Raw genomic sequence first — 144,179 nt, 5'->3', positions numbered from 1 at the left:
TAGCTGAACTTCTGCATAAATTTTAATTGCTTGCTTAAATGATCAACAAATTTGCACGAAAACCATGTGAATTTAACAAAGTCTTATTTGAACTATATGAGGTCTATCAAGAGCAAAAAGAAAAAAATATCCCATATGATGTCAGCTAAGGAAAATAAATCGAATTCAAGATTTATGTAGCTTAAATGAAGATTTTTTTTGTCTATCAACCACTTCACCTCTCCTTTCTTGGGGTTGACTGCAAGTGAGAAACATATTCAAACGAATATTTATGCTGTCACTATAGGACTTGCTTCTTTGCTGCATTCCCATTTGATGTATCAGCACAACTACTATTGAATTATTTTTCTTTAATAATGTAAATATTATTATTAAAACTGGTATGATTAGACAATTGAGATACAGTTAATCAAATAATTCACTAGTCAAAAGGGGGATGGGGAGTGAGAAAAGTACAAATTACTCTGTAAGTTTTTGATTTGATATCTTTGTTTGTATGTTTAAGGAAGCTTGGAGAGAGCATAAAATGTGGTGGATTAGACGTATATTGATTTATATATGATGTCAGTATGCTCTGTTATTTTATTAGCATTCAAGAGGAGCAATATGTGACACTGAACTAACTTCTGGAAGGAGGTTTTTTTATTTTTATTTTAATTTATTATCGTTATTTTATAATACTGGGCAACCATGTAACTTGTTCTAAGTTAACATCATTCTTTTTATGCTATTAACATTACTGAGGTGGGAGTTCTTAGAACCATTTCCGGACCTTGTATTCTCTCACACCATATGGAGCCTTATTGACCCTCCTGGCATGTTAAAAGGAATAAGTTAAGCTATAAATTTATAATTGTGTTAAAGATAAATATCACAAGCAATTTCTTCTTAAACCTTGCTAATTCCACAGGGATACTTAAATTCAATTTTGTGCTTTTATTCTCTTTTATGCGTGCATAATTGTTTTCGTTAAGAGATCACAAAACCAAGGGCCATGTTCATAATTTTTTTTTTTTTTTTTTTTTTGCATTTAGCCTTGTATTTCCTTGATTTTATGTGGTCAGTACTCCTTAAGTTAGACGTACAATTAGAAAATGCATATTTGGTTGCATCTAACTACTAGTGAATAGAGAAAATCTGATTTTTAATGATGCAAAATATCTATACTGGAGTTGCCTAGATTCAATACGAATTTGAGCTGAATGGCAGCTAAAGCATGCTCATGGCACACAGCAACCAGTTCCGGCTTATAATTTTGACCGTGTGTTTAGGTTCTTTTGTTTGTGCTTGTACTATGACATTTCTTTTCTGGTTATTGTGAATTTGGTCAGGATCGTGGGGTTGGATCCTCAGGCATTATCGACATTGCGAAGCTGACAAATGATTTTTCCACCACCCATGTCAATTTGAAGCAATGGGGACCAGAAAAGGGGTGTGTATCGTGTACGGATATCCATCCTTGTCTTGTCATTTTTGTTGTTCAATCAGCACTCACTTATTGAAGGGTGAACACTTGTTTTTGTTATGATATGGATGATGATGTTCATAGTTCATACTGATTGAGAATCCAATAATGGTTTTGAAATGGAGAGTGATGCGAATCTTTTCTTATACAGCAGAAGCTAAGGAACATCCCACTTTTCCTCTGCCTGCTCTTTCTTGATTACTAACATGAGAAGTGATAGCCTACTGCTTTCCCTCTAGGTTTTCTCACTGACATTTTTTATCTTTTTTTTTTTTTTTTTTCCTTGGGCATTTTTAATTCTTGCTAATTTGTCAATTTTTTTGTAGTTCCTACTTGAGTTATGAAAGGCTGCGAAACTATGTTTAAATGAGAATTTAAATTTGTTGAATAAAGTTGGAAAATGTTTTTCTTTGGTACTGGTTCAACTCAAGGGGCTCCTCAAACACAAGTAATTTTCCTGTTCTGCTTTATACAAGGCGACATCCTCTGTTAGGCATAGGTCACTTTGTTTACTTTTAGTCTCAACACGTGTTCAATGTGAGCTTCATTGAGTCATAAATTTATGTAATGAATATTATATATCATAAATGTGCAATTTTGCCTATTTTTTTTTTTTCAAAAATAAATTTCGACGTCGGGTTATTCTATCTCTACACTTTACTGCCTTCTTCTCCTAAATTATAGTTTTGATGCCATAATGTATTCAAAATACAGAGAGATTTCTCTATTGTTGATATGGATATGAGAAGGATGACCTATTTGGTGTCTTAATAGGCAGGGAACACAAGTTAGTGGAATGCATGCATTTCCTTCCACTATATCTACTGTCAGTTCTAATGGTCCAACTGGTACTCCTCCTACTTTTTAAGATTGTTCCAATATTTACTCCCTTTCATGATAAGTGAGGTATTATTGATAGAGATTGATAACAACTCAGGGACCCCATGCTCTAAAAATAGCCCTAAAGATATCTTGCCTGAAGTGTCTCTCTGTGTCAAGAGAGACCTTATTATTTTAAGTCAGTGGACACTCTTTTTTGAGTGTGGGTGAATAAGTTTTATATATCTGTGTGCATATGAGCTCTTAATTTATAATCTAAAGTAGTGTAATCTCCATTTAAGACTCTGGATGGAGACAACTAACATCTTTAAAAACAATAATAATTTATGAGTTTTTAGTTCTCTGGGAAGCCTGAATACTTGGTTATGGTTTATGTTTCTTGCTTATGTTGGTTGCGGCATGAATCACTATGATGCGCGATGTGAATTAAAAATGAATGTTAGGTAAGCAACTTAATCTGAAACATGATAAAATGGGGGACCATGCTTAAATTAATTGATTTGAACATCATTAGTGTGTGGGAAGATTTTTAATAATGCAACATGTTTGGTCCATGGTCAGATTGGATGTTAATTGCACTACAAGGGAATTGTGCTGATGCTAAGTTATATTCATGTATGAGTTGAGTTTTCACTTTTGAAGCAAAGAAGTTGCATAATATAAAGCTGTAAGATGTGAATTGACCAAGCATGTAGAAGTATAGCACTTATATCTTCTAGATGTGTTTTCATCCCCTGATTTCTATTTGGTTGGGTTTGATATGCTCTCCCATTATCAACTTTGTTATTGTTTTCTATGTTAGGATTGGTGGTATGATGCCTAGATGTTACATGACATTAATGTTTTCTGTGATATTATTGTTTTCAAGTATTATAAAATGCCCAAAACTCGATACTTCCAACTTAAACCACAAGTATCGGGTAAGAACAGGATAAAAGATGACGTACTTTATGTCATGATAAACATTCGATGCTTTCAGAAGTTATGTTTACAGATTTCATATCAACTGAGCTATCTCGTTACAGGAAAAAGTAAATAGCTTTGGGCTCCCTTGTACCCCACCTTGGGGCATTATATACTTGGTGTTTTGAAAGTATGGAATATGGATTGATGATGAAGTGAAGTTCAGCCGTGACCAGAAGTTGCTACCAAATCAAAGCGAAGCTTTTATTAAGTCAGTATTTCTCCTAAAGCATGACTTAGTTAGAGAAGAAGAAAAAAAAAAATTAGCATACTTAGAAACTGATACAAAAAGTATACAAAATGAGAATTTCTTTGATCATGGCAAGTATAGTCCATTAGATGTCACACTTGGAACATGCCAATATATGTATCAATATTGTGTGAAATATACCAATCACATTCTTTCTTCATTATTACCATATATATGAAAGATATTATTACAAAAACATGATAGAGTTTTTAATCCAGTATTTGAGATGTTGGAAGAAATTAAGTGAAATTACAATTTCCAAATAACAGATCTGAATGATTAAAAACAATAATGCTTTATGAGTAATACTGTTATTATACACAATTGTTTATTCCATCTCAAATTTCAAAAATTGGTGCTTTGCAAAATTTTAAATTAAAAAACTTGGTTATAACGGTAATTTTATCCAATTTTTTCTTTTTTAATTAAAAAGTAGATTAATACAATTGTTTTTGCAAAATTTTACAAATCAACTAGTATTTAACTAAATAATTTTTTATTTTTTCCTTCAAATATATCAAATTTTTATTTATTTATTTTTATTGTTAATACTCATACTCAATTCGTTAGACTTGAATCCTTACTTTTCATTTTTTTTTTTCCTTTAAATAAATAAATTCTTCACCTTATACTTTGATTCAAATATATAAGTATCAATTTCAAGTGATGAAAGTTATCCATCCACTTACATGATTTGGTAGTATCTCTTTTTTACTTTTAGAGTAGAAGGTGTTGAATTTAATATATCTTTAAAGTTGAAAAAAAAAAAAAAAATTAATAACTTGGGTGTTGAATTCAATATATCTTTAAAGTTAAAAAAAAAAATTAATAACTTTAAACATAAAGTGTATTTTATAAAGTGAGTAAAACTATATAGATAAGGAAATGAATCTTCAATACAATTGGGGATATACCTGCCCAAACCAGGCCAGGCCCAAGTGGGCTTACATTTCAAAAATTAAAAAAAAAAAAATCATCAAAAGAGGCCTAATCGAGTCATCGACCCAAGAGGAGTCTCGAAATTTAACAGGGACCTTATGGTCAACTAATTATTTGTAATTTCATCCAAACATAGCTGACTATGTGACTCCAAAAATTGAGTTCGTTTAGGCCTTATAAATTTACCTAGCGTGTGTAAAAATGAGTAATCTGGGGCCCTATACATATTATACCTAGAGTATGTAAAATTGAGTAATTTGGAACCCTATACATAATATATCTAGAGTGTGTATATTATACATTATACATTTACAGATTATACGAAATATGGATTGATAGCCGAGGGGAAGTTTGGGAATGGTTAAGTTGATAGTGGTTATAAGTTACTGTCATGCCAAAAAATTTATCATATGTTAAATGTCATACATTTTTTTCTTTCTAAGTATAACTTTAATGAATTATCATCGTAAGGGGATGACAAAGTGCTGCTAAAACGATGGATAAAATTGATGTGAAATTGTACAACACGAAGTGATTATGGACCCATGTCAAGAAAGTATTGGTCCACTAAATGTCAAACTTAAATTATGTCAGTACATGCATCAACTACAAATTTATGTGAAAGTATAACACATCAATTTTAGTGAAGTATCCGGCATCTTTTTTTTCATGACTGACAATTATTTATGCATTTAATTTCTTAAATAATCTTCAATTTTAGTAATAAAGGGACAGGGAGACACTCCCATTTTAATAATAAAAGGAATGATAGAAACAAATGATATGAGTTATGATTGGGTTGAGATGTTGGAGGAAAACTGAGTTTAGTTATTAGGATTAAAAATCAACAATATTTGGATGTACAAGGATAAAGGATTTAGTGGAAATTATAAATCTTAATTTTTATATTCGTGAAGATTTTATAGGATAATTCAATGAGTTGTTTATTTGTTATACAGTTGTAGTACTCATAATCGGAGTTTTTTTTCTGACATATTATCATTAACAGAGATAATGCAAGTGATATAATTTGTAACACGTTTTTATTCTATGTAATCTCATTAATTACGTGATAGTTTTGTAATTACTTATATATATATATATATTTTTTGTTTGTTAAAAGGTAAGCTTTGTAATTACTTATATTGCTAGTTATATATATATATATATATATATATATATATATTAAAGAAGTTTTATATTACTATAACTTTATATATGCTGTACGTATGGATAGGGGTGTAATTGGGCTGGGTAATTCCAATTCTGTTTGATTTTTTGTGAATTTGGACAATTATTTTTATAATTTGGGTTGGGTTTGGGTTGAAAAATCTCCACTCGAATTTAATTAGGGTTGAGCTTGAGTTGTGGTCTACCAATCGAGCAAACTCGAGCCTAAATACTAATATTATTTATATATTTTTAAATTTAAATGTATTATATATACTCTTCAAATTATGATCATATTTTTGTTTTTAACTTCTTTTTGTTAAATCTTAATTTATTGCATATTAGCATTTAGTAGAATTACTTTTATAAGCATTTGTTAATAAGTTATTAAAAATTTGACCACACACCAATGGCCTAGCGGTACTAAGCTTCTATTTTCGAAAGGGAGGTCAGGGGTTTGAGCCTCGGTGGAGGCATGTGTGTGTGAGTGAGTACCAATTAAGAAAGTTATTAAAAATTTGCAATAAGTTTTTTTGGTTTAAGAGTAATTTAATCAAATTGGCCATATGGGTAACCCCGAATTAACCCTACTTTCACATTCGAAATCTAAACCCAAGTTAAAACCTGAGTTTAAAACTAGAAGGATGGGCTGGGTTGAATAGTTAGAGTTGAAGGTAGGGTTAGGGGTTGGACTTGAGTTAAACATTTTATATGTGTGTGCGCGAGTGAGTACCAACAAAGAAAGTTATTAAAAATTTGTAATAAGTTTTTTTTGGTTAAGAGTAATTTAATCAAATTGGCCATATGGGTAATCCCGAATTAACTTTACTTTCATATTCGAAATTTAAACCCGAGTTAAAACCTGAGTTTAAAACTAAAAGGATGGGTTGGGTTGAATAGTTAGAGTTGAAGGTATAGTTAGGGGTTGGACTTGGGTTAAATATTTTCTATGTCAGATTTGGCTCAAGCGAAACCTCTAACCCACCCAAGTTGTAATCCTAGTTTGGGATTGTGTTTGGTTAAAAAAAAAAACTGCACTTTTAAGGAATAGATAGAGGTTAATCGGAACTTTTTATAATTGTGTTGGTGTCTAATCGTTGTTTTGACAAATATAATTCTTCCTTTATTTTTATAATTACAAACTTATTTAGGTAAAAAAAGATTTAAGTAAATAAAAATGTTTAATTCAGACTTTTTCACCATCATTTTTGTATATAATAACACCCATGCTCTAATAATTTATATATATTTTTTGAACATTGGGTTGTTAAATCTTAAGAATGTGGACGAGTATTGTTATATTATGAGGACTATTATTGCTAGCCAAGTTTGAATTCCGATCTTGTTGAATATTTATAGTTCAATTTCACATTTTATACACATAACTCTTAATATTCTAGATTTTAAATGTTTTATGCATTACATTTATCTAAAAAATTCTAACTTGTATTTATCATTGACATTCAATAGTATTTCAAGATTTTTGTTAGAAATTCTCTATAAAAGTGCACCTTTAACTGTTTAATAAAGAGTACTTCTCCAATTGTTTATCGAATTAAATAATGTATCACCAAACACCTAATACGCTCTCTACTCAAAACACATTTGTAATAACTCTACTGATAAGAGTGCTTTTACGTACCATTACAAGAGTAACCCCAAACAGGCTCTTATACTACTAATTTTATTTTACTATAATTTTTTATTTAGTTTACGAAAATAGGACATATCCCAATATATTATCACTCCATGTCCTACGGTCTACCTACAAAAGTAAAAAAGATAAGGTAAGAAAATGACCCACAAATCAAATTAAAAAATCTCTTATAAATATATGTGTGTATGTGTGTGTATGTGTATATATATATATATATATATATATATATATATAGCAGAATCAAGAGAGATAAAGAAGGCAAGAGAAAGAAAAATTTATTTATATGCTTTTGTAGTAGTTCACAGAATTGTACATGCATGGCTATTTATAGGCCCAAAATAAAGCTTCCATTGTAAGCCACAAATTTGATCTTCCTCCCCATGCCAAGGATGTCATCATGGATGACTTAATCTATTGTGGACCTCACAAACATATATATATATATATATAACACTCCCCCTTGAGGTCCACAATACTACATTAAGAATATGTTTCGTTAAAACTTTGCTAAGGAAAACCCAGTGGGACAAAACCCTGAACGAAGGAAAAAGAGTACAGTATGCCAATACCACTTCGATCAATTGGTCCCTCTCATTGTTGCATTAGTTCAACCCTGAAGATCCTTTAATTGACGTATTCCAATGTTGTGCACCAGCTTCTTGAATGTTGTAGTTGGAAGCGTTTTAGTGAATAGATTTGCTAAATTTTCACATGAACGTATCTTCTGAATATTAATATCACCATTTTTTTGGCATTCATGCGCATAAAAGAATTTTGGTGAGATGTGCTTGGTTCTGTCATTTTTAATATATCCTTCTTTCATCTGTGCAATGCATACCGCATTATCTTCATATAATACAGTTGGGCTATCTTTTATTGATGAGAGATCACATGTTGTTTGAATATGTTGGATCATTGATCTCAACTAAATGCATTCCCTGCTTGCCTCATGAATTGGGAGTATCTTAGAATGATTTGAAGAAGTTGCAATCATTGTCTGTTTCATAGATCGCCATGATATAGCAGTGCCGCCACAGGTAAACACATATCTTGTTTGTGAATAAGCTTTATGTGGGTCAGAGAGATAACCGGCATCTGCATATCCAATTAATTGAGAATTTGGTGCTTTTGAATAAAACAATCCCATATCAGTTGTACCACGAAGATATCGCAATATGTGTTTGATTCCATTCCAATGTTTGCGGGTTGGTGCAAAACTGTACCTTGCTAATAAATTGACTGGAAAAATTATGTCAGGTCTTGTGCAATTTGCAAGATACAAAAAAGCACCAATCGCATTGAGATAGGGCACTTCAGGATCAAAGAGTTCTTCATCATCCTCTTGAGGACGAAAATGATATTTCTTGATGTCAAGTGATCGGACAACCATTGGAGACCTTAATGGATGGGCTTTATCCATATAAAAACATTTCAGAGTCTTTTCTGTATATGTTGATTGATGGATGAGAATACCGCTCGAAAAATGTTCAACTAGCAACCCAAGGCATAATTTTGTCTTTCTGAGATTTTTCATTTCGAATTCTTTCTTTAAATAAGTGGTCGTCTTTTCGATCTCGTCCAATGTTTTCACAAGATTCAGATCATCAACATATACTGCAACAATAACAAAACCAAATTCTGATTTGTTAATAAAAATGTATGGACAAATATGATTGTTCACATACCCTTCTTTGAGTAAGTAATCACTAAGGCAATTGTACCACATTCATCCAGATTGCTTCAATCTATATAAGGATCGTTGTAATTTTATCGAGTACATACTACGTGATTTTGTTTCAGGCATTTTAAATCCTTCTGGGATTTTCGTATAAATATCACTATCTAGTGATCTATATAAATATGTTGTAACCACTTCCATTAGATGCATATGCAATCTTTCTGTGACTGCTAAATGTATTATGAATCTAAATGTGGGTGCATCGATCACAGGGGAGTATGTTTCCTCATAATCAATACCAAGTTTCTGTGAGAAACCTTGAGCTACCAGTCGGGCTTTGTTTCTCACGATTTCATTTTTTTCATTACGCTTTCGTACAAATACCCATTTGTACCTAACAGGATTAACACCCTCAGGTGTCTGGACTACAAGTCCAAATACTTCACCTTTAGCTAATGAATTTAGCTCTGTTTATATCGCTTCTTTTCATTTTGGCCAATTATTTCTTTGTTGACATACTTTGACGTTTTGAGATTTCGGATCCTCATTATCAATATCAAGAGTAACGACATATGAAAATATGTTGTCGACAACAATTTCAGTTCTATTCCATCTCGTTTTCATAATTTAGTGAGATCTCATCATTTTTAGGTGCCTTTGCCTCATCAAGGGCCATATCATCATCTGTTGATTTTGCCTCACCAATATTTATTATTTCATCATTTTTAGGTACCTGGGGCTCATCAAGAGCTTCTGCCGTATGAAAGGTTATTATCTCAGATTGGTCAATAATATCTGTTGCTCTTTTATGGCCTCTTCAGGAGTGCCAATTTTTCTTTGTGATTTCCTCTTACGATGGCAGTATCTTTTGCATCGATTGGTCTGCCATGATTCAGGCGTGTTTTAGATACATTTGTTGCGATACTGACAGAAGGTCCTTCTGGGACAGTGTGATACCCCTCGGATCCGAGACACGGGTTGATCAGGCCTAGGCCCAAACCCGAGGGAATATCAAACAATTAATATTTTATAATGAACACGGAATACAAAATGAATTAAGAAATGAAATTAAAGCTGAAAGGAACTAAAAATAGAATTCGCGAAATAATATAATTATTAAAATCCATCAAACCCAAACTCCAAAACTCCATTAGTTTACAACTCGGGAATCCATCTCTAGTGGACCCCTATTAAACATCCAAACTGAAAATAAAACAACTGTAATAAACATCCAGAAATAAACTATGGAGAGAGTCCTACAATGTCAGAAGAGTGTATAGAGACCTCTGCTCAGCACGAACACGTCTAAGCCTGGAACTGTCGTGTACCTGAAAAATAGAAGTGGGTCAGGCCCACGCGCAAGTTTTATACTACTACAATCCAAATAGAGGCCCGATACGCATGTACATCCTAAACAATTCAACAATAGCTAATAGTCCGTAAATATATATATATAGTCACACTAAAGGACTCTCACTGGACTACAGGCCGGTCTCAACCTGAATAGAGGTAACATGCTAAAATGCACACGAAGTGGACATATGTACTTATACCTAAACAGGGTACACCTCTAACCATCGTATCCAGCTATGCATCCCAATGCATATACGCTTCCTAACCGTCGATCCTGAGACTCAATCTCATATCGAGGTACCATAACAATATATTTAAAGTCCATCCCGAATCCTAGTAGTGCCGCTCAACTAGTCGTTGCCATGACACTACAATTAATAGGACTTAACCTTTAGTTAATCCAATTCTTAATCCAGAGTAGGTAGGTTTTGGTATTTTGAAACCAAACCATCCCTAGCATACCACCGTCCCATACCGGTGTATACTATCCAATCATCCCGCAGTTGATAACATCAACAATTTAAATAAACATCAGCTAAATCCATATTTCCATTACTGATACTAACAGGCATAGTGTAAGCATTAATAAAAAGAATCAGATATATACATAAACAAATTCAGTTTTATATCCAACACTGCTACTAACAGACATAATGTAAGTATCAAGAATTATAGTTACTGTATAAACACAAACTTAGTCAGTTTAGGTTGTTTCATTCAATCAGATATAATGATAAAATTATTTTAAATTATCATTCAATACTCAGCAGTTGATATTACAGACATTTAAGATAACCGTTAACAAAGCCCATTCCTCCAACAGTTGATACTAATAGTATTAATGTAAGCATCAAGACAGAACCACAGTAGGTACATATACCTACTTAGTTTAGGTTGTTCTACAAAATCCTATTAATGTTAACTTGAGAAATTATTATTCTTCAACACTACCACATTCTAAACAAGTGTAGTTCAGATACATACTCATGATATAAAATTAACCACGTTCCAATTATATCATTCATCTCAAAAGATTTCAGAATTAAACACAGTGTATTCACAGAATTTAACACTATGGAACTACCTGTTTAGAACCCTACTGTCCAAACTTTTCTACGCAAGTAGACTTAGTTAACACCACCTCTGAAGCTTTAATTTATCTCTATACATTACTTAGACCTTCCACATTCAATTCTGCACTCAATTGAAAGCACCAAAATCAACCATTGCATGCAAAACTGACCGGAAACGAAGAAAATTACAAAAACTGAGCAAGGAGACGTCTCCAAAAATTAGAGCTGCCTCCTTTAAACATTGGAGCCGGCTCCCTCCAAGGGAGAGCCGGCTCCCTCCCTCTTTGCTTCGTCGTTCCTTCCTCCGATGAACTCTGCAGCCTCTACACCTCACTGTTATGGCTTCCAAATCCTGTAACCTAACCCTAGTGTGTTCCCAGTCCATGTTTAAGTCCTTATAGCATTATTAATCATGAACTTAAATCAGGAATTATGCACACAACTATCAAGTTTTAACAGTTTAACAACTATGCAACACATACTGGTGTGTATCAAACTTTAGCACGAACAGAGAAACTTTTTAAGTTACAATTAATTCTGGAACAGTTTAGGAATGCAAAGAACACGAAGCCTAAGGGAGAGAGTAAGGATAGAACTTGCCTTTTGAGATTTTTGTTAAAAAAATCCTTACGTTGTCTTCTACGATCTCCGGCGATTCCTACGGCAAACTTCCTCTGTTCCTCCTCTCTATTTCCACAAACGTGTTTTGGGTTTTGTTTGTTTTTTTTTTTTAAAACCCTAGTACAACATTATTACATCTATTTATAAGGTTACACAAAATCTACAGCTTATTGAAGCCCTAATGTGAAACCTAATCGGCCCATAACACCATCTAAGTGAAAAAGAAAACATGTCGGCTACTTACCACCAATCCTACAGTAACGTGAATTTAGGAAAACAAGTAACTTTAATTTATTTTAATTACCAATTAACAACAAAAAAAAACTAAATAAAACAATTAACAAAAAAATCAAAGAACACAATTAAGCAAACAAAATTAAACTACGTAAAACAATTAAATAAACAAAATTAAACTAAGTAAAACAATTAAATAATTAAAGTCAATAAACTGGTCAACCAAACAACTAATTACAATTAAACCAATTAAAACATTAAATAAAAATAAAAATAAAAATTAATGAAAAGAAAACAATTAATGAAAATACCGAGACTATCCTTTTGAAAATTAGGGGTATTACATTCTTCCCCCCTAACAAAAGGAATTCAGTCCTCGGAATTCGCTCTTACCTTCTTCCAAAATTTCAGGAAACTGAGAGCGAATGACATCCTCTCGTTCCCAAGTAGACTCAACCTCATTGTGATGACTCCACTGGACACGAACCAAAGGAATAACCTTATTACGAAGAATTTGATCCCGACGGTCAACAATACAACATGGTGGCTCCAAATAAGTTGTATTCGGCTGCAACTCAATCTCCCCAACATCGATATGCTGATACCGATCCTCATCTCGCAGAAATTTTCGCAACATGGAAACATGGAACACATTATGGACGCGATCCAAATTATCCGGAAGTGCCAACCGATAAGCGACAGCTCCAACTCGATCCGTAATCATGAATGGACCGACAAACCGCGGTGACAACTTCCCTTTCTTCCCAAAGCGCATAACACCCTTCATAGGAGATACTTTGAGAATAACCTGATCCCCAACCCGAAATGCCAAGGCACGAGTGCGACGATCAGTATAGCTCTTCTGCCTACTTTGGGCAGTACGCATGCGATCTTAAATAAGAGCAATCTTTTCAGAGGTATCCTTAATGAACTTAGGACCTAAGAATCGATTTTCTCCAACCTCCATCCAACAAACAGGTGATCGACACGGTCGGCCGTATAACGCCTCAAAAGGTGCCATCCCAATAGTCTTCTGGAAACTATTGTTATAAGTAAACTCCACAAGTGGCAAATATTCCTCCCAGTGGCCCTTGAAATCCAGAACACACGACCGAAGCATATCTTCCATAATCTGATTCACCCTCTCAGTCTGTCCGTCAGTCTGAGGATGATAAGCAGTACTAAGGTGTAACTCTGTACCTAAAGCCTGCTGAAAACTCTTTCAAAATCCAGATACAAAGCTCGAATCCTTGTTCGATATAATATACAATGGAATGCCATATAGCTTCACAATCTCTGAAATGTAAAGCCTCGCCAACTGCTCCGAAGTGTAGTCAGTGCAAATAGGCAAGAAATAAGCTGACTTGGTCAACCTATCCACAATGACCCATATAGAATTATGCCCCTTGAAAGAATTTGGCAATCCTTCCACAAAATCCATAGAAATGCTCTCCCATTTCCACTCCGGTATCGGTAGTGGCTGTAGAGCTCCTGGCGGCCTCTGATGATCAATCTTACTACACTGAGAAACAAAAAGAGCAATGTCCCTCTTCATACCTGCCCACCAAAACTGCCGTTTCATATCTTGTAATACCCCTAATTTCAAAATGATAGTCCTGGTATTTAAATTATTGTTTAAATTGCGATTTTTATTTAATATTTGACTAATTGTTTTGTTTAATTGATTATTTGCATAAATGGTTTTTAATTTCATTATTTGGTTATTTGTTTTGAATTTATTTGATTATTTGTTTTATTTGAAATTAATTGTTTTAATTTATTTAATTGGTTGTTGAAATTAGTTGTTTTACTTGAATTAATTTAATTGAATTTAAATTTAATTGTTTAATTGCTTTGATTTAATTCAATTTAATTATGTTTCACGTTACAGTATGGTTGGTTACATATTTGGTATACACATAAGTAGCTGGCATGATTTTAACCTAGGATTACTTATGGGCCAAATTATACATGGATTAGGGTTTGTAGTTTAAGGTTATAAATAGGCTTATATGGTGGTTTAGGGTTTAAGAAAAATAAACCTAGTACGTCTTTGGAAGCAGAGAGGAGGAACAGAGGAATCTTTTCAGTAGGAATTGCCGGGAACCTTCGAAGACGGCGTGGAGATTTTGAACAAAAGTCTCAAAGGCAAGTTCTATCCTTGCTCTCTCCCTTAGGCTTCGTGTTCTTTACATACTTAATAGTTCCAGGATGAATTACATGTTCTAATTAAATAAAAAAAACATTACCTGTTCATGGTTCGAATTTTATTTGTGACAGTATGTGTTTTTCCTGCTAAATCGTATAACCTTGAAACTTGCCTGTATAGTTCTTTGTTTAAACCCATCTTAGCAATGTAATAGGGACCTAAACAAGGATTGAAACATACTAGGATCTAGGTACAGTTTCTAGGAACTTACACAGTGAAGCGCCGGAGGTGTAGACGAAGCCGGAAAAGAGAACACGGAGAAGAGGAGGGAGAAAGCCGGCTTTTTTTTTGATTGGAGCCGGCTCCTTTGGACTTGGAGGCGGCTCCAAGTCACTTGGAGGCTTTGTTGTGAAGTTTCTAAGTTTTTCCTAAGAGAGTTCAATACTTTAATGAATGGTTTACCAGTGGACTGGTGTGGGAATAAAGATTTAAGGGTGGTGAGTCTGCTCCATGGGTGTTCTCTTTGGTGTTTTACTTTCTGTTTTGCTTATTCTCTATTTGCAGTGATAAGGCTTCATGGGGGTTGATTTCCTATGTTTTTAATGGAAATTAAATACTGTGATAAATGGTTTAGAGTAAAGTTAAATTGCCAAGAACAGAATATTATAAAGTTGCACTCAGAGCATCTAACGTTAAAATTGTATGGAATCAGTTTAGGTGTTCTGCAGAGAGGTATGGTTTTGGTTAATTAAATTTCTTAATGTTATTAGAAATTTCTGTGAGAGCTTATTTCATTGTTAATTGAATATGTCTGTGCAAGTATAAAAAAAAATATATACATGTTTTAAATCTATGTTGTGCTAAGATTTTATTGTAAAATTGAGTGCATAAACTGGTTGGACAGAAAACTACAAGTATGATAAATTACTTATAGTTATTTTTGCATGCCATGGAATTGAGTTAAACAATATCTATTTATGCTCTGTTGGTTATATGGAAATTGGAAATGGAGTTATAATACAGTTACAGTCTGGTGTGATCAGGTTATGGTTTCTGTGTTGATTTAATTAAAGCATGTCTGTTAAACTACTTTATCATGCTTAGTTTAGAATTCTCGGGATTGACATTCATATGGTCAGTACGTTTATCAACTGGTTTAATTAAAGCAAGTTTGATAATTATTTTACTATACCTAGTAGGGACTTGTTGATATTGTTATTGTAAATACTTTGTCAACAATTGGATTGATGGGATTGTATGCACCGGTATGGGACGGTGTCATACTAGGTTTGGATTAGCTCAAATTGCTAAGTCCTACCTATTTTGGAATAAGGGCACGGGTTATAAAATACAATCCTCCTTATATATATAAGTCAGTACGGTTGAATACGCCGAGTGACTTACTGGATTTCCTGTGGATGGTTAGAAACGGAGTTTAGATATATTTTTATGTTACCGTGTCATGAGCTTGAGTCTCAGTGTCGACGGTTAAGGTGCGTATATACAGTTGGATGTGTAGCTGACTATGAAGGTTGAGGTATATCCTGTTTAGGTTTAGGTACTCATGCCCACTCAGGTGCGTATTGTGTGATGCCTTCTATCCAGGTTGAGACCCCCTTCATAGCCTAGCGAAAGTCCAGCAGTGTGGATATATTTATGTACGGATTATTAGTTATTGTTGAACTATTTAGTATGTACATGCGTATCGAGTCTCTGCCTGGATTGTAGTAGGATAGAACTTATTCATGGGCCTGACCCACTCCTATTTTTCAGGTGTACGTCAGTTCCAGGCTTGAGCTAGTTCGTGCTGAGCAGAGACGATCTTCCATTCTACCGACGCTGTAGGATTTCTTTCCAGATCTTGGATTTGGATTTATCTTCCATTTTACTTTCATTCAGTGTGAGATTTTTATTAGGGGTCCACTAGAGATGGATTCCCGAGTTGTTCAAATTATGGATTTTTGGTTTATCGGATTTAAGTATTTAATTACTTAAGGATTATCTTTTAGTTTTCTTTTCAGCTTTAAACTTTTATTCTTAAATTCATATTTTTGTATTCTGTGTTCGTTATAACATATTAATTGTTTGATATCCCTCAGGTTTGGGCCTGGGCCTGATCAACCCGTGTTTCGGATCCGAGGGGTATCACAGTTGGTATCAAAGCACTCCAGGTTCAAGTGTCTCTAGGATGTTTTCGTATTAAGTCTTCCGCGTAGCGTTTTCTCTTTATTAGAGCATTAAGTTTAGGATTCATTGTATTCCTTACGGTTCGTATAGAAATGGTACTGATGTCTGTCTTTTCGTGTTAACAGATGGTTAACGCTAGAAACGGACAGAACATGCAAGGAACTAGGAAGGAAAGGAGAGCGGCATGTAGGCAACAATATCTCCTACGGCGTCAGCAAATGGGGGAAGAGCAGCAAAGGCTTGGATTTCAGGATGACATGGGTCAGTTTCAGGAGGAACAGGAGAATGTTCAGTAGACTCTGGACCAGGTCAGGGATCCAAAGATTCCTCCTCACCTCAATGACCTTGTTGCTCGGGCTATAAAAGCAGGGGTAACGGCTGCACTTCGAAACCAGCCTCAGGTTCATCAGGCACCTGCACCACCACCGGTTGTTTAGACAGATTCTTGGGAAAAGGCTAGGAACTCTTTCACAAAGGGGAGTCCACCTGTGTTTACAGGCTCGACCGATGCGAGAGCAGCTCATCAGTGGAAACAGGACATCGAGCGACATCTTCACTTGGTTCAGTGCACGGAGGTTCAGAAGCAGATGCTTGCTACTTTCAAGCTAGTTGGGGATGCACTACAGTGGTTGGAGTCAGTTACCACCGCAGAGGAGATGATGACTTTGACTTATGATCAGTTCAGTACCCGTTTTGATGAAAAGTATTTCCCTTATGCAGTCAGGGCAGCTATGAAGGCCGAGTTTCTAAGTCTGCAGCAGGGAAACATGACAGTGGCGGAATATGAGCAGCAGTTCACACACTTGTCTCTCTTTGCACCGGAGGAGGTGGATACAGAGGAGAAGAAGCGTAACAGTTTCGTCAAGGGACTGATGTGGTCTATCAAGAGAGCTATTACAGGTAGTCCAGCCTATACTACCTATGCTCAGGTGGTAGATGCCGCTCTACAACAGTATCAGTTGACTGTGGACATCAGACAGGCTCGTGGTGAGAAGCGGGGTGATAAAGACTCTACTAATCAGTCAGCTGAAAAGGGGAACGGCAATGGTCACCGGCAGAATGACAAAGGCAAGTTCCAAGGGCAACAGCCTTAGAAGAAGCACAAGGGTGGTTCAGATGCTCATCGGAATGGGGCACCTATTAAGAGGCAACAGAATGGGGGACCACAGGCAGGACAGGGTCAGCCATAGGCTAACCGACAGAGGAGGCCATTTGGTACTTTCCAGGGTAGTTGTTACACTTGTGGAGAGTATGGTCATACCACTAGGCAGTGTCCTAAAGCAGGACAGGGACAGAGACAGTATGTGCAGCAGGGACAGAGGGCACCAGTGCCTCTACCAGCTCCACAGGTTCCACGGATTCAGGGATAGACACATCTGGCTTTACCGGCACCGCCGCAAACTCAGGGACAGACACCACAACAGTTGCATTATGGCAGGGTGTATAACCCCAAGCCACAGGATGTTCAGGCACCTCAGACTATTGAGGGTAAGTTTCCTATTCATGGTTTACATGGACGTGTTTTATTTGATACGGGTGCTACACACTCATTTGTAGCTAGGACTTTTGTTGCTTTATCTGGGATGAGGACGAGGGTATGCACTAGACCTCAGGGTATTTCTACTCCATTGGGTGATACAGCTATTATACATGAGAGTGATAGGCCTGTGACACTAGATATTGGCAGACTCAGATTTCTAGCCAATCTACTGGTCCTGGACATACACACTTATGATGTGATACTTGGGATGGATTGGTTGTCTCACTACCATGCCCAAGTTGATTGTTTTGATAGATCTATTATTTTTACCATACCTGGTCAGGATATGTATGTAGTAGCTATGCCACGTTCTAAAGGAGGCGGTAGCACCTATTTGTTCCATGTGGAGGAGGACAAGGATGAAGGGATTACTGTGTCATTGGATAACATACCAATTGTACAGGATTTCCTGGATGTATTTCAGGAGATTCCAGGGTTGCCACCTAGTCGCGAGATCGATTTTGTGATAGACTTAGCTCCAGGCACTGCGCCTATTGCTAGGGCACCCTATAGGATGGCACCGGTAGAGATGAGAGAGCTGAGGGATCAGATTCAGCAGTTACTCAGCCAGGGTTTTATTCATAGGAGTACATCACATTGGGGAGCACCGGTTCTGTTTGTGAAGAAGAAGGATGGTTCGCTTCGTCTGTGTATAAATTACAGGGAGTTGAATAAAGTTACGATTCATAATAAGTATCCTTTGCCCAGGATTGATGACTTGTTTGATCAGTTAAGGGGAGCCACATACTTCTCCAAGATTGATCTGCGTTCTGGGTATCATCAGCTGAGGGTTAGGGAGCAGGATGTTCCTAAGATAACGTTTCTCACGAGACATGGTTCTTATGAGTTTCGTATTATGCCGTTTGGGACGACTAATGCACCTGCAGTGTTCATGGACTTAATGAATAGAGTCTTCCGGGCTTATTTGGATCAGTTTGTTATTGTCTTTATTGATGACATCTTGATCTATTCTCGGTCGGAGGACGATCATGCTAGACATCTTTGCATAGTCTTGCAGACGCTTCGTGAACACCAGTTATATGCCAAGTTCGAGAAGTGTGAATTTTGGCAGCGGGAGGTGAAATTTCTGGGTCACGTGGTGTCAGAAAAGGGGATAGCGGTTGATCCCGCCAAAGTTTCAGCTGTGGTAGAGTGGGGACAGCCTACTTCACCTACCGAGATTCGGAGTTTTCTCGGTTTGGTAGGATATTATCGTCGGTTCATCCAGGGGTTCTCCAAGATAGCAGGACCACTCACTCATCTGACCAAGAAGGGTGTACAGTTTGTGTGGGATGAGCACTGTCAGCGAGCTTTTGATGAGCTGAAAAGGAAGTTGACTTCTGCACCGGTTCTTGCTACTCCACAGAGTGGGATCGAATATCTTGTTTACACGGATGCTTCGTTGCAGGGTCTTGGATGTGTATTGATGCAGGAGGAGTGATCGATTTCTTATGGATCTCGGAAACTTAAGCTTCATGAGCTTAATTATCCAACACATGATTTGGAGTTGGCAGCAGTGGTTTTTGCCTTGCGTATTTGGAGGCATTATCTGTTGGGTGAGTCCTTCAGATTATTCAGTGATCACAAGAGTTTGCAGTACTTGATCACTCAGCGGGAGCTGAATATGAGACAGCGCAGATGGTTGGAGTTTGTAAAAGACTATCATTTTTCTATACAGTACCATTTAGGGAAAGCAAATGTATTGGCGGATGCACTCAGTCGCCGACCTGTTGGTAGTCTTTTTGCTCTATTCACTACCGAGTGGAATGCTTTGAAGAATGTAGATGAGTTGTCAGACGTTTTTATGGCTTGCATGGTGGTTACACCTTCCATCATTCGCAAGGTTTTACAAGCACAACTCAACGATCAGCAGTGTGTCGACAAGGTCGCAGAGATATCTTCCGGAGAGGTTCCATTCTACTATGTTGGGGCTGATGGAGGTTTAAGGTACAAGGGACGGTTAGTGGTACCTTCTGCTGATGGTTTGAGGAAGGATGTGATGACTGAGACTCATCACTCTGAGTTCTCTGTTCATCAAAGAGGCGATAAGATGTATCAAGATATGAAGCGGTAGTTTTGGTGGGCACGTATGAAGAGGGACATTGCTCTTTTTGTTTCTCAGTGTAGTACTTGTCAGATGGTTAAGATTGATCATCAGAGGCCACCAGGAGCTCTACAGTCACTACCAATTCCGGAGTGGAAATGGGAGAGCATATCTATGGATTTTGTGGAAGGGTTGCCAAATTCTTTCAAGGGGCATAATTCCATATGGGTCATTGTGGATCGGTTGACCAAGTCAGCTCATTTCTTGCCTATTTGCACTGACTACACTTTGGAGCAGTTGGCAAGGCTTTACAGTTCAGAGATTATGAAGCTACATGACATTCCATTGTCTATTATATCGGACAGGGATTCGAGTTTTGTATCTGGATTTTGGAAGAGTTTTCAGCAGGCTTTAGGTACGGAGTTACACCTTAGTACTGCTTATCATCTTCAGACTGACGGACAGACTGAGAGGGTGAATCAGATTATGGAAGATATGCTTCGGTCGTGTGTTCTGGATTTTAAGGGCCACTGAGAGGAATATTTGCCACTTGTGGAGTTTGCTTATAACAATAGTTTCCAGAAGACTATTGGGTGGCACCTTTTGAGGCGTTATACGGTCGACCGTGTCGATCACCTATTTGTTGGATGGAGGTTGGAGAGAATCGATTCTTAGGTCCTGAGTTCATCAAGGATACCTCTGAAAAGATTGCTCTTATTCGAGATCGCATGCGTACTACCCAAAGTAGGCAGAAGAGCTATGCTGATCGTCACACTCGTGCTTTGGAGTTTCGGGTTGGGGATCAGGTTCTTCTCAAAGTATCTCCTATGAAGGGTGTTATGCGCTTTAGGAAGAAAGGGAAGTTGTCTCCGCGGTTTGTCGGTCCATTTATGATTACGGATCGAGTTGGAGCTGTTGCTTATCGGTTGGCGCTGTCGAATAATTTGGATCACGTGCATAATGTATTCCATGTTTCCATGTTGCGGAAATTTTTGCGAGATGAGGATCGGTATCAGCATATCAATGTTAGGGAGATTGAGTTGCAGCCGGACGCAACTTATTCGGAGCCACCGTGTCGTATTGTAGACCGTCGGGATCGGATTCTTCGTAATAAGGTTATTCCTTTGGTTCGTGTCCAGTGGAGTCATCACAATGAGGCTGAGTCCACTTGGGAACGGGAGGATGTTATTCGCTCGCAGTTTCCTGGATTAATGGAAGAAGGTAAGAGTGAATTCCGAGGACGGAATTCCTTTTGTTAAGGGGGAAGAATGTAATACCCCTAATTTCAAAAGGATAGTCCTGGTATTTAAATTATTGTTTAAATTGCGATTTTTATTTATTATTTGACTAATTGTTTTGTTTAATTGATTATTTGCATAAATGGTTTTTAATTTCATTATTTGGTTGTTTGTTTTGAATTTATTTGATTATTCGTTTTATTTGAAATTAATTGTTTTAATTTATTTAATTGGTTGTTGAAATTAGTTGTTTTACTTGAATTAATTGAATTGAATTTAAATTTAATTGTTTAAATTCTTTGATTTAATTCAATTTAATTATGTTTCACGTTACAGTAGGGTTGGTTGCATATTTGGTATACACATAAGTAGCCGGCATGATTTTAATCTAGGATTACTTATGGGCCGAATTATACATGGATTAAGATATGTAGTTTAAGGTTATAAATAGGCTTATATGGTGGTTTAGGGTTTAAGAAAAATAAACCTAGTACGTCTTTGGAAGCAGAGAGGAGGAACAGAGGAATCTTTTCGGTAGGAATTGCCGGGAACCTTCGAAGACGGCGTGGAGATTTTGAACAAAAGTCTCAAAGGCAAGTTCTATCCTTGCTCTCTCCCTTAGGCTTCGTGTTCTTTGCATACTTAATAGTTCCAGGATGAATTACATGTTCTAATTAAATAAAAAAAACATTACCTGTTTAGGGTTCGAATTTTATTTGTGACAGTATGTCTTTTTCCTGCTAAATCGTATAACCTTGAAACTTGCCTGTATAGTTCTTTGTTTAAACCCATCTTAGCAATGTAATAGGGACCTAAACAAGGATTGAAACATACTAGGATCTAGGTACAGTTTCTAGGAACTTACACAGTGAAGCGCCGGAGGTGTAGACGAAGCCGGAAAAGAGAACACGGAGAAGAGGAGGGAGAGAGCCGGCTCTTTTTTTGATTGGAGGCGGCTCCTTTGGACTTGGAGGCGGCTCCAAGTGTTTTTGGAGCCTGCTCCATTCTTTGTTTTCCCGTTTTTTCATTCTGTTGGCTTCTGTTTTGATTTTCAGTGAGACAGAGGCTTGGTTGTGAAGTTTCTAAGTTTTTCCTAAGAGAGTTCAATACTTTAATGAATGGTTTACCAGTGGACTGGTGTGGGAATAAAGATTTAAGGGTGGTGAGTCTGCTCCATGGGTGTTCTCTTTGGTGTTTTACTTTCTGTTTTGCTTATTCTTTATTTGCAGTGATAAGGCTTCATGGGGGTTGATTTCCTATGTTTTTAATGGAAATTAAATACCGTGATAAATGGTTTAGAGTAAAATTAAATTGCCAAGAACAGAATATTATAAAGTTGCACTCAGAGCATCTAACGTTAAAATTGTATGGAATCAGTTTAGGTGTTTTGCAGAGAGGTATGGTTTTGGTTAATTAAATTTCTTAATGTTATTAGAAATTTCTGTGAGAGCTTATTTCATTGTTAATTGAATATGTCTGTGCAAGTATAAAAAAAAATATATACATGTTTTAAATCTATGTTGTGCTAAGATTTTATTGTAAAATTGAGTGCATAAACTGGTTGGACAGAAAACTACAGGTATGATAAATTACTTATAGTTATTTTTGCATGCCATGGAATTGAGTTAAACAATATCTATTTATGCTCTGTTGGTTATATGGAAATTGGAAATGGAGTTATAATACAGTTACAGTCTGGTGTGATCAGGTTATGGTTTCTGTGTTGATTTAATTAAAGCATGTCTGTTAAACTACTTTATCATGCTTAGTTTGGAATTCTCGGGATTGACATTCATATGGTCAGTACGTTTATCAACTGGTCTAATTAAAGCAAGTTTGATAATTACTTTACTATACCTAGTATGGACTTGTTGATATTATTATTGTAAATACTTTGTCAACAATTGGACGGATGGGATTGTATGCACCAGTATGGGATGGTGTCATACTAGGTTTGGATTAACTCAAATTGCTAAGTCCTACCTATTTTGGAATAAGGGCACGGGTTATAAAATACAATCCTCCATATATATATAAGTCGGTACGGTTGAATACGCCGAGTAACTTACTGGATTTCTTGTGGATGGTTAGAAACGGAGTTTAGATATATTTTTATGTTACCGTGTCATGAGCTTGAGTCTCAGTGTCGACGGTTAGGGTGCGTATATGCAGTTGGATGTGTAGCTGACTGTGAAGGTTGAGGTATACCCTGTTTAGGTTTAGGTACTCATGCCCACTCAGGTGCGTATTGTGTGATGCCTTCTATCCAGGTTGAGACCCCCTTCATAGCCTAGCGAGAGTCCAGTAGTGTTGATATATTTATGTACGGATTATTAGTTATTGTTGAACTATTTAGTATGTACATGCGTATCGAGTCTCTGCTTGGATTGTAGTAGGATAGAACTTGTTCGTGGGCCTGACCCACTCCTATTTTTCAGGTGTACGTCAGTTCCAGGCTTGAGCTGGTTTGTGTTGAGCAGAGACGATCTTCCATTCTACCGACGCTGTAGGATTTCTTTCCAGATCTTGGATTTGGATTTATCTTCCATTCTACCGACGCTGTAGGGGTCCACTAGAGATGGATTCCCGAGTTGTTCAAATTATGGATTTTTGGTTTATTGGATTTAAGTATTTAATTATTTAAGGATTATCTTTTAGTTTTCTTTTCAGCTTTAAACTTTTATTCTTAAATTCATATTTTTGTATTCTGTGTTCGTTATAACATATTAATTGTTTGATATCCCTCGGGTTTGGGCCTAGGCCTGATCACATCCTTCCTCAAATTATCAGCAGAAGGTACCACTAACCGTCCCTTGTACCTTAAACCTCCATCAACCCCAACATAGTAGAATGGAACCTCTCCGGAAGATATCTCTGCGACCTTGTCGACACACTGCTGATCGGTGAGTTGTGCTTGTAAAACCTTAAGAATGATGGAAGGTGTAACCACTATGCAAGCCATAAAAGCGTCTGACAACTCATCTACACTCTTCAAAGCATTCCACTTAGTAGTGAATAGAGCAGAAAGACTACCAACAGGTCGGCGACTGAGTGCATCCGCCACTACATTCGCTTTCCATGGATGGTACTGTATAGAAAAATGATAGTCTTTTACAAACTCCAACCACCTGCGCTGTCTCATATTCAGCTCTCGCTGAGTGAACAAGTACTGCAGACTCTTGTGATCACTGAATAATCTGAAGGACTCACCCAACAGATAATGCCTCCAAATACGCAAGGCAAAGACCACTGCTGCCAACTCCAAATCATGTGTTAGATAATTAAGCTCATGAGGCTTAAGTTTCCGAGATCCATAAGAAATCGGTCGCTCCTCCTGCATCATTACACATCCAAGACCCTGCAACGAAGCATCCGTGTAAACAAGATACTCTATCCCGTTTTGCGGAGTAGCCAGAACCGGTGCAGAAGTTAGCTTCCTTTTCAGCTCATCAAAAGCTCGCTAACAGTGTTCATCCCACACGAACTGTACACCCTTCTTAGTCAGATGAGTGAGTGGTCCTGCTATCTTGGAGAACCCCTGGATGAATCTCCTGTAATATCCTGCCAGACCGAGAAAACTTCGAATCTTAGTAGGTGCTGTAGGCTGTCCCCACTCAACCACCGCTGAAACCTTGGCCGGATCCACTGCTATCCCCTCACGAAGCGTCTGCAAGACTATGCGAAGATGTCTAGCATGATCGTCCTCCGATCGAGAATAGATTAAGATGTCATCAATAAAGACAATAACAAACTGATCCAAATAATCCCGGAAAATTCTATTCATTAAATCCATGAATACCGCAGGTGCATTAGTCGTCCCAAACGGCATAACACGAAACTCATAAGAACCATATCTCGTGAGAAATGCTGTCTTAGGAACATCCTGCTCCCTAACCCTCAGCTGATGATACCCAGAACGCAAATCAATCTTAGAGAAGTATGTGGTTCCCCTTAACTGATCAAACAAGTCATCAATCCTGGGCAAAGGATACTTGTTACCGATCGTAACCTTATTCAACTCCCTGTAATCTATACATAGGCGAAACGAACCATCCTTCTTCTTCACAAACAGAACCGGTGCTCCCCAAGGTGATGTACTCCTACGAATAAAACCCTGGCTGAGTAACTGCTGAATCTGATCCCTCAGCTCTCTCATTTCCACCGGTGCCATTCTATAGGGTGCCCTAGCAATAGGCGCAGTGCCTGGAGCTAAGTCTATCACAAAATCAATCTCTCGACTAGGTGGCAACCCTGGAATCTCCTGAAATACATCTGGGAAATCCTGTACAATTGGTATGTTATCCAATGACACAGTAGTCCCCTCATCATTTTTCTCCTCCACATGGAACAAATAGGTGCTACCGCCTCCTTTAGAACGTGGCGTAGCTACTACATACATATCCTGACCAGGTATGGTAAAAATAATAGATCTATCAAAACAATCAACTTGGGCATGGTAGTGAGACAACCAATCCATCCCAAGTATCACATCATAAGTGTGCATGTCCAGGACCAATAGATTGGCTAGAAATCTGAGTCTGCCAATATCTAGTGTCACATGCCCATCACTCTCATGTATAGTAGCTGTATCACCCAATGGTGTGGAAATACCCTGAGGTCTAGTGCATACCCTCGTCCTCATCCCAGATAAAGTAACAAAAGTCCTAACTACAAATGAGTGTGTAACACCTGTATCAAATAAAACACGTCCATGCAAACCATGAATAGGAAACTTACCCTCAATAGTCTGAGGTGCCTGAACATCCTGTGGCATGGGCTTATACACCCTGCCATAGTGCAACTGCTGTAGTGCCTGTCCCTGAGTCTGCGGCGGTGCCGGTAAAGCCAGATGTGTCTGTCCCTGAATCCGTGGAACCTGTGGAGCTGGTAGAGGCACTGACACCCTCTGTCCCTGCTGCACATATTGTCCCTGTCCCTGTCCTGCTTTAGGACACGGCTTGGTGGTATGACCATACTCTCCACAAGTGTAACAACTATCCTGGAAAGTACCAAATGGCCTCCTCTGTCGGTTAGCCTGTGGCTGACCTTGTCCTGCCTGTGGTCCTCCATTCTGTTGCCTCTGAATAGGTGCCCCATTCCGATGAGCATCTGAACCACCCTTGTGCTTCTTCCAAGGCTGTTGTCCCTGGAACTTGCCTTTGTCATTCTGCCGGTGACTATTGCCGTTCCCCTTTTCAGCTGACTGATTAGTAGAGTCTTTACCACCTCGCTTCTCACCACGAGCCTGTCTGATGTCCACAGTCAACTGATATTGTTGTAGAGCGGCGTCTACCACCTGAGCATAGGTAATATAGGCTGGACTACCTGTAATAGCTCTCTTGATAGACCACATCAGTCCCTTAACGAAACTATTACGCTTCTTCTCATCTGTATCCACCTCCTCCGGTGTAAAGAGAGACAAGCGTGTGAACTGCTACTCATACTCCGCCACTGTCATGTTTCCCTGCTGCAGATTTAAAATCTCGGTCTTCATAGCTGCCCTGACTGCATAGGGAAAATATTTCTCATCAAAGCGAGCACTGAACTCATCATAATACAATGTCATCCTCTCTTCTGAGGTGGTAACTGACTCCCACCACTGTAGTGCATCCCCTACTAACTTGAAAGTAGCAAGCATCTGCTTCTGAACCTCCGTGCACTGAACCAAACGAAGATGACGCTCAATGTCCTGTTTCCACTGGTGAGCTGCTCTTGCATCGGTTGAGCCTGAGAACACAGGTGGACTCCCATTTGTGAAAGAGCTCCTAGCCTTTCCCCAAGAATCCGTCTGAACCACTGGTGCTGGTACAGGTGCCTGCTGAACCTGTGGTTGGTTCCGGAGTGCAGCTGTTACCCCAGCCTCTATAGCCCGAGCAACGAGGTCATTGAGGTGAGGAGGAATCTCTGGATCTCTGACCCGTTCCTGAGCCTATTGAACTTCCTCCTGTTCCTCCTGAAACTGACCCATGTTATCCTGAAACCCAAACCTTTGCTGCTCTTCCTCCATTTGCTGACGCCGTAGGAGATATTGTTGCCTACGTGCCGCTCTCCTTTCCTTCCTAGTTCCTTGCATGTTCTATCCATTTCTAGCGTTAACCATCTGTTAACACGAAAAGACAGACATCAGTACTATTTCTATACGAACTATAAGGAATACACTGAATCCTAACTTAAGCTCTACTCAAGAGAAAACGCTACGCGGAAATCTTATACGATAGAATCCTAGAGACACTTGAACCTGGAGTGCTCTGATACCAACTGTGATACCCCTCGGATCCGAGACACGGGTTGATCAGGCCCAGGCCCAAACCCGAGGGAATATCAAATAATCAATATTTTATAATGAACACGGAATACAAAATGAATTAAGAAATGAAATTAAAGCTGAAAGGAACTAAAAATAGAATCCGCGAAATAATATAATTATTAAAATCCATCAAACCCAAACTCCAAAACTCCATTAGTTTACAACTCGGGAATCTATCTCTAGTGGACCCCTATTAAACATCTAAACGGAAAATAAAACAACTGTAATAAACATCCAGAAATAAACAATGGAGAGAGTCCTACATTGTCAGAAGAGTGTATAGATACATCTGCTCAGCACGAACACGTCTAAGCCTGGAACTGTCGTGTACCTGAAAAATAGAAGTGGGTCAGGCCCTCGCGCAAGTTCTATACTACTACAATCCAAACAGAGGCCCGATACGCATGTACATCCTAAACAATTCAACAATAGCTAATAATCCGTAAATATATATATATATAGTCACACTAAAGGACTCTCACAGGACTACAGGCCGGTCTCAACCTGAATAGAGGTAATATGCTAAAACGCACACGAAGTGGGCATATGTACCTATACCTAAACAGGGTACACCTCTAACCATCATATCCAGCTATGCATCCCAATGCATATATGCTTCCTAACCGTCGATCCTGAGACTCAAGCTCATATCGAGGTACCATAACAATATATTTAAAGTCCATCCCGAATCCTAGTAGTGTCGCTCAACTAGTCGTTGCCATGACACTACAATTAATAGGACTTAACCTTTAGTTAATCCAATTTTTAATCCAGAGTAGGTAGGTTTTGGTATTTTGAAACCAAACCATCCCTAGCACACCACCGTCCCATACCGGTGTATACTATCCAATCATCCCGCAGTTGATAACATCAACAATTTAAATAAACATCAGCTAAATCCATATTTCCATTACTGATACTAACAGGCATAGTGTAAGCATCAATAAAAAGAATCAGATATATACATAAACAGATTCAGTTTTATATCCAACACTGATACTAACAGACATAATGTAAGTATCAAGAATTATAGTTACTGTAAACACAAACTTAGTCAGTTTAGGTTGTTTCATTCAATCAGATATAATGATAAAATTATTTTAAATTATCATTCAATACTCAGCAGTTGATATTACAGACATTTAAGATAACCGTTAACAAAGCCCATTCCTCCAACAGTTGATACTAATAGTATTAATGCAAGCATCAAGACAGAACCACAGTAGGTACATATACCTACTTAGTTTAGGTTGTTCTACAAAATCCTATTAATGTTAACTTGAGAAATTATTATTCTTCAACACTACCAAATTCTAAACAAGTGTAGTTCAGATACATACTCATGATATAAAATTAATCACGTTTCAATTATATCATTCATCTCAAAAGATTTCAAAATTAAACACTGTACTCACATTACTTAACACTATGGAACTACCTGTTTAGAACCCAACTGTCCAAACTTTTCTACGCAAGTAGACTTAGTTAACACCACCTCTGAAGCTTTAATTTATCTCTATACATTACTTAGACCTTCCACATTCAATTCTACACTCAATTGAAAGCACCAAAATCAACCATTGCATGCAAAACTGACCGAAAACGAAGAAAATTACAAAAACTGAGCAAGGAGACATCTCCAAAAATTGGAGCCGCCTCCTTTAAACGTTGGAGCCAGCTCCAATTTCTTGAGCCGCCTCCACACTAAGGGGAGCTGGCTCCCTCCAAGGGAGAGCCGGCTCCCTCCTGCTTCGTCGTTCCTTCCTCCGATGAACTCTGCAGCCTTTATGTAATACCCCTAATTTTAAAAAGATAGTCTCGGCATTTATTTATTATTTTTATTGTATTTTTGCATGATTATTTGGTTTAATTCTTTTATTTAATTGTTTACCTGTGTGACGTGTATTTAATTGGTATCTATTTCTTTGTTTAAATTGCATTCTATTTATTTAATTGATTATTCGTGTATTTAATTGGTATCTATTTATTTGTTTAAATTGCATTCTATTTATTTAATTGATTATTAAAGGTTTTAATTTAGGAAGTAATTTAGGAAGTATTTTAATTAACGATTTTTCAAAATTGAGGGTTTAGTTTCTTTAGCCGACACAGGATTTAATTAAGTTCTATAGGCCGGTTAGGATTTAGTTAGGGCTCTAATTAATTTAGTGTTTTGGTATAACTCTATAAATATATGGGTATACGTCTGCTGAGGGTTTCTAAAACCCTATTCACCATATTCCCGTATACAGTAAAGAGAGAAGTTGAGAGAACAGAGCGTCGTAACGGTCTGTCAAGGAGAATAACAGAGAGGACCAAGGGAGGTGTTTGGTGGATTAGATCAGAACCAGAGGAGGCTAGAAGGTAGTCAGTGGTTGCCGGAAAGCTTAGAACAACGGCGTCAAGGTTCTGTTTATAAAACTGTACAGGCAAGTTCTTCTCTTTCTCCTTCCCTTTGGCTTGTGTTCTGTGCACCTAGACAGTCTCTAGGAGATTAATTGGCCTTAAACTGAACCATGCATGTTTGATATATGATTTGCTTGATTGTTTTATCTGTACAAAATTTATTTACAAAATAATTATAGCGCGTATATTTTCTTGACTCTGTTTTGGCATAACGTCCCACTGTTCTAATTTTTATTTTGAATCTTACTGAAATCAATCAAGGTCTGACTGGATACTAGACGTAAATTAAGACTTCAAATTTAAATTGGAGAAAGAACAGAGGGGTTGGGATAAAACTGATCTTGCAATTTAGTTTCAGTGCCGTTCTTCAACAACGCTAGTTTAAATGGCCTGATTAAACTCTGTAATTGCTTTCAAAACTATTGTAAACAATCTTGGGGAATGCTTCTAGACTAAATTACGAGTCCTAAGTTTGGTTTTAAAAACTAACAGAGGGTTAGGAATAAGCCGGAGAAAGAGCACAAGAGCTGAAACACGCACCAGGGACGAAGGCTCACACAGGAGGTGAGAGCCGGCTCCATGGAAGTGGGAGCCGGCTCCCACAACAAAGTGGAGCCGGCTCTAGGGAGTCCTAGAGCCCGCTCTAGGCTGGAAAAGAGCCTGCTCCAAATTCTGGAGCAGGCTCCCTTGTTATTTTTAATTTCTTTTACGATTTTTTTTAATTTTCTACATACTATGTTCACTGTTGGAGCATGGAGACTGTTGGAATGAATTTGGAACTTTACAGAGGGATCAAGGAATGAATTTTGAGTGTTATTAAGACCCTAAATTGAGTAAAGTTTAATTCTAAGTTGTCGGGACAAACAGTGTAAAAATTAAGGCACTTAACAAATGGAAGTTGAATTAATTGTTGAAATAAAATTCAGCAATTTGATGGAACATAATGTGTTTATAAAACTTGTTTTAGAATGCATTCAAGTGCATGATAAGGTCCTTTAATTATTTAATTTTGATCTATGCATGCTTAGGAGGCTAGTTGCTGAATTATTAAATTGTTTACTGTAACTATATGGTTAATGCTTGGATTTAATCTGCTGAAATATTTAAACAGTCTTCTGAGTTGTTTTAGCAATTTATTGGTTAATAATAGGATTATTTAACCTATTCACATGCATGATGGAGTCCCTGACATATTAAATTTGGTCTATGCATGCTCTGGATGTTAGTTGTTGATTTGTTAAAATCGTCTCCTGCAACTATATGGTTAAATGCTTGGATTTAAATTGCTGAAGCTTTAAATAGTTTTCTGCAATTGTTTGGATGGTAGTTTTTGGTCTGTAAATTATTGAACTGTTATATATGTTGTAATTTACATGGATATGGAGGATGGTATGTACCGGTATGAGACGGTGACATACTAGGGACGGTTTAGCTCAAAACACATAAACCTAACCGAATGGATTAATGGAATGGATTGAAAGATATCGAATCCTAATTATGCTTAAGTCAGATCAGCTGTAACCAAGTTGGATGACTTCCTGGATTAACGGATGGTAGTTAAGTCATATCAACTGAATAAGTTGAATGACTAACTAGTTGGTTTATTGTATGACAGTTTAATAAATAGTTGAACTGCATACCCTGGATTTGGACGGACTTTATATATATGGTTATGGTACCACGAGTTGAGCTTGAGTCTCTGACTCGTTGGTTAGGGTGCGTATATGCAGTGGATGCGTAGCTGGTTATAATAGGTTGAGGTGTACCCTGTTAGGTCTAGGTACTCATACCCACCTTTGGGTGCGTATTCGCATGTTGTCTTCTATTCAGGTTGAGACCCCTATTATAGACTGGTGAATGTCCCTTAGTGTGGATATATTTATACGTATGGACTAGATAGATATTGTGAGGTGTCTACGGTGTATCTGCGTATCGGGTCACTGTATGGATTGCAGTTAGATTAGAACTTGCTCGTGGGTCTGACCCACTCCTTTATTATTCTTTTCAGGTACAGGACGGTTCCAGCCTTAGAGCTTGATCGTGCTTGTCGAGGACAGTCTCACCTTCATCTGATTACGTAGGACTTCTCTCGATGTTTCTAGCATTATCTATTTTCAGTTTTCAGTTTCAGTTGAAGTTTTGGTTAGGGGTCCATCAGTGGATTCCCAAGTTGTAACCTTGAAGTTTTGGAGGATTGGAGTTTCATTTTTCAGTTGTCCATGGAGGGTTTTATAATTAATGTTTCTTTCAGTTTTATTCTATCTTTATTGTTCTTTTTGTCATCTGTGTTCGTTTTAAAATACTTTACTTGTTTGATATTCCCTCGGGTTTGGGCCCGGACCTGATCAACCCGTGTCTCGGATCCGAGGGGTATCACACTCTACACCTCACTGTTATGGCTTCCAAATCCTGTAACCTAACCCTAGTGTGTTCCCAGTCCATGTTTAAGTCCTTATACCATTATTAATCATGAACTTAAATCAAGAATTATGCATACAACTATCAAGTTTTAACAGTTTAACAACTATGCAACACATACTGGTGTGTATCAAACTTTAGCATGAACAGAGAAACTTTTTAAGTTACAATTAATTCTGGAACAGTTTAGGAATGCAAAGAACACGAAGCCTAAGGGAGAGAGTAAGGATAGAACTTGCCTTTTGAGATTTTTGTTAAAAAAATCTCTACGTTGTTTTCTACGATCTCCGGCGATTCCTACGGCAAACTTCCTCTGTTCCTCCTCTCTATTTCCATAGACGTGTTTTGGGTTTTGTTTATTTTTTTTTTAAAACCCTAGTACAACATTATTACATCTATTTATAAGGTTACACAAAACCTACAGCTAATTGAAGCCCTAATGTGAAACCTAATCGGCCCATAACACCATCTAAGTGAAAAAGAAAACATGTCGGCTACTTACCACCAATCCTACAGTAACGTGAATTTAGGAAAACAAGTAACTTTAATTTATTTTAATTAATTAATTTTAATTACCAATTAACAACAAAAAAAAACTAAATAAAACAATTAACAAAAAAATCAAAGAACACAATTAAGCAAACAAAATTAAACTACGTAAAACAATTAAATAAACAAAATTAAACTAAGTAAAACAATTAAATAATTAAAGTCAATAAACAGGTCAACCAAACAACTAATTACAATTAAACCAATTAAAACATTAAATAAAAATAAAAATAAAAATTAATGAAAAGAAAACAATTAATGAAAATACCGAGACTATCCTTTTGAAAATTAGGGGTATTACAGACAGCAATTCGTGCTGGAATATTTGCAGCTGGTATATGTGATTTTATTACTTTCTTTGTATCAGTAAATGCATCAGGTAATTAATTTGTAACATTTTGTAAGTGAATGATTCTCTGAACTTCTCGTTTACATTGATTTGTGCGAGGATCAAAATTAGACAATTTTAGGGCATTACAAGTAATATCATGTTGCTATTGTGCCTTTTCTCCCCCTAATGGTGGGAAAACAGTCACATGACAGTCAGCAAATCATACTTTAAAGACATTACCTGTCAGGGGTTCAAGATATCTAATAATAGATAGAGAATAAAAATCAACATAAATTCCAAGTCTACGTTGAAGACCCATTTTAATGCGTTGAGGTGGTGCAATTGGAACATATACAGCACGATCAAAAACTCGTATGTTAGAGATATTTGGTTATTGACCAAAAACAAGTTACAATGGTGAGTACTTATGATAAGCAGTTGGTCGTATACGAACTAATGATGCAGCATGTAATATGGCATGTCCCCAGGTAGAAACATGTAATTTTGTTCGCATAAACAAAGGATGACCAATTAACTGAAATCTTTTAATAAAAGATTCGGCCATACCATTTTGAGTATGAGTATGTGTAACAGGATGTTCAACGTTAATTCCAACTGACATGTAATAGTCATCAAAAGCTTAGGAAGAAAATTTAGTGGTATTATCAAGACGGATTGTTTTAATTGAGTAATCAGGAAAGTGTGCCCGTAACTTGATGATTTGAGTAAGAAGTTTAGGAAATGCAACATTACGATTAGAAAACAGATAAACATGTGACCATCGTGTTGAGGCATCAATTAAGACCATAGAATAGCGAAATGGTCCACAAGGTGGATGAATTGGCCCACATATATCCCCGTCAATTCGTTGTAAAATTGGGGGAGATTCAACAATGACTTTTGACGGGGATGGTCTAATAATCAACTTACCTTGTGAGTAAACAGTGCATAGATGATTATTTGGTGAGATGATTTTTTGATCCTTTAGTGGGTGTTCATGTGAATTTTCAATAATTCGACGCATCATTGTACTCCCCGGGTGACCAAGTCGATCATTTCAAAGCATATAAATTTTTGGATCACAAGATTTTTTTATGTATTACAACATTTGACTCAATTGTCCTAATGGTTGTATAGTATAACCTAGAAGAGAAAATAAGGAGTTTTTCTAATATCAGCTTCTTGCATGAGGTAATGGAAGTAATGTAGAAATATTCCACATTTATTTCATTTGTGGTCTAAATATGACACCCATTACGACGCAAATCTTTAAAACTCAACAGATTTCTCCAAGATCTTGTAGAATATAAGGCATCATTGATTTATAATCTTGTTCCATGTGGTAAAATGATGTTGGCTCGTTTGGAGCCTTCAATCAAGTCGGTGGGACCTGATATTGTACTGATATTAACGTCTGTCAAAGTTAGGTAAGAAAAATATTTTTGATCTCGAAGGATTATGTGTGTCGTTCCACTATCTGCAAGACATATATCTTCATCATTTATTTTGGAATCAGTCAGATCCATTCATATTCATGCAAATTTCTTTATTAGAAAAGAAACATTTATAACAAAAGAAACTTTAATACGAACTAGAAAATAAAAACGTTAATACAAGGAAAATAAAAACTTGTTGAAGATAAACGTTAATACAAGTAAAATAAAAAGTTATTGAAGATAACATAGTAGACAGAATATGAAATGAAAATAGGATTAATTGGTGTAGACATTTCCACCACCAATCAGGTGGTCTATTTTTCCATCACGGTCTTAAAAAAAAAATCTGATACATCCAGATTTGTGATGTCAACTGGCTCATCATAATCAATGAAATTCATTTCTTACCGTTTCCCCTTTTCTTTCATTGCCGCTTGGTAAAGTTCAGCCAGATGCTTAGGTGTATAACAAATGCTTTGCCAATGCCCTGTCATTCCACACGAATAACAAGTGTTATCATGTGCCTTAGGAGGTTGAGCCACATCCTTCCCTTTTACTTGTTTCATTTTATTATAATATCTCATTTGGGGATATGGTGTGGATCTCTGATTGTGAAAATTTGAGAATTGATATCCTTCACGATAATAGGAGTGATTTTTACCCTGACCATATTCATTACTGTGGTAGTTATTTTTACCACGACTGTATTCATTATTATAGCCATTTCTACGTTCACGATCACGTCCACGACCATGGGATGAGGCATATATTTCAGGGATTGGTGTCGATCCAGTTAGACGAGATTGGTGGTTTCTTAACAAAAGCTCGTTATTTTGCTCTGCCATAAGTAAACACGATATCAGCTCTGAATATTTTTTAAATTTACGCTCTTGATATTGTTGTTGTAAGAGTACATTTGAGACGTGAAATGTGGTGAATATTTTTTCCAACAAAAGTTCATCAGTGATGGTATCACTATATAATTTCAATGTAGAGCTGATTTTAAATAGGGCAGAGTTGTATTCAGCCATAGTTTTAAAATCTTGCAACCGCAGTTGCTGCCAATCAGCCCGGGCCTTTAGGAGGATAACTGTATTTTGATGATCATATCTTTCTTTCAAAAAATTTCACAAACACAGTGGATCTCTTTTAGTGAGGTATTCAGTTTTTAGCTCCTCACTAATATGGCGTTGAAGGAAAATCATGGCATTCATTTTCTCTTGCAGTGATGCATCATTCTCTTCTTTAATTGTGTTTCAGAGGCCCATGGCATCTAAATGAATCTGAGCATCCAGAATCTAAGATAAATAATTTTTGCCAGAAATGTCCAAGGCCACGAATTCCAGCTTTGTCAAGTTTGACATTTTCATAATAATTAGACGTGGTAACAAGATAGAAATACAATTTAGCATAGTATATATGTGACGACCCTGGTTTTTAGGCCAGCGTGTCCTGTGATGAACCGAAGATTGACCCGATAACGGATCCGATATGCGGAAGCAAAAATAGAAAACAAGACTCTAAGAAGTCAAAATGACCTTCCATGAGGTCGTGGAACTCAATGAGAATTGACGCAGAAGCAAAAGACCAAAAATATGACAAATAAGCCCCCAAGGGCAAAATATTCATTTCTGAAAACTGTGGACTCGGGTGCCACCGAGCACACCACTGGAAGGAAAACAAAAACTAATCAAGATGGACTCAAGAATCACTTGATTCGGAGTCCAGATGAAGAAAATATGAAACTCCAAAGTTTCATAAAAATCACATTTTTGGGTTTGAAATCAGTGCAGTAAGGGTACTTCGCAAGGGGTAAAAAGGTCTTTTTAGACAAAATTGGATGCAACTGAGCATACCGTTAGATAGACCGGGAAAATTTAATGAATCTAGACTCAAGAATCACTTAATTCGGAGTCCGGACGAAGAAGATATGAAACGTCAAAGTTTCATAAAAACCAACTTTTGGGTTTAAAATCAGTGCGGCAAGGGTATTTTACAATGGGTAAAATGGTCTTTTAAGATATAATTTGATGCAATCGTGCATACCTTTATATAGACCAGCAAAAACTAATAAACTTAGACTCAAAAATCACTTGATTTGGAGTCGGGACAAAGAAGATATGAAGCCTCAAAGTTTCAAAAAAAACAATTTTCTGGGTTCAAATCTGGGCAGGACCTGCCCAGATTTTTGGATTTCAAATGTGGTTTTGAGGGCTTAAACCATATTTTTTGGCAAAAAGTTGTGAACAAACCCCTCCCAAAATCATGTTTTCTATATGACCATGTCAAGAGAAGATTTTATTTTACAAGTGAAATACCCGAAATGCCCCTTAGATCAGCACTTTTTCCGGAAAAACCTGGAACGACCAGATTTTCTAGATTTGCGAGTTGTTTTCGGCATCAAGATGATTTTTTTTGTAAAAACACGAAGAAGAAACCCGACCTAAAATCACATTTTCTATCCGGCTCCTGAAAGAAAATGAAAAATAAACACTATGAAGTACCCAGAATGCCCCTAGATCAGAAAAGGGCAAGAGGTTTAAAAAGCTGCTATATGCATAACAGAAAACTGAACTTTGCGATCGATTTTCGGTACCAAGACGACCTTTTCTGGAAAAACACAAAAAAGAAACCCCACCTAAAATCACATTTTCTAAGCGACCATGTTGAAAGAAGCAAATAAAACTGAGGTGAAAGGTCCATAATGCCCCTAGATCAGAATATGCAAAAAAAATACAAAATGAATTCACAAGAGGCTCAAAACACAAACGATGAGGTTTTGCTCAGAAACGACTATGCACGCAAACGTAACTTACCTATTTAGACACCCTACAATGGTCTATGGCTTAAAAATATAGCCGATGCAAAATCTGACCCCCCAACGGGCAAAAAGGCAAAAATGGACTTGGAATGGAAAACATGAAATCCAAAAATGCAAAACGGGATCAAATGACCGTTTGGCCCTTGGCCACACTTCATACAAGATTAATAAGACCCTATAAAAGAATGAAAATGGAATTCTCACACCCGATGCAACCGTGGTGAAGCAATGACTTGCGATTTTTCAAGTTTTTCATAACATTTCATGAAGTTAAAAAGTTGCATAGAATACAATATACATGTCATTGGCCTCCGGCCTCATCTCATACATATCAAATACATTGAAAGGAGTGTACTTAAGTACACATTACATACATGGAATCAAACATACATATTTTGACATATAAGTCTACAAAATGACATTTCATGCTAACATTTGCATGAAATAGAAACTTGAAAGCTACTCGACATCCAAGGAATGCTAGGCTTCACGAACCAAGTCTTCGTACCTCAAATATGCCCCAGTATCGTAGGGGTGAGTAACATAAAGCTACTCGTAGGAGATGAGCATGCATCGACCTAGCATTTTACAAATTTATCACCTTAAGGTGAAACATGTTAAATGGGCTAATGCCACCTAACGTCTATGTCCAAGTGAGACTCGGGGAGCATCCTAAGCTACCTTAGAGTCTAAGCAACAAGAATCATGATATACATACGTGTATGAAACGAATCATGGTTGGAATAATCTGAAGAACACGACAAGAAGAAGGCTTGAGCATATATTAACATGAATTGCATTTTCAATATAATTGAACTAGGTCTAGAGTAATCCATACAACATAACAAAAGCATATTTGAATACAAGTTAACAAGAATCACACTATCCATGCAATTCAACAACAAAAGAGCATGTTATACAATGCAACAAGGTTTAAGTTCTCAAAGCCATCAACTTAGAATCTAAAGCACAAAATAACAGTAGTGGTTCATGCCACCTAACGTCTATGTTATAAATGAATCAATAAGATTAATCCTAAGCTTTATTAGAACGTCAAAACACGATTTTCAATATCGATGCAATTTAACCAACATTGGAACTTCCAATACAACGCATAAAGCACAATTTCGCAAAGTTAACATCCTGTAACTTAAAATGGAACGACAAATAAGAAACAACAAGTTACAACATCATCTAGTTATCAACTTGAAAATGAAATGCGAAATTAAACAAAGTCGATACTCGGACGTCACGTTGGATCAGACCGACAACATAGTTACTTTAGGGTTACTAGCCCATGGGTAACCTCCCTATGTGCGCACTAGACTATATATAGAGGGACTATCCCCCGTACTAGAACCACGTCCTAGCCATAGTCAAACAACGATATCCCCAAGTTTCCAAAATCAACAAGTTGTGCAACAACACATATATCAACAGGAATATCCAAGATAATCAACTATTGTAATACCTCTAATTTTCAAAAGGATAGTCTCGGTATTTTCATTAATTGTTTTCTTTTCATTAATTTTTTTTTTTATTTAATGTTTTAATTGGTTTAATTGTAATTAGTTGTTTGGTTGACCTGTTTATTGACTTTAATTATTTAATTGTTTTACTTAGTTTAATTTTGTTTATTTAATTGTTTTACGTAGTTTAATTTTGTTTGCTTAATTGTGTTCTTTGATTTTTTTGTTAATTGTTTTATTCAGTTTTTTTTGTTGTTAATTGGAAATTAAAATTAATTAATTAAAATAAATTAAAGTTATTTGTTTTCCTAAATTCACGTTACTATAGGATTGGTGGTAAGTAGCTGACATGTTTTCTTTTTCACTTAGATGGTGTTATGGGCCGATTAGGTTTCACATTAGGGCTTCAATTAGCTGTAGGTTTTGTGTAACCTTATAAATAGATGTAATAATGTTGTACTAGGGTTTTAAAAAAAAAAAACAAACAAAACCCAAAACACGTCTGTGGAAATAGAGAGGAGGAACAGAGGAAGTTTGCCGTAGGAATCGCCGGAGATCGTAGAAGACAACGTAGAGATTTTTTTAACAAAAATCTCAAAAGGCAAGTTCTATCCTTACTCTCTCCCTTAGGCTTCATGTTCTTTGCATTCCTAAACTGTTCCAGAATTAATTGTAACTTAAAAAGTTTCTCTGTTCGTGCTAAAGTTTGATACACACCAGTATGTGTTACATAGTTGTTAAACTGTTAAAACTTGATAGTTGTGTGCATAATTCTTGATTTAAGTTCATGATTAATAATGGTATAAGGACTTAAACATGGACTGGGAACACACTAGGGTTAGGTTACAGGATTTGGAAGCCATAACAGTGAGGTGTAGAAGCTGCAGAGTTCATCGGAGGAAGGAACGACGAAGCAGAGAGGGAGGGAGCCGGCTCCCCTTAGTGTGGAGGCGGCTCCAAGAAATTGGAGCCGGCTCCAATGTTTAAAGGAGGCGGCTCCAATTTTTGGAGACGTCTCCTTGCTCAGTTTTTGTAATTTTCTTCGTTTCCGGTCAGTTTTGCATGCAATGGTTGATTTTGGTGCTTTCAATTGAGTGTAGAATTGAATGTGGAAGGTCTAAGTAATGTATAGAGATAAATTAAAGCTTCAGAGGTGGTGTTAACTAAGTCTACTTGCGTAGAAAAGTTTGGACAGTGGGGTTCTAAACAGGTAGTTCCGTAGTGTTAAGTTCTGTGAGTACACTGTGTTTAATTCTGAAATCTTTTGAGATGAATGATATAATTGGAACGTGGTTAATTTTATATCATGAGTATGTATCTGAACTACACTATTTTAGAATGTGGTAGTGTTGAAGAATACTAATTTCTCAAGTTAACATTAATAGGATTTTGTAGAACAACCTAAACTAAGTAGGTATATGTACCTACTGTGGTTCTGTCTTGATGCTTGCATTAATACTATTAGTATCAACTGTTGGAGGAATGGGCTTTGTTAACGGTTATCTTAAATGTCTGTAATATCAACTGCTGAGTATTGAATGATAATTTAAAATAATTTTATCATTATATCTGATTGAATGAAACAACCTAAACTGACTAAGTTTGTGTTTATACAGTAACTATAATTCTTGATACTTACATTATGTCTGTTAGTATCAGTGTTGGATCTAAAACTGAATCTGTTTATGTATATATCTGATTCTTTTTATTGATGCTTACACTATGCCTGTTAGTATCAGTAATGGAAATATGGATTTAGCTGATGTTTATTTAAATTGTTGATGTTATCAACTGCGGGATGATTAGATAGTATACACCGGTATGGGACGGTGGTATGCTAAGGATGGTTTGGTTTCAAAATACCAAAACCTACCTACTCTGGATTAAGAATTGGATTAACTAAAGGTTAAGTCCTATTAATTGTAATGTCATGGCAACGACTAGTTGAGCGGCACTACTAGGATTCGGGATGGACTTTAAATATATTGTTATGGTACCTCGATATGAGCTTGAGTCTCAGGATTGACGGTTAGGAAGCGTATATGCATTGGGATGCATAGCTGGATACGATGGTTAGAGGTGTACCCTGTTTAGGTATAGGTACATATGCCCACTTCGTGTGCGTTTTAGCATGTTACCTCTATTCAGGTTGAGACCGGCCTGTAGTCCAGTGAGAGTCCTTTAGTGTGACTATATATATATATATTTATGGATTATTAGCTATTGTTGAATTGTTTAGGATGTACATGCGTATCGGGCCTCTGTTTGGATTGTAGTAGTATAGAACTTGCGCGTGGGCCTGACCCACTTCTATTTTTCAGGTACACGACAGTTCCAGGCTTAGACGTGTTCGTGCTGAGCAGAGGTCTCTATATACTCTTCTGACAATGTAGGACTCTCTCCATAGTTTATTTCTGGATGTTTATTACAGTTGTTTTATTTTCCGTTTGGATGTTTAATAGGGGTCCACTAGAGATGGATTCCCGAGTTGTAAACTAATAGAGTTTTGGAGTTTGGGTTTGATGGATTTTAATAATTATATTATTTCGCGGATTCTATTTTTAGTTCCTTTCAGCTTTAACTTCATTTCTTAATTCATTTTGTATTCCGTGTTCATTATAAAATATTAATTGTTTGATATTCCCTCGGGTTTGGGCCTGGGCCTGATCAACCCGTGTCTCGGATCCGAGGGGTATCATAACTATCTACTAAGCACAACCAAATTTGGAAACCTATACAATACATGCTCTAAATCCACAACTAATATGATATGATGAACGTCGAATCTTCAGTGTGCAATTCGTTACACGCTATGCATGAAAGATGTTAAACATGAAGTGTGCAAATCATTACACAAGGCAATAATATATTCAATAAGGAAAACATATTCTCACGAATACAAATATAGCAACTATGTTATCCAATGTTCAAAACATAACCAAATGAATATACAACAAGTCAAAGTCCATGATTTGAATATAGAAATCACTTCTAAAACACAACTAGATCATGGAACAAATTGATAGAATTTAAATAGATAAACACAATTAAATTCTCTAGATTTTCGATTCAATTTCAATTAACCTCAATTTAATACATGTTAAAGGGCATGGCAAGGTCATCACCTACATCCATTCTAAAACTCAATTAGGTTGTTAGAACAACAAAGTAGAACTTTAATTAAATCATACTAATTTAAATCACAATGTTCTAAAACAACTTCAGATAGTCTCAATTTAATATATATTAGTAAACAAGTCATGGTCAATACAAATATCAAGTTAAAACCTTAATTAAGCTATTGGGACCACAAAATAGATTTTAATTAATTCTTTTAATTAAGATCTCTAGATTTTCAAACTTAACTAAATGCTCTCAATTTAACATATCTTAGAGAATATGCCAATGACTAATGTAATATCACATTACAAGTTTATTTCATTCAATTTAAGACCATGTGACTTAACCTTTCACTAAAGTTAAATATAAATTAAAAGTTGCAATTCTCATGCAATTAATTCCAATTTAATATATGTGAACAACCACACCAAAGCTTAATTTTCTAGCATGCCACAATTCAATTCCAAGTTGTATATCACCATGAGGATTAAATCTTAAACAAGGAATTTAATTAAATGAAAGGTTTGAAAACCTAACCGAATATTCTAAATCAAACATATGTGAAGCTATATGGCATGTAAGTCAAGAATATCAAGTCAGAATTTAAATAGAGTGAATAGTGCACTCGGGGCAAATTAATTAATCAAATTAATTAATAATTACTAATTTTCAAAACACCTCCAATTACTTTCAAATTCAACTATGTTGGAGAGCATGCAAAGGCCTAATTTAATATGCTAACACATATTGATTTCAAGTTAGTTAAGGCCATGTGAATTAATCTTTCACCTAAGATAAATATTAAATAAAATCTTTAATACTTATTCAAATGTTCCAATTTTAATACACGACAATGAGCATATCAAGGGGTAATATAAAATCATGCTACATGTTTAAACCAAGTTATGAGCAACCGAAAAAATTAGATCCCGTACAAGAAAAATAAATAATAAAATCTCTAGATTTTATATTTAATCATGCAAACAAGTAGTATAAGCATCACAAGCATGCTATATAACAAGAATTTAAATCTAAAACATCCCCTACCTCAATTTGAGATGAAAATCTCAAATGCCATCAAAATGGAACAGCTCCGAATCTAACGAAACTACTAGGTTTTGTCAGGGACAACGCCGTGAACATAACCCCCATGAAAGCCCCATCAAAATCATAACTTGACCTCAAAACCAAACTCAAGAAATGGTCAAAACTGAATTCTAATAAGGGGGAAAGGTAGAACACGGTGAGGGGAACAACAAATGTTAAGGCCGAAGAGTTTCCATCAAGGAAAAGTGAACCAAAAGAGGAGAGAGAAGATGGCAGCACCCCTTGGGCTGCCATGGGAGCTCCAGGTCGTGCATGAAGAGGGGAGAAGATGAAAAATGAAATATCTCACCCCCCTTTTATAGAAATCTCAAAAAGTGCCCCGAACGGGCCCCGCCGAGTCCGAAAAAGTAAAATTTGAGCAGACGCGCTCAAATGGCAAAACTTTGTGAACAAAAAAGATTCAAAATGATAAAATATGAATAACGGAAGAAACGACGTCAAAAACTGAGTCTCGAGTAGAAAGTTATGTCCAAAACAAGTTTGGCGAAAACTCCTAAAACTGGAAAACATCGGTCAGGAGGAAATTCCAAGAGTACACAATTCGACGAAATGTGAAAATGAATCCCGTACGAGAATCCAGGCTCAAAACAAGACATTTTGCAATAACTTTCATTAATTGCACAATGGCCCTTCCAAAAAGTGAAAACTGCACTTATGGCCCAGAATGAAAATATCTTCCAAAAATATTTTCTTAAAAACCCCTGAAATAAAATATCTTCAAAAGATATTTACGAAAAATATTCCAAGAAAAGAAAATAATTTCAAAGAACTTTGCATCCATGCCCCCTATGGACACCGGGAGCAACCAGAGTACTTTCTTGCAAAAGTAAAAATACGTATTTCGTGGAAACCACTCAAGATAAAGGCACGTGAAGTGAAAAACCAACTCCGAACATGAGAAGTGAGGTTGTGCCAACAATGTGACAAATGGGGAAAAGACAGAATAGGGAAAAAGACGAAATAGCGCATAGTATCGAAAAACGAAAAATGTGAAAATGACTCGGTCCTCAAAGGAAGTTGTCAATTCACATGAAAGAGTCTCAGAAACCAATTCCGAGCACTCGAGATGACACTAAGCGACGCGAAACAGAGCTCAGAAAGGAAAATTAAACGAAAAAAATTCATTCGTAAAATTTCAGGTAAAAAAGAAAGGAAGGCAAATGACCGGGTCGTTACAATATAAATAAATAAAATGGTATTAAATGAAACATTAACATGATATGAACTTATTTAAATAACAAAGGCGGTAAAACCAGCTATAGTGAATAAATTATTAAACAATAAGGGCGGTAAAACCGGCTATACACCATTAAGTAGATAATAAAAGCGGTAGAACTGATCATAATTAGTAAATAATAAAGGCGGTACAACCGACCACAGTGTGAGCACATATATCACTTAAGTAAACAAATTAATTTTTTGAACAATAGTCAATAATTCTTACCCTTTGGAGTAAAAAATACAATTTTTTTCAATAAAATAAACAAATCCAACAATCTATCAAAACTAATATCACAAAAGAGATATATAGTTGAGATAGAAAGAGGGAGAGAGAGCTTCTTCTTCAAATCTCAGATGGCTAGAGTTAGTGTTGATAACCTCTTATAAATATGTATGCGTATATATATATATATATATATATATATATATATATATATATATATATAGTAGGATTAAAAGAGATAAAGAAGGCAAGAGAAAGAAAATTTTATTTGTATGCTTTTGTAATAGTTCACAAAATTGTACATGTATGGCTATTTATAGGCCCAAAATAAAGCTTCCACTGTAAGCCACAAATTTGATTTTCCTCTTCACGCCAAGGATGTCACCATAAATGACTTAATCTGTTGTGGACCCCACAAACATAGATATATATGTATACATAACAAAATCTATTTTGTTAGTAATTAACAGCCTAAGTTTAGCTGATTAATTGTTAGATGATGGTAGTTTATATTGAGAACATTTTAGTAACCTTTTTTATCGCTTAAATTGTGATCGATTGAGCTTGTGTAACCTTTTTTTTTTTTTTTTTTTTGATTTATTACATATAAATGGTGCTAATGCCTCATATTTATCATTTGATAGAGTCAGTACCATAGTTTCGAAAAAAAATAAAACTATGAAAAAACACTATTTATCCTCACTGAAGTACCTGTGATGTTTTCAATTTTCGGCATTTTTATTTTTTCGAAATTTTTGTCGTTGCAAGGGCATTATTGTCTTTTGCCGTTTTGCGTACCGGACACTGTGGAGTGTGCCGGTTATGTCCGAGAGTTGTTTGGAATATTTCATTGAGTTCAGAACTCTTTGAAATGCAAGGGTGATCCTTTTTGTATTTTTTCGTTTTTTGGGCCGGACAGTCCCGGGTGGGACCTGCTACTGGAATTATTGCATGCGGGGATTTTGGTTGGGTCCATTAGCATCTCATGCATATATGTATATATGTATGAAAAGGCTTAGTGTTTGTGAATTAAATATGTATATATGTATGTATATGGTGTAAAATGAAAGTAAAAGAAAAAGGAAAAATAAAAGAAATTAGTGGGACCCACTTAAGCCTTTTTAAACTGAATTAGAGACCACATATGGTCTCATCTTTCTCTTACTCCCGTAACTCTCTCTCGCCCCCCTTTCTCTTGACTTTTCTTTTTTCCTTTGGCCTTAAATCTTTAGATCTTGATTTCTCCTTCAATACTTGGTATTTTTAAATGCTGTTTGCGGTAAATTGAAGCTCACGACGAGATCTACAAGTTGATCGGAATAATTTCATGTTTGGTGCACTCTAGGAGATTTGGGATCTAGGGCACAAATTGGGGCTTTTTGCTTAGATTGAGGTAGGGGTCTCTAATACCCGATTTTCTTGTTCCTTTGTGAGTTCTTCCACTTTAATTGTTGTCAAGCATGATTAATTTGAATTGATTGTTTCTTAGATGACTTAATTGTGTATATGAAGCATGCAATTATGTGTATTTGTTGATTTACATGGAAAGCATGCCTAATTGTTGATTTTCTATGCCTATTGTGTTTGCTAAATTGTTAGGAATTATTATGAAGAAGCATGTTAAATTGTGAAGCTTAAATTTCCTTCATTTTCATACTATTGGGAAAATATGTAGTATGTATTCATGGCATTGGGTATGAAAGAAAAAGGGAAAATATTTTGATATGAAAATGAAAAGGGGTTTTGGGGAGAAATTTTGAGAAAAATGGTTTTGAGAAAACTCGGTCGCCGCAGAGTCACCAAAGGGCCGGTGTGTTAATGTAACCTAGAGGGAACTAGGGAGATTGCTTTAGCGTGGTTGAGCTATCTGGTCCCAAATGACGCCGCGGGGGTACCAAGGGTCAGGGACAGTAGCCAATCCTTCTCTTGTGTCGCTGCATAGTCACCAAAGAACGGGTTATATTAACAATTTGTGAAGTGATGGATATTTTCTGAAAATGAGGAGCGACATGCACGGCATTACATTCATGACACGACATTTGTTTGTTTTAAATTTGGAATTGATATTGTATTTTCCCCGGTTTAGCATGACCCCGCTCCCTATTGTTCTATTCATTTGTTTGGATTCACGGGGTTACAAGAAGTGTGTCTTAGGCACCACCTACTGAGCAAATTGGACGCCGACCCCTCATAAGCTTAAGAAGGACTAGGGAATTATTTTTGCCATCTTTTGTATATTTATTACACTTTTTTAAAACCACAAAACCGTAATGAAATGTATTCTTTTTGCAAGCCATGGCCATATATTGTAAACTATTCCTTGTGTTGGTATTTTGAAGGAAATTGTGACTATGTAAACACTTGTTGATGAATGGGAATGGAAATTATATTTTGATCTATTATTGAGGCCATTTAATTGTGTAATACCATATTTTGTTGCTGTAAATTCGGAATTTAACTACATAACAGGTCTGGTATAGGTTGTGTATGTGTTAAGCTCAACCAGAATGCCTTTCCAGTGAGTCTTAGGGTTCAGGGCCTTGTTTCGGCAGACTGACTCACCATCAGTCGACCGAAACTCTAAGTTCGGCCGACTGAACCCCCATTATCAGCCGACCGACGCTTGTACAATGAAAGTCCCAAGAGTATTCATTTTTTCCCATCGTTTCAGCCGACCGACCCTGTAGGTCAGCCGACTGATCTTATTTTGTCAACCGGCCGAAGAAGGTCCATCAGTCGGCTGATCATCCCCTTTTGACCTAAAATGTTTGACTATCATTGTAAGATTGTGTTTTAGGTTTTTTTGAACCCCAGAGTGACCCTTATGATGGCTATGGACAAGGGAATTGGAGATCATGACCTAGTTGACCTTGGGTCAGGGCAAGGACCCGGTTAACAGTCCTGACCCACGGGTTTGGGTTGTTACAGTACCACTTTTAGGCACATATGTATCACTTTTTATGCATGCTGGTATCACTTTTTGTGTTACACAAAAAATTGGTACCTGATGCACAAAAAGTGGTACCTATGTGATAAAAGTGGTACCTCTATGTCCAAAACAAAAGTGATACTTGATGCACAAAAAGTGGTATCTCCGTGCACAAAAAGTAGTACCTATGTGCCTAAAAGTTGTACCTCAGTGAGAGTACACAGTGTTTTTCTATGTCCACGTTAGTATTTTGGTCAACTTTATTTTTTCAAAAGTATAAGACTTTGATTTCATTAAATGGTAAATATAGGTCATTAACACCATTTATATGTAATAATATCCCTTCTTCTTTTTTTAATTAACCTGGGGTGTTTAGGACTTTGCTCGGACTAACCCCAAGGGCTCAAGAAGAAAGTCTTCCCATCCCGGATCGGATAAGTCGCAACGTATGGCCGCTGAGGATGTAACTGAACATATGGTTAGAAGTATCTTATGTGGATGTGGTTTTCATTCTTTTATCAATGCAAAATCTTTTGGGAAACCAGGTTTAAGGTATGTTTATATATGTAATAACATGGGCTAGGCTGATTTCGAACTCTCACAACCGATCATAGAATGCTCAAAATTCAATGCTTCATTAACCACGCAGTTGTAAATTTGACAAAGCCGTGCTTTTTGAATGTAGACGAGGAGATCATTGGTTGAGCATTCCAACCCTGTTTCCACATATGAATCCAGAGATTAACTGTATATATTCATCATCGAGCACTATGATGTCTCTCTCACAATTCCTTCATTTTGCCCTTCATTGTCTTCAAAATTACAAAATTTGGTATTTAAAATATTACAAAATTATTCAAATTGTCCTCTTTCCTTTAAACTAGGAATAAAAAAAGAAAAAGAAAAAACAGATGATATTGAGAAAATTCTGTAATTTTATTTGGAATTGGATAAAAAAAAATAGTAAATTTATCTCTCCTTCCATCTCTCTATCTCTCATCTTCTCTTCACTCATTCTATTACTTCTTTCTCAAACATCAATGTTCTTCTTTATCAATTCAAAAAAACGCGTCAAAATCAATTTTTAGTCGTTATACTTCTTTAAAATGTATACCTATATCCAGTCCAAATGAAAAGGATATATAACATGATCAGATTAGAGAAAACCTATTGCACCAAAGTCCAATTGCCCTTGGCCTAAGGCTTAAATAAATGAAAATCAGTTTTTTTCTCTCATTTGCTCATTTTAAACTTTCTTCATTGAAGAACATTTACTACATAGCCCTGGGGGCTTGGCTCAGATGGTAGGTGCTTGGCACTGGCTCACACTAGGCCAGTGTTCGATCCCTGCCAATCCCATTATCACCCCCGACTTATCTGGTGTATCCATGGGGCGAGACTCTGCACCCTCAGTTTTGTAGACTATAGTGGATCCCGAAGGGGCCCTGTCTAGGGGAGTTTCTTGTGCTAATTAACTAACTAAAAAAAAAAAAAATTTACTACATGAAAAGGCTAAAAAAAAATTACTACATGAAAAGGGCAAAAAAAGAAATAAAATTTGCTAAAGTAAAACTAGGTCCCCATCCCTTACTGAGATAATTAATAAATGATGAGATATCTAAATGGGTTTCCTTCAAATTTAATTTTAACACTTAGTGCCAATAGGAGATTCAAAGTCGGGGGTGAGATGTTCAATTTTGTTTATAAATCGAATATTTGTTACACAACGCAATTCAAGACTACTTTTATTTTTTAAAAAAATTATTCTAATACAGCCTTTTATTTCGTACGATTAACAGAAGACTGAATTGCAGTCATTTTATTTTCTGGCTCTGGCTCTCTCCATGTAATTAAAAAGATTTAATTTTTAGTATTTTTTATTTATTTTTTGGGTGAAAAACACTGTTAACTTGGAAACTCATTTGATTAGTTTAACAGAATTTGGATTTGAACTGCATAAACTCTTGTGCAAATTAATTAATTCGTAAAACCATACAACAAATGAAGACTAAATTATTTTTGAAAAAATTAGGAAAATAAGTGGCATGTTGAAAGTGTATACCCAAAATCCATCCATCCATCTTAACGCTTGATAATTCTAACTCACAACAATTTGAACTCTATTTTCTAATTTTCAACAAATAATTAATTCTTGAAATATTTCTCTAGAACGACGATGTTGTTTGGTAAATACATTCATTGTATTTATTTATTTATTTTTATACTATCTATTTAAAAATATTTTACAGTCTCAGTCAACGAATGAAGACTAAATAGGCTCATAAGTGAGTCTAGAGTTAAAAAATTTATTGCATCGATATACTAATTACCATAAATTTATGATATATCGGACCTCAAGATATTGGAAGTCATGGAAAAGGAAACATATGAAATAATGCCAAAAGTGTACAACTTCAACTTCTTTTAAACACGACAATGTGTTGCTACATTACGTGAAAATTAAAATGTGATACATATGCATTAACAATTGATATTTTGTGAAAGTATAACATTGATATTTTGTGGATTTTTTTTTTTTAAATTAATAATAAATAAATAAAGTTTTCTCGTGAACTTCATGTATATATATGGGTCATATTTTTCTCTACCTTTAATATAATATAGGATGATGAAGGATGATAGGTTGAATATTTGTAATATAGTTTTTATAAGATGTTGGAAGAAACTGACAATAAGGCGTTCCTCAAATATATTAGTCAACACAAATGTGGTTTAGATTTCTATGGTTTAGATTTCCATTCTTAGAACAGAAATTTGGGTTTGACTATCATTCTCATTGATTGATATGAAAATCAATTATTATTATTTGAAAATAAATTATTTTTATTTTTATTTTTCATTTTGATATACCCCACAAGAAGAATTATAAATTCTTCAAACTTCTTTTATTTTCATTTCTGACATTTTTCCCGCAATAAACCTTAAAAAAAAGTCATATCATTCAAGAATGTTACATGTTTATTTTTTTTTATTTTTTTGGTTAAAGGGTAAACTTGTATATAAAAAAAGAGGATATACATGGCCTCCAAGAAGGGGAAATACAACACAAAATAAACCTATGATTCAAACCCAAACTACAACAGCAAAAGCACAGCTACCACAGTCCAAAGCATTGGTTAGAGTTCAACTCAAAACTTCAATACCTCCCTATGGGATCAGCCACGAATACACACATGATGAGGAACGAGACTGGACAAATAGGTTATGGAGGTCATGATCAGTTGAACTTAATTGCAGATAATTGAGCTCTGACACAAGATTTTATCAAGGAGATAACATGATGAGGAGTATTGGAAACATTCCTGAAAGCTCTACCATTTCTTTCTTGCCAATGAAAGTAAATTGTTGCAGACAGTAAGAGTTTATGAATCAAGAACTTTGCTGAGGTCCAATGAGCTGAACACCAGTTGATCAAATCCACCCAGCAGCTTGGTAGAATGTAGAACCCTGCAATATCTTGTATGAAGTTCCAAATCTGTGAACTAAAACAACATTGGAAGAACAAGTGATCCATTGATTCCATGTCAGCCTTACAAAGGTAGCACCTGTTAACATAGAGCTTGTGCATCATAGGTTTAGAGTCCAGTGTGTAAAATCTTCCTTTCACTGCCAACCAAGCAATACAACTATGTTTGGGAATATGATGTTTGAAACAAATAAGCTTATGCCAAACAAAGGTTGGTGAAGGTGGTGCAAAGTGTGCAGTGGTATGAGAAAATAAGTAAACATGAGAAGGACAAGGCAACTAAACAATACTGTCTTGCTGTTCAGAGGGTTGAGGCAGGGAGTATAACTGAGAAAGAATGTTACATGTTTATTAAAGTCATGTGATTCCAGAATATTACATGTTTGTTAAAAAGTCATGTGATTCGCGAATACTACATGTTTAAAAAAAAAAAGAAAAACCTGAAGATGGGCCATTCTAATCTCATCCTCTTGAAGACCTGAAAATTTGCTCTTAACATGGGGTATTCCAATTAGCTACTGATATGTTCATGTCTTCTAAACTGAATTAGATATATTTTAATAACATGGCAGACTTCTGGTGTCTTCTATTTTAGAAAGAGAGCATGGGCTTCTTCGGAAGATCGATCTGTAAATCATTCTACCATTTCTCTCTCCATAAAAGGAGTAAAGCTATGTTTAACAAAATATTTTTTAACTTCTCTGTTGGATATTACAATTACTTTTAGTTGGATATCAAATATTTTGTAAAAGAAAATAATTTATACCATATTAACTAATTTACTTTAGAAAACTAAAACAAGATCAGCTAAAGATTACCAATCAACTATTATTTATGGATATAGCTTTTGTAAAGGAGATGATCTTCACTTTCTTTTCTTTTTTCCTTTTTATATTTATTTATTATTTTTTTGGATAACATGGAACCCTCGCAACTACCCGCCCTTTAGACTTGTAACTTGCAGAGTCCAACAACTCTTGTTGGCGCCCCTAGGATAACTGATACCTAATATTCCATACGAATTAATCCCAACTTTTTTTTCATTTTTTAGCAAAACCATTTCAAATAATGAGAATGTTGTGTTGGATATAAGGAAAGAAATACAAAGCTACTGGCAAAGAATTTAGTTCATCCAAAAGAATTCAAATAATGAGAATGGTGTGTGTCTGACCTACGTGGTTAGAGAAAGATGGTAAGATGTTTATAAAATACTTGATATATATTGTATACCTTGAGGATAAATACTAAGATATACATCTCAACTCCATTTTTGTTGAAGCTATCACATTTTAAATTTCTACAATTCCATTTAATAATTCCTGAAAAAAAAAATACATTTAATAATAAACAACATTTGTTACACAATTAAGGGTAATAAAGCACTTAACGTAACTCTCTGACCTCTCTATCTCTACCAGAGGTAATAAATAAATAACGAAATTAACATGTTTTAAATGGGTTTCCTTATCTTGGACTAAATTTACCATTAATTTTAACATTTAATGACAATACTAAATTCAAAATCAATGCAAACTTAGTGAGACAAATGTTGTGTTTGAATTGTATTTCAGTTACATAACCCAATTTCAGGGGTACTTTTGATTTTTTCCTACAATTATTTTTAATAGCACCCTAGTTTTGATACCACTATCATTTGACTTGATTGTCCCCCAAAATTTCTTTTTTCTTTTTAAGACTCCCCATGTAATAAAAAATGTTATTTTATTTTTTTAATGTTTTCTCAGTGAATTAAAATTGTTAACTTGGAAACTAGTTTTGACTTGACTAGGACTGTTAACCGAGTTTAATTAGATCTTAACCTCAGAAACTTTTGTGCAAAAATCATCTAGATTTAAACAATTTCTTGAGAAAATTTTATTGCTATAATCATATTTTATACAAAAATATGTTTACAAGTAAAAAGAATGTGTCAAAATAGTTAGAAGCTACCTAAGAAACCATTGGTGTTAATAGGACCACTCATGCTGGTTAAAAAATTGTTTACAGTTTTATTCTCTCTGCGAATAGATTTAACTTTTTGGATTAAGAAACTATTCTCCAAATTAGTATTTTTACACCCAATAAATCTTTTCTGTTCCAAAAAGGTAAAAGTAACATACATTACTCGAATTTGGAGGAAGATAGATTAATTTATAGTTTGATTGTTGGACAAAAAATTCAAATATAACATAGCTGTGAAAGAATTATAAATATGTGTGTATGTGTGTTCTGCGTGTTAGTGTGTGTGCGCAGCATAATCTCAGGGCGTAGTATAGTTAGGCAACATCCCAAACTAATATCCTCAACTAATTGCCTAATTCGCCTTTCCAAATAAGCCTCCAACAAAATTGCCTCATTAGTCTAAGAAAAATGAATTACAGGCTAAAATGGTCAATTTGCAACTAATTTTTCAAATCTATTACTTCTTTTTGCCACGCTTTGCACAGTCTCTGAGACCTAAATTTCAGTCAAATGGGTCAATTGACTGAGGCTCTAAGAAATCTGCTTCTGCCGTGACTAGAGTAACCTAATGATGTGGCATTAGTAGACCGGATATATATTTTTTAACTTCGAAAATATATACCAATTCAAATATAATGAGCTTATACACCCAGTAATTTTCTGACATGTACCCAGTTGGAATGAATCCAAAGAAGCTGTTAGGAGTGGATTACTATCTCAGGTGTCCAATAGTTTTGACCCTTTGACCAAATTTCTAAAAATGGAAAATTACATTAAGGCACAATCATTATTAATGTTCTCTAATTTGGTAAGTATTAATCTGAATTCTTGACTAGAAGTGAAGTCTCAAACACTCACTAGTTCTGTGCAATTCTAACCATTGGATCAACCCATGATTTAAAGGGTCAAGATCAGTCCACAACATAATAAATGCCTTCAAATCCTCACCTATTAAGAAACACAAAGGAGAGAGACAGAGAGTGAGAGAGAAAGGAGAGAATTTCATTACATTAAACCAATTTCTTCCTCACTTTCTCATGCTTAATTTCTCTCCCATGGAGTTAGACACAAAGTACAGAGAAGATCTCACCTATCAACCACTTCTCTTGTCCCATAATTTCTTGAAACCCGAAATCGAAGATGAGTTCTCATTTGAATCTTGTTCATCCAAGAACTTCTTCCAAGATCTTCACCATTTTGATCAGTTTTTGCTTAATGAGTCCTTAGTGAACCTTGAACCCGGGGTCCAAACAACTTGTTTCGATCCTATCGACCCCTTCTCGCATGGGAATTCGAATAATCTCAATTTCTTTGAGCAGTTTAAGCCATTTCATGTAGAAAATGGTGGAAATGGTGCAATCATGCAGAATTTTCAGGTTGGTGGATATTTCAATTACCCTAAGAAAACTCCGGTCGACGTGACCATGGCCGGTCGAACCCTAACTTTTCCCTTAAGTTACCAAGAGGCCAAACCTATGAATTTTGTGATACCAGATGAGGGCTCATGCATAATGGCTGATAATGGGTACTACAAGGAAGTTGGTATGAAAAAGAACAGTGCTTCTAAGTCGAATAAAAAGGCATGCAAAAGCCGTAAGAAGTCGAATTCAATCAAGGGGCAGTGGACCATTGAAGAAGACAGGTGAGTACAAGATCTACTTTTAGTATTTTATATGGATTTTAGGCTAATTCTTTTTTATTTTTTTAAAAATTACTTCAATCAAACTCATGCGCCCACAAATATTATCTCTATCAGACCTTGAATACTTGATCTTTTCTTTAGAGAAGAGATATCATATCATCTAAACTACTGACGTACCATTGTTATTTTTAGCTATATATATATAAAATAAACTATATGTTTTTTTTTACGGTTTTTGTGTTTGATGATATAAATTTATTCATGTATATGCATACAGACTCTTAGTTCATTTGGTTGAAAAGTTTGGAATGAGGAAATGGTCTCATATTGCTCAGATGCTGAAAGGAAGGATAGGGAAGCAATGTAGAGAGAGATGGCACAATCATCTAAGGCCGGACATCAAGGTTCCCATCTATTCTCCGTTTCATGTTTACTATACACAATGTTTATTACTCTTACCGATCAAACATATATATCATACGTGTGTATATATATATATGTGTATAATGTACAATTTTATCTTTGTCTTTCCCTAGTATATGCCAATCTAGCTATATATAGTGCATATAAAACATATTCTTATAACTTGAGATTAAATTGCTTGATGCATCACCAAATGATTCTAGCTGTAGAATCAGAAAAGTGTCCCTACTCCCTGCACAATATTAGTCTTATATATCTTTTTTTGGGTAAATATATTAGTCTTATATATCTATCTATATACATATGATAACACCATAGAAAGTGATCACATTGTATATCTATATATATAGATAAATTTTCTGCATGATATGTATACTCACGAACTGTTTTTTTTTTGCTATTTTCATTTGACATTGCACTCTAACTATCCTATTCTGTAACTTACCCACACAATATATATATGTATCCTATTCTGTAAAATCAGAAACCCTAGTTTGCTTACGAATTTGCTTTGAATTTTTGGTTGATGTGTTATCAGAAAGGTGAGTTTGCTAAATCACATAGGTTAGGAAATTAAGCTTGCTCGATTATATAATACACAGACGAGAGCATAGATGCATATAGACAGGTGTCAATTTATACAGCATATGCATGTACATATACTTCCACTGTCCGCACACACACAACTACTCAATTATCTGCTACTTGGTCATGAGTGCTATATGAGCATATAATTTTGAACATAAATCTTATAAAGAACTCAAGACATAATTTCAAAAAATAAAGAAAAAATGAAAAGGAAGTTGCTCGAAAAAGACAACTGCTACTACTCATTATTAATTTCCATTTTTCATGGCTGTTGGAAAGATTCATGCTACAATATTGGTGCAGTTGACAGTTGTGATTGTCCGATCTCACCTATTACAAGTAAAAATACACACAAGGATGAAAATCAATGGCCGCACTTACACACTGTTGATTACCGCGCCACGATCCTCTGTAACGTAGGCACAACTGGCCAGCGCTTACCTGGCGTGTCTACGGTGGACTAGGTATTCTCGAGCTATCTATCCAATAACTGAACTCGCTGGTCGAGGAAGGGGTCGCTACCCTTCCTCTACTGTGGACGTGCCCCGCTCTAATCAGATAGGCTCCTCCCCCCCTGGCTCGCTCGAGGGTGCTCTTTGAAAGAGCGACCTCGGCTAACCTGTTTTACACACTTCCCTTCTCGGCTAAGGAAGCCTCAGGATAAAATAGGGATAGAGCCCTGCGAGGTCATGAAGGCAGGACCTCAAAAGGGACCTATTCCCTCTGAAGTACAGGAATCTGAGGACATGTGGATAGGTGGCTGAGATCCAAGAGCTCGCCTCAGCTCGAGACCAACACAAGGGAGAAAGGATACTCGGTACCTAAGCTCGAGCAAGGAAGGATAAATGACGCATTAATTGCGAAAAACATTTGATAAGACCCATATTAATTAGGGAGCGCCATTACCTCTTTTGACTGGGGGGCAAAGCATCGCAGCCCATCCATCAATGTCTCATCCGTCAGAAGAAAAGACCCTTAAACCCTTGGGTAAGAGCGGACTCATCCGAAGGACTAAAAGACATTGACCGATGAGGTAAACACTATAAATAAAGGGTGTTAATCAGCCTTTAAGACAACAACTTCCGACATTAATAGCTATTCTCTGACAAGCTCGAGCTCATACGGTACCGAGGTCAGTCTTCCATTTCTTAATCTCCATACCTAGAGAATTCATTGTGTTGCTTGGATCTCCACTTGATTGCTGGTCTCAAGATTCTTGGCTTACGAGGAACGATCTTCGATCTAATCCTACTCACGAACTACCTTCAACACACATATGGATTCATTTGGTTTTTGAGATTGTCATTATGCAAATAGTACGTCGGTGGGTTCGTCCGGTTGTTTGCCGAATATCATTGCATTCTTTGGATGGAGTGAAGTAGGATCCAAAAATTATTATTTTTGTTTTATTTTTATCATTTTCTAGTGTGTCTGGTCCTTTCAAAAATCATTTTCCTTTTTTCCAATAATGCCACATTTATAAGATAAAAAATTGTGCCTTGCAGCCTTTTCCTTAATTTGTCGCCATGTTGGTATAATCTCATACGTACAATTCACAAGCCAAATTCACCATCATGGGAGTAATATGTTCATAATATACACATATAAAAACAGACACATATAATACAGAAATGATCATTTGCACACTAATCAGCAAGAAACTTTTTCACGTCAAGTATAGTGACTATTGTATATGATTGCTATGTTTTTTTTTTTTGGTAAGTACCTGTTTTTCACTATCATATCCAACCCTCACTATACTTAACATGGCCTGAGAAAATTTTTTACTCACTGGTGTGGAAGAGATATTTCCCTATATATATATATATATATATATATATATATATATATATATGCAATTAATTGATTTCTCTCTTAAATATATGTTTGCACATGCAGAAGGATGTTTGGAGTGAGGAGGAGGATAAGATACTAATTCAGGCCCATGCAGAAGTAGGAAACAGATGGGCTGAAATTGCAAAGAGACTACCAGGAAGAACTGAGAACTCCATCAAGAACCACTGGAATGCAACCAAAAGAAGGCAATACTCTAGGCGAAAATGTCGCTCCAAACACCCAAGACCAAGTTCTCTTCTTCAGAACTATATCCAGAGCTTAAACTTAGATATTATTGCCAAATCTGATGACAATAATTCCAAATTTAATGCTTCATCTGGTACTGCTGGCATTCATGCTCTCCTCAAACCTGATGATCATGCTAAAGCACAAAATCTGGCATTAGAGGCCTCCGAGTTCTGTCCCGGTGACCGGCTGGTTCCGGATTATGACTTCGACAAGATCCCGGATTTCGCTCTGGATGAGAAATTGTTTGAAGAGAGTGGTGGTACTATTGATTCTCTTCTTCTTGATCACTTGCCTTGTGGTTCTGTTGTTGATGAGAAAAGCTTTGACCTGGAGATGATGCCACCATTAGATGATCATCTGGCATCATTTATGCAATGTACTGAAGTGAAGAAGGAGCTGGATTTGGTGGAGATGATAACCCAAGTCAATCTTTAAGTTCTTTAATAAAATTTAATAGATACAATGATATTATATATATATATATATATATAAAAGAAATACTTGCCCCAATATAGCTCAGGCATTTGGGATTCTTGGAAGTGAACTTATTAGTATGAGAGAGAATATAATTACTGTATGTTATTAGACTTGTTTTGAATTGTGATTTGAAACATTTGTATGGAACCTTGGGTTTGTAGCTACCAATCTATTATTACTATATATATTTCTCTCATATCTATTTGATAGGGTCTTGATTGTAGTACACCTAGTTCGGTTCATGACAGTTAACATCAGACATACTCCCGATGCTTGATGCATGTAAAACTCGGTCACAATCCGACTTAACAAGTCTAATCACACACATGCACTGGTTAGGATTTGAAACGAGTTGAGCTGTGTGTTATGTGGTTCAAGCTTGGTTTGATCAATCAAATAATTGTTCAAACTCAAATTTGGGTTGAATCCCAAGTGTTCGAGTTTGGCTGATCTCTTTGCTCACTAGCTTAGTCAATCTAAAGCTTAAACTTGAGGCCATTTAGAGCTCAAACTCATACTTGAGATTGATAAGGAAATATTTTGTGGTTGTCGGACATTTTCAAGTGACACGTTGAAAAGTCAAAATACTTGAACTATCAAGGCCACTTGGAACATTAAAAAGTCAAAATACTCACCTACAAGCCAACAAACCCGGTATCGCACCCAGGTCATCAAACCTCGAGGGTCTAGCCCTCGAGTCACCAAATCCCTAACATCACACTGAGGTTACCTTGAGGGTCTCACTCTTGAGTCACCAAACATTGGCATCATGCTTAGGTCATCAAACCTAGCATTGCACCCAGGTCAACAAACCTTCAGGGCCTCTCCCCTGAGTCACTAAAACCACGGCATCGTGCTTAGGTCTCTAAACCTTGAGGGCCTCACCTTCAGGTCACTAAACCTTGGCATTGCGCCTGACCAGGTCATCAAACCCTGGCATTGCGCCTTAGGTCCCCAAACCTCGAGGGCCTTGCCTTCGAGTCATTAAACCATGGCATCGATCACGCCCAGGTTACCAAGACGTACTCGAGGAGCTAAGCTTCAAAGCTTTGTCAGAATCTCGCTCAAATAAAATATGAAATAAAGGTATCTCGAATACTTGACGCCTCACCCTAGCCTTGGGATATTATAATAAATGATCTTGGATTGGTGGATGATAAGTCTGAAGATGTTTCGCAAGAAGCCTGATCAATGAGACAATGGATGTATATGTTGTGATAGAGAGCCTTAACATTACATTTAATGCTTTGATATGCATTTAATGCTCAAGATAAGAGAGGTTTGGCATATCGCATGGCTCAATGAGAAGAAGTGGCCTCTTATGTTCCTAGGGGCATCATACCTACCTATGTAGGTATGAGGTCAGGGACAATACATGTGATAGACCATTGAGTAATACCCTGATGGTCCTTGGCCCATAAATACCACTCTTAGAGAAAGCATTAAGGAATGAAGACTTAAGAACTCTGTCATGATACCAGCTGCATAATCCCATACCACCATTATCATTCTCATTGATCAGTTTGCTTTTTCTCGTTCGTCCAGATCGTTCTTTGTGTAGCCTTCATATTTATTATGTTTAAGATATCACCATTTTTATATATTTTATTGTGTTACGAAAAAGAACCCCTACAGATTTCAAACACAATCATGTTATGTATGTTAGATATACTCACTCAACGGTAGAGTTGGTGGTGCCCCCAAGTGATGCAGAAGGCAGGGTTTGTGCGCGAGCCACCATGTCAGAGATCCGACAGAGTTTAGGGTTTGAGGGGAGAGATGAATAATTAATTAAATTTTACATTTGGCGACTATTTATCTATTCTTGATTTTTGTAATCCTTTATAGTAATAATTTAATTTAGATTTGGTCAATAAAATCTAATTTTCCTAACTTACTTTTCAAACTTTTTCTTGGTCCAAAAATGTCATATGCACTTTTTCATCCAATTATCCTTCACCACAGAATTTATAAAAAATTTCCCAACTCATCCAATGAACAAACACCCCATTTGATGATCAAAATGCCCTCTACATGTGTAAATTACGAAAAAAACCTCAATGAAATTTGATTTGGGTCCTCTATTCTTTGATTTGAGCTCATTTATTCTTTTAAAGAAACTGAGGTTATTTTCATAATTTATTATAGAGGGTATTGTGGCCATCAAATGGGTGTTTGTTCTTTGGGTGGGTTGGAGGCAATTTGATAAATTTTGTAATATAGGGAAATTGAATGAAAAATTACGGAGGGGCATTTTAGACCAAGAAACAGTCTGAAATTTCTTTTGGGGGTGTAATTAATATGGAAAACTTATTTGTCAAACCCAAATAGTTTTTAAAAATTTAGTAGAGCCATAAATATCAATAATTGACTAGTGAGGTTTGAATTTTTTTTTCTTACAAAAAAAACTTACCCACGCAGGATGCTGAAAAGAAAAAAATTGTTCTTTTTTCACAAAATGGGCAATTCACATTTTTAAGTGTTTACATTTGCATTCAAACTTTTATCGTTAGACCAAACCGTGATGTTGTGACACAGCTAAATTCAAGTATGCAACGAAGCAAATACAACCTTTTTATTTGATTAATTTAGGTATGTTGTATCATCATGTTGCTTATAAATATAATAGTACCCATACTTTGCATTCAAACTTTTGTGGCAGAGAAGTTTAGGTCAACCTTTTTATTTGATTAATTTAGGTATGTTGTTATGTAGCTCTACAGTCAAACTTTTGTGGCAGAGAAGTTTAGGTCAACACCTTTTACCCCTTATGGAAACCTTAACTGATATCCCCTTATGAAGCATTTTTGTAATACCAACATAACTATTACGACTATTTGTGTTATAAGCATTTATGATATTTTATTAGGATATTCCGACAAATCATTATTATTATTATTATTATTTTTCAGTATTACGACAAATTTGATCACTTCAAAATACAAAATATAAGAAAAATGATCTTTAGGCAGAAATTTTTAGTTAAAGTCTTCCATTTAATATTTTGCATACCTCGGGCTCCAGCCGGCCCTGATTTGTGGGATGCAATCATGTAAGGTGGTGGGATTCAATTTGGTTCCCGGCTTCCCGTCAACTTGTGGATGCAAAGGCTTCAGCAAAGGATGTAATTTTTGTTTATGTTTATGTTTATGTTTTTTGTTTTTCTTTTCGACCTTAAAAGTGTTCTCTAATCATGGGAAAGCCTATCTTTTTCAATGTGTGGTTTTTATTGGGGTAAACTGTACTTGATCAGTTGATCTGTATTTGCTTGTTTTTACTATTTTGCTCTTAAACTATTTTAATACATTTTAATGAAAAATTAAAATGAAATTTGTTTTAGAAGGGCAGAATTGAAATTGTAAAATCTTAAATCGCTGACGTGAGTATTGACAGGTGTTGATCATTAAAAAAGGGAGAATTTATTACAAAACTATAGGGAAAAAAAATATTCGTATAATTTTGACAAAGTTCATGGGTGTTCATTGTAATTTACCCTCATATTAAAATCCTTGACTAAAGATGAGAAAATTAACACTTATTCCCCCGCAGCTTATACACAATTTCTTGGAATAAAATTAGGAATTTGTAAGTAAAATATATAACTTTCCAATTTCCATAGCCTTCGAAGTTAGTTTACTATTTTAACTATTTTAAAGAAATTCAAATTATTTTCTTTATTCATATTTTTTGTTTATCGAAGCTGACATGTTCATAGCACTTGCAGTTATTCCATATTTGCGGCATTGACGTAATGGTACATTTGGAATAAATTCCTATCAGAGCTAGCTTTCACCGGAGATAAAGACAACCAACGATCAAGATCTTCTGTGCATTGTAATTAACGAACAAGATCTACTGTGAGCTTCAAACTCAATTGTAATTCTTGCGCGGGAAGATTTGATTGGCAACGTAAATAGGGCTCTGAACATTGACTAAGCAAACCAAGCTCGAGTTTGAAAAGTAATGCCCCGACTCAAGCTCGACCACTCTATTAAGACTCGACTTGGACAAACGTTTTATTGATCAAGCCGAGCCCAACTCAAACTGCTATACGCTCAGCTGAATTGCAGCCCTGTAAATTTGTTAACAAGCATCTTATATCCCTCACACAAATCAACTGTTAATTTGTTATTACTCCAAGCATACAAATTTTAAGCAGGAGACAAATGCCTAACCACAATCAAACCAATCAAGTGTTCATACACCAAAGAATTGATATTCAGAAGTTCCTTTTCTCCGAGTAGAAAAGTTCGCCGTTCCTTCTCTCCGAGTAGAAAAGTTCGCCGTTCCTTCTCTCAAATACGGGAACCATACATCCTACATTTAGAACAGCTACTACTTAACAAGTGCTCGTCACAGAACATAAAAACACAACCAACAATGTTCTTCCCGGATCAAAACTTTTGCTGCCATTTAAGTTATTGGCGTCCAACAAAAGAATAAAACCATAACCAAGACCGAAAAGAAAAAAATGGAGATTAACGTACAAATGAGTTCTTTAATATGACTTCCTCGTCTTAAAATTGTGAACTACCAGCAAAAAATTTCAAACAAACTTCAAGCTGTTTTTGTCTTTGGCTTTATGCGCTTCACCCTTGAATACAGGAACACTCCAGCAAGAGCCGCTCCAGTACCTGCAACAAAACACAGGGAAAACATTCTGTAAATGAACAGCAAAGAATATTCTTTTTCTTATAAAAGAAAAAACCAACAGAGTTCTTTTAATTATTAATATTTTGTTGGTTTTTGTGTCAGATTTAAGCTATCATACCCAGAGAGTTGATAGGTGAGACAGGTGAGCGGAAGAAGAGAACAGATGTCACAATCACCACCACTCGCTTCACGCAATTGCCCACAGAGTGGGTGACTGGGGATACCCTCTGCAATATCATATAAGAAACCTGCATAACAAACTCACATTAGCATTATCACGAGGAAGACAGCCTTCATAATAGATGATGGAAAAATTGAAGAAAATGGAAGTCTTTCAACATGTACTTGACAGGATGCTTTTATGTATCTCTACATCATTAAAGAGGCTTTGTCTGAATGAGAGAGTGCACCCAGGCGCACTAGCGTTCATAAATTAAATTATAATTCAGTGCCTACAAATAGCTCAATGGTAAGTGGTCGGCATTTGCAGGAGTCAAAGTCCTTTTTTAATATCAATCTCAATGTTGAAAATATTAAAATTAAATTCCTACAAGTATAAGCCAGTGGATTAATACAATATCACGAAATGCAAGGTGTTATTAAAAATCCAATAATATATAAACAATAGGTCTTTGCTCCTTTTATATTTATTTATATTTGCTAAATATTTTTTCTCACTTCTTCCACCCACGCTTTTTTATATTACCTTCCTCGTATCCTTGCACCACTTTTAATTTGACTATATCACTAAATATTTTCATTTTCAAAAAAAAAAAAAAAAAAAAACAAAAAAAAAAACTGCATAACTCTATATAACTTTTGGCGCACATAACTAGACCATTTTGTCAAAAAAATTGACCTTGCCATTAATAGGTAATTTTCTCCAATGCACAGCGATTTTTACCAAGTGTTACCATTGGCTTCTCACCAATATATTCTTTCTCAAAATTCATCATTTTTTGTTCCCAAGTCATCAGTCGCCACATCCTCGATGGTAACATCAGTTTCTTAACAGCCTGGCGTTCCATCCATTCAAATATGGTGGGTAGCATAACAGACCATGATCTATCACCCTTATAGTGATTACACAACTAGTTTGAACATGTGCAGCAACATCCTAAAAGTTTCCAGCAACATATTAAGAAACACTCGTAAAATAAGTAAGGCCTAGCAAAAATTACCAAACTAGCAACAAATGAACAACATTTTCATTTGAAATCATCAACACACTCAACCCATCATAGCAACAGTACACAGTTTTGTGATGTGATACAACAGATTCAACAGTTCAGTTTAAACTACAGCGAATGTTATACTTTTAACGTTCAGCTTGAACCACTTACCAGGGCAATTGCTGTAAAAATAAACTAAACAAACTTAATAACATGACATATGACTTAAAAAGAAAAATGAAAGAAACACAACATTTGAAATGCTTACCTGCTGATACGCATGGAAGCAGAGTGCAGCAATGAACGATCTAATGTAAACCTGTTTAACATTCAATCCCTGACAAGCAAACCATATAGATTTCAGATACCAAAGTAAAAAAGATGATTTTTATGTGAACCAGATAATATAAAGCAGAAACAATTTCTAGCTCTCAAAATTTACTCACAGCAGATTGCAGGTATGAAGGGGTGACTTTGACTCCTTCCATGAAAAGAGTAACAGGAGCCAGCAAGAAAAAGGACATAATTGTTATTATCGAGAAGAGAGTAATGTTGTCCAACGATTCCTGTATTAAAAAAAAAAAAAAACTACTGGTTATGTACTAATTAAAATAATAAGAACGTTAAAAAAATAAATAAAAAATAATCAATTTCTATTGTGCTGGAGAAGAAAGATTATTGTGCAGGAAGTATCATCCGCAAATGACAAGGGAGCCTTTGGATTTTGATCCAACGGTCCAAAAAAAAAAAAATGAAACACCTTTATACAAAAGATTCTTTGTTTCGAAAAGCACAAAACCGCCTATATTACGGGTTTTTTTTCCCGATGAAAAGGCAACTCTCTGGTCCTGGGTCCATCTCTCTCTCTCTCCATAATGCGAACACTCCATCGGCAACTCTCCTATGGGTTTTTGGTCATTACTGTATTGGGCTAAACTAAACTCTCTCTCTCTAATGCACCCAGAAGATACACAAAAAGCATCTTTTCTCAATTTATGGCATGATTCATTTGGTTAGAAAGGGTAGAAAAGTTTAAACTGTTTACTTGAGATTCTTCTGTTCATGTACAAGCAAAAACTTATTTCACAGCCCTTTCACGAAAGTAATGCTTTATTGATAATAAAAGAAAAACCATAACCGTGCTACCCATTATATTTTAGAGTTTGATGTGGTTTTCTTTGCTTTCTCTGCAACTTCTGTCTGATGCAACTTGGTTGAGAGAAATTTAGAGTCAAAGATAGAAGATGCACAAGTCTATTTGATGGGATTTTATATATTTGAATGCTTGTTAAGCTTTTGGTCAAAAAATCGGAGATGCGAATTTAACGCACTAGATGGTTTTGAATATTCAAAAACCATATACCTTTTTTTTTTCCCTGGGTAAAGTGGGAAAAATATATTAATATGAACAATAGAGTACAAGAAAAGACAAGGGCATACCCTTGTCAAAAAAAAAAAAAAAAAAAGGAGGTTGGTTGTTTTTTGGGCCGCTGGATCAAATCCAAAGGCTCCCTTGTCATTCGCAGATGGCACTCCCCGCACACCAGGGAGCAACTGAACACTTCTGTATATATGTATATATATAATATACTATGACAAATTGATTAAGGTATCTGCCCTCCACACAAGTACTTAACATCAATTCATAAAAAGGAACAACCTTTCTCAAATTATTAACACACTGATCTCTAACATTGTGGTGACTGTGAAGATATAAAACTACCAGTGAAGAATACCTCTTTTTTAACCATGAACTTTTTGCTAAGGACATTACGAGATTGGTTGGTCAAATTAGAAGCCATTGCACTCCAAAATCCAGCCCTGTTTCACCCAAAAAATAAAGATCATATATACAATTTAGAAAAATCACTTCAATTACTATTCACTAGTTATTTTAGAAGAATCCAACTGCACTAAGGTAAATAAAAATCTCAAGCTAGAAGGACATATGTGTTTCTTCAATTTCTTTTAATTTTCCCAGATTTTGGGGAAGAAACAAAAGTGGCAATAACTAAGAACCAAAAAATGATTTTGTAGTGCCTCACCAATTAAAAGAGGCCTCAGTCATTGACGCAAGTGCCACTCCACCAACAATTGGTACAAGAGAAGAAACTACCCAAGGAGTAGGAATCTGTTTCAGCAGGATGATTACAGAGAAAAAGTTCAAACAACTCACACAACAATGAGTAATTGTCAATATAAAGGTACAAAACACTGCATTATCATCCTACATTGTGTCCCATCAACAGTCAAAGCCAGCAATTGATGGTGATCATTTTCACTAAAATAGATTTAATGATGTCAACTTAAAGGGAATGAAAATTTCTATCAACCTCACCAATAGGAATTGAGCGTAAAAATATAAACTCCATCAAGCATACAAATAAACTAGGAGAAAGACAAGTAAAAACATATAAAATGCACACCTCTCCTAGAAACATAGCTGAGAGGATAACTGAGAAAAAGGGCTCCATAGCTTTAATTGTGTGAGTGAATGAAACAGCAACTTTTCCAAGACTCATGTTAGTGAAAAGGTTGCCTAAGGTGTGCACCACTGCCAACGGCAGGATTGCTGCAAGCTGTCAAGTAAACAGTAGTCAATTTTTTAGCCACTGTGATAAAATGATCACTTATTACATAATACAACCATTTCAGCATAATGTAGGATTACCTGTGAACCACTAATTTTAGGCCGTTTGTAGAGATTAAACGTCCACATGAAAATAACAAGTACAGTTCCAACGGCAAATTGTACTGTGGTTACAGTTACTGGAAATGGGAAGACTTTCAGAACCTGTGAACAATAAAAATTATCAATCATGTTATTCTTTCTCTATCAGTAGTTCCAACACAGAAATTTAACATGCAATACTCTCTTAAAACTTAATTACATCAAAAATTGAGGTAGTCTGAAAACTAAATCATAATTTGATGCACTTTAAGCATATTAAAATGACTTATTAGTGATTTCTTAAACAACAATGGAAATATAAGATAAAATTATATCACGTCATCTAATTTTTAATTCATTTGTCCACAATCTGAATATTTCAGGAACTTCATTATTTGTATAAATCAAAAGCAGAGGAAAGCAAATTAAGAGCAAAAATTGATCCTTTCATTGCAATATTTAAAATTCATGCTTTTGCATGTTAGAAAATTTGAGTTTTAAAAACTCAACAAAGTTCAATAAGTGGGAATTTTCAACAAGTTCTAACATGCTACATAAGTCCTAAAAATCAACAATACTAAGAACAGATCCTGTAAATTTAACCAAACTCAGCCTCATTTGAGAGGTTATTCAACTATCATTTCTTGAAACAAAGAATTCCAGAAGTATAGTGTGTTTGTGTACAAAAACTATCAAAAATATATATATACACACACATAGAGAGAGAGGCGCGCACACATTTCAAGCCAGATCACAGCAAATTAAGAACAATATAATCGACAATACATCAGATTTCATACAACAAAAACGCATAGTTACACCAAAAAAACGAAGAAAATGTTTAAAATCACGAACCTGTTTGTTGTAGATATTGAAGTATATGTTGAAAAGGTACCAGAGGCCGAACAGAGCTCCAAGCTGCAACGTGCTCGCCATGCTCTCGGACTTCGAACTCTCGCCGGCACTCTCGGGGACCGACGTTGCCCTAACCTCGAAACCATCCGATTCGCGCTCCGGAACCAGAGGCGGAGCCGAAATCCAGCTATTCAGTCCCGACGACGACGATGAAGATGAAGAACATGAGATTGAAGGCAATCTCCGAGATGACAACGCAGGGACGCCATTGACGGGGGCGAAATCAATCGATCTCGAAGGCGACGATACAGACAAAGGATTGAATCTACATGGACTGCTAGGGCTTAGAGGTCTTCGAGGTTTTGGAAGCCAAATCGAAGGACATAAGGTAAATGCAGTGCTCTGCATTTTCGAGGTCCAGATCAGAGAGAAGAGAGAGAGAGTCTGAACCCTTTGTTTGAGAGAGAGAGAGAGAGTTTTTAGAGTGTGTCTGAAACGTTGGGGACTCCGTCGAAGAAGACAGAGGTTGGTTTAAGACTAACGTACGCCCCTGCGCAGTATAGCAAAGAAGAGAGAATCAAAAACTGAAGTGAAGGAAGGATATTCTCGGGAATTTGGGTAATTTCGCGATATTTTGAATTGTTGGCGGCTTGGATCTGTTTAGGTGGACAGAGGAAATTATCCCACACCTAACGCCAATGAATTTCCTTTATTACCCCCACAGAAAGGAATTGGGAGTGGAAACTATAAAATTTTAAAACTATAGGTAGTGTTGTGTTACTACTAGTGAGTTGGGTGCATGTGATGTGCCTTCTTCTGAAATAGAGTAATACTAACGTCTTGTCTGCTAGGAAAAAATAGAAATAAGGTCTTCAAATTGAAAACGTTAATTCAGAATCAGATCTAGGAAAACAAATGGGGGTTTTGATCTCTCCTTTTAAAGAAAAAATGTTCTAAAAAGGGTTGAGAGGTTGAAAGTTTGAATTTCATTAAAGACACTCTTATAACATTGTGTAAAAACACATGCAAGATAATTGAATTGGGAATGTAATTTTCTATTTTTGGATTGCGCATTGTCGATTCAATGGTGGTGTATAATATTGCCTTTTTATTACAATGAAATTTATAATTTTTTGTGTATGGGCAATGTGTATTATATTTTAGGGTAAATTATAGTTACCTCTCTTGTTTTTGTTTTTCCTACAAATCTGTTAACCAAATTTTATGAAATAATAATTTTGTCATTTCATTGTATAAAATGTAATATATTACCGAGTATATTAATATAATATAAGGACATTACCGACTTTTCACACTCTAGGTTATTTTTCGATAGCCAAACGAATTTAGGAGAGGTCAAGGTAATTAACTTTAAACTGGTCTATCTGTGTGTAATTTGCCTAAACTTTAGATAAAGCCGGTGTAATTTTTAATTTACATTTCAAATTAATATTTCTTTGATATCAATTTCAAAGAGCATATTCCATACTACTAAACACTGAATAAGTGGAATTTGAAAATGTTTATCAGTCCCTTGGTTGAGTTTGATTCGATAACGTAAAAATAACTATTGTTATTCATGAAAATAAAAATATGCATAAAAGGGCTTTGATTTAGAGACTAGAATATTAATTTTATTTAATGGAGGTGCTTCTTTTTCTTTTCTTTTCTTTTTTTTTTTGTTTTTTTTTATGTTAATTATCTTAACTTCAGCTGTTTAAGTGGAATTTGAAAATGTTTATCAGTCCCTCGGTTGAGTTTGATTCGATAACGTAAAAATAACTATTGTTATTCATGAAAATAAAAATTTGCTTAAAAGGGCTTTGAATTTTAGAGACTAGAATATTAATTTTATTTAATGGAGGTGCTTCTTTTTTTTTTCTTTTTCTTTTTTTTGTTTTTTTTATGTTAATTATCTTAACTTCAGCTGTTTAAAGTTTTCAAGAAGATTAATTCATCAAAATTTTCGTTCTGTCAAATTTTAAGTTCATTGAAATTGGGTAAAAAAAAAATGAAAGTGAGTAAAAGATATTAAATTCAGTTTAGTGGGACAAAACTCAATGACATACCTGATATTAAAGATATCAACTAGGCCATTACAAATTATTGTATGGTCTAAGTTGTTGGGGTTGGTGGGGTGATGAAAGTTGGATGCATGCCTAATCTTTAATACTATTTTCTTTTAGACTCAAATCTCCACATTCTTAGGGAATCTTTAAGCTCTCAAACTCAAGTCTTCACATTCTAAGTCATGTTTTAAATTTTTATGATTGCATCAAGTAAACTGCTTTTATGCTTTTGCCTCCATTCAATAAGGCTGCCTTGGCTTCCACATTAATCCTAAAAAAATGAATTCTGTTTGGGAATAAAATAAAAACAAAAGGTAGTCTTAATGTAATTTCACTATCCACTTTCTTGCAGATTTTATGACTTCAATATTAAAATAAAAACAGAGGAAGTCTTAATGTGTACATTGAAATGTCGGTACCAACAACCACCTAATCTGATTGCTTGTTTGATCTACCTGATGAATGGATGTTGAAATCTAACTTTGACTACAAAGTATCACACTAACCTAAATTAATGGCTAAATTGGAGGCACTGTGTTTGCTTTGATACATAAATAGAAAAGCAACCCATAAATTGTAACAGACAAATCAATACAATTCAGTTGTGATACATGATAATTCTCTCCACGACAACACACATACATGGGTAAAAAGAAGATCATTTTAACAACATTTCATTAACTTAATAATTATTCTTTGCAAAATTCATAATTCCAGTGATTATGATCACATTTTAACTTATTCCTCTACAGAGAGGTAATGAGGATTTATGCCTCTCATGGCATATATATTTGTACACTTGTAGTCTTCATTACATGGCAGATAGGGCAAATATCAATAAGCCCTTCACAATCTGTGCACAAACACAAGTGTCTACAAGGCAATAACAAGACACAGACTTCTTTACGCTTGCAAGCTCTGCAATTCAACTGCTTCTTCGTGAAAAATGGATTTCCAGAACCGCCCGCCATGCCCTGATGATCGGAGTTAACGTAAGAGGCTGCATCATCAACCTCGCTGTCACCACAGCCTTCCCTCTCTTGCACCGCACTTTGTGCAATGACCTGCCGGAGATTGCTCTTGAGGACATTAACTACTGACTCGTTACATGCTGCTCTGTGCTGCCAAGACTGTGCTTCCACGGCTACCTGCTTGAGTCTCTCCCCTAGTTCCTTGTTCTTGCGGTTTATGTTCTCTATTTCAACATCTTTCTCGTGTAATTTCATGCCAATTCCTTTTTCCAAGGCATTCAAGAAAGAATCTGAATGTCTCTGCTTTAACTCCCTTAAACCCTTCATGATGTTTTCCTCCTATTTGCAAAAGACATGTGAGAAGTCGCCAGAGCAAAAAACAAAACTGAGTTATCATGAATCAATCACTGGAACACAAGTATGAAGCCATACCACATATTCAAGTATAAAGTTCTAACCCCACAAATTTTGTGACAACTTTTTCTTTGGATTTTTTATGTTCTATGTCTTCACATTTTCAACATTTAAGCTTCTATTCAAATCCCAGCAAATACAATCAAAATGTTTACCTTTATGACAACTTCTCTACTGGTGAAATATACCACCCAATCTCTTTAAGCAAATTTTCACTGCATGATTAAAAATTATCTACCAGTAGAGAAGTTAATGGCAAACAAAAAATTCTCGGGACAACGTAATCACCAAATTAATCTAAGCAATTTCAGCATAAAAAAGTTTGCTCCTATTTTTTTCTAACTTAATTGTTAGTAGCCAATAAAATCCATTCTTAAAATTTTCCAAACTTACAAGTAAGCTTTTACTATTCACTTTCAGATTCTGAATTCCTCCAATTGAAAATATATAAATAAATAAAAGAAAAATTAACCAAAATCTAATTGAAACCATTAAACATCGAGGGCCTAAGATTTGATTTAAATTAAATATCTCCATTCAAAATTTATATGTCATATTAGCATAAAAGCCAATCATATTGGATGGAACCATCTAGAAGGATACGGAATTTCAACATACTCCCTACTATGTGGTCATTGTTAGGCTTCTTTAAGATTACTTGTTTTGAGGTTTTAAAGATCATTTTTTGACATAGCTCACCATTTTCTCAAATGACTTCTTTCAGACAGGCCTTCAATGGGTGATCCAGAAGGTAACCCAGGTTGTGGCTCAAGAACCAATGTAACTCAGATGGTATGATCTCCCCTTTGTGGAGAGGTTGAGTGTTCAAGCCCTGCTAGGTGTAACATCGTGGGTGTGTGTGCATTTGCTTGAACTTTCCGTGGGGGGAACTTCAGTTTCTCTCACACAAAAAAAAAAAAAAAAAACAATTGCCCTGTTCAGTTCTATTGCTTGAAAAAAGAGATGAAAAAATAAAACAATTTTCATCGAACCGCCAACATTTTAAATTCTAAGAATTGAATGCTATGCCCAGAAAACAGAACTGCAAACATTAAAAAAATTGCAAATCCAAAGTTACTTTATCTTAAAACAAAAATGTCCAGGACGGAATAGCACATTTTAAAAGAACAAAATAAGTTTATTTATGAAACCATATTACCTGCACTCTGATATAGTGGTCAAAATCTTCTTTCTGCTGATCAATCTCAATTTTGAGAATGTTGCCGTGGGAAAGAGTGCCAGGGAGGACGCCTTTCATGCTTTCATCAGTAGAAGTAACAGTAGAGTTGCGTTCATCTTCCTCATACGAAAGCTTCAGCCCAGTTGATACAGGATTTGAATTCAAAATGCTTCCAGTGTGAGCAGCTTCATCTTTATAAAATTTATTATTAAAAGATATCTGAACTTTTTGCCGCCTAGAAAGAGGTTCTGGCTCCCGGCCTCTTTTGAGGAGATTTGTAGTGGTTGCATGCTCATTGCCAATGTAGTTTAAGGGATTAACATTACCACCAACTGGAAATGTAGCATAAATTACAAAAATGCTTTTGTAAGGTAATACTATAAGACCCAACAAAATTGCAAAATATTACCAAACTGAATAAGTTAAACCTAAAGAGCAAAAAGGGTAAGAAGTGTAGCTGTAGCAGCGAGAAATCTTTGCAGGTTGCATAAAAATAAGAAAAAAAAGGTGTACTGGCAACATGATTGAATCCTTTTTATTTATCAACTGACATATGGTTGTGGTTCTTTGCCCTTATCATTTACCTGTCAGGTATCTATTGCTTATGCAAGATAAAAGGATTCAATCATGATGCCGAATGCAACACATAACGGGGCCTTAAGTTCCCCAAAATGTGATGTTTCTTCCAGACATGCCAGTTATGCACTCCTGCCACAATTATACCTACACAAGACCAATTACTTTGCCAACAGGCAAGTGGCATGCAAACCGAGGATGCAATTCAAAATTTAAATTATGGCATGCAAACCGAGGATGCAATTCAAAATTTAAATTATGGCATACAAACCGAGGATGTGAATCATGATTAACTTAATCCTAGTTAAGAGAAGGATAGAGAAAAAGAACTTGAGCTTTTCTATAGATTTGGCGAAAGTAAAATACCTCAAACATAACTCAAATGAAGGTAGACCACTGAGCGACTTTGGCTTTGCAGGACGGACCTCCTTTTCCTTTTCAAGATTATTTCTTGTTAATATCCCTGCTTGTCAATATCTAGAAGTGGGTGTTCTTTAGTTGTCTTGTAATTGGAAGGTTTTCCTCTCCTATGATTGCCTTTGTGGCTGTTTACTAAATGCTTGTTCAGGGGAGAAAAAAATCAAATAAAAAAAACTTGATTGATAGGTCAATCGGTGGAGAAACCAGTAAGCCTCGATTGATAGACATGTTTCCAGGAAATTTTTTTTTTTTTTAGAAAAACCAATATGCTTCATCCAATGTCTGGATCGATTGAAGTTTTCCAGTAGGTGTTGATCGCCAACTTGGTCAATCAATTGAAGTTTTCCAATAGATGTTGATTGACGACTCAATCCACCAAACACTGCAGTAAATTATTTTGGACTCTCTCTCAAACCAAACTTTTAAAAAGATTCTACTTACCAAATACCATACCACATAGGTCTCTTGATTAGCTATAAATATGGGGTTATAGTCAGTCTTGGGTCATCTATTGAGACTCTATATTCTAAAGAGAGAATTTATATTTTTAGAGAGAGTCTTATTAAGTTATTTCTTACCCGCGGGGAAAGTTTTCCTATCTTTTGACCATCATACATGATTGAGAGAAAAAAACAAAGGGGTCATCAAATACTTTAATATTGATTTTAGATTCATCACAAGGAGTTCCTAGCAAAGAAGATTTTAGATTCATCACAAGGAATTCCTAGCAAAGAAAAAGCAAGGATATCATGCACTTTGCAAAATGGGCAACAAATAAGTGCTTGGTAGGCCAAAGATATAGTAAATCAGGTAGGGAACTTGACAAAAGAGCACTCACTGAGAAAGTACGAGCAATAGGCCCCCTGTCCTTCCTATAAGCGGGGACCAATATGAGAGATCCAATCAAGGACCCATGGAAGTCGGGGCTCAGACTATGGCATCCGTTATTTAGTGGCATGCATGGCAAAAAGAGAGTACCTCATTCATAAGTAATACAATCACAATAACAGGTTCATTTTATATTTGGACTTTCAATTTCCCTTTATTTTACATCTAAGTTCTATCTTAAAATAATGAAAATAAAGAATAACACGAGCTTCCGATAACATTGCTAAATAATAGTATGTGAACACTGAACAACATACCAAAGTCCTAATAATAAGGAATTAGTGATCTAACAACCATGCAAACCTAGAAGTTTAAAAATAAGTTTGAGTCACTCGGTTGTATGGTTTCCACATACAAAGGATAATGCAAGGATTGTGTACGACTTACCACCAGCAACCAAGTTTATGAAAGTAGCATGCATCAAAGGGCACCAAATCATGGGGCACATTTACTAAAACAACACTGTTAAAGTAAGAGTAAAAGCTAGACAGAATAAAACAGTTATTTTCAAGTGGAATGTGCATATGACTATCTAAAGGCTATGCAGTAAGTAATTTAATTTGCCCTATAGTGATGAGACAAATGACTTCATACAATGAGGAAAAAATCATTCTCAAAGAACATTTGGTCAAAATTCTGAACATTTTAATGATGTCAAACAAAAATGTAGGCCAATGAACAGTCAAAAAAAAAAAAAAAAAAAACATACACAAGCATCTAAGTCTATGAAATTAGCATGCATCAAAGCAAACCAAATCAAGTGTAAAAGCTGAACAGGATAATAATGGATACTTTAATATGGGATGTGCATATAATTTCAATTCATTAAAATGCACAAAGTGAACCTCAAAAAATTAAAGCAAACCTAGTAAGGAATATAAGTAGTATATATAAGATAAACATGGCCTAAGGAAAAAACAAAAGAAGATAAACATGGAAAAGACAACATAACTGACAATGCCATAGAGTTACATTCAAAATTATAAATAGAAAGAAAGAACTGAAATCCTACAAATGACAATAAGTTAACAGAAAACTCACATTCTCCAAATAACTGCAGCTGAGGCAGTTTATTAGCATCATACCGGAAGCGGTTCTCCTCCAAGAGAACTGGAAATACAGGATTGCCGTTATCTCCTCCTCCAAACATATTCCTGATACCATAATTTTACACACTAACCACTGTAAGCGAGGTAAGATCAACTCAAGCACTTTATCACTACACCAATTCCACAATTATAATAACCTCAAATCCTATTGCAATGGAACAAGTACATCAGCAACCAAATTAAATCTATGAAATTTCCAAAACAAACACCCCATATTAACTGAGGTATTAAAAAAACAAAGCAGATACGAACATGTGTATAAAGACATACACTCACACATCAACAGTAATAAATGAGAACTGAAATCAATAGGAAAGAATCATCCTCAATCGGAGTTCGTCTCACAGACCTCTACAAAAGAGTGATTAAAATAAAGGAAGGGATTCAATAACAGTTGAAAGCGGAGAGGTACATAGAAACCTAAGGGGTAGAAACAAAACTCAGAATTCTTATTCAACAGAATCAATAACCAAAGTACAAATAATAACAATACCCATATAGAAACATAAACGAAAACACCAAGAAAAAAAAAATAGAAACACAAGATTTTAGTATTTTCTAAAATTGAGCATACATCACTTAACACAAACCCACTTCCATCAAGCTAGATATCCATTCATATATACTTTAGAGTGATGAATCAACAAATCGCCTCAACAAACAACGCATAAATAAACAGATTAATTATTATGATGAATGTATAAATACAGGCACACACACAAAACACACACACATATATATAAAAGCATTGAAATCGAATAGATATTAAGGAGAGAAAAGAAATAGTACCTCAAAAAGTTCAGATTTAGAGAGAGAGACGAGAAAGTAAACGATCGTTAAGATGATCCTGAAGAGGGAGACTAAGATGAGAATTTAGGAGAGAGAATAAATGTTGCAGAGTAGTGATTGGAAGTGTTTGGAATGAGAAGATGGATTCCATTTGTTGCTGAATTTGTAGGAAGGGATTTGGAGAATAAATCATATTCTCTTCTCCTGCTTCTCTCTCCTCTCTCATTGCCATCTTTCCTTATCGTTTTCTCACCCCAATTATTTGAATTTATTTATTTAAGTTTGGTCAGCCCATGTGTGTTGAAAAAGCTGTGTTCTGTACATTTTGGTTGCAACATGTACATGGAAAACGTCATTAGTTATTCATCATCAAGTGCGACAATAATGCAACGTGTAGTTTTAAAAATGTTACTCGAAATACAATAATGCAACAACTCAATCCTAAAATACAGTGATTTTTTGGCACCGAAATGGCATTCTAAATTTAAAATTATAAAAAAATATATTATGTAATATAAATTTTAAATTAAACTTTCTTCCATCTCAAATCTAATACTTCAATTTAGTACTCTAGAACATAATATGAGTATTTTTGTATTTCTTCAATCTCAAATCTAATACTTCAATTTAGTACTTTAAAACATAGTATGAGTATTTTTGTATTTCTTCAATCTCAAATCTAATACTTCAATTTAGTACTTTAAAACATAGTATGAGTATTTTTGTATTATGTAAAACTTAGAACTTTTCAATTTAAAATTACTCTTAAAAGATTCCTTTTTTTAAAAATTTTTTATTATTATTAATAAGAAAAATACTCACACACTCATTTTTACTTTTATAAAGACTTGAACAATCTACTTTTTACTTTTAAAAGTGAAAAAGAACCATTAAATTACAAAATCTTGATTTATGAACTGAATTAGCATTTGATATCGCATTATCAAGGTAATGAAAAAAAAAAATTAGTGATGCAATAATATTGTGGATCTTAAATATACAGAGGAACAAAATTTTGTATATAAGATGACCTGAGTTTGTGTATGTGAATTTACCAAACAGACCTTAGCTTACAAACTCTATTGATGTCCCATATTGCAAGGGTATTTTCGTACTTTCGTCGGTCTTATTTTCTTTCTTCCAGTTCGTCTTCACATGTGGTGGTCGGTATAGAGCAATTAGTCAAACAAAGAAAAAATAAGTACTACTCCGTGTGTAGGCATCAGTCAAACAAAGCAAAAGGCCGGTGAAGAATGCTTAAAAATGGTGGGGCTCAAAACCAGACGGAACACGAGAGAGAGAGACGCCTGAAGAGTATTGCTGGTTCACACCGCTCCCTTGTTTTGCTCCAACAAGTGCTAATGAATGAGTTCTTGGTAAACGGATAGAATTTGAATTTTTTTGTTATAACCAATTTTTTTAGTGGATTGTGTCGTAGGTTCAATACAATTAAATCTTATTTCAAATTATTAATTTTGTTAAAAATTAAATTTCAATACAAATCTATGTTTATATACGGTTAAATATAAACTTGTATATAATCACTTTTATAAAATTAAAATATAATAATAACTTGTTTACTTTAAATACTACATACGCTACTAAATGAGTCAAGTCATCTTTTAATCAACACAAGTTTAAACTAACTTCAACACGAACATGAGATTGTGCTTATTTGGACGGATGTATTTTATTTATTTTTTTTTAGTAATCTGCCCTTGTAACTTGTTTACTTTCAGTAATATGTTCATAAAATATTACATTTGCCTTCCTAAAATTTATTTAAAAAATGGACTATTACCATCTCAAAATACATTTTTGCCTTCCCTTACCTTATATCTTGGCTCCGTCTCTGCTTGCCTTATTCTATTAGATTAAGTTGAATCCAATTTTTTTTAAGATGATGGTGGTCGAATTTCGAGTTTACATTTTTTAGTTTGTCACGTATTGAATCCAAATTAAGTCGGCCCACAAACATAGTATGAGTTTAGCTCAACTTAATTCATTTACGCCCCTACAAATATATTTCATATTTTTTATGCCTATTTATATATAATTGATTTTCTTTTTCCTATTTTTCTTATAATAACTATTTGATTTAATCAAATCAAGCTTAAAAACAACCAAAAGTTGGGGATCGATTTGTACATATGATTTTTATATGTGCCTTGGTGAAAAAGCCAAGCACAATCTCTTGACTTTGGGGTTCGCCACTCGGCCCATTTGACATGAGACTTGACCCAACACCAGATAAGTAGTGTCTATAGCAAACGATAATTTATTTTTTTTTATATTTTTTTACTTATAGCAAACAATACATGAACTATGCTTCGCAATCGTGATACCAGTCGCGGTAACGGTCACGGTCATAGTATAACGGATTCAGACGAATACCGGTGTAAATGGACAGAATCAAACAATTCATGGGGTGTGTAACGGTAATGGACCCTTAAAAAATAGTTACTAACTGAAGTACTGAACGATATATTACGTATCAGCTGATACGGTGAACCATGACATAAACACAATTTGTTAAAGACGTTATTTATTTAAATAAATAAATAGTATTAAATAAATAAATAAATAAAATTGTTCTTGTATATATTTTGGAGTTGGAAATCTGTCTTGACTTGTCTAATAAACAGCATGCACAAAACAAGGAAACCAACTGACTAATCCCATCGTGATGAACTTAAATACTAATTACCAGAAAGTTGTTCAATTAAACACACCATTTTGGCTTTGCTTATAAACTTATTAAATAGCCACTTTCATTTGCGACACGCCCTCTCAAAAATTAGTCTCTCTTTCATCTAATTCCAATTTCGTCAGTAGCAATTCATTGGATAATCCTTGCTATTCTGCTCAATTAACATGAAAGGTACATCCTCTGCACATATATATATCTGTGCTGAATTAATATTATATTGTGTATTTATAGGTTTGTACATATATGTTTATATATATGAGCATTTGTAGCAATATATATATATATATATATGATTAGTATATAAGAATGTGTTATAAGGTAACAGGACATTAACATGGTGGGTTGATCCTGCATGCATGCATGCATGATTAATTGTAATGATTAGACCATTTAATTAATTGCAATCATCTATACATATATGCATCATTGTTGCCTTTGCTTGTGAAGATGAATAATTTATGTAATTCGATCCCTTCTTGTCTTAAAATATCCATTATATAATTTGATCTTACTTTAGGGGGATAAAATTGTAAATATATATATATATATATATATATATATATATATAGTGGTGATGATGACTTTTCATTTCATAATTTGACTTTGTTTCTTGGAGGTGGAGCTAATTAAGCAGTACTGTATGAAAATAATTTAGAAAGGAAAAATAAAAATAAAGAGATAACCTTAATGAAATATGTGGAGATTTAGTTGACTGTTGAGTGTTGGTTTCATATTGGTAAGTTCATGCCTTGAGTAACTGTAACCGACTAAAGATCTTCCCGCCGTATAAACAATAAATTCATGAAAAGAATTAATTAACGATCTCTCTCAACAAGAGAACTAATTCTCTCTCTATATATATATTAATTAGGAAATCAAAAACTCAGATGTTGTCATACATATTTCAAGCATTCTTTTATTGTACTTCTACACTTCCATTCAATGGAATACTAATTTTTTTATTTATATATTTTTAAAATCGTTTGATAACTATTTTTACTTGATATTTTTTATTTTTGTTAGTATACTGTATCAAAATAATTAAAAGCATGAAATACGTTTAATAATATTAGTTGTCATTTGAATAATTGAATAATACCTAAGAGCTTCCAAAGAAGAGTTCAAGATCAGAAGCATAAAAATAATATTTTTGGTTGCTTATGCATTGTAACAAAAGCATTGTTCGAAAAAAAAGAAAAAAAAAAAAAAATTAAAATAACATTTCTAACTAGCCATTTAATATTTCAAACTTGCAACACTTTTTACCAACACATGCTTTCATTCTTTTTCCTTCCAAAAATCTTTGTAACAAATTTACGTTACCAAACAAGTTTTGAAATAGTGTTGAACACACTCTAAATCAGAAAAACTGCTTGAATGCTTCTATTTCGGGTCAAAGCAAAAACACAAAACCAAAACGGTTGACAAACAGGCCTTTAGAATTTCATATACTTATAAAATATTATTAAGTTAGAGCTTTACGAGAAGTTTAATTCTATGTTATTCTCAATTACGGTAATCAATGTTTGTTCAATTTTAATTACATACCTGATGAAGGGTAAAATATATGCATGAATACCCCGACCTATTGTTCATTTTGCAATGATAATTTGGATTGTGTAGGAGTATTTATTATTATTATGATTGTCCAAAACAATATAATACATAAACCATATGCACAAAGCTAGTGATTTTTTTTAAAAAAATTTGCTATTCAAGCTCTTAAACTAGACTGACTAAGCAATACGAAAGAAAAATAATCCATATGTATATATACTCATGTGAATATTATATGATGTCAGTTGGTCATGAACATTTTTTCCTGGTTTAAGAACCATTTGTATTGTTAGTATGTCAAAAACCATTTTCTAAACTTTATGGATAGTGATTCTCAAGCATACAATTCTAACCGGAAACTCTCAATTCGCGCGGTTATATTTTTCAATTAGGGTTTTAAGTGCAAGAACGAATTATGGAGATATTTTAAGAGGTTTGATACCATTATTGACTGAAAAAATAAATAATTAATGTGGAATATTCCATTTTGAGAAAAGAAAATCTAAGGTTCAGAAAACTGGTCAAACGTAGACTTTGGCTCCAATCCATGGTGCATAATAAACCTACCATAAGATTCCCTTTCCAGTGCTTTATTCCTTTATTGGAGCTAAGCATAAACATATCCTATTTTTTTGCTTAAAAAGAAAAATAAATAAAAAATAAAAAAATAAGCATCTCTAGCTCTAACCAATCCCCACAAAATCCACATTTGAAAGTATTTTAATTTAATGGTCCCACTTTCTCTCCCTGCAACAGATCGAATAGCTAGAAAGACTAAAAAAGACTGGTATGAAGTAAGAAAAGGTGACGGAACCAACCTTCATATCTGCAATTTTATATTTGCATGAACATATATATATATATATATATATATATATATATATATATATATTCCTGGCAAAGGGTTTGAGGGGAGGGGGATGAGTGGCTCGAACCGAGGCTCACCACATCACACTGTAGAGCTTGTCCACGGATCGGACAACAAAGCACACCCTTTCTTATGAATTAAGAAAGAGGAACCAAATATGAGCACATTCATTAAAAGAGTTGGACATTTTATCAATTAGGCCATGTTGTAGCGCCCATCTATATCTATGACTCCCACTGCACCACCTCATATCTGTAGCTACACCTTTTCTTTACCCGTCTTTTCCACCAAAAATCCAACATTGGAGTGATTAACCCACCATTAGTGCAATGTATCAGTCCACTGCTATAAGTGGTTCTACGTTTTTTTTTTTTTTTTAATCCGGGTATTCGAGATGGCACAAATCCTTAAAGCCCCTTAAAAACTCAATTAATCCCCGAAGATTCCGAAGGACACTTCCCTACTCGGGCCGAGTAAGTCACTGTAAGTGCAGCAGAGGTTAATCACAAAGAACACTTAGCGGGACTTGAACTTCAAATATTGGGCTTACAAAACTCCAAAGTCCAGCGAGTAAACCGCTGGATCATATCCAAAGTGGATTATAATGGTTCGACCTATTCTGCCTCTGCAAGTCTAGTACCATTACCAAATTTCCATGTCGACTGGCATGTTTTTAATTAAGCAATTGAATAAGTACATATCGTGAGGTAACAAAAATATGAAGAAGTGAATTGAATACCTTTTCAAAAAAATATATAAATATATGATCATGCTATAAACCCCCAATTTAGATTATTTCTGCCATATATTAATTTCTTATTCCAATTTCATCACTAGCTTAGTTTGATTTTCCTTGCTAGCTATAGTCAATTAACATGAAAGGTACAGTACTTTGTCTCTCTCTCCTATAATCCTATTTTATTCATGCGTGTAAACTATGGTGTATTAATTAGGAAAATTCAGATTGTGTGACCATCATACATATTTGAATAATATAGTTAGTTAATTCAAACATTTTTTTTATTGCACTTTTACACTTCCATTCAGTCATAAAATAAAAAAAAATAAACTATTATTTCCTACACTTTCCAAATATTTTCCATGTTCTTGTAAAATATTGTTAAGAGTGAGCTTTGCATCTTTTTAAGAAATTTTAATTCATCTTATTCCTAATCCCGGTGATCAATACTTATTCAGTTTTAACTGCATTTCTGATTTTTATCACAATAATTTATAAAACAAAGTGCATAAAACTCTTCAAACTATTTTTCATTTGCAACAAAATAATACAGATGCCATATAATTAGGATCATGTAATTATTATTATAGTTGTCAAAAAAAAAAAAAAAAAAAAAAAAAAAAAAAAAAAAAAAAAAAAAAGGACATATGCACAAAGCTAGTATTTTTTTAACAAATTTTCTATTCAAGCCTACAACTAGTATAATGTAATTTTACCATAAACATATTTTATTTGTTTAAGACCTTTCTTTAATGTAATGATAATGTTAGAGCAATGTCACTCGAATCCATTAAATAGTCGGATTAATATTCCAAGCATTGACACAAAAAAAAAAAAAAAAAAAAAAAAAAAAAAAAAAAATGGCTCCTTATGTGGAATCTGTTTTGAGAAAAGAAAATCCGATTGAATGGATGAATACACTCCAGTGTCTTGTTAGGGATAAATCAAATGCGGGAGTATGGGCCCAGGGGCACCTGCCCCGGGCCCATTCTGGCCCACTACTATTTTTCAATTTTTATATCTCTAGCTTATTGAATTATCCTACCTTACTGAATTATACTACAAAATGATACCCTGAATTTTGTTTTTTTCAAAGCTGCCCCTTATGCCATGGTACCTAGGATGGCAATTTCTTCTGACCAGTGGGTTTTCTCCCCGCTCCCGTTCCTGACCCTAATATGGTGAATTTGGTGTTCATTTAAATAAGTTTGGTACGGATATAGTAAAATAATTGAAAATCCAAAACGAGTTTAACGCAGGGGCGGATTTAGTAATGAACCTGTCCCGATTATATATGTACCTTTTAATTTTTTATATATATTTAATATCCTTAAGACTGGTTACTTTATTAGAAGTGTCCGTTAATATATTAATATTTATTGTTTAGTAATTTAAAAGTCAACTTATTTATTAGCCCAATTTGAACACATTGGGATAGTTTTTTTTACTACATAATAAAAGTGGCATAACCTGACCTGCCCCTGCTGAGCCCAGCAATTAAACGAAGTACATGAAACGGAGTTGGTATTTTGTCTAATAGACTAGGGGCGGGGATGGTATAATAATTATAAACCCGTACCGGAGTAAGGGCGGAATTGGTATTTAGCCAAACCCGCCCCATTGCCAATGTACCCTATTAAATTTTATTTTATTTTTTTACTACATTTTATGCATATGGTTTATTAAATTATATGAAATGGCCCTCTAAAATTATTGTTTTTTTTAAAAAAAATCCTTCTAATTCTTTCTTCTTCTTAATGTACCGTGAATAAAATTTCTAGATTCGTCCACTGTTCCGATAAGTGGTCAAAGGTAGACTTTGGCTCCAATCCATGGTGCTCAATAACTTACCACAAGATTCTCTCACCAGTACTTTAAACCTTTATTGGAGCTAAGTATAAAAACATGACCCTATTTTTGCACTAAAAAGAAGCATCTCTAAGCAATCCAACACAAAATCCACATATGAAAGCATTTTAATTTAATGGTCCCACTTTCTCTCCCTACGACATCATCAATAGCTAGAAAGACTAAAAAACACTGGCATGAAGTAAGAAAAGGTGACAGCAACGACCTTCATATCTGCAATTTTATTATGCTCTATTTGCATGGGCATATATAGACTGTGACATGACTGTACACTGGTCTTTGTTACAAGATTTTATGGGGATAAGGAAATAAAAAAGAAAGAGAAGCTTGTGCTCAAAGCACACTACCCTTTTATCATCTCTCTTCTTCTTCCCTCCCTTTTTTTTTTTTTTTTTTTCTTTTTTTTCTTTTTAATTATTTTTTAAAAAAATAATAAATAAAAAAAATTCTCTGCAAAGCAGAGAAACAAAGCATCTCTTCTTACACGTCTCCACATTGTCTTGCTTTCCCATGTAAGTATCTCTTTGGCTTCTTCTTTTATTCCTCATTTCATTTAATATTGTGAATTTAGCTTTCTATGCAAATACCCACCTAAAGTTTGAAATGTCTGCTTTATTTCAGCCATTAATGAGGGTTCAAACTTCAAATCCTTTATGGGTATTGTGTCCATTGCTCTAAAAATAGCTGTAGTTCTTCTGATATTGAAATTTATGAGAACTCCATAAATGACATGGTTTATGGCATGGTTTCATGGATTTGGTCCACTTGGATTTTCATTAATTCCTTGTTATCTTTTTTGTGTTGTGTTTGATTCTTGGTTTGGACACCTGAGCTTCACATTTCCCCAGAAATTTATTGTTCTAATTAAATTACTTATAAAACTTTTGCAGTAATAATATTGTTACAGAGCACATTAAAACCCTTATTACTTTCTATTACCCATTTTGCCTTTAGGGTTTTTCATCACTGGGTTTTAGGATTTCAATAATTTAATTGATAATAGCCAAATTTGTTTGGTTACAAATATGTTTTTGCCTCTCTCTTCCATAAGAATAGTGTACTTATGAATGCTTTCTTTCTTTCTTTTTATTATTATTATTTTTCCAGTTAGAAATAACTAGCAAAAAGCTTTTCAGTCCTTTAAGTTGTTTAAATTTATATATATATATATATATATGTGACTCATTTTGGTATGAACAATTCTTTTCAACAAAAAAAATGTCCCTTTACCTTTGGAATTCCAAGTTAATTTTTTCATATGGAGAAAATAGAATGAACAGCATGAATTTTTTAACAGGGTCATCAAAGAGTACATGGCAGCCAGTGAAGACTGTGGATACAACCACCTCGAGTTACTGGTTTAACTGGAGGGTCTTGCTCTGTGGTGTTTGGCTCTTGATATCAATGGTTTTTTCATCCATTGTTATCCATAAGTACGAAGGTGCTCGCAATTCAAAACAGGAAAGCAGAGAAGCCCAGCAAGAATCTGCAGGTGTTTTGTATGACGACGAAATTTGGCGGCCATGCCTGAAAGGAATTCATCCTGGCTGGTTGCTGGCATTCCGCATTGTTGCTTTCTTCGTGCTTTTGGCACTGTGGATCATCAATGTTGCTTTTGATGGTGATGTCATTTTTTACTTCTATACTCAGTAAGTAGTTCTTTTTCTTCAGTCCATCTCATAACAATAAGCACTTACATTACATGTAGATAATTTAATGGGGTGTTTGGGGGGTTGAAATTGGATTTATTGTGTTTAGCATAATATATATTGTTCATATACAATTCTCTTCTCATACAAACACAAATCCAACTTCTGTCAGAATCACTCTTTTTCATTTTCATTTTCATGTGCAAGTTAAACAAGGACGGTCTTTACTTTTAATGGGCATTTTTGTTTGAACATCACTATGAAACTAGCATGTAGATTTTACACATCAAAAAGGGTTTTCAGAACAATTACCAAAATGTAATGAAATTTAACTTTTGTTTTTTACTACAAGTTTGCTCCTGCAGGAAATTTGAATTAGATGCTTTTCTGTACATGTATATACAATTAATTACTTGAATGGAAATATAGCCTATAATAAGTCTAAATTTCATTCATGCATGATGTATGATTTCATCAGTATCTATTGTGATAATAAGTGATATTGTTGGTGGACAGGTGGACTTTTATGCTCGTCACCTTCTATTTTGGGGTAGGTCATCGATCCGTATAGGCTTGATATCATTTTCTCTTTTTATTTTTATTTTGGTTATGGCCTTTTCTTGTGTTTGTAGATTGGATCTTTGCTCTCAATGTATGGATGTTACCAATATCACAAAGAAACTGGCGGAGATAGGATTGATAATCAGGACTTTGATGCCGAGCAAGGGACCAATGCTGCTCCTACACAATTAGAAAATTCTAATGCATCAAATGCAGCGAAATGCTCGGGACACACTGAAAATCTTCGTGTTCGCCAAACTGCAGGATTTTTGGGTTATGCTTTTCAAATTATTTTCCAGGTGAATTGCCGAAAATTAGTGATTTCAGTTGAATAGTTTGTGAACAAATGCAGTATTTTGGCCATTCACCTCTACATTTTGCTGTCAAAAGATAATTTTTTTTATTCTAATGCAGCTTGAATGATTGGTTTTTAATTTCAGGATGAGAAACTGCTAAGTAGAAGAAAGTTAAATAATTGTGATTAACAAGTAATATGGTAGTGTTTTTTTTTTTTTTTTTGTTTTCTGCCAAGTTGTTGATTTTTTTTTTCTTCTTTTCTTCTTTCCTTTCCTTGTATTAGATTAATACAGGAGCTGTGATGCTTACGGACTGCGTCTTTTGGTTCATACTTGTGCCATACCTTCTATCAAAAGATTACAGTTTGAATTTCGTAAGTAATTACATCGCGTTGTTTAATTCAAAATTATATTAGTTGTATCTAAACAAAATTCTTGCAAAATTTGGCAGTGGATTATTATAGTCACATAGATGCAAAGTAATTTACTGTTCTTGTAAAACTATCCTTTGCCATAATTAAACGCGCATGTCTATCATATATGGACTAAACCTGTCATACATCAGATTATGAAACGGTTAGAAAACATAATATTGTGCTTAAAAGTACTAATTTGACTTGTGTCAAAGTTTAAAAGTATTAATCACTGCAAACATAATTTGAGGAAACTGTTATTCCTGTTGTTTGAAATACATATCTGAATTCTGTTTCCGAAACAATGTGTTTTGATCTTTGATATTGCAGTCTCTTGTAAACATGCACACAGTCAATGCCGTTTTGCTGCTTGGTGACACTGCCTTGAATTGCATGGTATGTTGCAGCTCATGCTGGTGTCAACTGATATTTAAAACGCGATTTCTTTTTATGATTTATTTTTGAATTGTTCTCCCGTTGCAGCCATTCCCATGGTTTCGAATGGCATACTTCTTCCTGTGGGCAGATGTTTATGTTATTTTCCAATGGATTGTTCATGCAAGTGTCTCAATCGGGTAAGAGTCTTTTTTTTTTTTTTCTTTTCGTTTTTTTTTCTTTGCCTCTTAATCAGAAAAACCTCTGTTTCATTCTTTTTTAACAACAATTATTTGCAACAGGTGGCCATATCCATTCCTTGACTTGTCTTCTCCATTTGCTCCACTATGGTATGTAATCTTAAACATTGTTTCTCTGAAGAAATGTTGGGAAATGAAAAACCTACTTAAGCTTTATTTAACAAGAACTTTGTGTATACTGATTATTGAAAATCAGCAGCTAATTTTGTGAAAAATAAGGTTCATCTTGGAAAGGGCTGCACTAAATGCAGTCTTTTCGATTGTTCATTCCCCTCGTGCATCATTTGGAAATGACTATTTTGCAAGTTATTCATGTCAAATGCCGATAGCTCTGCAGATAAATATGCCTATATTTTCTACCATTGGACTTTTTTTTTTTCTTCAAAATATATTCTCGATTCGTTTTTCCAGAGTGCAGTCTTTTCCATTATTTGTTTGTATAGCTCAGTACTTCCAGAATTTCAAGAATCACTGGTCTTGAGTTTTCGTTAAGCTCCTAAAATATTTCGGTTTAGTAGTTTTGTCTATGTACGTAGGTTATTAAAGTGACATTTTTCTTTTATCGCAGGTACTTGTTAATGGCATTGATGCAGTTTCCATGCTACGGGATTTTTGCTTTAATAATGAAGACGAAACAACTTCTGTTTGCAAAGTGGTTTCCTCAATCCTACCGTGGTGCCAGGTGATTCGGACTAAAATCTTATACGAAACTAAACCAGTTTCGTGGTCGTGAAAACTTGCAAAATTATTAATCCATGGAAGATGAAGATGAAGATGTAGGACACAGGAGGAAAATGTAATTGAAAACCATTACAAGTCTTGGTTTGAGGGATATACAAAATGAAAAGTTTGTTTAGATAACCATTCCTAGAGGAGTGGCATAGTTGTAACTAATACATGGATGGTGTAAAAGCTTATACAAAATAATCTTATTTTCTCATCCTCCCCTGTTTAATATTTTGCATTGTGCAGTCTTGTGTTCCTTTGTTTATTGGGGAAGAGTACAATTTAGACCAGGAACTACCCACCAAATGCAGATGTCTCGCAGTCTAGTTGGATAAGAGCCTTTCGTGAAATTTGGAGTGCCTCGGCTTGAAACTCTGCACCTACTAACATTATCTAACATCTAACACTTCTTGCCTTACCAGAAAAAAATTACCCACCAAATTACATCCCTTTCTGTCCATCAATCCAAATGCAACCTTCAAGACATTCAACAGCCAAAACCCATAACATCATTTCAGAGTTTTGGTGTTTGACATTTCAAAATTTGTTGTAACATTTTGTGGGTGTTCACTACTAACAAAAAAGAAAAATGATATAATTGACGACTTTGTTACACGGACTAATATAACCAACTTAATGTAGGGATTAGTGATTGAAATAAGTATCCAGAAAAACTGTTTTGTTGTTTTTAAAAGCTGACAAAAGCCCTTTTTGAGCTCTATTTATTGGAGTAACTACGAAAACCGATCAGTTTTTGTAGCAGTACTCTTAACAAAAATTATCATATAACATGCGAGTTTTAAGAATGTCCTCTGATTTAGACTCGCAGTTGCAACTTCTTACCAATACCTCATTTGATGTATCACAAATTGTTCTCTCTTTTTAGTTCATATTACAATGACACTCTTAACCTAACTAATTGAACTGTTACATAGCCTAATCGTGGAAAGTTCAAGTCACCCTTGAAACAAAAAGTGGACGAGTGACTTTCTTGACATGGTAAAACTTTGTGTTATTTTTTTATTTTATAATATCATAAATGATACCGACTGCATGAAAACGGATATAAACAAAGGTTGTGAAGAACAAGACATCTTTCACATTTTCTCAAGCATTCATTCAAGGGAAAAGAGCTCTCCCCTACAACAACAATCGGAGAGGATTTTAGTCCGGTTAAGTAAACAGAAACACCTCCCATCTTTCTAATCAACAATTTATCCTTTTGTCTCCTAATCAAATCAAGGAATGATTTCTCTAATCAACTACTTTTCACACACACACACACACACATGGCACCTAAACCATAATACTATATATATTATGATAAAGAAGGGGGTTAGTGTTTAACGTTCTTGTCCCAACGTCAAATCTAGTTGCAACATGCTAGAATGACATAAAAGAAGGCACAAGTGAACAAGAATCAGATCAGTACCAGAAGAAAAAGTTGATAAATGATAGAAAACCATCATTCAACTTACATTTTCACATTGACATTTAGTCTCAAGATCTCAAATACAAACGAAACAACATCCATTTTCCTTTTATTTTCAGGTAAGAAAAAGAAAAAATTAAAAACGTACTATAACCAACCAACAGGCTTGTGGCCTAACGGTACAAGGCTCCTAGTTCCTAAACAGAGGTCAGGGGTTCGAACCTCATTGGAGGCAGTGTGTGTGAGTCCCAACTAAAAAAACAAAAAAACCTATATAAACTCCTAATCATCATCATCATCATCATAATCATTCTTGCCACATGAATTCTCCATCCATATTGCCTTCTAAAAAAAAAAAAAAAAAAAAAAACAATCCTGTCCAGAGAGATAGCTCACTCTTTATTCTCTTGTTGCATTCGCTTGTTTGCTCAAATTTAATTAATGCTGTCTTTTTTACTCAAGTGCTTTTCAAGCCGCTCAATAGCAGCACCAACACCACTCTTTGCCTCTTTGCTTCCATCCAGCTCTTGATAAGTAGAAAATCTCTCTGCGTTCGCTTTCTCGACAAGCTTCAAATGGAGCCAACCTGTCACAAATTAATTTTGTAAATTTTGAGTTTTGACTTTCTCAATTTACTATGATTGCAACTTTTCCTTTGATCTTTGTTAGCAATTATAAATTTGGGTTTTTGAAAGAAAATAAAAGTGAAAAAAAAAAAAAAAGATAAAAAAAAAGACTCTTTTTGTGAGAAGGTATGAGATTTTTTCAGGAAATAAGAGAATTACAAAGAGGATGATTGCTATTCATAATTATTAGAGATATTACAATCCTTATGTTTTGTACCAATTTCAATATTTCAAAATCAGAAATGTTGACATTTGTTACAAAACAAATTTAAATATTAAAATAATAATGACAGTTTTGTAAATAATAATAGATAGAAGCACTTATCATGACAGTTTAGTAAATAATAATAGATACAACACTTATCATGACAGTTTCATCTATTAGTAGCAATTCTAATGATATCCATCCATAGAACCACAAAGTCCTCGAAGATCCGCAATTAATGGTTGGAATAAAGATGATATAAGAGCTTTTATTATAAAATAAATAAATAAAAATAGAAAATGTCTATCAAACTTAATTATGTAACTATATCTTAACTAATAGCCAAGAAGATAAAACAGGGTGTCAAGCTATTACCAAGAGGGAAGCAAATTGCTGCACCCATAACTGAACCCAACGCCACATTCCTTGCACGCCAAAGGAGTGATCCTGGCACTAGAAACACAAAGCAAAAGAAAAAGAAAAAAGGTGCAATTTAGAATCCTCTCCAAATTGAAGGGGATAGATTTCGACTTCATGTTATAATCCCATAACTCCAGAAGTGGATTTATATTATAGAATACTAAATCCAAAACATCAAATGTAAATACTCTAGATACATATGGGACAGCAGCAATACTGGAAGCAGATATAACTTATAAGAGTATTCAAATTTTAATTATGAATTATAAAAGGATTTTTCTCAATATATAGACGGCACAAGAGATGATGTTAAGCATGCAATTTTGTTGGCCAACATGGTAGACAGAATTGCAACCTCCCTGGCAAACATAGTAGTGCAAAAGACAACTGGTATTCAGCAATAAGAGTGTCAAAGATCATAATACTGTCAAGAAGGTTGCAACTAATTAAAAGCATGTGTTACAAAGTGCTGTAGCAAGTAAATAGCCAGCATAAAAATTTGTAACTTAAATCAATATGAAAATTATGGATTTAAAAAAGTGAAGGGTGGAAGATTTACTCGTGATATGTCAAGGATCCAAGATGAAATGGCTCCAGTGTAATCCAGGCAAATGAGAGAGAGTAGTGGCAATAAAAGGGGTGTACTGTACACTAGATGGTTCCTCAGGAGCAAGTGGCTTTTTTGGAAGGGAAGTGGAGAGATTCTACGGGATCAGAGGAGGTTTTTTGAGAATTGAGTGGTTCTAAACGTTGGTGACTTGGCAGGTTCTTAGCTTAAATGAGAACTAATAGCCTATTATGGTGGCAGGATTAGGTAATACAGGGCAAACATCATTGTACAGAGAAGGGATAAAAGGGGCCGTGAGGTTCTTCTGACGTGATGAGATGTCCATGTGGATCTAAATAACATTTGAAGGAAGTGATTAGACAAAAGCATGACATTAGGTATCCCATAGGCATTAGCTAGATAATTTCAGTAAGGTCTCTTGCGTCCCCATTTACACTGGGTCTTTACTAGCCCTCCACCACTATATAAGGGCCATAAGCCTACATTTAAGAGGGTGGACAGCTACCAAGTCTGCCATAACTATGATATCCTATTCATTGAAAATCCCCTTCTACCATCCATTTTACCCTTGCACACCTCGGTAACCCCTTCAAGAAGCCACCATCACACTCAAGGAACCACATTGCTTCACTACCATCACTTTTTTCCCTTCAAAAGTTTATGGGTTCCCAACTAAGTCTACTCGAACCGGACCCTTTGTCATATCACAAGTGACTACTCTTCCATCCACTTCAATATCCATAATCCTCATTAGGCGAAGATATGGACATTGTAAGGCGCGTCAACAAACTCCTTAAGGTTGTTTTATACTCATTCTATGATAACCATTTGACAAAATTGAGACTAAAAACTGTCACTGGAAGTCATTCAGAGTGTAATATTGAGATTATTTAGCAGCAATATCTCATTACAGTGATGCAAAGTATAATATTGAGATTAGTTCCAAGCAATATCAAGAATGAACTATGAAGTATACAGTACATCAAATGAATGCAGATGTACAGTTACAAGAGAAGCATACATTGTCATTCAAGAACTATATAAGAATTTGAGATTTTTCACAAATTTTGTGAACATACGATTACATGAGAAGCATACATTGTCATTCTAGAACCATACAGAAAGTGGAAATTCCATGAAGAATTTGGGGATTTTCCACGAATTTTGTGAACAATCCCAACTCAATATAAGGAAGCATTATTCAACTATTTAATTTCAACTATATGGAACTTTTCAGTCATTGAGCTCTAAAACAGTCGATCAAAATGTTGAACTGTAAGCCATCAACCCTTTTTCTATTTCCTACCAAATACTTTTCCGCATCACTTGTCTTCTTGTGACTTTAACTTGAATTACATTAGTCTCTAACGAATTCAATCATTAGTTTCATTGCAAACCCAAAACATCTCAATTAACTTTATTTCATCCCATCTTCAACCTACGATACTTCTAACTTAATGCGGATGCAATCCTTCTAGATTCTGTTGCTTGTTTAACCACCTGCCCTATGTAGGGATGGTAATCAACTTGCATAAGCTGGTAACACAGCCTGCCCCACCCTTACAGTGTATGGGTTTAGGGAGACCCGAACATAGTAAAGGAAGCTTAGGAAATACGATGTCAAACCCAAATCAAGTTCAGGCAGGATTGGGTTTCAGGTTAGCCACCCCGTGTGCCCTGATCAAAGAATCAAAATGCCCTTACTTCCATTTAAACTTAATGATCCTTCACATATATAGACAGATTAGAATTTCTTATTCTTATCCTAGAGTTTGTGCTTGTTTATCTCCTCTCACAATGCCATCACCAATCTGGACAGAGCTAGAGGTTATCATTACTGCTGGAGCTCCCTATCACCATCACTAATTTTGTTGTTGTTGGAGCTATAACCACCATCAGGAGCCAGGCTCTCTTGCATGATCTTCTTTTTCTTTTTCTTTGGTCTGGTCTAATCCTTCTTGCACACTTCGGTTTACTCTTTCTCAAATTGCTTGCTAGGATAAGTTGATTTTCACTTTAAATTCCCATTTGATTCATGCTATCTATTTGGAAGAATCTTACGGCTTGAAATGATGCGGGGTAATATAACAGTTTGACTTTTAACGTTGAATCTGAACTTAAAACAAGTCAGGTATGGATATTCATTGAGTGATCCAAGGCAGATTCGGACCAGATATGGATCTGGTAATAACTAATTCTTAAATGGATCACTTTCAAAGGAGATATGACCCTGACTGCTCAAGTATATTCTACTCTATTTGGATCCTGCTTAAACTATATGGGTTGGCTGTGGATGATATCCATAGGATTCCATTCAGATTAGGATCTGAACACGGATCCCAACATTAAAATATGGTTCTGGACCTAGATTCACATGAATCTACTATAGATCCACTCCATTTCAAATCTTCTTCCAAGAAGCCATTGAAGTTATAATAACCATCAAAAGTCAACCACACTTTTCTTTAAGATAAGACGCTACAATGAGCCTATGTACTATTGTCCCAATGAACGCATTCCACATTTTACTTGAGAAACCATGATTTTTTTCAATGACTAAGAGAGACTGTGATTGTTTGACCATGAAATGACCATTCTCAAAAGTTTTTCCACAAACACTCTGAAAATGCATTTTCTTCAAATATTGATAATTGTTGCTTTAAACATTTACTATGAATTGAAATTTGTTATAGCATATGCATGAATAACTTTTAAGAACTCTAGAATCATTAAATAGTAAAGTGAGGTAACATATGCTACAAGAACTAAAGAATCACACCAGACCATAAAATATAAATCCAAAAATAATAAGGTAAAAATTGATGGCATCTCAAACTACTAAAAAAGTTACTAAGGGCCTGCTTAGTAACACTTTTACTTTCTAATTTTCATTATCAATTCCTAAAATTGTGAAGTAAAAGTAAAAATTATGTTTACTAATATAATTTTACTTTCCACCTTTTAGAAAATACTTTCAAATTTAATGAAGGAAAGAGAAAGTGAGGATTTGTTACTTTTTCTACTTTCTACACTGTTTACAAGAATTACTTTCTCTACAGTAGCATTTTTTATCAATAAATAAATAAATAAATAAAAACCTCAAAAATTAGTATCACCAATCGCCTCCACGCTGCCTCCTCCTACCATGGCCACTGCCACCGCCACCACCATCGCCTCCACCCACCTCCTCCCCACCATAGCCACTGCCACAACCATCTCTCTCCTCTCTCATACCCATCAATAATATACCCAAATCAACTTGAACCAGTCACATAAAGGCAAAGTCGACTCTCCATCATTGGCGACAAGCTGTGTTTTCACGTCCTTTCCCAACGAATTCGTGAAGCTCACTGTTGTTCAACCACTTGTCACAGCCCAAGAAAAATAGGTAATCAAAGATAAAAAAGCTAAAAACAACCCGAATCAGGACAAGAGCAAGCGCCAATCTCAAAAGCTAAGGCGGCCTTTCTTTTTTTCCTTTTGTTTGTTTATCCTCTCCAATAGCAATTTCTCTTTATCTTCCCTTTGTTCACATATTTCCTTGGATTTAGTCTTAATTGGTTGAAGAACTCCTAAAACCACTTATCTGAAGTGGATTTGTGGGGATTTTGGTCTGGTTAGCAAAATGTGAAAAGGGTGTGCGAGAGAATCCTAAATTCCTAAACAAAGGTAGAGCTTTACGGGAAAGAGTTACAGGGTTCAAAACCATTGTGTCTTTGATTGCAAACAAAAGAGGCACAATAGAAGCGGAGGAATCAACCAGAGTAATGAATCTGCCAATTGGTTGGTTCACACCAATTTTTCTGATGTTTTGATTTATCATTATGCTAAAATCTGCACTCATCATAATCAAACCCAGATTAAAAAAAATAAAAAATCTAGAGAGAGAAAGATAGCAGGGAAAACAAAATTATAATTATAATTATTAAACTTACTTTCTGTTTTTTACTTTTAGAATATTAAAAATAAAATCTTGTTATTAAACATCATTTTACTTTCTATTTCAACTCAAGAAATGAAAATTATGATTTTACTTCTAGAGATTAAAAATAAGAAAGTGAAAGTGTTAGTAAACGGGCCCTAAGAGAATACCAATATGCCAATTTAAATCAAATCCATCACTAAAATTTTACCTTGATTAAAAAGTTGTAAAGGATCTTGCAATCAAATTAATAAAAATAAATAAAAGAGAGAGAAATTTGATGCATGAAAATTGAGTTCTTACTAATTAAACCAAATGTCGCAGCAGTGGCAGAACCAGCTCCGATGACATTATAGACGTCATGCACACCTCGTTTCTCCGCAAGCAAATTTTGTAAACCGCAAAATGCAGCAGTGAACATTCCAAGGCGCACTCCACCAACTATTGAGCCCCGAGTTACCCGGATGAATCTTTTCTCCATTGCATCTCTCATCAATCGATACTGCTCACGCTTGTCAGGCGTGCTCCCAAGCTTCAACATTACTTCTGCATCCTTGCTCTGCCAAAACATGACAAAGACCTCCCGATAATCATCATCAATCACTTAAGATATAAACTGATCAAATGAACAATTTGTCTTAAAAAAATTAATAAATAAAGATTGATCACAAAACTAGCATTCCAAATGTCGTAGACCTCTTGATAATCATCATCAATCATTTAAGATATAAAACTTATAAAATGAACAATTTGTCTTGATCACAAAACTAGCATTCCAAGTGCCGTTTTCTATGTACATCGACTAAGGAACATGCGTCCAGCATATATGCGTGTCTTAGTGTTGGATTTAATAAATCTCCAAATGAAAGAACACGAGAACACAGTTACATATTGATATTTTTTATAAATTCTAAAAAATTTAATAAGACACTTTATATGAGCATAACTAGTAATTTCTCATTTATTCTAAAGAAGTAAAATAATCAAAATTTCAAAGTTTTTATTAGATTATTAATAAGAAGTTCAATTTTACAAATATTGAACTTTCAGTTCCTTAGTCAGGTTTTTAGTTATCTTCATATCTATGTGCGTAATCTTCCCCCCATACTATAGTTCTTCTTCTCTTGCTTCCATGCTGATTAAATACTGCATGTGTTTGGCATAATATCACAAGATGATTCACTTTATAGTAAGACATGAAGCATAACTGGTAATAACTCATCTATTCTAAAGAAGTAAAATCATCAAAATTTCAAAGTTGAACTTTCATTTGTTCAGTTGGATTTCTAGATATCATGGGTATCTATGTTGTCCAACCTTCTTTATTATACTCTTAATCTTCCTTCTCATGCCTACATACTCAACAAATTATGCATGAATTTATGGAATAGGAGGGCAAAGAATATCAGTAGATGACTACATTTGAAAAAAAAAATCCTAAAGGAAGTATAATACGCATTTGAAGCATATTTTGCAAATGCATACGTACAACAGAAGCAGAAGCCTCCTTGCTACCTCCATACAACATGCCGGCAAATACTCCAACGACAGTTGCAGTTCCCAAGTTGACCATTCCAGCCATCCTTGGAGTTCCCTAATAAAAGAAGAGATGAGGTTAGACTAATTAACATAGAAAAGATAAAATCATGATTGACACAGTTAACTTGGAAAGCAAGGATTGCTGTCGAAAAAGATAATGTTTTGTTCTTTCTTTTAGAATGAAGTCAACATGTTACTTTATCATTAGAAGGTCCGACAGTGCACATGCAAAAGAAGCCAATAATTCAATGTGGCATTGTACAATAAACAGGGGATACCTAATATAAAATCAAATGTACCCATAAAGCTAATAGAACTTATTGTATGCAGGTGCGGTGAGATAATACCTTTTTCCTCTCTTCTTTTTGGTGTGTGAGAGTGCATCTAAAGATTAAAGAAAGGATGTCAAGAATTTCTTCAAGAGCAGAAAAACGTTTTGGTCTGCAATAGATAAGTTGCCTTCATAACTACCTTAGATTGAACCACACTCCTAACCCAACATCTCAATGCCATACAAAACAGAAAAATAGCTTTCTTTCCATAAATCATTTAAAATATTAGAAAGTGAAATTCAAAAGTATGACATCCCTCCCAACTTAAATAAAAGCTCCTCGAGAAGAAACCAAACATGACAGGCAGCCTGCTATCAACTATCAGCCTGAAGGATAAAGATAAAAAAAGGTCAAAGATAGACATAGACATGACTGCAACAACAGAAGGAAGAGATAGGATATATGAATGATTATAGAGCTTTCTCTCTTATATCAAATTATTAGGAGGCCCTTTGCTCATTCAAATGATTTGAGCAAGGAACTTGAAGTAAGATGGAGATTAAGGAGTAACAAAAATATTTGCAGTATAAATGGATTGAAATAAATCCAAATAAACCCCCATGGGGTAGCTGAGTTGGCAGAAGGCTTTTGGGCATGACATAGACGTCATGTGTTCAACTCCTCGGAGCAGCCTCCGCCTTTTCTTTTTTTCTTTTGATAAGTAAATTTTTTATTAAAAAAGGCACTCAAAAGGAGAGCGCAACCCTAAGAAACACAAAAGGCCAAGAAACGCCTCAAGCCTTCAAAGGGGCCAAAAAAACAACAATCTCCTCTATAGATCTATAATCTCTCCCTGAAACCCAACAAAAAAGAGTGGAAATAATAGAGAACTTAAGCATAGAAATAGGCTTCTCCTTTCCATCGAAATATTTCCGATTTCTCTCAAGCCAAATGCACCACCAAATATAAAGAGGCGTAACCCTCCAAGCATCACGAATGTGAGCCTCCGCCTTAAGCTTATTCAACAACCGTAATTTTGGGGTGACTGTGGATATCTGAAGGAAATAATCCTGCCTACAAAAGGGGTTGCAAACACCACCTTTTTTTTTTTTTTTTTCTTAGTTGGTACTCACACACCCATGCCTTCACTGAGGCTCGACCGCTGGCCCGTTGGTATAGACACCTTCCGTTACAAAAAAAAAAAAAAAAAAGTCAAATTACTGAAGTATAAAATTGATGCATCTTTTGACCAAGACAGACATCTCTATAACCTGAGAGAAAACAAATATTAATAGACTATACCCCCACCCATCCCAAATCCCTCTCTACACATACATATACATATATACGGGTACATCCTTTTATTCGGTTGTCAAATGAAATCTAAAGTGTTATGTAATGGATAAATAACGTCTGATTAGACTCACCAACAGCATCAATGAGTCATCCATCACTAAATTTGAGTCTTATCTTTGCACCAACCAAATGCATTGCAAAATAACTATCGGCTGCTGAGAAGTTTTTGCATAAGAAACAAGATCAAATTTTTGAGTCCCCAGTTTTAAGGCCAATAAAAAAAGAAAAAAGAAAGGAAAAAGGGGGAGGAACTGAACCTACTACAACCATGTGGCTTAGCTGAGTTCTGGCTTTCACTTCTAGAAAAGATAATAACAGATCATACAAGACTAAACATAATCCCACAACCCTAAAGGATGCACAATTTCTAAAATCCATGCAACAAGGAACTGAAGCTTAGTTATGGAATTATTATTACAGGGCACTTAAAAGCAACAATTTCAAACAAATAGGTTTCTGGATTTATTGCTTTGAATTCACATCACAATTTAGAAATCATCAGCTCATGAAAACCCAATATTTCAAGTATTTAAAATGAAAGCAGATTGGTAAATACAAAACCCAGACTACTTTTCCAATAATCATTGCATGTGTATACTCGATGGATATATGAAAATGTAAACTTAATGCTACATAAATAGAGGAAGAGAGTTTCTTACATACGGGACAGTTTCTTCGGATTTTTCGGGGGATTCCATGATCAAAGACGATCGAAGGCAGCTCCAGAAAATTAGAAATGGAAACCTGAGAAACTGTTTGGCTGGTGAGAAACAAGGAAAGAAAATGAATGAAAACTAACTCAGCACCGCCCAACAAATTGGCTGAACTAAGCTAATCAGCTAATTGGCAGAGTATTGTTTACCCGATTTTCTCAACAAACAAACAGAAAGTGATTTGGTTCAAAGAGAGAGTGGTGCTGCCCTCGTACCACCATTGCAGGTCTCGGTGATTAGAACTGGTTGTACTTCAAATTACCAATTTATCAGCGTTCTTTCCTTAAAATTACAAATATCTCCCTCATCAAGGCTGGGCGCAAAGACGGTGTATTTTCTCGGTGAGGCCGTTAAAACCTAAGATTAACTAATCGAACAAATTTGATCACCTTTTAGTTTTGTTTTGTGGATTGTTTGGCCGTAAATGTATCCGGCTAAACCGAGTTTCACTCTATTTCAACTCAGCTCAAATTTAATTGGGATCGTGTCAAGTAAAAAAATTATGATTAAATTCTATTTCTTGTCAATATTTGAAAATTTTTGAGATGGATTTGGGTTTGCTTTATTAATTGGGAAAAAATCACATAACACCCTCTACTATCACTTTCGTGTAAAAAAAAGTTTACTAAAATTAAACGGCCCCGAACTTAAGAATGTTATCAAGTTACCACCTATCGGTGACAGACCCGTTTATTAAGTTGTGAAATGACAAAATTTACCTTATAATTTAATATTAAATTTAGGGAGGCAATATCGGCACTCCACTTTTCCACACTTACATTACACTTGTAAAGAAAATGACTCTTCTATCCTTATTTTTTAAAAATACCACAATTACCCTTTCAGTTATGGAAATATATTGATTTATCAAAAAAAAATACAATTGCCTCTCCCCAATTAACGTTTTGTACCTCCTCTCTATGTACTTTGTTGGTATTTATGTTTGCAAGTAACATGGAAGATCTCGAAGATGAAGACATGATGGAGTTGAACAAAGTAATTGATCTTATTAGCACGGAAAGTATGGAAAAACTATCAAACCTTAATGAGCCATTCAATTCCATGGATGCTAATGGTGATGGTAATTTTATTCTTTTGTTTTTCTTTTCATATTGTGTTCTTTGAGTTTAATTTGAATTTTTTTCTTTCAATTTATGTAATTTTTAAGAATTAATTTGGACTGTCTTTGAATCTTGAACTTTACCTTGTTAAGAAAATCCCTAATTGTTTTAACAATAAAATTTCTAAGAACACGAATTTTGTAAATAATAAAAAAAAAAAAAACAAAACAAAACAAAAAGAGACAGAGATGTGTATTATATATAATTTTTATACTTTTTGACTTGTTCTAATCTTTAAGCATTTGTAATTCTAATCAATTTTTTGGTTATATATTGTGTTTTAATAATAAACTAAACCACTCCCTAAATTCACTTGCCATAATTGCCTTCTTGTACCCGTGGGAATGATTAGAGATAAGAAAAGTAGTGTTACTGTATTCAATTCTCATTTGCCTCCCTGTTCGTAGGCAGTGCGGTTGAGGGGGAGAATAGTAATTTTTATTTTTATTTTTTGAAAAAAAAAAATGAATTTGGTAATGTTTTTTCATTCCATTGGATTGCTCTGTTTTCAGTTGTTTTAGAAACAAATTCGTTCTCGTATCATCGTCAATTTTTATCACATGCTTTCATACTTAACTAAGTGGTCATGTCATGCATTAATTAGTTTTGATGCTACATCTTTATTGATAATTGAACTCGTATTGGGACCTTTTGATAAGATACTTTTCATCATGCGTTCTTTTGTGAGGGTACTTCTGATATATAACACCGACTGTATCTACTTACTAATTGTTACCCACTAACTGCCCTTGCTCAAACAGTGGTTTCGATCTTGTTCCTGAGACTATGCTTTACTTTGAATGATTTATTTGTGATATGTAGTTGGGCACTAATTATACAAGATAGTGCAGTTAATAGTGGTTTCAAGCAAAGAGTTGAGATTCATATGGTAATTTTTGTGTTATAGTATTATATTCTCTTAAAACAATGTGATTCTATCTATATGTCGAAAATATTTGGTACAAAATATTGAAGTTTATTTATGATATATTTGATGGGCTTTAAGATACACAAATTTTACAGATGTGAAAAAGAAAGAAGAAATGGACACCAAAAATCAAGTAATCACACTTGGGTGTAACAAGTTGCTTTCTCTATCCAAGAAAAAGTTTTCAAATCAGGAAGAGTTTATTGACAGTATTCGTAACATAGGAATATCTCAAGAATTTGCCACTAATATTAAAAGGTCCATAAGAGATCGTTATGTGATCATTATCTGTGATGGAGGAGGTCAATACCGTGATTCCATCATTTTCAATGGAACAAAGGAAAAGGATAACGTCATCTCGTTTGATAAATTGACGGCATCTCGTTTGATAAATTGTCCATTTAAAATTTGGGGTAAAAGAAAAGATGAATTTTGGAAGGTGGAGTTAAAAAAATATGTCGCATAATCATAAGCTTTCAATCAATATGTCTGGACATCCTTCTTGCCGACAATTTTAAAACAAAGAGATCATGCAAATTAAGAAAATGACAAAGGCATGAATACCACCACGACAAATACTTTCATCTCTTCAACAAAGTAATTCAAATCTTCAAGCAATATCTAGGAACTTATACAATACAAAGGCTAAAATCATAAAGAGAGAGTTTGGTAAGTCGTACAATGATTCAAGCATTGTTTGAATAATTAGGTCAATGTGGTTTTACTTTTAATGTTAAGTGTGTGATACCCATCGGATTCGAGACACGGGTTAATCAAGCTCAGGCCTAAACCCAAGGGAAATATCAAACAATTAATACGTAATGAACACAAATGACAAAATGAATTTAAGAAATAAAGTTTAAGCTGAAAGAAACTAAAATAAAATCCTCAAATAATAAAGATTAAATAATCCAACTCCAAAACCTCCAAGGGTACAACTCGGGAATCCATCTCTAGTGGACCCCTTATAATAATCCAAACAGTGATAAAAATAACTGATAAGACATTCAGAAGTAAGCTATGAAGAGAAATCCTACATCGTCAGTAGAGTGAATAGAAACCTCTGCTCAGTACGAACACGTCTAAGTCTGGAACTGTTGTGTACTTAAAAAATAGAAGTGGGTCAGGCCCACGCGCAAGTTCTATACTATTACAATCCAAATAGAGGTCCGATATGCATGTACATCATAACAATCCAACAATAACTAATAGTCCGTAAGTCTATATATATAATCACACTAAAGGACTTTCACTGGCCTACAGGCCAGCCTCAACCTGAATAGAGGTAACATGCCAAAACGCACACGAAGTGGGCATGTGTACCTAACCTAAACAGGGTACACCTCCAACCATCGTAGCCAGCTATGCATCCCAATGCATATACGCTCCCTAACCAACGACTCTGAGACTCAGGCTCATATTGTAGCACCATAAAAATATATTTAAAATCTATTCCAAACCGAGAGTGTCATTCAACTATTTAGTGATCTGACACAAAATACAGGTAGGACTTAACTTTTGTAGTTACTCCATCCTTTAATCCAGCGTATGTAGGACTTAGCGTTTTTGAGCTAATCCCCCTAATATGACACAGTCCCATACCGGTGCATACAATCCATCCATCCAGTGTTGATAATATAGATGACAATAAATATCAACATATCTAGTATAAGCATTACAAGAATACTTAAAGAGCAGGCTTGTTTAATACATCCAGTATATGATTCCCTAACAAATTCAAATCGCAAAGAATAAATATCATCATTCCATAACTCACAATAAGCATAATAATAACAATAACAGTATTTACATGCTTACTTGTAATTACTCCACAACATCCTATAAGTGGATATTAATAATTCCTGATAACCACCAACTCGTTTCTTATTAAGCATTAACTGAATGTGCATTAGTTAACCGGCTTAATCTCATACCACTGTTAAATGATTTACATGTCCAACTCCTATTTCAATCACTAATTTAAAACTAAACAACTTGAATTATCTACAACGTTGTAACCAAAAAATATATAATCATTCTGTAACTTAACATGCTTAGTTTGAATTACATAAACACGATTAAACAATATATCCATTCCCAGATAAATAACAACTCATAAGGTTATACACTCCAAATCTTCCACCTCCAAAAATCAGTTCACAAGTTCACTTAAAACTATAACAGCTTAATCCACCGATTTCTTTGTGATTTATTATGTATTATTACACCCTCAGAACCTTTAATATGACTTAGATGCTACTGAAACATCCTTGTATAGCTTCTAACTGCATCTAGAAACACCAAATTCTGAAACCCGAACCAAAACTGTCTCTGAAAAACGAAAAACTAAAAAATTGTTGAAGGAGCCGGCTCCCTAAACATTGGAGCCGCCTCCACTGATCCTTGAGCCGGCTCCACACATAGTGGAGCCTGCTCTGCGTTTTGGTGAACTTGTTCCTCCCCTGTTCGTCATCTCCTTCCACTCCGACAGTATTTAGCTACTTTGTTCCTCCAAACCAACTTCCTTACTGGTTAAAACTAAGTCCCAAGGTGCTTTAAAATTATTTAAATTCATTACTTGTTAATTACATTCATCCAGAACAAGAACAAGCAACAACAGTTTCAAAACGAACAGATTACACATACCAAAACATATATAGTTTTTAAAACCAATTAACGTGGAAACTAAGTTAAACCAAATTAATTTAAGTTTATTTCATCCTGAGATTGTATTAGAGATGTAAAGAACACAAGCCAAAGAGATTGAGTTAGATATAAAACTTGCCTTATACCGACGGTTCTTCCCAAGTTCTCCGGTAAAATTCTCTGTTTGCTTTCTCCCTCCCTGTTTCCTCTATGCCTCCACAGAAACCTACGGTTTTGTTTTGTTTTTCTTTAAACCCTAAACCACCGTATAAACCTATTTATAACCTTAAACATTAAACCCTAATCCATGTATACTTCGGCCCATAGGCAAACCTAAGTTATACAATATCGGCTGCCTATGAAAACTATAAACCCCATAAAACTATAGTCACGTTGCAAACTAACTAAATCCAATTAAATTTAATTTAACTTAAAACAATTAAATTATTAAATCACATTAATTTCCTATTTATTCCCATTAACTCAAATTAACATAATTAAAGAAATAAATTAAAACAACCAATTACGACAACTAAGTAAAACAGAACAATTAAATAAAGTAAATCAAGTAAATGAAAACAAGTAAACAAATGCAACTAAACAAGTAAAACAAGTAAATCAAACCAAAGAAATAAACAAAAGCAATATTTAATAAATTAAATATCAGGACTATCCTTTTGAAATTAGGGGTATTACAAAGTGTGACAAGGATAATCGTTTAACTCATTTGTTTTTTGCATACCCTTCTTCAATTGCATTAATAAAGAATTATCCGTGTGTTTTTGTGATGGATTGTATTTATAAAACAAATAGATATAAGATGTCGTTACTTGATATTATTGGAGTGTCAAGTTCCAACAATTCATTTTATTCTTGTTTTGTTTTCCTACAAAAAGAAGAAGAGGAGGACTATGTTTGGGCTTTGGAAAGGTTCAAGAAAATTCTTGGTGATGATAGGTATCCTTCATTGATTGTATCTGATAGAGAGTTAGCACTAATGAATGGTATTCAAGCTATCTTTCCGAGTTGCACATCTTTTATGTGTATGGCACATTGAGAAAAATATTCTTTCAAATTGTAAGCGTCATTTTGAAGAGAAAAATAATTGGGATACATTTCTATCTATTTGGACAAATTTGATGAACTCTTCAGATGAATCAACATTTGATGAAGCTTGAAATCATTTTGAAATTCAATATAAAGAACAAAGATCTATTTTAAGTTACATCAAAAGCACTTAGCTTCCATTCAAAGAAAGATTTGTAGATGCATGGACAGAGAAATATGCACATTTTGGAAATCGTATCACTTCAAGGCTGAAGGTGCACATGCAACACTGAAGAGACATCTACAAGTTTCAACAGGTGATTTTTGGGAGGTAAAAGAATAAAAAAATTCTCTTGCAATTGGAAATCAATTTCAAGAAAGAAAAGTAAATATTTTGAGTGAAAAGGTCTGTATTTTACATAAATTTAACATTCCTTTTTTCAAAGAGCTTATTACTCATATTTCTATATTTGCATTTGGGAAGCTTTATAAGTAATATGAGATGGCTCAATCTGATACACCATTGCCTCCATGCAAAAATCATTTTTCAAGTACTATAGGTCTTCCTTGTGCACACAAGATAACAAATGAGAAATATATAATTTTGCAGCTTGCTCATATAAATCCACAGTGGAGATTTGATAGATCATTTTTTGATATGGGTGTTGGTTTGATTAATCAAGAAGACCATATTGATGATCTTCTCAAGGAGTTCCATGATAAATACAAACAAATGCCACTTACTGAAAGGGAAGATTCTCGGAAGCAAATTGCTCAACTTGTTGATACTTCCGTTCTTGTGATTCTTGCACCTAAAATTCAATCCCACAAAGGACGTTCATTGGGTTCAAAGGGAAAAAACAACAATAGTTCTACAAGTCGAGATCCTTCTGCATTTGAGATATATCGCTGAAAACTCCCGACAATGTGGTGTATGCAAAAACGTTGGGCATAACAGTCGCACTTGCAAACAGAAAGTTGGAACAATTAGATTGAGCCCTCCACGTGTCTTGCCTAACCAAGAAAAAAATGTATACATTATGGAAACAAGTGATTGGAATGCATCACCTTACTCCAGTAATAGTTTTCCATTGAATTAAAGTGCTTTTGTGAGGTTTTTTTTTTTTTTTTTTTAAATTAATTATTATTTTAGAAGCTTCATGTTACGTCCTTTTTTTATTTTTATTTTGTGCAGGAGTAAAATTAATTTTTGGAAATTAGCTAAGATGTTGATAACGTCATTATGCATGTAAGTTTCTTTTCTAGGTATTGATTTTACATTATATATGCATTGAAGTTACTATCATATGAAAGAATGCTAATGCATTTTTTACTCATTGTGCATGTGATATGTCGTTTCCTTTGAGCTTGGTTAGTTTATAAATGCGGATGGATGGTGAAAATAGCTGGATAAATTATAAATGAAAATTTTAATTGAAGTAGTTTTTGTCATGTTGTTTTCATGTTCACTTTAAAGATGATGTTAAATCTTAGTGATGATTTCAGTGACTTTGAAATTAGATACTAGTTTCGGCTCTTTCAATGGCTTCCCCTTGATATCGACTCTTTTTTATTTTGCCAATAAAATATTATAAATTGTGTTGAATAATTTTTCTCCTGAATGTATTACATTTTGACATATTAAAGTATGTTGCTCGACAACCTTTTCTTCTGTATATGACGTCATCTTTTTTGTTGAAGGATGTCCACCTTTCAAATAGGAAAGAAAATATTATACAATTTCTTCAGTATATCAACTCTTTTTATTTTGCTAATAAAATGTTATAAATTATGTTGAAGAATAATGTTTCTCTTTGCATTTTGACATAGAAAAGTATGTTGCATGACAGCCTTCTCTTTTGTACATAGGCATTGCTTTTCTTTCTTGTACTTGTAGAGGGGTATTTTCATACTCAAAAAGCTTCAAATGGCTATATTCCTCTTCGTGGCTATCGCGATTTCACCAAATGGGTTGAATTAAGCTTCCGTCACAATTTCTTAGATTGACCATGTATGGGAGACAGAAGTGAATCCGAAAGTGCTTGATAATCAGTTTGCCTAGCTACCCGGTAAGAGCTAAATTCTCATGGAACTTTCTATCTTTGGTGGAGAGTTGGTCTTATTGGCAAATCCATCCCCATATTTATATGGTTCTTTAGCTGATGTTTTGTATTATTTTTGCTTTAAAGAACTGGGAAGAAAACCAACCTATATTTGATCTCAATATTTGAACTAACAAGACGTATATTTGGAGCTCAAACTCGAAGGGATCGTAACAGGGGCGCCACTTTCATATAAGTGTACTTACTGCCGGCGTGTTTAGGCATATGAATATCAAAATGGTTTGTCTGATATTCCTACATCCAGGTACAGACCATGAACCCTCTTGCACGAAGCCAAAAGCCAGGTGAAACCCCCTCATAGTCGGAACCTTAGATGCTTTTCAGAAAATGAGCATAGAAATGAGAGACCGTTACCGTGCTGTGCTAAAAGTTTCTTTTAAAAAAGTATCGTCATCTGGAAGTTTCTTCTATGTATCCTGTTCTATTTTCTTTCAGCTTTTGGTTATTGGTTCTCTGTTGTGGGTGAATCGGTCCTGCGTACTAGGCTGTTGATGGAGCTTTGGGGGATCCGTGGTGGTTTTCTTAGTTGGTTGCGTTTGGGTTTGATTTGGGTCAGGATGGGTTTTCTTTTGGTCTTATCTAATGAGTTACTTGGGAGTTTATTGGACTTGTTCGCCTTCTAGGGCCGAAGGGTGGCATCGGAATGTTACCGGATGATCTGGGTTTCACCAGTGATTGTCGGCCGGTTATGGTTTGGGTGTCCTTGGCTGCTGTTGTTATGTTTTGGTTAGGCATATGCGTGGTGGGAGTGGATATCGGTATGCTTGCCGTGGCCGTTGGTGTGCCGGTGTCCTGTGCATGGCCTGTGTTGGGGTTTGCTTTTTGTGTTTTTAAGATCTCGGTTATTTGCTTGTGGATTTGTTAGGTCGAGTCTTGTAGACGATGTCTTGGTGGGTACACCTCGCTTTGGGTTTTGGCTGTTCTGTGTTGGCCAGATTTTGCTGTTCGTGGGGATTTGGCGGGCATGCTCGGCGAGTTTCGGCTGGGTCGGCTGCGGGTACTGGATTCTGTTTGGTTGGGGGCCGACTTACTGACGTCATGGCTAACTTTTTTCCAAATATTTTTAACGCTCTTGGTTGCGTGTGTAGGAGATCTGTTTTTATCTCTGTTCCCTCGTGGTCTGTGTCAAGGATAGATATTGTACTATCCAGTAAGATATGCTTGCATGATGTTATTACTTGAGCTATTTTCCTGCGGTGGGCCAGCTTCTTGACTCTTCTAATGCTTTTTATAAGTCGGTGTTATACTTCCGAGGTTTGAGATGCACTGTGATGCAGCCTTTCCTTTGCCTAAATGTTGTGACGTGTATGGTTATGCTTGATTGGCGTAGTAAGCAACTTGGATCTTATTTATAGTGCTTTTTCTGTTGCTTTTTGTGTTTATCTCTGTATACTCTTTGGCTATCAAATCCCATTTTTGTTAATAGTAGTAATTGTGCTTTTTTTACTTTTGTGTTATGCTTTTGAGTCTTCTACTTTTGAGTCCAGTGTGTTTTTTAGTTGTCTTTTAGTTGGTTGGTTTGCGATGGTGTCTACCATTCTCACTCAGTTTCAAGGGTTGACGTTAACATCGAAGGAAAAGGAGCCCATTCAGTTGACGCTGGATGATATTGTTCAGAGTGACAAACTGTGTCACTCTAGTCTTTTTGGGAAAGTGTGGGTTTCTAAAACGACGACTTTATCTGGGGCTAAGTTTACTTTTGCTAAGCTTTTTAATAAGTTATCGCTAAAGGATAAACAACAAGAGCCTATCGCTAAGCGGTTACAAGTTTTTAAGGTGGCGCGTAATCTCTTTCAACTGTTTATTCCGGATGCTACTATTCGGCAACGTATTTTGGATGGCTGTCCATGGCTTTTTGATGGCCATCTAGTGGTGATTAAGGCATGGGAGGAGAGTTTATTACTGTCTGATACTCCGTTCCAAGTCTCTATTTTTTGGATACAGCTGTTTGATGTGCATGCCAACTTTCTGTCAGAGAAGGTTGGGGAAAAAATTGCCTCTTCTTTCAATCAGTGTTTGAAAATTGAACTGAGGGATAAAGGTTTGGGTAATGGGAAAGAGTTGGAGATGATTGCTAGTCGGGTTCTACGTCTTCAGGTGGAGTTGGATATCACACAGCCTTTTCAACGCCATCTTCTTCTTACTAGTCCGACGGGTGAAGAATCTAGGGCACAGATATGTTATGAGAAGTTGCCCATTTTTTGTTTTACTTATGGTGTTATTGGACATCAGTGGAAGTCTTGCCTAACTGGATCGTCTGTGGGGCCAAGGCATATTAAGGAGTATGGCAATTGGTTGGGTGTTGATGGTTTTTTGGGCAAAGATCTTTAGAATATAGAGCGAGATGGGGTGGATTTGGGTAGTGATATTCATAATAAGAGCTGGTTGTATGTGGAGGATGGCGATGTCGTTAATGTGGCTGGTCTTGTGGGGTCTAAGTCGTCTTCTACTTTCCGCGAGGTTCCTGGGTGGGAGGTTGATCCGTCTATTCCGTTTGCTCTTCATGGTAATAATCAGGGATTTCACTTGGGGGAGCCATTGGGTACTGTCGTGGTTGCTCTTTCCAGTGTAGGTGGACCATCCCGCCAGGTTGAGGGTCTTGGTATGGGGAATGTGTCGGGTGGTGAGGGTTTGGGTCTGCCTGGGGTGCTTTTGGATCAGGTCCCATGTCGGGGAAATGATGTTTCTCCTTCTGGTGTGCCTATTGTACCAATGCTGGGTGGCTTAATTCAAGGTTCTTCATCGCAGAGTCATGTGACGTTGGCCCATAACGAAGAACTTATGATTTCGGACTTGTTACTTCTCCTATTAAGGGTCGGATCCTTCCTTTGCAACGGTGGGATGAAATGTCAAAAGGTTGGAAGAAAGGTAAGGGTTTGGCTAAGCCTGTGTTTGGATCTACATCTGATTCATCTGCTACTTCTCACAGTCAAGGGTCTTCTCCAGTTAAGAAAGGTCGGAAGCGTCGCCAGTCTAGCTCTAATGGGTCTTCACGTGGCCGTGTGAGAGGGGACAAAAAGATTAAGGCTTCGCTTGTTAATGATGTGTCTCCATCTGTGGATATGGATGTTATTGGTGGTGACGTTGGCATGCGGTTGATTCATCTGCAAAGTCTGGGGCTTAGTTAACGGACTCTTTTACTTCCGAATCATCTCAATCTTTTGCGACTCAGTTGGCTTTACTTGTGGGAGCTACTAATCCCATACTTACTGACACCTTTTGAGTTTGTCTGTTGTCAAGACTATGATCTTCACATATGTGTTAGTTTGTTTTGCTAGCTTTTGTTATGGTTGTGGTGGCTCTTGTTTTGTTTTGTTATGATGGATAATCCTTACCTTGTATTTGTCACATGGCGTTGGTGTTTGTTTTTGTCAGGAAAAAAAAATAATAATAATAATAAATAAATAAATAAATAAAATCTGTTTGCCTTTTAAATAGAAAAGGAGAATAATTTTCCTTTTTAATTTTTTTCCTGGATGTATTGGCATACTTTTCGGAAAGTATTTGATTTAGAAAAGGTAATTAGGATATAATAAAATAAGAGATGGCACATTAATTAGTTTAGGGATATTTTTGTCATTCACTTTAAAGAAAAAAAGAAAGGTGCAGTGTAAGTGGAAAGAATTGAAATGTAAATATCGCCTCCCTAAATTTAAAACTAATAATTATAATTTTTAAATTATAAAAATACCCCTATTAAGTGGGTCTTCTTCCTCTCAGACTCTGAGTCAACCCAGTTCGTCCCCGATTTGCTTAAAGAGAGAATGCGATGGCGAGCTTGGAGCAAAGACGGCTGGGTAAATCCACTTTGATTTTTCTCTAAGACAATACCCTAAATCGTAGTGAGAGATGAGTGAAAAAAACAGCGATTAGTGAGAGGCGGCGGTGCTAGCGACAGTTAGAGTCGCGATTCCGGCGGCGGCAGCGGCGGCGGCGGCGGCCAATGAACGGCGGTGATGTGTGGCCGGAAACGGCTCCGTAGAGGAACAGATCTGACTCGAACATGTTTATTGTCACCTACACGGCTGAGCACAACCACCCCATGCCGACTCACCGGAATTCACTCGCCGGGAGCACCCGCCAGAAGCCGGTCACACCCCAAAAGGCCACCGGCGGTGATACTAACAAACCCAGTTGCTCCTCCCCTGTTTCGCCGGCCAGTCTCTCTCCGACGAACGAAAAGGTTGATAGCAGGGAAGACTTGATGCTGGAAGTTGATGAAGATCGCGTGTGTGATCTAAAGCTGTATTTCTTGTATATTTTTTGTCTTTCAATGGCTTCCTCTGTGTCACGCCCACCAACACCATTAACATTCCTTCATAAAAGAACCCATTTCAGAGTCTCACCCAACCAAATTGTCCCTTCCATTCTTCAGAAGAAACAACTACAATTCAAGTCAAAGCCATGTATGACATTTGGAGCTTCTAATGGTAAGTTTCATCTTCTCACCAATCAACCCCTTGTTTCTGCTTTTACAAGAGCTTCCTCAAATGGGTCTCTTCATTTCATTGAAGAAGATGAGATCTTGATGCCACTTGAGGAACGCCTGGTGAAATTTGCTTTCTGAGTTTTGTTTTGGGCGTCTCTATCTCTTGTCTAGTTTGCTGCTTTATGGGGAAGCTAAAGCTGCTCAGGCTACTGCGGATTCCATTAGAGATTTGGTCTCAAGATTGCGTCGTCCTTGCGGAGCCCGGGATGGCCTGATGAGGCTGTTGTGTTTGCCCTAGCTACACTCCCTGTGATTGAGCTTTGTGGTGCTGTTCCTGTGGTTACTGGTTGCAACTCAAGCCCACATTCCCAACTGTCTACTCTGTTCTTGGGTTGGTCTAAATGACTCAACTCTCACTCCTGATCTTGTTCGAGTTTGTTAGAGGCTATTTTAGTCATCGAGATTGTTTTTCAAATTTAATATTAAATTATAAGGTTAATTTTGTCATTTCACAATTTAATAGAGGTTGTTTAATTTTAATAATTTTTTTTTAAAGAAACTAATCGCAGGGGAAGTTATGTGATTTTTTTCTTTATTAATTTTTATTTTTTTAAAAAAATCAATCTCAACATCTCATTTGTGTTCAAATTTGATTTCATATATCAATGTAATTTAGATAAGACATCCAAACCTCGGGAGTTTACCATTCACAAGTTAAATTTAGCAATATTCGGGTGTGATTCATTTTTTTAATCTAGTTGCTTGGGTTTAATTATTTGAAATTTATTCATATCAAATAATTTGAATCTAATATATTTTATTATCATTATTAAATTATTAATAAATATATTGTTTGAATTTTGTAACAAAGTTTTCATATGAGACATTCTAAGTATAAATTTTACAAATTGTTCTTTTAATCCAATTTTGAAAAATGAAGAATGACACTCGTTCTCTGTCAACGAATACTTAGTCTCAGTATGGCAAGTAGCATTTTATAAATTATTGTGATTTTTTTGGTACTTATTTTATTTTTGAAGTGATGGGTTTGTGTGATATGTTTTTCGTGACACCAGCCATGTGATTTAATCAACAAAGTTTGCACGTTTCAAATATTCGTGAAAAGATTTATAATTTTTATGGCCACTTTGGTTGGAAATATTGGAAGAAAAATAATAGAAAAAAAAAATATAGAGAGATTATTTTTGTGTTTGGAACAAAATTTTAAAAGAAAAATAAAGAAAATGGAGGGATTTAGAATACATTAAAGTTTGATGAGTTGGTTTTGTTATCCTTTTAAAGTGGAGGAAATAAAAAAAAAAAAAATTAACATTTTTAATAAAACTTTGTTAATATCAGATTTACATTTATTTCGATAAGATATAAAATTTATGAAAAATGATATGATAATAAAGAAGTTTCCTTTTTATTTATTTCTCCAAATACAATTTAATCAATCAAATACCATACACTACCCACTCCTTTAATTTTATATATTTTCCCTTATAACTAAATCTTTATTTTCTTATTCATTGTACCAAACATAGCCTTAAATTCGGTTTAGATAATACAATATTTTGTTTTTGTATAACTTAATTTTTTCTACAAACAAATAGATAAGATAAAATTTATTTAAGATAAATTAATTTAGACTAGCTATCCTATTTTATATGCATAACTTCAGTTTTTTTTTTTTAACTCACACATTGGTTTTTTTTTTTCTTTCCCCAAAGACAAACTAGAATCAAATTTAGCTTTAATTAGATAAAGTAAATCTTAACACTTTGGCAATGATTTTTTTTCTTTTCTTCCAAACCAAATAATTTCAAAATTTTATTTTGTAAATATTCATTTGACTTTAAATTAGTTTCACTTTTTTTTTCTTAATTGAATCACGAAAAAAGAACAGTTTTGGATCTAAATTAACGGAGGATTGACGTAATCCAAGAACCAGCATTTAAATATTTTTTTGTTGCTAATAAAGGAAGGAAATGTGGGGCTCCAATTAATACCCTTGTATATTTTCACAAATACCAAACCAAACACGTGATAGTAAAACCCTATTTATGTACAGTATAACACACCTTCATAACTGTTCTTTGACTGAGAAGGTGAAGAAGTACTTTGTTGTCTGTGTTCGGGGACAATAATGGCTTTGTTTCAGTGCTATTCTACAATTCCATCTTCTTCTTCTTCTGCATATATTCATCGATCTTCTCCGAGCCCTGTGTCCCGGAATTGTTTCTTCAATGCACCAATTTCTCGGGAAAATGATAGAAAATATACAACTTTAGTGTGCTGTTTGTCCAGTGCTCATAACAATTCAAGTTCGACCATAACATCTGTCAATCAGGTCAGGACCGGATTACAATTCTTTTATCAATTTTGATTTTGGAGATCATCGCATGATTTGACCCTTTTTTTTTTTTTTTTTTTTTTTTTTTTGTAGTTGATTGAATCTCTGATCAATCGTGTCGATTTGTCTGAGCTTGAGGCCGAACAGTCTCTCGATTTCTTACTGAATGAAGCTAATGAGACATTGATAAGTGCGTTTCTTGTGCTGTTGAGAGCAAAAGGAGAGACTTATGAAGAAGTAAGTCAAGTCTATATGTATGTATGTAAGTATGTATGTGCGCGCGCGTGGTATATTGTTGGCATAGTTTTGTGGGGAGTAAATATCTTATAGGGTTTCAATGTATCAGGTGGTAGGATTGGCGAGGGCGATGATGAAGCACGCTAAGAAGGTTGAAGGACTGGATAATGCGGTCGACATTGTCGGAACCGGCGGTGATGGCGCGAACACGGTGAACATTTCCACCGGTGCTTCAATACTTGCCGCCGCTTGTGGTGCAAAAGTTGCAAAGGTGACTTTTTTTACATCAATGGATATGACCTTTTTAATCTATCTGTGGTGGTGTGATTTCTAGTTGTTTTTTTTATAAAATGCCAAAATTTTATTGTTCAATCTGTAGCAAGGGAATCGTTCGAGTTCTTCTGCGTGTGGAAGTGCCGATGTGTTGGAGGCTCTAGGGGTGGCAATCGACTTAGATCCTGAGGTATGTGCACTTTATATATTATGGATGGATGAGAAACTGAATTAATTGCACTGTACTATGATCAATTTTGGGGGTTGGTGAATCACATTTATTATATCACAGAAAGCATAACTAATTTATTGACTGCAGCAGAACTTGAATGATATATACTATCAACTTCATCTGTTCCTGTCTAGTTCTTATCTTTTTCTGCTTTCTCCTCACTCTCACTCTTGCTTTGAATAATAACTATCTTTCTTCACTCTCTCTTTCTCTCTTATATGCTTCCTGCTTTCTATCTTTCTCTCTCTATATAGAGTAGAATGACAAATAGGACTCGTGTATTTAATGCCAAATAATTGGGAGAAACATCTGTTGAATTGAGTTGAGGCTGTACCTCTCATTGTTCTGCAGTTCATAAATGCTTTCACTATTTTATACTTGCTTGTGGATAATTTTTGGTCCATTATCTTAAAAAAGAACAATTGCCAACACTAACCACTAAACTTAACAAAGAACAATTACCTAACACTAACCACTAAACTAAACAGAGATCAGTTACCTCTATTATTCTTTAATAAAAAGTACGTGTACCCGAATCTGAGATCTTAATTTTTACTTTTTTCCCCCACTCCCCGATTTGCCTTCATGAGCAGGAAACTGGTTTCTATCTCTTTAATCTTCTTCTTCTTCTTTTTCTGGCTGTTCACTTGGCCTGGTTGTTAAACAGATAATTTCTCAGACATTGACTTCCTTTTTGTATTTCTTTTCTTGAATGGATAAAACTACACTACTTATAAAAATAAAAAGAAAAGGAAAAAAGGATAAATTTTCACTAATTTGATAAAATTTCAAATACAACAGAACACATTTCTCTAGAGAAGCAGTCACCTTTCAGAATCCCATGGGCATCGCATTCTATTAGCATGACTTGCTTTTGGGTTATAGTAGTGAAGCATAATTCTTCGTATGAATTGCATGTGATCAGCATATCTTGACCTTTTGAAAGGGACTCCCCCTCAGAAATGTTAATTAAAGTATTGAATTCCATAGCGATAACAACTGACAAACATTTTTTGATGTGCTTGTGATGCAAGTTCTTTGAAGATGTGAAAAGAATACAAATCCTTGCCTCCATTGTTCTCTATGCATATATTGGTTCACTTGTTTTTTATTTTCTTGGAATCAGGGGATAACAAGGTGCGTAAAAGAAGCAGGAATTGGTTTTATGATGGCTCCGATCTACCATCCAGCAATGAAAATTGTCAGTCCTGTGAGGAAAAAGCTAAAAGTGAAGACTGTATTCAATATCTTGGGCCCTATGTTGAATCCAGCACGAGTACCTTATGCTGTTGTTGGCGTATACAAAGAGGACATGGTCAGTTACTCTGCTGCGCGTTGCAACTCTAGTAAAATATCGTAATTACCTGCGTACATAGATTGATTCTGCTCAATTTATGCTTTCTGAAGATGCTTTACTTTTTAGTACTTCATCAGGATGTCAGATTTGGTCTTGTTAATATATGTAGATATATGGGCCTTGGGGAGCTGTACTCTGTTGATTTTTTTGGCTATGCAATTTCTGATTTGATGCATCTCTCCCATGACCTTTGACAGCATCCCAGAGATGGTCTGTTTCCTTACTCTGAATGGTCAATCCTTGCTGGTTTTAGAAGTCAATACATTGAAAATTTTCTGGTCACACGTATATACGATTAATAATTGTAGCTTGTTTCTGGTTAATGTTGTCCAATCTCACATTTCCCTAACCTTGTTGCCTGTTAATGTTGTCCAATCTCACATTTCCCTGGGTGTACATGACAAAGCACTGTTATAATTTAGATGAATCAAAAGGTGAAGTTTATGAATGCTTTCCAGCTTGCTGAAATTAGGTGACAATGATGTGATTGTACAACCTTGGGGAATCCTTCTTGATTATTTACTCAGGAGTTTTATTAAATCTATGAAATTTGCTATTTATGTTATCGGAAGGTTTTCTCTAACTGGTCTTCAAAGATTCTATATAAATGATTGATATCTGTATCTTTGATCAAGTCAAGATCAGCACTCTTGCTGCAGGCTAAATGTAGAATGGCAGACTTGTTATCTTACTCTGATCGAGATGCTCTTGTTTCTCTCCTGGAGAGAGAAGATGATTTGCATTATGAGAAATAAGATAACTGTCCTGTCTTACAGCTAAAGAGTGTGTGGAACTGACCCATTATGTTTCATTCAGTTCAGTAATTGCAGATGGCAATAATTCCTTATCAATAAGTTATATATAAATGATATTATGGTTGTATGCATAAATATGTGTTGTTTTATTTGATGTTTAGGCTATAAATTTTTGGAACTTGTTGCATGTGGTTCTTGAAATTCTTCCCTACATATATATATAATTCTGACAGTAGAATAATTTGCTCTTTGGATAGGTCTATAAAATGGCAAAAGCACTCCAAAGATTTGGCATGAAAAGAGCATTAGTTGTGCACTCAGAGGGCCTGGACGAAATGAGTCCTCTTGGTAAGTACAGTTCCTTCTTGATATTACAGGAAATGTTTGCTTGCAGGTGTCATTGAACTTTAGTTTCTTGTTTCCAATAAGCTCCTGTCTTCACATTTCTACATTTTTAATTTTATGCGTAAAGTTTACTATCTAATGTATTCACACAAAATATCTGAACTGGCGTGGACAGGTCCCGGGATAGTTCTTGACGTTACTTCAGACAACATTGAGAAGTTCTCGTTTGATCCATGTAACAATCTCATCACTATCTTGAAATAAGTTCATAAATTTTCATTTATTCGGACAATCGATTTGCTAATGCTTACCCGCGACTGAGTGCAAGTTGTTAAGTCATATGGTGCAGGGATGAAGCTTGCTGGCAAGTAGTGATGAATCACTTTTTCATGTTTGTCTCTTAAATAATAATAACAATTTTAGAGATTGTATTATGTGATCAAATATTTTTTTTAATCGGCTTGTTTATTGGATAGTGGAGTTGGGAATTTCTCGCTGTACACTGGATAGCTTACGAGGTGGAGGCCCAGAGTATAATGCAGAGATACTAAAGAGTGTGCTATCAGGAATGAGAGGGCCCGTGGCTGATGCATTTGTAAGTTTCCTCATTGTCTTAGTCCTGTTCTCAATTTAATTTACTCTCTCTACACCACCCCCCTCTACAATTGTCATCAAATTAACCAAACATTTTTTACTTTGATTCAGCTCAGCTAATGTGTAAATATTTACTAAATTGTTTTTCGAATATGACAAATTAAACCAGTCCATTGTGCTTTTTATCTGACATTTTGAATTAGTTTTATTATTCTTGTGGAACAGTTCCTTTTCGTTGCCTTGCCACCATTTTTAGTCAGGAATGGATTCAAGGTCATTGGTGATTATTCACTATTCCCAAGTTTAACAATTGTTTTGGAGAAGTGATAATCGAAAATTTTGTAGTAGCACACGATTATTAATTGGTCATTAAAAGTTAAAATAAACTTAGGTACAACTATAACTTAGGTTAACTGTACCCTGAAGATCTCCGTAATCCTTCTTCTCTTGGAATGAATAAACCACTTTATCTTGATTTAAATTTAGCAATTCAAGATTAGATGCTATTTCTTTCCATGCTTTGATGTGATCCTACCTTGTTTGCAAATTTGATTGGTGTTGCTGAATATTGTCTGAATAATCAAGCCCATCAACATGTTAAAGGATAGTTAAATAGACACTAATTTAAATTAGGGTAAAAAAAATAGACACAATACAAGATACCAATGTAAAATTTCATATCTTTCAAATATTTATTAATTTTTCAAAAAAAATCATTCAGGTGTTAAATGCAGCAGCAGCTCTCTTAGTCAGTGGACGTGTAAACACACTCGCAGAAGGAGTAGACTTGGCTCGTGAGACACTGTTATCTGGTGAAGCTCTCAAGACCCTTGATTTGTGGATAGATATCTCCAATGTAAGTGCTATCAGGTTGCATATTTATCACACACTATTTAGCGATCAAACATCAACATTACCTTCAATTTCTAAGTATTGTTTTTCATTAAAGAAGGTGAATGAAGAACTGACCGTCACAGGTAATTAATGTCGACTTGAACAATGATAGCAGAGCTTTGAGGCTAGAATAATAAATTTTCAGAAATGTCCATTTTTGCGGATGAGACAACACAAATGTTTCAAGGTTCAAGGTGAGCGGGGTTAGAAATTCTCAAGTCAGTCAGCTAATGTTTCTGTACTCTCTTCGTGTTGTAGTTTCAGTGTGCTCGGAGACGTAGATTCAGTGAAAGAAATGAAATTTGTAACTTATGTAGCCGTAATTTGAAATAATTAGCTATGTGAGCAATTTTATTTTGGTATTTACAAATTTTAAACATCGGATTTAATGCTATGCATCATATTTATACAAACAAAAAGCAATAAAGCAGAATCGCTTTGGAGGACAATGTTTCAAAAATGAACTTGTGTTTGTTTGAATTCTTTATTGTGTTTCAACTTGTCTACATTAGCTTGCACTATGCTAAACATGGATACAAGCTCTAAGACTCCCTTTTCTCAAAATCCAACTTCTCACTATGCTCTTTTTTAAATCCTTTCCATATATAATTTTCATTTGCTGAAAAAAAGAAAAAAGAGAAATACAACAGCTCACTGGTATGGTCCATCTTTAACAAAAACTAGTGACAGCTTTTTGTCATTACTGGTTTCATAAAGCTTTGATTTTCCTATATTCCCTAGGATCAATGTTTCAAACCATTTTAGCTAAATATGTATTAAAGTTGTCAATGTAAGGAAAATCTCAAAGGAGTAATGTACTAATGATTGGTTGATCTCATTTCTATTAGCGTTCTTAGTTATTATAATCTAAATCATACAATTCTTCTAAATGAGTATTGCCTTCATGTTCTGTGCCTTCTCTCTCGTTTCCACTCTCTGTGATTTTGATTTTGTTACTTTCGGTCCACTCTATAGTGCTCTTTGTGACTTGCATTATATTTGTTATTATGCAGCTCAATTATCTGTTTGTTTAGGACGTTATTACTGTAAATTTCAGAAAACAAAAACTAGATGGAGTTTGCGCTCGTGTGAAGTGACTATTTCATGATCTCTTTTAGTCTTTTTGAACTTATCTCAAGAGGTTATGTCATTGTTTTAAGAATAGTGTTTAAGTAGCCAATTCAGTTGTGTTAATGTTTTTTCCATGGCAAAAGAGGACTATTAAAGGCACGATCTTGAAGCAACGAGCACATATAAATTCACGAGAGTACATGGATTTAACATGGGACATTAACATGAGACAGCACTAGCCTACGGAAAATTTAAGTGACAAGAATTCCTAAAATATAAAATAATAACAATAAAAAGATTTGAGAGACTATTCGTATAAAGAATACTTCCAAATTGTTAAGGACTTGAAGCGATATGTTTATCAGCATTTTCCTTTTCTTTTTGATCATCTGTGTGACCCATGTATTTTTTTTTTTTTTTTTCCTTTTTCAATAAACTCCTCCTTTGTACCCAAAATTGCAATTTAAAATAGCTTGAATGCATGCCTTTGTATAACCAATTGAAACCACTTAAGAAAAGTGTTTTGGAAGCAACAAAAAGAGCTATTACAACAGCCCTATTGAATTGGAACAGTCGTTTGGTGGAATCTAAGGGCATGTGAAAAGAAATTATGTGAATCAATAACAACCTAATTTTCAAAAGGCAATGCTACACCTAAAGATTATAAGAGTGGGTAAGCAGCACCATCAATAATTTAACTTGGTTTGTACCAACCGTTGAAGTTTTCGGATTAAATGACTGGAGTTTACACTTACCATTAAGTGAATCTGTCTGTAAAACGGGTGGGCTATAGATTGTGGTCAAATCTGTATATCAGCTAAATTTTGGACTGTGTGGCCAACCAAAGCTGGGTGGGCTATGGATGAAATGGTCCAAGTAAATAATAGTCGGATTGCTAAGTGTCACTTCTGATACCAACAATTTAGGGCTCATGGGGTTAAAAATAAAAGATAAAGGTGCTCCTGAGTCCTGAATAAGTTCAACCACACATGCTCAGACACACAGAGGCTGCTGGTATGGATAGCTATGGAGGAAAGTTAAAGTTGTTTGAAGACCACCTTCTTCAACGGCAACTCCTCCCTTCTGCCCAAACCCACTCCATTGCAGCACTGTCGAAGTTTCCGAGTTACCGGGATGAACCCTTGGGGGCCGCAAATGGAAGCAATGTTTCCATTCTTGATGTAATGATTTTAGAGTACTATTGAGCTATCAAAGCCAACTTCATTTTGTATGTGTTCGTTGTTAGATATTATTTTTGTCAATGTAACAGTGACATTCTAGGTTTTTCGTGTTTCAGTTGACGTTACTCAACTTCAGGAAGGAGATACTCCCATTTATTCACAAGACAACGATAAACTCTAATGGTGATTCTTCAAATGACATACATTCGATGGCTGACTGATCATACATTCGATGGTTGACTGATCATACATTCATAAGTAAGCTCTAAGTTAATCTATTTTGTCCAAGTTCGAAAAAAAAATCACTTCATAGTTGATATGGTCCTTTCAACCACAAAATATGTCAAGGCTCATACCAGCTCAATGGCAGGATAACCCAAATGAGTGTTTGGCATTAAAAACAAATAATAATAATAATAATAATAAATTAATAACTAATAAAATACTGCGTAACATCTTTTTAAGTCCAACAAAAAAGGTAAAATCTTTATTTCACATTTCAATTATTTGATCACAGAACTCTCTGTGCATTTGAGTTTAACAGTAAATTGCGTTATCGACTATAAATCAATAATTAACCTAATTAATGTTATTGGCAGCTTTTTTCTATAATTCATTACATGTTTGGTCTTACCTAATAGGATTTTAATTAAATAAATTGGATAGTTTAACTCATAAATTCAACTTATGAAACATAACTTTTAAACTTTTAAATTGTGAGGGCATTAATGTGTGGCTTGTGTTTGGACATGGATATCCAAAAGTAAGAAAGTAGCATTTCAAGATCAACCAACACGTTTAAAATAACAAAATCAACCGGATTAATATATTGGGATCACTCTCATCCTATCCTATGTAGCCTATCATCTCTAGTGGACCACTAAGATGCACTACCAACAACAACCCCACCGTTTCTAGAGTATCCTCTCTAGTGGACCACTAAGATGCACCACCGTAAATGGCTATGACTTACTCTCTATCTCTCCACCCAAATATCCTACATATTTAATCCTAATCTTCTACAAATCCCTAAACTCAAAAATCTGTATAAAGACTCCAATACACCAAAATTCTGATAACTCTCTCAGCACTCCACAATTCTCTCCACAAGTGTGGAAGATTCCAGAATCCATCCCTACACGTCATGCGACAACATAGAGAGTCCTCCTTAGGGCTCGCATGTCACTTGTGTAGCACAACCTCCCTTCAAATCGGTGGGGCACGGCATTCAGCTCCCTTCTCGTTCTTCTCGTTTATATAAAAGAATTAACTCCAATTTTGAATTCAAATTTCTAATCATCCTCCAATATAGGTTAGATTTAAACATAATAAAGCATGTCTATACTCCATAGTAGTGCTAACTGCACAAAAATCTTATAAATAATTCATGCCCCAAAGCACATTCAGACCAATAAATTCTTGCCATAACCTTAAAACTCACTAAGATTTGTGCTGAGTGCTCACACTAAGATCTGGATACAAGAAATATGAGCAGATGTGCTTTGCTGTCTCTTTATGACCCAAAGAAGAAAAAGATAATGTTCCGATCATTAATTCTTTGTCCTTTCTTTTTAAAGCTCTTTCAGTTCATAAAGTGACCCCTCTAAGATTCTAACTCACACTTGACAATCCCAGTGCACCAAGCAATTGTCCTTTAAGCTCTTCCATAAAGCTCAAGAGAAAAAGACATAAATAAACAACATGTACAATAAGGCATTTACTCTTTAGAAGGAGAGAGATTTTTTTTTTTTTTTTTTGGGGGGTGTGGGGGTGGGGGGGAATTAGAAGGAGAATGTGATTGTGAGAATATAGGGTTCCAATACATTGAGTGAGGTGACCATTATGTATGTGACATTGGCATGTTATCACTCATTTATATGCATGAATATAAGATGAAAGACATGCGTAGCATAACCACTTCCACATCAAGTTACAGAAAGAAATGAAGTGGATTTCAACCTAAAGCAAATACCAGAAAGCTAAAGAACTCAAAACTATCGAAATTCTCAGACTCCCATCTGATCTTTTAGCTATTATACCGACACTGGGTGTACAGAATTCAATTCCAAAAATTACAGTAAAAGGAAGACGGCTATAATTTTAATACAACGAGTTGAATTCAAAATGTACCTTGGCCAATATTCACAAAACGCAAATTCTCAGTGGGGAAGTCAAGCCCGAATATATCCCATGAGAGCCTAATAATAGAAACTTACTCTCAAGCTAACTGAATCACATAATCTAGGAGGAAACTCTTGAAGCTTTTAAACGAGAGCGCGAGCGCTGACCCCTTGTCCTCGCTTCAAGTAGCTTTGCCTTCAAAGTATTCTCTTTTAAGTCCACGGGCAATTTTGAAGATGACTCAGATATGTCAAGATCCTGGGATGGGAGTCTAGCTGTCCATTGTCTTACTGGGCTGGCAGTTCTCCTCCACTCAGGGTTGCCACAAGAAGCTACTCTGTATTCATTTTCATGATGCACATTCGCAGACTCCGATAACAATAGCTGACTTCTTATTAAGTTGTCGATAACATTCTGTGAGTCCAATCTGTGGGTTCCCTCAGATTTATTCTTTCTTTCATAATCGCCCTCTTCTGTAGCTTCACAAATTTCAGACTTCCTAGAAATGCTTGTTTCAGCAGGGTTCCGTTCTCCAGTTCTCCTCTGTTCTTTATCCACAACCTGAGATACATTCTCGTTACGTGATGTGGCCCTAGCCATCTGTTCTTCAAACTTCACCTGCAAGTTGGTAATGTTACGACCTTTTATTGTTTCACGAGATGCAAGCTTTTTCTTTGTTTGATTTGGTTTCACCATTTCATCTATATGACTTTCCTCAGCTTCATCTCCATGTGATTTGATGTCACCAGAACTTGGTTTGTTTAGCTCAAAACAATGTGAATCACTGTCTGCAGAATCTTCTTCGTCATCCACATCTTGAGGAGCACTAACAGCCACATTTAGAGGAATGGATTCCATAGAATTTCGGCGAAGGTTGGGACCCCTTGTCACCAAATTATCATTAATCGTTGGATTACTAGTTCGTTTAGCTTTTAGAAAGGTCTCTATTTCAGAGCTCAATTTGTCTATTATTGAATTTTTTTCACCTAAACCATTTTGTTTCATCTGCATTCTTTCATCAAGCCATGATTCAGATATATGGAGAATCAACCGATCACGATCAGCCCTGTCTGCCCAATCTTTGTCAGATTTCTGTTTCAAAGCATGCACCTCTTGTTCATAATCTTTTATTTCCCAAGCAAACTCATCACAAAGGTCTTCCAATAGCTTCCGTGATTTTCTCTCCCTTTCCAGCTCTTTCAAAGCATTAGCAAGAGAAGTCTTAACATCATAAAGCTCCCGAGCTAACTTCCTGTGCAGACCCTCAGAGCGTTTCCTCAACTTCCTCTCGTCTTCCAGTTCATCCCTCACAGACTGAATGGCAGCACTGATCCGATCATGCTCCTTGCTCTTCCTAGCTACTTTATCTTCTGCAATTTGCTTCATTAATTCATCTCTCTCATGCCTATCAGCTTGCTGATCTCGAACCAACTCTTTGATCCGTGCACGGGCATGATCTAGCTCCCTTTTCAATGCTTTCACCAGTGACATATTCGATGTATGCTGTTCCTCCAGGCTCCATATTCGATTTAATACTTTTAGCAGTTCCGTAGATGTTTTGAGGCTATAACCCGTCTCACCAATCCTTCCCTTAAAGTCTAAAGAACTGGTAGGAGTGACAGCAGGGTTGTAGGGTGCCAGCTGAAACCCATGTAACAGGAACAAGAGTACATAAGTTTTAGCAAACGATGGACGTTTAAAAGGTAAACTAGAACTGCTTGTAAATGAGTAAAAGCATGTCAGGTAACATGATTTGTGTGGCTTATTACAAATTAATAGATAAATTTAATTTAGAGAAGGATTATTACAATAAGTGATGTCTTTTACGTAGCATTTAAAAGTACTACATCCTTGCAAAAATATGAGCATCAGAAAACATGAGATCATCCTTAGTTAACACTGTTGCCTATTCCATATGGATGGTTACCTAGGATAAGATACATTGAGCCGGTGACCTATTAATCTCAGCCAATTCAATCCCATGCATTCTCATTGCATGCAGGAATCATCTCTCAGTCACTCTGCCTAATTCTACTTAAATTAGATTCAGTGTAGAATCGGATCAAAAAATGCTAGGACAAGACCAATTGTAATTTAATTGGAAATGACTATTGCTCTTGTATTCTCCCTGAATTGATTTATTAAAAAATAAATAAATAATGGCCAGTTTATCGTGAAAGAAATACAATGCTATTACCTCCATAGAACTGCCATAACTTGCAGGAGATACAGGTTGTCTAGCATGATTGCTCCTTTCAATTGATCGATGATGTTGCATTAGTGAAGCGGCAACATGCCTCCTCAAACTGCTTGCACTCCCCGGCTGCTAGGAGAAATCAACAAAAAATTTAGTAGAGAGATGAGAGGAAGCACCAAAGCAGAATATCTTAGAAGTTCCAACTTTCATGGATGATACAAAACATTAGTGAATTTCCAAAGCACGGAGTTAATTCCGATAAACAAACCAACTAAACAATCCTCATCACTCACCCCATGTAACTTCTATATAATTCATACCTAATATAATCATTCAAGGATGTATAAGTAACAGAATGTGAATTTATAGTGAAAGCATAATAGCAAAAGGCGATTCAAGAGTTATATGTCACCTCAAATCAAAATTTGAAAGTTACAAAAATATCTGAAGAATGTATAAACTGTAACAAACCTGGGAACAAAATCAATTAGTGCCAAAAGAGAACAGACAAGAATAAACTCAATTAACAACAAACAAATGGGATGGTCAAACACAATAATATCCAAAAACAAAACAAAAAGTAGCAACTAAAATAAAAAGTAAATAGGTAACAACAAACACATATGAACAAGAAAACATGTGTGTGATGTGTATAATGGCAAATGAAACAAAATCACCACGAAAACATTGCAATTATTAATTATAGCAACAACCCTATAAACACAATAATTTTACAAATTAAAAGATATAATCAACAATTGATTGAACTCAACAACAAAAGCAACCCAAAACAGAATAATCAAAACAAATAATCATTTACAAAATTTAATACAAATTAATTGCAAGAAAATCACCAAACCCCCAATTGGACAAACCCAAAATTACAAAGAACCCAATCGATCAATACCCACACAAATATATGTATAATCACATATACATATATGTATGTAAATGTAAGAAAGAAGAATTGTACCACGTCAGGGGAGCTAGGTGGAGGATCGGGTAAAATGGTGGCGGTGGAGGGGAGGTCGAGGCCCTGGTCCTTGTAAAGGTGGTGGTGGTGGTGGTGGTGGTGGAGGCGGCGCAGCCTAGGAGGGGGACCATTAACACCGTGGTGCATTTTAGAGAGGGGAAGGTGGTAATGATCGAGCTCCCAAAGAGTGGCAGCGAGTTTTCTAGCAGAGACTGTGTGAGGAGGCTGAAGCTGAGGCAGAGGCTGAGGATGTGCTTTATTAGTATTAATGATGATGCTATCCTGCGCACCACCAGCCGCTACTGGAGTGGTTTGTCCCCCTCTTTTCCCCACCAACACTCCAAGCTTCAACTTTTCCCCCAAATTTTCTTGCTTTTCTGCTGGCCCTCCCCCACTTTTTTCTGAGCTTTTCATATCTCTACACTTTCTCTCTCTAGTCTCTCTTTTTGAACTGGGTATGGTAAGTGTTGTTGTTCTCTCTCTCATCGCGTCTCATCTCACCCACTTAGTGACTTTAATTTCTTTCTTCTTGTAATGTACAGTTGTTCTATTCTTCTTGTCTACTTGGCTTTCATGGATTAATGTTGAACCACACGTGGGGGGCCTAGTGAAGTGCGAGTGTATTGAGTAGTCTGAGACCGTACTATTGCAGTTGTAGTTATCTACTGTATTACTTAAGAATGCGAATGTAGGTCTGTCGGCCAATTTTTTGGTACACATGTACTTCACTTTAATAGAGAGATTTGGAGTCAGATGTGATACAATTAAGTTGATTTTTTATTTTTCTTTTCCTTTTCCTTTTTCATTTTAGAAAAACTTTGTCGGAGTAAACTCTAAGATGATTTATAAATTTTGAATACACGCAACTGTTTATAAATTACATCAGTAATTACAAATTTAAGTTTTACTTTCTGAGACTTGGATTAGACTGATTCTCAAAAACTTATTAGTTGTCCGTGCAAGTTTTAATTTGAAGTTTTGATATATGAAATAATGTGATTAGTAGATGATTAAATTATATTTTCTTTATATGAAATGGACATAATGTCACCCCTCTTAGTGTTTTAGTTTTTTAATTTACATTTTTTTTTTTTGCCCTTTTTGGTTCCCTTTGTGCACCCTCCCCTTCCCCTCTAACAATGAAACACTAATCCCCAACATTCTTGCTAAAAAAAAAAAAAAATTAAATTGTTTCCCTTTTTCAATTTTTTTTTTTTTTTTAACTCATTTTAATTTCCTTTCCTTTTCATCTTGGATATCCAAAAACAAGTTACAATATATAAAAGTGATTAAGACTTTCATTATCTTTTATCTACTTCATATACATGTTTGTAATGTTATTATTAGGCAAAAGTGCAAACAACCCCTTTGAACTATCACAAATTGACATTTTACCTTCCTGTACTACAAAAATGAACAAGTCAGTACCATAACTATCCAAATCGTGCAAATTAACCCTTGAGACGCAATTCCGGCCACTTTTCAGTCGACCTCATTGTAGATTTACAAAACTACCCATTGTAATTAAGAAAAAAAAAATACGAAAATAAATAATAAACATGAAATACCCTCAATGCCGCTCATGTGATACACACTCAGTTTTCAAGTAACCGTGGCAGACTCTCATACGCTGACACAGTAATCCAATCACTGTCGCCATCGATGACTCATTTGCCGATAACAGTGGTCACCACGGAAGTCCTAAATCACCTCATGGCGCTTTAGATCGTCATCACTACCAGCGTAGGGGCAACCTCTGCCACACTAATTTGCTTCTTCCCTCATCAATCACCGTCGCCACTAACTTCACCGGTATCAAGGCAACTTTCCGACATGGCCTTCAACTGTGGCCACCTGTTCTGCCACGTGCCTCCAACGTCTACTTCCACATAGTTGCTGTAGGCGATGCTTTTCACACACGCACAACCTCACCAACGAGATGGCAGATCTGCAACCATACCTAACTAAATTATGCAGAGCACCAACGAAAAGAGCAGCCCATAGAGGCAAAGACTTAACACAAACTACCAGCCCAACATGTCTCCAAGGTCTTTAGCCATACCCAACCTCGCAATCTACCTCTGATTGTAGCTGAGAGAGCTTTTTATCGCCGACGATATACTCCTAAAGAGATACCAATCCCTGCACACAATTATATTCACATTGCGGCCACGATTTTTATCAACTATGCTCCAGTACTGATAGTTTTGGAGTATTATCCATAATTGCCGCTGTCTCTCTCTTTCTCTACAAGCTTAAATGGATCTTCATCTCTCCTTCTTTAATACACACGTATATATATATGATAATATATATATATATATATATATATATATATATATATATATATATATAAAATACAGAAAAACACACACACACACACATATATATATGTATGTCTTACCTTATACTTTGTTCTTCAAATTTGTTTTAGTGTTTGGTGCAAAGGTGGAGCAGATTAGAGGCTAGATGGAAGAAGAAAAATGAACAGATGGGTTCATTTACAGGCAAAGGGTTACAACGGTAATTTTTCAGGGTAATTTCGGAATTAAAAGAAAATGACAGTCACGTGCTGACATTGTGGGTTGGAAAGTAGCCAGAATTGAGTTTCAGGGGTTAATTTGCACGATTTGTGATAGTTTTTCTTTTTTTTAGTTAAAGAACGATTTGTGATAGTTGTGGTACTAACTTGTTCATTTTTGTAGTATAGGGGGTAAAATGCCGATTTGTAATAGTTCGGGGGGTTGTTTACACTTTTGCCTTATTATTATTTTATTTAAAGATAGTTGGATTGAAGGCTTCTTAAATAAACTTTATCTCAACGTGACATTTAACTCAACTTCAATCTGTACTCAAATCTTGGAAATCCGGTTAGAAAAGGGTTTGAAAAGTTTTGGATTAATTACTTTGCGTTGTAAATAACAAAACAATTATTCAGTCTCAAAAGTAGAAAAGTAGTCAAAAACTTTCAAAAAAATATCCAAATCTATAGGAAAAAGAAAACTAAGAGAATATCAAATTTTAACTCTCTTTGCATTAAAAGTTGGGTTCTTACATTAATCATTGTTCACTTGGTATTGAAAATTGATCGTTCATGAGAAACAGTTGATTAAAGATATTCAATTCTTGTTATCTCATAGGGATAAATTTTCACTCAAAATCATTCACAAAGAAGGGAATTAAAGTTCCTATGTATTTCTCTTATTTTCCTCCCTTCTTATTATAGAGCTTGAATGTAACTGATTTCATGTTTATGTTAGGGGTGGCAATTTAAGTCAAAATCCATTAAACCGTTAAAATCCGCTCACTAAAATTAAATTATTTGGGCACTCAAATTTAAGTGAGTGGATAACAATGGATAAAAAATAGGTACTTATACAATTTCATGGTCAATGATGGGTTAAAAGTAAGTAATCTTAACCCATTAATCCACTCAAACAAAACCCTCATTTCTTTCTCCTCCATTTCTCTCTTCTCTGTTTCTCTCATTCTCTTTCATCTTTTTCATTTCTTTTCACATTTTTTTCTCCCTCCTCTGATTCTCTCTCTTCCCTATCCTTCCCTTCTTTTTTTTTTTTTTTTTTTTTTCTCTAACCTGGCTTCTTTTATTTTCTTTTCTTTTTGGGTAAAGTACAACACCACCCTTTTAGGTTTGCCAAAAAGACACACAGATATAACTTACCTCTTTTTTGGACAATGACACCCCTTGAAGATTGAAAAGTGAACAAAGGCACCCCATGTAGCCAACTGGCATGAAAAATTGACCAAATTGCCCTTTGAACATTTAGTGGACCTTTTTAATTTTACAAGTTAAAAAATTGGATGAAACTACCCCTTATGAACAATTTATGCGTACAGCCACAATGCTAGGAATATAGACTACACATATATATACATCCCTGAAACAGATGAAAAATTGTACATCTCTGTAATCATCTCCTACTTTACAAGTTAATAAATTTATTGAATCTATCCCTGGTGAACAATTTATGTATCCCTGTAATATGGTAGGAGATGACTACATATATATATATATATATACCTGTACAACCTCTAAAACAGTTGAAGAATAATACATGGCCAACATTTGACACTAATAATTACATAACCTATCATTACACAACCAACATTTAACTTCATAATTTGTAAATTAATAGATAAAATAGTAAAGAAAATATGAACAAAATTTTGGTTAAAAAAAAGCCCCATATTTTTTGTAAATTAATATATAAAATAGTAAATAAAATAGGAAAAAAATTTTGGTTAAAAAATAAACCTAATTACAAATTCTATATCCAACAAATTTCACGTCACATAAAATTGATTAAAAAAAAATCCTAAATCAAAAACCCTATATACAACATATTTCACAAAATAACAACAAATTGGTAATAAAATCCTCAATCAAAAACCTTAAGAAACGTCTCAATCACTAAGGTTACAGAACGAAACACCAAGTCAGAGAGAAAAAATGAGGAGATCAGGCTTACGGGAAAGGTCCTCTTGAACAAAAGTAAGCACATGTGGTGATTGTATTGACGAGATCGTGAACAGCCAAACACCAAACATTGAGTAGAACAACTAAATCAACCGAACACTGGTTGGTCTTGACGAGATCGCGAACTACCAAACAAGCAGAAACCACCAAAACATCAAACGATTGAGAGTTCCAGAACTAGGGTTTCAAAATTATCATGGTGACAAACTTAAGGTTTCAAAGAGGCATAAATGGTGATACGAAGAAAAGAAATGAAAGGTTAGAAGAGAGAGAAAGAGACGATATGTGGTTGCTGGTTAGAAGATTAAGGCATTCAACGAGTTAGGGTTAGGTAGGATAATCGTTTAATTTGGCGCCAAGTGACGCTCAACTTTCAGGGGCAATTGCATCATTTTGACAAGTATGATATTTTGCAATAAATCTGTATTTAATATTAAGGGGTAATTTTATCTTTTCATATGATTTAAGGTCTTATTTGGATGGAATTTCATAAAGGAGGGTGTCATTGTTCCAAAAATAGGTAAGTTGTATCTTTGTGTCCTTTTAGCAAACCTCAGGGGGTGTTGTTGTACTTTACTTTTTTCTTTTCTTTTCTTTTTTTTTTTTCTTTTTTTTTTTTTTTTTTTTTTTTTGCATTCTCTTTCCTCGATGGTTCTTTTCTTCTTCTTCAGTTTTTTTTTTTTTTTTTTTGGTGATATCTCTCTCTTTCTTCACTCTTCCTTCAAATTTTGTTTTATTGTATAAAATAAATGACCAACAATTAATTAAAACCCTTGCTCAAAATTTCTTTTTTAAAATATATGTAATTAATATTATTGAGTAAGTTGAATAGTGACTTTTCTCAAAATAAAAAATATATATATATTGTAATTCTTGAAATAAAAAAATATATATATTATTAATGTTTGAAATCAAAAAATTAATGTAAGAACAAATTATTAATTTTCTTTTAACCATGGATGGTAGGAAAGTAAAAAATTTGCAACAGTAATGTTAAAAAAGAGGGGAAAGGAGGGGAGGGGGGTTGGAATGGGTTAACTCATTTGAGCAATTACCCATTGATGACCCACTATTAGTGGGTTGAGAATGGTTACTGACCCATTCATAACCAACCCATTTCAAACCCACTCAAAACTCGTCCAAACCCATCCAATTGCTACCTTTAGTTTATGTTAATGAAATACTTCTTGGGCAAAAAAGCATAAAACCCCCATCAACTATCAAAAATTAGTATTTTACCTCCTAGACTACAAAATCAAGCAAGTTAGTACCATAATTATCAGAAATGTGTAGTTTGCCCCCCGGCAGTCATTTCCGGCACATTTTCGGCCAACAGATGGAGCCCGTGAGTTAACTTTTATATAATTCCATAATTTCCCTGCAATATAACCATTGTAGTCATGTGCCTATAATTGAGATTGTTTCATTTCTTTTTCCTTCAATTGCAACTGCTCCCTCTCTCCAAGTGTTGAAAAATACTCCATCAAAGTTAAAGAAGTTAAGGTTAGATGGGTGTATAATATATATATATATATATATATATTGTTTAATATAAAAGCAACACAAAAACATCATGAAAAATACCAACATCAAAATACAAAAATCAAAAGAAACATAAAGAAAAATTCAAAAATAAAAAGTCACTTAAAGTTTCAGATGAGAGAAAGGCTAAAAACCCGAAGTATTGGGCTTTCAATATCGGATTGCAGTCGCCAAGGGTGAGAGTTGGTGGAAACTTACGGAGATGGCGCCAATAGGGCTTAGATGGAAAAGAGAGGAAGGAAAAAATGGGCAGTTAGAGAGAGAAAGAGAGGTGTGGGAGCAAGAGGGAAGAGAAGAAGAGAGAATTTGTTTCGTCGTGTGGAAAGAGCTTTATTTCCCAAATTTAGTTTTATTTACCTTTTTTTAAAATGTTAATTATAATAGACATTTTTGTAAATGTACAATGACGGTGGCCGAAAATGACTGTCAGAGGGGCAAACCTAAGTCACATAGAGTAGGAGCGGGAGTACGAGACTGGCATATCCCAAAAAATATTGGAACGGGAGCGCCGCATTATAAATATATAAAATATTAATTTATAGTAGTAAATATATGTTTTAAATAAATTTCATGCAAATAAAAAGACAAAATAGTGAATCAAATATGAGTCCATTACAACCAATATAACATGTTTTATAAAAATGCATAAATTAACAAACATGACAATCAAACAAATTGCTTTATAAAAATAAAAACATAACAATGAATAAGGCATAATAGAAAAAGCAAGGTTCAAAAACATTGTCTTTTATACATTTAACCTGCTTTAAACTTTCAAGATGACAATCATTGTCTTTGAAATAGCAATGTTCAAAAGCATATGAAAAGTATATGAAATAGCAGAGAGAATATGAAATGATGGAACGAGAATAAGACTATAAGAGTGAATCAAGAGTCAATTACTAGTGAAAGAAGTTCAAGAATCACGAACCCAACACTTAATAGCAGAGAGAAAATTGAGAAATCACAATCAGAATATGAAAAGTTATTCATTCATTTATTTTTTTTACTAATAAATAAGTATTATTAAATATTAAGTATATTGTTATATTATTTGATTTTTACCTATAAAGGACACAGTTTACTTAATTAAATTAAATTGATTACTTTTTGACGTAGTTAACCTTATTTGGTCTATTTAAGTTGGGGGTAAAATCGAAATTTTCTCAAGATTCACACTAAATTCGTGAATTTATTGTTAAAAGTCGTCGAATTCTTAAACAAAATACACGATTTTACCTACATAATTCGTCAAATTGAACTTTAAAAACCAGTGAATTTAAGTTGAATTCGCGAATTCAAAAACATGAGAGCGTGAATTTTTGATGAATTCACTCTCAAAACGCCAATTCGCGCGCGGAGCAATGGAGTGCTGAGTTTGAGTAAATTATGTGACTTAGGGGCAAACTGTACATTTTTTATAATTGTGGTACTGACTTGCTCGATTTTTTAATTTAAAGAAGTAAAATACTGATTTTTGATAGTTGAGAGGAGTTTTATGCTTTCTTTTTTTTTTTTTTTACCTACTTGCCTTAAAGTTAAAAAAACCCTCATAATTTAGGAGTACTTTACAGTTTGAAGATACTGTAAACTCCTGTAATCTCCGTATTCATTTTAGATGTATATATATATATATATATTTATCTCTAGCTTATTCATGTTTTGAATGTTCATCTCCTATTGATTCTAGTATCCCCTCGGGGTGCGGTTTGCCCTGTGGTAAGGGCCCCTTGACTTAGTGTCAGAGTGTTCGAATCCCATCCCATCATCCCTCCCCTCTAACTTAACTCCCTAACCCCTCTAACAATCGCCAAACAAAAAAAAAATTCTAGTCTTCCCAACTAACCCTAAGTATTTCAACAAAAGCTCATTGAATTATATATATATTATTTGTTTTCGTTGGTGATGTTTCCTTTGGATTTTGATGAGGTCTTTAATTCCCAAAGTGTCAGACTTGATTTTAATTCGTTACTGGTTAGGACTCTTTCAACTGTGTTCTCTCTTTTCACAAAAAGCTGTTACAGTTTTTGGGAACATGTTAGACAACAAAATAGTGGAAAAGGTTATAAAATAGTGTCGGACTGGATCATCAAAATCTACTGCGTTCAATATGGTAGGGTATATGTTAAAGTTGTCACCAAAGTGTTCATGGAGTTTGAACTCAAGTGATTGTGAGAGTTCACTTCTAATTTCAAAAAACTGAGACCACTAATAAAAGTGTAATAATCAAAAGATTCAAACACAGCAGCCCAGTTGAGCTCAATCTCACTTGCTAGACTATTAATTACTAGGTATAACAAGGGTCATTTGTCCCACATCGGATCCAGATGAAAAAATGTTTGAGTATAAATAGATAGGCATACAGCACTACCTAACAATTTAATTTTTTAAGTAAATAGACAAGTGTTCACCCTAGGCCACTATTATGAAATCTAGAAATGTTTTTTTTTTTTTTTTTTTTAAATAGAAGCAACCATACAAATAAAACTACAAAACAAAAGAGGCATTTGCAAACAGAGCCTTTGAGACAGAAATGGGGATTGAATCCCAACACACCCACCAACTTATCCCATGAGAATGGGGCCATTTTGCACGCTACATGTGCTGACCTATTACCCAACCTTGGAGTCCAGTTTAGAGAAATGTTGTTCCCTCTGTCCAGCATAAACTTACAATCGCCAACAATCACATTCATAGCTTCCTCCGTCGGATTGAGCTCTATAATTGATTTACAGTCACTTTCCACATCTGTGTTTGACAAATTCCAATCCAAGCATGCTTGAAGGGCAACGCGCAACACCAAACCTTCTGCAACAGTGGCTGATGGTGTATGAGATCATTGATCCTGGATTTTATGGAATGACAAATGTGTATTCTTTGTGGTTATATGAAAATATGAAAATAATAATAACAAATCTAGTATTTAATGTCCACAACTGGATCTATGGTATATATATGAAAATAATAATAAAAAATCAGTTGAAGTAGACCATTGCAATCCTTCTCTTCTTTCAAAGAACCAGTTGTGGATCTATGGTATGTATATATGAAAATAATATAAAAAAATCAGTTGAAGTATACCATTGCAATCCTTCTCTTGTCTTCTCTTGTTTCAAAGAACCTTTGTGTAACGACTTTACCGGTGTGAAAAGATTTTTTTCATTAATCAATCAACTTAGCAAAGTCATACATAAGCATATTAAATTTTTTCTGTCATGCGAGGCATATTAAATTATTGACATAAAATATACGCATATATATATATATAACACAATATCTCATGTTTGGATTCTGTCCAATTTGCCAAACTTGCAGCCTAATTTTGTGGTAAACGGTCCAATTCTTTAATCATTAACACATTTTATTTCCTTTTATTCAACAAAAAACCAAGGTGGTTAAACAGAGTTTGTCTTTGCTATTAGTTGAAAAGTCCTCCATAAACACAACAAAAAAGGGATATATTTCTGTATTTGTATATAAAAAATTCAATAATGTACATTCTGTTAGCTTCTTATGACATCACAAGTGTTTCTTTAATGGTAAAGTAGGCTATATAATGTATTCAAAATGTGTAGTTGTGTGCTGATCATGATGGTGAAACTTCACCACTCTTTCAAATTTTTACTGCATAGTGATAAGCATCAGTCACATACATTACAAAGGCATATTCATCACACAAGTTAATTTTGTAAACAATGTGCCTATATATTTATACAGAAATGATTTTTGCCTACAGCTAAATGAGAAAATTATTCGCAATGAGAGTTTCTCGTGAAAGTTGGAGTGCCCAGGCTCAAACCTCTGTTAATCTAACTCTTCTTGTCATACCAAAATATATATATATATTCACATCAAGTATGATGATTTTTTTAATATGATTGTTTTTTTGACAATTACTTTTTTTACACTTAAATCATATTCATACTTGATATGGAAAAAAAATTATTCCTCATTAATGAGCAAAAGATCATTACTCTTATAGGATATGATTGTATATAATTAATGAAGGATGGTCTCTTGCTCAACTGTAAACAAAAAAATAATTCCACACCAAGTATAGTATCGTGAAATATGATCCAAGTGTAGAAAAGGTAATTAAAAAAAAAATCATAATAATCATATTCAACCGTCACCATGTTTAATGTGGATAAATTTCTTGCTTACGCTAGTGAGTAAGAAATCATTAATGCATATAAATATGTAGTGTGTGTGTCTATATATATATATATATATATATATGTATGTATGTATGCGTACCGAAATTATCTCTTGCACACTAGTGATAGAGCAAGAAATCTATCCATGCTAATTGTTGGATATAATTCTAAGGGTAAAAAAATGTAATTACTGAAAAACATAACAATCATATATAACGGTCATTATATTTGGTATGAATAAATTTATTTACGCATCAATGTGCAAGATGTCATTTCGGTGTATGTGTGTTATATATATATATATATATAGCAGGGCTAGGAATTTTAATTTTGGGGAGACTCCCATTATTGCAGAGTTGGGACGAACTAGTGTCATGTAATTACATATTGAAATATTTATTAATCAATCACAATATATATATATATATATATATATATATATATATATATATATATTATTCTTATTAATGAATAAATTGAAAAAAATACAATCCAAAAAATGATAAAATTAATAACCTAAATGGTTAGTAATAAATGAAATGAAATATATATATAGAGAGAGAGAGGGAAGATGAAACCATAAGTTACATATAAAAGAAGAAGTTGGGAAGAAAAAACATTGTTCAAGGTTAAATTTTATTCAACAATTGTTTTAATTTGGAAAAAAAAAAAATTTGATTACTTTGATTTCACTTTGTAAAAATATGTCATTATTAACTTAATGAAATATTAAGAGAAAAATATAACATTTTAACTAAACATAACACACTTAGCAAGAATAAAATTATAGAAATGCTAAGAAAAATATTAATATTTTAAATAAACAAAACACGATTAGCAAGAACTAAATAGAGAAGTGCCAAGAGATAATATAATATTTTAACTAAACAAAACAGAATTAGTTAGCAGGAACAAAATATAGAAGTGTTTTAATAACTTATAATACAAGAAATAGTTATAAAATATGTCATTAAACAAGTGACTAAAAATATTAGTATGTATAATGATACTATTTTTATTGGCATTCTTGTGATCTTGGTATGACAAAATTTTAATTTTTACTATTTCGCATAAAATCGACTAACGAGGAAGGTTCATGTATTTTTATTAAATATTATGAGGAGATATTAATGAAATTTTTTCTTCTAACTTTTGAATTCATATAGTGAATATTATAATTGTGTATATATAAGTTTAAACAACGATATAGTAGTAAAAACTAAAAACAATTAATTTATTTTTTTGTTGGACAAGATTTGAGCTCAAATTTAAATTTTGTATGAGTTTTGAGAAGATACAAATTATTTTTATTTGTAAATTCATAATTATTGAGGCAAATAAATAAGTGCTTCGAAAAATTTGGGGGTGGGGGGAGGGGGCATAAGTAGAGGTATTATATAAAATAATAATTTATGTGGGGATATAAAAAAAAAAATTTGAATGAATATTTTTATGAGTTTTGGGGGCCATAAGTAGACGTATTATATAAAATAATAATTTATGTGGGGTACAAAAAATATTTTGAAAAGTTTTGGAGAATAATGAATATGTTGATTACTGGAAATTGAAAGGAATGCCTTTGATCACATGGTAACGACTTTCCATTTTTGAGGCAGATTAAAGTTTTAGGTGAATGAAAACATTATTAAGAAGATTTCAAAAAGAATGGAAGCATTTCCTTAAATTTGCATGCACTTAAAAAGTCAACGTATCAAAGAAAAAAGAAAGTAATTTTGTGGTCATGAGTAACTGAGTAAGCTAATAAAAGCAGCACGAACATTTCAATTGTTAGGTAATTTATTTTTGTGTCGGCCCGTAATAATATTATTAAATATTTTTATGAATAAATTGATTTATACTAATATTTGTTCGAATTCATCATATCACTGCCAATCATAATCACACACCACATTATACACATATAATTAAATATTTCCAAATCATTAATAATGCATAATGATCAAAGTGATGGTGCTCATACAATGGGACACGTCGTGGTGATGTTATTGTGGAATAAAGAATGATTCAAACCTTATTATGAATGCTAACCAAACTTTAATTAGTTGATTAGTAGTTAGGATCATATTAATAGCAATACAATTATTTTATTACTAAAAAGCAACAACCGTGGATAAGTCAACATTATAAGGATATGAACAACCAGGTCAACTCCACCGTCCATTTTCAGATTCAAGTTCATCCTAGTACCAAAAAGAAAAATGAAAATTGGGGAAAAGATGAATTATTTGTCTTTAAAATTTAAAGTTTGCTTGCTTTATAACAACATTCATATATATAAATATATATATAGGGTTAAGTGTAAGAAACTCCTGAATTATGAGAAAATCTGCAACTAACATCCTTAACTATTAAAAATGCAAGAAATCCCCTTAAATATGTAAAAAAGTTGCAGATCACTCCATCCAGTGACTTGCCGTCCAGAAATGAGCGCGTGAGAATTACGCGACAAACAAATTGAGTTTTTTGTACAATAATGCCCTTCCATATATGAAAAGACCAAATTGTCCTATAGCTACCACCACTGTCTGCGACCACCACCATAACCACCACCAACATAACCACCACGAAACCCCCTAAACTCATGCCAAAACACACCGTTAAACCAAATCAAACCCATCATCATCACTACCACCTTCATCGGCATCTCAACGGCACACCATAAAACCCAATCGAACCAGTACACAAACCCACTACCACCACCCCAATCCCGCCACCACCATTACCAACCACAGCCCAACCTTCTCTCTATCAAACCCATCACATATTGTGAAACCGAAACCCCACAAACCCACTGCCACCACCCCCTTCAAACACAATCTCTGGTTCTCCCCAGGGAATGAAGGCGGCGTGGAACTACTACTCGGTGGCGTCGGATTCTGATCTGATAGCGTTGCACCAGATATGGTATGTCTGTTCAAGTGGAAGCACTTGTGGAGGATGATTGCGGAGCAATTTAGGGTCGAATATGTGGACTTCGATGAAAACGAGAAGTAGGTGACCGTCCTGATTGGAACGAGGAGGTCGGAGGATGAGGCGAAGCTCGACCGCTATGCAGTTAAGCCGCAACCAGCCCATCACTGTTCAGCCCACCTTGCTCATCGATCTTCTCCACCATCCGGGCTCATCCCCTCTACCACCGCAAGAGACGATGGCAGGGCAGGCGCAGGAGACAACGACAGCGAGATTCCGGCAACGACGAGAATGATTTGGGTTTTAAGCAACCACCGAGTTACGACTCGCTCGGTAACTCGTCCCAACCCAGTGGATCTAACGCGTCGTCTCCGTCGCCTTATCTCCTCATCCTCTGCCGCCATAATCGCCGTCGCCACCATCTTTTTCCTTCATTTTCTTCACGATTCCTTCTCCAATTGCCGAAATCAACAGCATGCTTCTTTCTCTCTTTAGTCTCCAATCTTATATATATATTTCTAGTAACTGAATTTATATAGAGTATATAAACACACACATATATATAAACAGTAGTGAATAATCATAAAGGTAAATCAGACTTTTTACTTTTTCGGTTAAGTCAGTCTCTGAAAGGGACTGAAATGCAACAAATTCATAATTCAGGGATTTTTTTTGTAATTCGGGGAGTTAGTTGCAATTTGTCAATAATTCTGAGAGTTTTTTTTTTGCACTTAACCCATATATATATATATATATATATATGGGGTACAAATGAATCCGGCTTAATTCACTAATTCGTCAAAAAAATATCTGAAGTGTGTGTATGTCTGTGTAGAAATGTGCATATAAGGTTCAAACACATGTATGAAATAATCCATGCACTTCATAGATACAGTACTTATATACACACTGTTTATTTATATTTTACGTTTGCATGATCATCATATCATAGCTATATTTAATTGTCTGTATAACAAAAAATGGGAAAACTACAATTACATAGAGTTACGAGCTTTAAATAATAAAATGGTTTATTTTAAAAATTCATTTTTCACTTCAATTGAATTAAGTAAAATAATTACATATGTATCAATAACTATTGTTTAGGTCCAAAATGTTCTCCAAACACTCATTTCAAAATACTAAAAATTATTCCCCTAAAATCAAGTATTTTTTTTAAATAATTTCTTTACTTGAAAAATAAGATTTTTCCTTTAACTTTAAACCATATAGTTGCAACTTTCATATATACACACGAGAACTTATACGAATAATAAAAAAGATTGAATATAGTATGGGGCAATTAAAAGTTAGTCCCTAAAAAGAAAAATATAATTAAACTCAAGAATATATAATTCGTCTTTGCTGTGGTGCATGCCTTAAGATGATCATCAATTTTTTGGCTAAATTAATTACATTTGTTTTATAAATAAATAATAATAATAATTGCTGCATTTGTTGGAGTACCATTTAATGAAACAACCATTTAGTTTTTTCATGATTTCTCTCCACTGCGTGTGTACTGTATATATATATATATTCATAGGAATTTTTTTACATTTGCACGTTTATATTGGTATGAATTATGAGATACGGTTAAAATTATACATATATATATATATTTATATATATAGGATGAATTTCTACTTACCAAGATTTTTTTTTTTTATACGTAATGAATTTTCACTAATTTTTTTTGTATATTTCTGAATTGACATTTAGAGGTTTGAACCGATATAAATTAGAACATACCGTTAAAATCTTTTGCACAACTATATATATGTTGTTTATTTATTTTATTTATTTTGGTAATATATACACCATAGGCAAAAATGTCAAGTTGAAAGTCAACTCAAAAATCTTGTTTTTCTAAATTTTATGAATGAAAGATTTATTTGATTTAGGAAGGATGTTTTGAAATAAGAGTTTGGAGAGTTTTTTGGATATAAATAATAATTATTTATGCATATGTAATTATTTTACCTAACTTTACCAAATTGAAAAATTAACTTTAAAAATAGATTGATTTGTTATTTAAGACTCCTAAATCTATTTAAGCGTACTTTTCTCAAAAAAAAAATTTGGTAAATTAATTGTCTCAATAATTGAAGCTCATATTTGCAATGAGGTCAACTACTATGTTCTTTATTGGGGAGACATATTGAAGTTCATCCCATTAATAAGAAGAAGAAGAAATCTTTGTGTTAATTTAAAATTAAAATTATAAATTTAGACTTGCATTTTCGACAAAAATTCATGCGCGATACACTATTATGTGATTCATTCGTAAAATTATATATGTATCCAATAAAATATAGAGAGTATATAAAATAGTAATGTGCATATAAATAGGAAAAATAATCCTCTTCGTGTATTTTCAAGCCTCAATCCAATATAAAAACTATCCTATCTTACTGGAATTAAGTTGATTATAAAATCTTTACATGACTGGTAGTTTTATAATGATACCGTGACACATTTTTTTCTATCAAAGCCGTGCGATACATTTCTAAAGCATACATAAATTATATGGATAAAAATCCTTGATGACTTTCTTATATCTTTATAGGTGGTGAAATTGGCTGTATAATTAAATAGATAAAATAATGTGTTTAATAAAGTTCCAACATCTAACCTTCGTTTTTAAAAAAGATAACTCGTTCTAACTTGACCATTGCCTATTAAAAAATATATATATATTTTTTATTTCAACGATATTTTCAGTATGGAGAGGTTGAGCCGACTGAGGTTGAAAGTTCAGAGTTTGCCTTTAGGGAGAAAAAATAGGGCCCGTGTAGGTTTGCTTTAATAGCGGACCACGTGTACAATGCATGTGTTGGACTTTCCACTAACATAATACAAAAATGACTTTACATAAGCTCAATTTTTTTTTAATTAAATAATAATAATAATAATAATAATAATAGAAAAATAATAATAGATGTTCCTCCTTTACAACTTACACTTCCCTTGAATTTATTATAATAAATGAAAAAATTAATTATTACATTTTTTTTATTTAAAAAACATGAAGTCTGAATGTATTTTTTAAAAGTAATAATGTCATAGTTATTCATAATTACTTGGGAGGTTTAAAATTTTACTATCTTAGTTGAGACATATCCACTTAAAAACTTGATAGTCCATTTTAAAAGGCAATAAATATAATTAGGCTAGAGTATTTAGTTATATAAACAAATCATAATAATCAATAAGCTTATTATAGCTTGCAAACAAGAAAAAAAAAAAAAAAAAAAAAAAAAAAAAAACTAAGAAGGTTATCTTGTTAGAAAGAAATTGTTGAATGAGCTAGAGGTTCAATAGGATCAAATTCTCATTAAATTGTTAATTTTATTTGAAAATTTTTCGGTCTCGTGTAACTAAAATTTAGTTTTCCATCATTAATCACAATCTTGCATGATGTCATAATCCCATTGCAATAACTCTTGGTTTCTCTTAATTTATTAATTTTGGTATCACACCAATACACGTACTTATTTGTTTTTTTCTTGTTAGATAAATGCCCACACACAAACTATAAATGTTTAGTATAAAATTTAAACTCTTCACCACTCATGTCAATAAAAAGAAGTTATGCTAGCTAAGCTAATGCCGGATAGGTTATTAACTTTTTGCTTTGCCATAACGAATATTGCCTTATATGGTATAATTTAACTAAGAATATACTCTCGTATGCTTCTTCATGCAACAAAATAATGTTACTAATAACTCTTATCAAATAAGTATAATATATAACTAATATTTTTATTATTATTTTTCACTATAAGTCTCCTTGACCAAACTATAGAGCTAAGACCTAAAACTGCTATAAAAAAAAAAAGTGAACCAATAATACAAACTTATAGTTAATGCAAATTATACTTTTAAAAAACTTAATCATATCTGTATATATTTATTCTAATAGTTAATGCAAGGGATTCTTTCAAAAACTTATTAACGAATAAAAAATTTCAATTATAAAAAAAAAAAAATAGTTATTTGAGGGTCAAATCTAAAATAGTATACCTAATACGCTATTGATTTCCTGAGAAACCTAATTAAGCAAAATAAAAATAAAATAAATAAATCTTAATTAAGCAAAAATTGGGACCGACCAGAATATCCGAAAACTTGGATGACTAGTATGGTTAGTAGTTTCATTATGCTAAGACTAGTCGTATAATCCTATCGAGAGAGATGGTAATTAACGAATGTTATACTATTATACAATTGGGGCTTTATGGTCATAATAAATCATTTCGCGGTTCTATAAATATGGAACAATGTAAGGCTTTACTCGCCACCCGTCTAACCACTTAATTGTGTTCTCTCTCTCTCTGTCTCTATTGTCCATTCCTCAAACTTAGGAACTTCTCTAGTCTGAACGTATATGCACTAACCCCTCTCTCTCTCTATCTTTTTCTCTTTCTCTCTCTACACTAGTTTGAAAGAACAATACAGAGAAAATTCCATGCAAAATTTGATCGAAAACGAAGTTGATCGACTACCCATCAAAGAACTTCCAAGTTTTATCAGATTCAGGTGACTCTCTCTCTCTCTCTCTCTCTCTCTCACACACACACACACACACACACATATATATATATATGTGCGTGTGTGTATGCATATGAAGGAAATTGGTTTATAATTTTGGAGATAACTTGAAATAAATTTTAAAGATTTAATTATTCAACAGAATGAAATTTTGATGATTTTGGGGAGCCCAAATTGGCAGAGAAAGTGTGATTTCTGGTTTTTTGATCTCATTATGGTGAGAAAACGTGGCAGGGTTGGTAAATTTGATGGGAGGTGGATGGGTATTCTTGTAATTTGAGGAAGCCGCATGCAATTTCAGGAGTTGTTTCGGGTGACTTCGTGGAAATGTGAAGCCACGTAGCTGCTGGTTTTGAATTGAATTTTTGTTGA

General features: G+C 34.8%; 10 protein-coding genes across 14 annotated transcripts in view; 5 read left to right on the top strand and 5 right to left on the bottom strand.

Annotated features, from left to right (window-relative positions):
• Positions 1 to 8,209: 8,209 nt before the first annotated feature.
• Positions 8,210 to 8,704, bottom strand: LOC132281570 (secreted RxLR effector protein 161-like). The gene has a single exon (XM_059783267.1). The coding sequence runs from the start codon at positions 8,702 to 8,704 to the stop codon at positions 8,210 to 8,212; it is 495 nt and encodes a 164-aa protein (XP_059639250.1).
• Positions 8,705 to 54,242: 45,538 nt separating this feature from the next.
• Positions 54,243 to 58,360, top strand: LOC132281569 (transcription factor MYB98-like). Its single transcript, XM_059783266.1, has 3 exons — positions 54,243 to 54,829; positions 55,107 to 55,233; positions 57,740 to 58,360. Exons 1-3 carry the CDS (start codon positions 54,243 to 54,245, stop codon positions 58,358 to 58,360), a joined length of 1,335 nt encoding a protein of 444 aa, XP_059639249.1.
• A 4,213-nt stretch (positions 58,361 to 62,573) lies between these two features.
• Positions 62,574 to 68,292, bottom strand: LOC132283435 (phosphoenolpyruvate/phosphate translocator 1, chloroplastic-like). 2 transcript variants are annotated; one of them, XR_009472030.1, is made up of 10 exons: positions 67,754 to 68,292; positions 66,899 to 67,021; positions 66,654 to 66,806; positions 66,273 to 66,358; positions 65,964 to 66,048; positions 64,674 to 64,793; positions 64,496 to 64,564; positions 63,174 to 63,303; positions 62,890 to 63,036; positions 62,574 to 62,719 (listed from the first exon to the last, which is right to left on the bottom strand). XR_009472030.1 is itself a non-coding variant. In XM_059785379.1 (9 exons), the coding sequence occupies exons 1-9, from the start codon at positions 68,159 to 68,161 to the stop codon at positions 62,960 to 62,962; spliced, it is 1,251 nt and encodes a 416-aa protein (XP_059641362.1). In that variant the 5' UTR covers positions 68,162 to 68,292; the 3' UTR covers positions 62,574 to 62,959. The 2 variants fall into 2 exon arrangements, 1 of the variants encoding a protein (XP_059641362.1); XM_059785379.1 differs by having other exon boundaries at positions 62,574 to 63,036.
• Positions 68,293 to 70,410: 2,118 nt separating this feature from the next.
• Positions 70,411 to 76,445, bottom strand: LOC132283819 (E3 ubiquitin-protein ligase BOI-like). Its single transcript, XM_059785844.1, has 4 exons — positions 76,170 to 76,445; positions 75,313 to 75,425; positions 72,367 to 72,719; positions 70,411 to 71,132 (listed from the first exon to the last, which is right to left on the bottom strand). Exons 2-4 carry the CDS (start codon positions 75,419 to 75,421, stop codon positions 70,599 to 70,601), a joined length of 996 nt encoding a protein of 331 aa, XP_059641827.1. The 5' UTR covers positions 75,422 to 75,425; positions 76,170 to 76,445; the 3' UTR covers positions 70,411 to 70,598.
• Positions 76,446 to 84,993: 8,548 nt separating this feature from the next.
• LOC132284959 (uncharacterized) lies at positions 84,994 to 88,374 on the top strand. The gene is made up of 8 exons (XM_059787104.1): positions 84,994 to 85,561; positions 86,078 to 86,111; positions 86,194 to 86,421; positions 86,703 to 86,792; positions 87,162 to 87,227; positions 87,315 to 87,406; positions 87,509 to 87,556; positions 88,035 to 88,374. Exons 1-8 carry the CDS (start codon positions 85,131 to 85,133, stop codon positions 88,150 to 88,152), a joined length of 1,107 nt encoding a protein of 368 aa, XP_059643087.1. The 5' UTR covers positions 84,994 to 85,130; the 3' UTR covers positions 88,153 to 88,374.
• Positions 88,375 to 89,626: 1,252 nt separating this feature from the next.
• Positions 89,627 to 99,494, bottom strand: LOC132284499 (uncharacterized). Of its 2 annotated transcripts, XM_059786609.1 has the most exons (6): positions 99,395 to 99,494; positions 99,192 to 99,276; positions 96,855 to 96,959; positions 95,669 to 95,924; positions 90,831 to 90,908; positions 89,627 to 90,210 (listed from the first exon to the last, which is right to left on the bottom strand). In XM_059786609.1, the coding sequence occupies exons 2-6, from the start codon at positions 99,228 to 99,230 to the stop codon at positions 90,059 to 90,061; spliced, it is 630 nt and encodes a 209-aa protein (XP_059642592.1). In that variant the 5' UTR covers positions 99,231 to 99,276; positions 99,395 to 99,494; the 3' UTR covers positions 89,627 to 90,058. The 2 variants fall into 2 exon arrangements, with proteins under 2 accessions (XP_059642592.1, XP_059642593.1); XM_059786610.1 differs by having other exon boundaries at positions 99,196 to 99,490.
• An 11,231-nt stretch (positions 99,495 to 110,725) lies between these two features.
• LOC132284742 (uncharacterized) lies at positions 110,726 to 112,046 on the top strand. Its single transcript, XM_059786875.1, has 2 exons — positions 110,726 to 111,540; positions 111,711 to 112,046. Exons 1-2 carry the CDS (start codon positions 111,114 to 111,116, stop codon positions 111,812 to 111,814), a joined length of 531 nt encoding a protein of 176 aa, XP_059642858.1. The 5' UTR covers positions 110,726 to 111,113; the 3' UTR covers positions 111,815 to 112,046.
• A 1,554-nt stretch (positions 112,047 to 113,600) lies between these two features.
• LOC132284338 (anthranilate phosphoribosyltransferase, chloroplastic-like) lies at positions 113,601 to 119,031 on the top strand. 3 transcript variants are annotated; one of them, XM_059786434.1, is made up of 10 exons: positions 113,601 to 113,892; positions 113,989 to 114,132; positions 114,242 to 114,403; positions 114,512 to 114,595; positions 115,764 to 115,952; positions 117,007 to 117,097; positions 117,270 to 117,329; positions 117,571 to 117,689; positions 118,410 to 118,544; positions 118,641 to 119,031. In XM_059786434.1, the coding sequence occupies exons 1-10, from the start codon at positions 113,689 to 113,691 to the stop codon at positions 118,671 to 118,673; spliced, it is 1,221 nt and encodes a 406-aa protein (XP_059642417.1). In that variant the 5' UTR covers positions 113,601 to 113,688; the 3' UTR covers positions 118,674 to 119,031. The 3 variants fall into 3 exon arrangements, with proteins under 3 accessions (XP_059642417.1, XP_059642415.1, XP_059642416.1); XM_059786432.1 differs by having other exon boundaries at positions 113,602 to 113,892; positions 118,666 to 119,031; XM_059786433.1 differs by having other exon boundaries at positions 113,602 to 113,892; positions 118,638 to 119,031.
• A 3,798-nt stretch (positions 119,032 to 122,829) lies between these two features.
• On the bottom strand, positions 122,830 to 126,667 carry LOC132283864 (uncharacterized protein At5g41620-like). Its single transcript, XM_059785899.1, has 3 exons — positions 126,126 to 126,667; positions 125,153 to 125,278; positions 122,830 to 124,596 (listed from the first exon to the last, which is right to left on the bottom strand). Exons 1-3 carry the CDS (start codon positions 126,609 to 126,611, stop codon positions 123,076 to 123,078), a joined length of 2,133 nt encoding a protein of 710 aa, XP_059641882.1. The 5' UTR covers positions 126,612 to 126,667; the 3' UTR covers positions 122,830 to 123,075.
• A 16,851-nt stretch (positions 126,668 to 143,518) lies between these two features.
• LOC132286774 (cation/H(+) antiporter 18-like) overlaps positions 143,519 to 144,179 on the top strand; it is a 5,338-nt gene continuing 4,677 nt past the window's right edge. Inside the window, exon 1 of the mRNA XM_059789158.1 lies at positions 143,519 to 143,795. The gene's annotated coding sequence lies outside the window, so the exon portion shown is untranslated. The remainder of the gene's footprint in view (positions 143,796 to 144,179) is intronic.

This window comes from Cornus florida, unplaced genomic scaffold (assembly GCF_030987335.1).
Source record: "Cornus florida cultivar Cherokee Brave unplaced genomic scaffold, ASM3098733v1 CherokeeBrave_3.0.0_Hap2_Chr11, whole genome shotgun sequence".
Taxonomy (NCBI): domain Eukaryota; kingdom Viridiplantae; phylum Streptophyta; class Magnoliopsida; order Cornales; family Cornaceae; genus Cornus; species Cornus florida.
The sequence above is the reverse complement of the archived record's forward strand: the minus strand, read 5'-3'. Positions and strand labels throughout refer to the sequence as shown.

What these genes read in the sequence shown, in the direction of transcription:
- LOC132284742 (XM_059786875.1), top strand. Translation starts at nt 111,114, where the DNA reads ATGTTTATTGTCACCTACACGGCTGAGCACAACCACCCCATGCCGACT. An exon ending in GACATTTGGAGCTTCTAATG is followed by an intron (nt 111,541 to 111,710) that starts GTAAGTTTCATC and finishes TCTCTTGTCTAG; the next exon opens with TTTGCTGCTTTATGGGGAAG.
- LOC132284959 (XM_059787104.1), top strand. Translation starts at nt 85,131, where the DNA reads ATGTCCCTTTACCTTTGGAATTCCAAGTTAATTTTTTCATATGGAGAA. An exon ending in TCGTCACCTTCTATTTTGGG is followed by an intron (nt 86,112 to 86,193) that starts GTAGGTCATCGA and finishes TTGTGTTTGTAG; the next exon opens with ATTGGATCTTTGCTCTCAAT. An exon ending in AAGATTACAGTTTGAATTTC is followed by an intron (nt 86,793 to 87,161) that starts GTAAGTAATTAC and finishes TTGATATTGCAG; the next exon opens with TCTCTTGTAAACATGCACAC.
- LOC132283435 (XM_059785379.1), bottom strand. Translation starts at nt 68,161, where the DNA reads ATGCAGAGCACTGCATTTACCTTATGTCCTTCGATTTGGCTTCCAAAA. An exon ending in CTAAAATTAGTGGTTCACAG is followed by an intron (nt 66,807 to 66,898) that starts GTAATCCTACAT and finishes TTTACTTGACAG; the next exon opens with CTTGCAGCAATCCTGCCGTT. An exon ending in ACTGAGGCCTCTTTTAATTG is followed by an intron (nt 66,049 to 66,272) that starts GTGAGGCACTAC and finishes TGGGTGAAACAG; the next exon opens with GGCTGGATTTTGGAGTGCAA.
- LOC132283864 (XM_059785899.1), bottom strand. Translation starts at nt 126,611, where the DNA reads ATGAGAGAGAGAACAACAACACTTACCATACCCAGTTCAAAAAGAGAG. An exon ending in CACCTAGCTCCCCTGACGTG is followed by an intron (nt 125,279 to 126,125) that starts GTACAATTCTTC and finishes TTCTCCTAGCAG; the next exon opens with CCGGGGAGTGCAAGCAGTTT. An exon ending in GTTATGGCAGTTCTATGGAG is followed by an intron (nt 124,597 to 125,152) that starts GTAATAGCATTG and finishes CATGGGTTTCAG; the next exon opens with CTGGCACCCTACAACCCTGC.
- LOC132284499 (XM_059786609.1), bottom strand. Translation starts at nt 99,230, where the DNA reads ATGGAATCCCCCGAAAAATCCGAAGAAACTGTCCCGTAT. An exon ending in CCGAAGAAACTGTCCCGTAT is followed by an intron (nt 96,960 to 99,191) that starts GTAAGAAACTCT and finishes TTCTTTTATTAG; the next exon opens with GGAACTCCAAGGATGGCTGG. An exon ending in TGCGACATTTGGTTTAATTA is followed by an intron (nt 90,909 to 95,668) that starts GTAAGAACTCAA and finishes TTGTGTTTCTAG; the next exon opens with TGCCAGGATCACTCCTTTGG.
- LOC132283819 (XM_059785844.1), bottom strand. Translation starts at nt 75,421, where the DNA reads ATGTTTGGAGGAGGAGATAACGGCAATCCTGTATTTCCAGTTCTCTTG. An exon ending in GCTGCAGTTATTTGGAGAAT is followed by an intron (nt 72,720 to 75,312) that starts GTGAGTTTTCTG and finishes CTACATTTCCAG; the next exon opens with TTGGTGGTAATGTTAATCCC. An exon ending in ACCACTATATCAGAGTGCAG is followed by an intron (nt 71,133 to 72,366) that starts GTAATATGGTTT and finishes TTTTGCAAATAG; the next exon opens with GAGGAAAACATCATGAAGGG.
- LOC132281570 (XM_059783267.1), bottom strand. Translation starts at nt 8,704, where the DNA reads ATGGATAAAGCCCATCCATTAAGGTCTCCAATGGTTGTCCGATCACTT.
- LOC132281569 (XM_059783266.1), top strand. Translation starts at nt 54,243, where the DNA reads ATGGAGTTAGACACAAAGTACAGAGAAGATCTCACCTATCAACCACTT. An exon ending in TGGACCATTGAAGAAGACAG is followed by an intron (nt 54,830 to 55,106) that starts GTGAGTACAAGA and finishes ATATGCATACAG; the next exon opens with ACTCTTAGTTCATTTGGTTG. An exon ending in ATCTAAGGCCGGACATCAAG is followed by an intron (nt 55,234 to 57,739) that starts GTTCCCATCTAT and finishes TTGCACATGCAG; the next exon opens with AAGGATGTTTGGAGTGAGGA.
- LOC132284338 (XM_059786432.1), top strand. Translation starts at nt 113,689, where the DNA reads ATGGCTTTGTTTCAGTGCTATTCTACAATTCCATCTTCTTCTTCTTCT. An exon ending in GCGTATACAAAGAGGACATG is followed by an intron (nt 115,953 to 117,006) that starts GTCAGTTACTCT and finishes CTCTTTGGATAG; the next exon opens with GTCTATAAAATGGCAAAAGC. An exon ending in TGTGGATAGATATCTCCAAT is followed by an intron (nt 118,545 to 118,665) that starts GTAAGTGCTATC and finishes TGACCGTCACAG; the next exon opens with GTAATTAATGTCGACTTGAA.